Source organism: Rhinolophus ferrumequinum, chromosome 14 (genome assembly GCF_004115265.2).
Source record: "Rhinolophus ferrumequinum isolate MPI-CBG mRhiFer1 chromosome 14, mRhiFer1_v1.p, whole genome shotgun sequence".
NCBI classification, from domain to species: domain Eukaryota; kingdom Metazoa; phylum Chordata; class Mammalia; order Chiroptera; family Rhinolophidae; genus Rhinolophus; species Rhinolophus ferrumequinum.
The window spans coordinates 26,468,585-26,612,763 of NC_046297.1; the positions used below are offsets into that span (position 1 = coordinate 26,468,585).

General features: G+C 36.6%; 1 protein-coding gene across 5 annotated transcripts; it reads left to right on the forward strand.

Annotated features, from left to right (window-relative positions):
* The first annotated feature begins 50,367 nt into the window (after window positions 1–50,367).
* On the forward strand, window positions 50,368–116,660 carry PCMTD1 (protein-L-isoaspartate (D-aspartate) O-methyltransferase domain containing 1). 5 transcript variants are annotated; one of them, XM_033125852.1, is made up of 8 exons: window positions 50,449–50,587; window positions 68,236–68,353; window positions 71,196–71,341; window positions 79,540–79,970; window positions 93,857–93,959; window positions 105,378–105,549; window positions 107,869–107,992; window positions 114,388–116,660. In XM_033125852.1, the coding sequence occupies exons 4-8, from the start codon at window positions 79,664–79,666 to the stop codon at window positions 114,753–114,755; spliced, it is 1,074 nt and encodes a 357-aa protein (XP_032981743.1). In that variant the 5' UTR covers window positions 50,449–50,587; window positions 68,236–68,353; window positions 71,196–71,341; window positions 79,540–79,663; the 3' UTR covers window positions 114,756–116,660. The 5 variants fall into 5 exon arrangements, with proteins under 5 accessions (XP_032981747.1, XP_032981743.1, XP_032981745.1 ...); XM_033125854.1 differs by lacking the exon at window positions 71,196–71,341; XM_033125853.1 differs by lacking the exon at window positions 68,236–68,353 and having other exon boundaries at window positions 50,454–50,587.
* Window positions 116,661–144,179: the final 27,519 nt, after the last annotated feature.

A 144,179-nucleotide genomic window follows, 5' to 3' on the forward strand; every position in this document is an offset into this window, starting at 1 on the left:
CTCTGCAGCAATATGTAATCTACTACTTCTTTAAGTTGTTCCTAGGTTGGAATGTTTCTTCATTCTTCATTTCCCAGATAATCCACTGCTGCACATACTCTTATTGCTAATGTCCCCTTTAATTTGGCATCCTGAGCACACTTGTGTTTTCATTAAATAGGTATTTGTTGAGCACCCACCGGGCCAGGTGCCAGTGAGGAAACAACCCATAAGTCATATGTAGTCCATACCTCATGGGCACACTTAATGTACAACATCAAAAACAATAGACAAACAAATAAACAAGCAAACAAACCCTGGACAGCATTCTCTGGGCATTGGGGTGCTCTCTCCATTTTATAGACAATTCCTGTACACTTTCCTAAAGAATGCAGTTTGTTCACCATCATGCATCTTCCATAATGTTGACTTTGCACCCTGTTAGACAGTTCCCTGCACTCCAGCTGGTGCCTGCTTGTTGCTGATGGTCTTTGGGAGTGCAGACTCATGAAGTGCCTGATGTGTGCAAATAAATGGTCAGCAGGTTCTCACTGTCTGGTCATATTTCTTTCCTAGAAACCCCCAAAATGTTCCTGCTCAGAAATGTAGCTAATCCTGCTAGTTATAAACAGAGGTTTCCTCAACTTTCACATGGTCTAGATTATGCACTAAGGTGCTTCAAGCATATGAGTCAGGATATGATTCATCAAGGCTGGCAAGAACTGGCCTTGCAAGAATTAAAATCTCCAGTCTTCTGGTTGACTCCAGTACACAATTTCAGAAGGACTGCAGCTTCCCAGACCTGGCCTGTGGTCCCCAGTGCAGGAATTATCAACCATGGCCTCCACGTCCCCCTTCTTTTACCTACTGTCTGTGGTTCAGTTTCACTCCTTAAGGTTGTGTTTGTTAATAAAAGTAGTAATTTTAGCTTCATTTTTAGACCAAAATTGGGCTAATAGGAGTTAATTAGTTTCAACGAAAGATCAAAGCAGGGAAGCTGATCTTCCACCCAGAGTTTTGCTGCTGCTGTTCTCTCTGCAGTTCTAATTCAGTTCATCATTCTCTCAGGAGCTAGCACAGTCCTGCCCTCCTGACACCCCCCTACCCTCGGAGAGCTGCCTCTGAAGACACTGAGGACCCAGGGTGTAGGAGCTTTCAATTGGGTCATATACTACACACAAATGACTTCCTCTGATCCAATCTGGGGACAACCATGTCCTCCTTTACACTAATTCTAGCCTGTGTTAGCAAAAAGCAGTCCACATGCAAACAGTGGAGCTTGTAGGGGGTAGCAGTGTCACTGTAGGAATACTTCAACAAACTGTTCCAACACCACAGGGAATTTGTAGTTGGAAGGGGAAAAACTGCAAACAAGAAGGTGGGTGTAGGAAGAGTGGAGTTGGGGGGTGGGGGCGGGCCAGCTCAGGAGCTACTGCTGGACAGCACCATCTCTGTGCACATTGTCCTCTTCCCTCAGGGTAGCATCAAATGTGGACAGGCAGTCCAGGGGTGGGAGTTGTGTGGGGTGGAGGTGGGGGGTAATCATAGAAATGAGGAGTTCCACTGAGATCTGAACATGCCTTATCCTAGATCTACCATCATTTGTGTTCCGTAACGTGAAACTTCTAGTATTGGTACGCACTGAAAAGTGATTTAAGCAAGAAGAAATTACAATTTAAATACGGGTATCATAATGTTGAATATTAAATGTTTATTAATTAAAACTGTCTTTGGAAATTACTGGCAATAAAATTTTAATAACTTGTACAATATTAATATTGAATAAAATTAATTTGCTAATAAAGTTGTTATATTGAGTGACCTTACATGAATGAATATAAAAAATTTAGTTACAAACTATATTTATGGTTTCACATAGTATTTTAAGAGTACAAAAAAGTATGAAGTTGGAGAGAGAAAATGGGATTGAGAAAGTGATTAATGATTCTGAATTTAATTCATCCTAAAAGAACTGCAAGTCATGATAGTATCCTTTACAGATTATGCTGGATTCTCTTAATGAAGTGAGTTTCTAGAAATAGCCTTTTCAATATTAAAAACCAAATATTATTTGTGTGTGTGTTACAAGTATGTTTAACAAGAAATAGCATCCAGTTTGCTCAGAGAACACATAGCAAAACTACATTTAGGATAACATCAAAACATTGGTAGGGCTATTACCAGGGGTAATATGAGGGAAAGAGATCTATTTTATGTAAGGAGAATCAGGCGTCTTGGATAGTATTATAATATCCTATCATTTTAGAAGTTTTTCAAGCATAGGGAAGTGATGTGAAGGAAAGTGAAGCATCAGGTGTTTAAGACTGAAATTAAAAACTCTTTCTAATCCTGAAATTATTTGGCAATAGTTTTAAACATTTACAAATAATTATTGTACTAATGTCATATTTGGAATTTCTGATGCCTTTTTTTGGCTTGGTTTCTTGTATGTCAGTTGAAAATATCTACTTTAACTTTTTTTTTTTTTTAATTTAGAATGTCATTGGTAAACATGCATTCAAATAAATTAATGTCCCAACTCATTTGGCAGCATCACCAATTCACCCAATGGAAACAGGGAAAGAGAGGGGAAGATAGAAAGAGGGAATCACAGGAGAGGCAGCCTATCACCCATGTGTAGGTGAGCAATAAACATCTCGCTGCTGTACCAAACAGCACTCTTCGGAATATCACCTGTTCAATAGAACCTATGCATTTCTATTTGTTTTTCCACTTAAGTCACGAATATAATTTTAGTATATGTGCTGCTGAAGCAAGCACATCAAATATAATTTTAAAGTTATGTGTTATTCAGTATTTGAAGTTAAATAATGTTAATCTTATATATTTATAGAGACACTTTGTATCAATTGTGAACTAACATAATTTTAGAGATGAATGTGAGCATATGCTAGACTATTTACTTTTAAACATCTATCACATAGTTGTGCTGCAAATGATACATGGTTGCAGTAAAATATTTAAAAACTTAAAAATAAAAATTTGGTAAGGTAAGCCATATTACAAACACTTAGATGTACTATAGGCTAAATAATTTCCCAGAAAACTACTCACTGAAAAAAAAAAAAAAAAAAAAAAAACATTCAGTATATAATGAAAGCATCAGTACTCTTCCCAGATACTATCATAGTTTTTTTTAAAAAAAAAATTGGAATTTTTAAAGGGAGGATGGTTTTATTCTTTTAAAATAAGTCAATGGATGACCTTAATAATTAAGGTATCTTTCCTTTCATATGCTCAGAATGACCACATATAACTTGAAATGAATGTACAAGGTCTGACAATTAAGTTTGAGAACTTACCACCATGAGCTTACATTGGCAGCACTGTACAAACAGTTCGGTAAGGTTTCATAACCTTGGTATGTCAGTGTCTTTCAGCTGTGTTCATGTCAACAGGTGGCGGTGTCTTGCTAGTGGCATTCATTATTGTTGTTGTGTGTTTCTGTGTGCCGTAGCGAGAATGTCTGAGCTTGAATTACAGCAACGAACAAACATTAAATTTCTTGTTCAACTTGGCAAGAGTGGAAGTGAAATCAAGGACATGTTAGTCCAAGTTTATGGGGATAATGCCATGAAGTGTACAAATGGATTAAACGTTTTTCTAAAGGGAGAGAACCAATAAAGAGAGATCAGGGCAACCAGTAACGAGCAGAACTGGCGAAAACATTACAAAAATTTATCAAATTGTGTGTCAAAATTGTCACTGACTATGAGAAGCATAGAAGACCAAGTAAACATTGATAGAGAAACGGGGAAATCTTAACTGAAAATCTTGGCATGAGAAAGCTGTGTGCAAAAAATGGTTCTGAGGGAGCTCACTGATGGACAAAAACAGAGGAGAGTCGAAGTTTGCCAAGACCTTTTTGGAGAGGCAAGACGATGTTTTGGGCCATGTTATCACTGCTGATGAAATATAGGTGTACCGATACAACCCTGAAAGCGGCAAAGTGTGCAATGGAAGTCAGCCAGTTCTCCACGACAGAAAAAGTTCCGTCAGTCCAAATCAAGAGTCAAAATGATGCTGCTAACCTTTTTTGATATCAGAAGGGTTATTCATTATGAATTTGACCAACTGGACAAATAGTTAATCAGGTTTACTATTTGGAAGTACTGAAAAGCCTGTGTGAAAAAGTTAGACGAGGGGCCAGCCCCGTGGCTCAGGCAGTTGGAGCTCCGTGCTCCTAACTCCGAACAAAAGCTGCCGGTTCGATTCCCACATGCGCCAGTGGGCTCTCAACCACACGGTTGCTGAGTACTGCAAGGGATGGTGGGCTCCGCCCCCTGCAACTAAGATTGAACATGGCACCTTGAGCAGAGCTGCTGCTGAGTTCCCAGATGGCTCAGTTGGTTAGAGCATGTCCTCTCAACCACAAGGTTGCTGGTTTGACTCCCGCAAAGTATGGTGGGCTGCGCCCCATGCAACTAGCAACAGCAACTGGACCTGGAGCTGAGCTACGCCCTCCACAGCTAAGATTGAAAGGACAACAACTTGACTTAGAAAAAAATCCTGGAAGTACACACTGTTCCCCAATAAAGTCATGTTCCCCTTCCCCAATAAAAATCTTAAAAAAAAAAAAAAAAAGGTTAGACAAAAATGACCTAAACTTTTTGCCAATGATTCATGGCTCTTACATCCGGGCAATGCGCCAGCTCACACAGCGCTGTCTGTGAGGGAGTTTTTAAGCCAGTAAACAAATAACTGTATTGGAACACCCTCTCTACTCACCTGATCTGGCCTCCAATGACTTCTTTCTTTATCTGAAGAGAAAGGAAATATTGAGGAAGACATTTTGATGACATGCAGGACATCAAGGTTAATATTATAAGAGCTCTGATGGCCATTCCAGGGAAAGAGTTCCAAAATTTCTTTGAAGGGTGGACTAGGCACTGGCATCGGTCCATAACTTCCCAAGGGGAGTACTTCAAAGGTAACCATAGTTATATTCAGCAATGAGGTATGTAGTACTTTTTCTAGGATGAGTTCGCAAATTTTATTGTCAGACTTCATATGTCATTGTTTTCCTTTGCTCATTGATACCTGTCACAACTGGGGGGATAAATCTAGAAATAAATGTGAAGTCTTAACAGATCATCCAAATCTAGACAATTTGGTAACAATGCTTTTTAAATATAAATACACATACTTTCCCCAAATGTATTCTTTCTGTTTAAGAGTAAAAAATGATGGAATTAAAACAACAACAACCAAACAAACAAAAACCTTAGTGAACAAGGTAAAATCTCCTGTCCTGCTTTTTGTGCATATTCCAAGTTCTTATCAAAACAACTCTGTAACATGGCAGGGGAGCTAAAACAGGTAAGTGACATAGGAGCATGAAAAAAAGCCAATTATCATCTTAAAAGTGAGGGTTTCACCAGGGTATTTGTAAAACAGGCACTCATTCTCCAAAGGGAGAGCAGGTGGAATGATTGAAGTTACTGTGGTCAGTCTTGCACCACTGCAGGTTAACTAGCACCTGTCTAAAGATTTGTTTTCAAGACACTGCTCAGCAGGATGCCAGGTGTGACCTTGAGTAAGTCATTCATATTCTCAAGGCCTTACTTTTTCATCTCCAAGCTCTCGTTTAATTCTAACCTCTTTGGATAGGTTATAAGACTCAAACAGATATTTCTACACCCCTGTCCATAACATCATTAATCACTGTAGTCAAAAGGCAGAAACAAATGTCCATCAACAGATGAATGGATAAGCAAAATGTGGTATTGACATATAACAGAATGTTATTTAGATTAAAAAGAAAGGAAGATTCTGACAGATACTACAAAATGGATGAACCTTGGAAACTTCTGCTAAGTGAGAAAAGCCAGACACAAAAGGACAAATATTACGTAATTCCACTTATGTGAGGTATACAGAGTAGTCAAATTTATAGAGACAGAAAGTAGAATTGTGGTTGCCTGGGTTTAGGGGAAGGTATTGTTTAATGCAGTTTGGAAAGATGAAAAAGTCCTGGAGATGGATGGCAGTGACAGATGCACAACACTGCGAATGTACTTAATGCCACAGGAATGTACCCTGAAAAATGGTTTAAATGGTAAATTTTATGTTATGTATATTTTACCATACTAAAAACACCATTAAAATTATAAAAAGACAAAGATTCAGCAAAATTCTCTTTTGACTATTATAACAACAGATAGTGTCTGGTAAAGAATGAAAATGTATTCTTACATAATTTCAATTTCTTAATGATGAAGGATCAGGATAAGTTCTAAAAATTTTTGACAGTCACAATTACTTGAATAGAAGAATGTTCATTTCCTGAAAAAAAGAAAATTCATTTCTTTAATTTCTAAAATACCTTAGCCATTTCAGAAACATCTTTCTGCCACATTATTATATCGGGAGTGCCAAAAAAATGTATACACATGACTTGTATTCATCTTTTGTTATTGGTATATATTGAGTATTACAATTTTAATACAGTTTTTTTCCTTTCTTAAAATGTGTATACATTTTTTGGCATCCTCTGTATATGCTAAGGGAGAAATAATTACTTAGGACCATTCAGTGACCTGTTTGCTATGTCTAGATAATTTTTCTGTTACAAAGATCTTTCTTCTACTTAAACCAAACATCTCACATTGCAATTTAATCTCATTTCTTTAATCTCTAGTTGATTTATTGTATTTGATTTATTAAAGATTACATTTCCAAAATATTTTTAAAATGTGGTAATTAAACCATCTTTAGGGAAGCAATCTTCATCTTAGATTTGTGCAAACTTTCATTTTCTTCACAGGGTAAGAAACAATAACTGGAAAAGAGCCAAATTAAATTCCTGAGATTGAAGCTTTTCCATCAGGAGCTTTGGCTGGATTGCAGTCACAGTGGTTTGGATAAATGCCAGTGATGTTACCAAAACAATGAGGACCATCTGCTCCCAGGCAACACTCCCCCCCAGTAGGGAGCTGTGTTTATTGGTTTGATTTAATTAAGGTATAGGTTTAGCTTTCTGTGCCCAATCTGTTTTATATTCAATTATAACTTGCCTTCTTGATGTGCTATTTATTTAATGGTGGAGTTGTGAAATTTAAAAAAATGTATTTTTAAATATTACCTTTTGGAATTCTCAATCAGAAAATATATCTAGTAGAATCAATTAATCTCATTGTAAGTAAAATAAACTATACAGTACTTCTAGGATATAGTTTCCTTCTGGTCAAATATTTGTGTTATCCAAAAATTAAATTAAATATTCAATGCAGAACTGGAGATAACGTTTTCTTCTATACTTATCTAATTCCTCATTTCTCTAAATAATTACATTATGCTAAAATTTACAAAATAAAAAGCATAATAAAATCACTATCTTTTATAGGAAACTTCATATTTTGATTCATGAATGAGATTATAAAACATCTCATAAATATATATTTTAGCAAGGAGATAATTCAATTAATATATGGGTTATCAGTATCTGTTTCTCTTAGTGTTTATCATTCTTTTTTTATTTCAATAAAAATTGAGTTAAGAAAGTAGAACTAATTAGCCAAAATTTGTGAAAAATAAGCTTAATGGTCTGACAGAGATGGAATAGCACCTTTGCCTCCTGTCTTCAAATGTACACAGCACGTTCCATGGTGTTTAAGAGTTTGCCTGGCACCTGAGATTTGAACAGAACTTTGCACATCACAAAGAGACAGATGCAGAGGCAAAGACTAGTTGGGGACATGGTTGGCCACTTCCAATCTTGTCACCTTGGATGTCAGCTGTACTGCCTGGTGCTAGCTACATCATTAAGAAAAGCCACAGTTATTTTTATAACACTTAGGAAAGTTATGTTGGCTAAAGGGGTGGGGGAGGATCACAGAATTAACTGAGAACTACTACAATTTAATCTTCCATTCATCTAGGCATTAAACAAGGCACTGGGTGTAACAAAATGTATAGTCAAGTGAGGGCATCCCATACTCACAGCTCTCCAGGGGCTTCCAAATCTGTGATTCTGGGCTGCAAGGCTTGCCCTGAGCTCACCACCACTGGGTGTCCCCTCATGTCACATCCTAGTGCTCCCCCAGCCCATTGGGCTCAGTGCTTTCCCTCACAAGTGCTAAGCACACTTCTCCCTCAGGACATTTTCACTGCTGTTTCCCTGGCTAAAAGATTTACCCTCAGATATTATCTTCACTTCACTTAGGTCTCGGCTCAAATACCATGTCTTCACTCAGGCCTTCCTGGCAACAACTGTCTACGTGAGGAGACTTCTCATTCCAACACAGGTTATCCCTCAGCTTGCTTCAATTATCTCCATAATACTTATTCCTACTGGATATATCATACATCTCTTTGATGATTTATGTTTGTCTCCCCCACAAGAATATAAGGTCCATGAAGACAGGGATTTATTTTGTTCGATGCTGTGTTCCCATGGATTTAGAACAGTGCCTAAAACATAGAAGATAGTCAATAAATATTTGTTTGGGAGAATGAATAAATGAATGAAGATTTAATTCCTGTGGGGAAGACAAACATGTCACAAAAGAATTGCCACATGGGAGCACAGACTCCAAGTCCTTCTGGAGAGTGAGTCAGAGAAAAGGCTTCCCAGACAAATGACATTTGAGAGGGATCATGAAGGTACAGAACTAGGTCCTAGACAGAAAAGGAGGGAAGGGCATTATATTGCAGGAGGGGAAACAAAAGTATGAAGTTACAACATTGTTAGTTTCAAGGATAGATAGGAAGTTTGGCGAGAGTGGAAACAAAGTGGAGTCAAATTATAAAATGTTTCATATGTGGCATCAAGTGAAGAAATTAAAACTTGTAACAGAAGGCATCTAATTCCTCACAGGAAGATGAGCTCCTGGCACTCTCAAGCCAGGTAATTTGAGGAGCATTAACAGACTATTTACAAAGATAGATCAGTGTTTAAAGGCATCACAAAGTGATAATGGCACTCGCTTAAGGACACTTTGCCAATCCTAGGCCAGAAGCAGAAATGGAAGAATGGCCAGAACCCATAGAGGGCAACCAGAAAGGATACAGCCAACCCTGGGGACCTGCCAAGAGGCAGTATGTCTAGATCTCACCTTTCCCAGCCTCCCATCATCTCTAGTGCCTCCCATTAGCTGAATCTAAATGGAAGTCTAAGTTGAAGAATTTTTGCTGATGTGGTCTGCAGACTTTCTGTACCACAGAGCAGGACAGAGAGAAAATTCTGAGGGACAATGAGAAGATATCCACTGGAGAAGAACTCTCTTCAGTGATTCTATGAGCACCTTTAGATGGATGGTGGGATCCCAAAGTCATACTCAGGCAACCAAAAATGCTCATCGTTAAATACCTAAGCAGGCAGCAATGAAAGCAGTTTCATTCTATCCCAGAGAAGATGAGGGAAGAATGTGAGGCGAGAGAAAGGAAGAGTTGGGGAGAAAACCACTATGTCTACTGCACACGGTATACCTTCTTCCCAAGGACAACAGACTTTCAGCAGTTCTGAACATTCCTGAGTAGACCCATTGTTTGTATGAGTAAATTATCATTACTCTCTGTATGTGTGTAATTTCATAAAGATCTACATTTCACATATGGGACAACTTAGTGTTACCCAGAGGTAGCTGTTGTACAAACAGAAGTGTAGAAGAAGAACAGATCCTGAAACTTCTATTTATTTTCAAAGCTATTCATTTTCCATGGGATATGACATTGGTAGGGCTTGCTCAATTTTACCTAGATCTTTTGGTTGCAAAGAGTTATGAGTTAAAATTATTAAGAAATGTGATTTTTTTTTTCTCCAAGGAAGGGTCAAAATATGGAGGAATTCATGTGAGGCATTGTCATAATGGCCATATGGAAGGTGGGTGGAGTGGAAAGAGAATGAGGGTAGAGTGGCCACTTAAAAGGTTGTGGGAAAAGCTTAAGCAAGAAAGACCATGTCTTTGCCTATGGCAAGGCTGGTGAACCAGCTCTGGGATCTTCTTGAATATGTATTATTCTACACTTAGGCCATGGAATTCAGCCTCAATATAATCACTCATAGCCTATATGAGTTCATATATTCTTGGTCCCTAAACTGTTTGATTTAACATCTGTCCTTTGTTTAATTGCTGCTAATCACTCTCTCTGTGCATGTTCTGAGGTGTTTTGTTTTGTTTTTTTCTCTTTCTCACTCTCTCTCCTTCAGTTTATTTAAAAAAGGGTAATAACCTCCCTTTTCTCTCCCATGCAATGTAACACTGTGATTCTTCCAGAGTCCCTATTTTTCATACACTCTTGTTACCATCTGTTATTTTCATGAATTAATCATTCTAACTAGGGAATGATGGTTTCACCTTACTCGTACAAAGGAAAATGTAAAAGCTCTTTTATGTTATATTGGAAGACACAACGATGATTTCTTTTCTTTTCTTTTCTTTTCTTTCTTTCTTTTTTCTTTTTCTTTTTTCTTTTTTTTTTACTAAATGGCGTTCCTTTTCTTTAGGAGAAAAGAAACAAAACTTCAAGAAAATTAATGCTGATTTTTCATTAGTAAAATGTTCCTGTTCCTTCTTATTTTCGCCTAAGATGTAAGTAGACTGCTGGGCTACAGCATGGTAAATTTGAGCATTTTGAAAAGGCCAGAGCTTTCATAATACCATCAACACAACCAAAACTCATAGTACATAACCATCTACTGTACTGCATGCTTATCTGAAAAGGCATGACTTAAAAGGAATGTCAAAATTTAAAAGACCATTGTCCTTGGTAGAGAAAACAGCTTCCTGGAATTCAAAAGTCCTGTTTCCTGTAATTTTCATCTTCGGAAAAAACCATGATTTCTATGAGATGTGACATTTATTTATGGCACAATTTTTAAAAATTGTGTAACATGAGCCATTTTGTAATAACTACTTAAGGACAAAGTTATAATTGAGCCTCCATAAGACTTACCCACAAACAATCCCACATTTTCAACTGAAAAAAAACAAACCCCACACTTTCATATATTTAAATACACTCTATGGCTAAAAGAGTACTTATTTTAATAGCATGATCCATCATGAATTTTTCCTTAGTAAAACATCATTGGTCTTTCTTTTGTGATGCATTGCAAAAGTACTGAACAAAATCCCAATACATAAAATTTTACTCATTGCATAGATACCATGCGCAAACCCAGACATATGTGTTTTTTGTTGTTGTTTTTTTAATACATGCATCTAGGTTGTTTGAACCACTTGAATGCTTCTCAGTAGTTTACAAAACAGAAAAGATTAAGGATTCTAATGGATTAAGGATTAGATCAGAAATGTTCAAAAAAGGAAACTACTCCCATTCAAAGAACATGAATTTTGCATGGAAGAATCTAGCATAACTGTTACTAAGTCTTTTATTCTCATCTCATCTAAAATTACAAAGAATGAAAAATCTCAGGCAGTTTATTCAATTAAATTATAATATGTTTAAAAGTTATGAGTTTTATTGAAATTTAATAAGGGACTAGATCCATTTTTGTCAAAGTGTGATCCTCAAACCACCTGTGTCAGAATTATCTGAGCTGTGTATCAAAAATTGCATTTCTTAAATGTGCCAGGAAACACTTGGACCCCATAGTATGGGCTCCTCTACCATGTGACAATGTTTCTTTCACCTCTGCAAATCTGGCCTGGAGAAACTGCTATAAGGAGCAAGTGGTACTCCTATTCTGGTCTCATGAAATAAATTCCAAAATGGGGAGAGAACAAAAGCTGAAATGCTCTTTTATCTTTACATCTTGCTCTAGAGCTTCTGTATGCCTGGAACTTTGTTACAAAAATATTTTTGTTACATAATAGGTTATAGTTCTCCCCTCAGTGCCCTCAAATAAGAAAGGTAGAGCGGCAATTTAATGCTATTAACAGTAATAAAAGAGAATGGTCAGTCCCCTTACCAGGGGAAAGGCAGCCTCTATAAAGCTTGACCATAGGTTTACTTAACCAGCCAGATACAAGATGTGATCAAACAAAACAGTGAATTTAAAATTAAAAAAAAAAACTATTACAGTAAAAGACACATTGTCATTAATCCCCCTCAAAATACTCTCCCTCACTTCAAACACACTTATGCCATCATCTGTGCCACTTTCTAAAGCAGTTTTGGAAGTCCTCTTTCGTGAGTGTCTTTGGTTGCGCTGTCGTGGCTGCCTCCATGCCCTGAATCATTTTGACTTTGGGGAAGAGCCAGAAATTGCATGGTGTCAGATTCAGTGAATAAGGTAGATAAAGACACACTGTAATATTTTTATTTCACAGAAATTGCCGTACCAGAAGCGATATGTGACACGGAGTATTGTCATGATGGAGAATGATGTACGGCACACTTTAAAACACACCTTCTCTCAACCCCAGCTCACACCCAACTGATTGCACCGAACAAGTTAAAACTTGTCATGCACTAAGGTTCAACGTGCTGCTTCCCTATTGAAGATCCCAGGCTTCCATTGGATGGCACTCGGCGGCAGCAGCATTAACCTCATTTTGTAATCACAACAAACGGCTCCGTGTCACACATCACTTCTTGTATTACAATTTCTGTCAAATAAAAACAATATGGTGTGTCCTCATCTACCTTATTAACCAGATCTGGTACCATGCAGACTTCTGGCTCTTCCCCAAAGTCAAAATGACCATAAAAGGTAAACGTTTTGAATCAATTCAGGACTTCAAGGCAGCCACAACAGTGCAACTAATGCACTCATTATGTGCTAAGTAATGTTTTGAGTGCTTTACAAGTAATGTTGACATAGCAAACTTCTAGATAAGCCTATCAGACAGGTACTATTATTACCCCCATGATAAATTATGAATGAACATTTTTCTGATCACTCTCCTGAGAGCACTGGGTCTCAAGTTCTCAAAACTTTAAAACTAAAAAACAAAACACAACAAACAAAACAATTTTCCATAAGTAGAAGATATTGAAATTGGTGCCAAAAGTATTTTATTACTTCTAAGTGCTATTTTGGGTGCAAAATACAAAGACTATTCAAAAGCTCTTCTGTCAGGAGCTCTGATGTAAATTTAGAATATAGAAAGGAAAAGGAGTCTCTCTTCGCTTTGCATAAGAGGCCCCTAAAACTCTAGGAGCTGCCTGAGATATTCCAAAATGGTGGGGGAAAGGGGGGTGGCAAAGTCTGAAACACTTAGGTGGAGGCTCTCGTCTTCTCCATACCACCTGAACAAGACAGGACTCAAGGTTGATCTTTGTCCCCTCTGTATCTCCAATGCCAAGCAAACATCAGGGAGGAGATAAGTTAATTTTCAATAAAAGGGGAAATATTTTTCAATAAGGCATCTGCAGAAACGACACTTCACATTTATAATGGTAAAATATAAATATAATCATGTTGTTGAATATTTCTTTAATTGGTTCTGCATGGATGAGAACAAGACTTCAAATTGGAAAATGGAGGATGGGATGTACCTCATCTGAAAGTTCCTCTAAGAAAGACAAAGCTTCAAGCTGTGTAGATAGAAGAGCTTATCTGAAAATAAAACCTAGATTGTATGGGACTTTTTCTTTTAACACCTTACAATATCCAAATTTAGTAGGAAAGTGGAAAATTATGAAATATGGGAAGAAATCAATATCTACTAACAGTTTATCATATTACATATTTACCTGCTTTTTAAATGACTTGAACAATTATAAAAGATGAATCAGGGCAGGTTCATGTATCAGGTAATATATGTATTACATTTTAAATGATGCAATCTCACTCATGATGCCCAAACAATAAAACATAGGGCCCCTAAATTAATTTTGGTAGGTGTATTCGTCAGAATTCACCAAAAAAAAAAAAAAAAGAACCAGTTATTTATATACACAGAGGGTGCCAAAAAAAAGTGTGCACATTTTAAGAAAGGAAACAACTGTATGAAAATTATGCTGATGGTAACCACTTTGAGTACCTCTTGTAATTGCAGAAGTCAAACGTGACTCGTATTCATCTTTTGTTATTGGTATATATTGAGTATTACAATTTTAAGTTTTTTCTTCTCTTAAAATGTGTATACATTATTTTGGCACACTGTGTGTATGTGCGTGTGTGTATACATATATACATATATATATACATATACACATGTCATACGCACATAGACAGACAGACAGAGACAGAGAGAAAAAGACAGAGCAACTGAGAGATTTAAGTAATTGGCTCATGTGATTGTGTGGGCTGACAAGTCAAAAATCTGTAGGACTGGCTGTCAGGCCGGAGACCCAGGAAAGAATTGATGTTGCAGTGCAAGTCCAAAGGCACTCTGGAGCAGAATTCTCTTTCTCAGGGAACCTCTGCTTTTTTTTTTTTTTTTTTAAGGCCTTCAATTGATTGGATGAGTCTTACACACATTTTAAAGAATAATCTGCTACTCAAAATTTACTGACTTATATGTCGATCTCTTCTAAATAAAATACCTTTATCAAAACATCTAGACTAGTATTTGATCAAATATTTAGGTCCAATGGCCTAGCCAAGTTGACATATAAAATTAACCATCATAGTAGGAAAACAGTAAACATTGTAATGATGGGTGCATTGTTAATTTAGTAATATTTCTCCTTTTAATAAATTTTAGAGCTGGAAAGATTTTTGAAGATGAAGTATCTTAAAACCAGAGGGTAAAGAAGGCCAAAGATATGGTAATGAAAAGAGAACTGACTCTGGGTGGTGAACACACAATGCAACAAATAGATGATGTATTATAGAAATGTACACTTGAAACCTATACAATTTACTAACCATTGTCACCCCAATAAATAAATTAAATAAATAAATCAGAGATATTTAAATGATGGCCCAAATCACAAGTGATAACTGTCAGAATCATAAGTCCTGTGCTTTGGTTCACTACTACATCCCCAGCAACAAAACAATCCCTATCATTTAAGAATTTAATTATCTCTATTCCAACACATATAACGCTACTATGTGTCAGGCACTATTCTTCACAAACATCATTAAATCGTCATAACAGTCTTGGAATGTGGTTGCTCTATTGTTCCCATTACAGATAAGAAGCAGAGACCTGGAGATACTGAGGCACTCACCCAACCTCACAGGGCTGTACAAAGCAGAGGTGACATTAAGAAATTATTTCACCCTAGTCATTTAATTCTGGGTACAAAATGTGAAACAATAATGACTTCTGTGTTTATTCTTCCCTTCCCAATTTAACTAGGGTCCCAAAGTCAACTCTTAATCTGTATTTATATAGGCATTTTCACAGGCCAAAGTGGGCAACCAGGAATCCTTACAGAACAAAATCTGGAAAGACTCATGATGAACAATAGGGCTTTGGTCTCAGAGGTGAATCATGAGGCACTAAGCTACTATTAACAGAGCCCCGATAAATACAATGACTTAAAGTACAACAACAAAAAGTTTACTTCTCTTCACATAATTGTTGCAAAGTGAGCTATATTGGTGGGGCAGCTACTTTGTGGTCAGAAACATGCCCCATCCCCCTAGTGTATTGTTGACATCTGCCAGGCTGAAGTTGGAACATTGTGGGAAAGGGAAGGAGTGCCTAGTGTATTCAGAGACACTGTGGTAAGGCCTTGGCCCGGAAGGGCACAAATCATCACCACTCATCTTTCATTGCTCAACATTTAGTCATGTGGCCAAAATTCCCTGTGCAGGTTGCTGGAAAATGTAACCTGGTCCTATATCAGGAGGAAGGGAGACTAGATTCTGCTGCACATCTCGCAGTCTTCACTAAGCCAGTGTGCTCCAGGCATTGCTCTGGTTTTTGGAGTACAAGAGTGAGAGAGATAACAAGTGCCTGCTCACATGGAGCTCACATTCTAGTAGGGTGAGACTCATAAATACATAAATGACAAATTTCACATAGGGATGAGCGAAGAAAACAAAACGGAAGCATAGAATAGAGGTAGACTGGGTCTGGGACAAGAGGGAAACCCTCTCTGAGGAGGTGACATTTCAGATAAGAAATAGGAGACAGTAAATAAGAGATAATAAAATGTAAACTACATAGCATGCATTATGCTATATATCTACAAGAATTGTGATTAAGATTCAGGACGGAGATACACATATTTTAAAAAAGAAGGCTTTCTGGATTACATAAAACCAAAATCAGGTGTTTTACCCACCCTACTGTGGAAGCAAGACATTCTTAGAGCTCAGATGGAATTTATTAATAGATATTAAAATCTAGAGCAGTTAGAGGTGCAAATACCAAGAATTGCTTAAGTTACCACTTGAAGTTCTACAAGGAAGCAGCAGGCATTTAAAGCAGATAAGCATGAGATAAAACTTCTGCTGAAGAGGGTCAACAGAACCCATGCTATGAGAGAGGAAGAAAAGGAACAGGAAAACTTGGCTGGCTAAAGTTTGCACCAGTTCTCAGTGAAGGAATATTGAAAAGTAATTTAAGGAAACCAATTTAAGAACACTAATATATGTTATGCATAATTTGTTGCATAAAAAATTATGTGTACCTGAACTATAAATGACACAATTCTCATTCTGCAGTAATCATTCTCATTAAATCCTTTTTGTCATCTACATTTATGAAGTCACAGGTAGAAGAGTCTTTCTAATTTTATTATAATTATAATTTTATTACAAATAATAAATATGATAGAGACCTTGAGAGCTCACAGAGATTGGAAGCTGAGAAGGGAAGAAAGATGTGAAAAGAACTTGGGAAAGTGAATGCCATCATCTTACAAAGTGGGGAATCAAGGAAAACCATCTATGCTTGACACAACAGGAAATGTAGGCTTACATAAACTTTTCAAAAAATGGAAGACATAGTAGGCGAAATAAATTCAAAGGAAGAAAAATAGGAAAACATCCTTCAGGCACCCGAGGCATCCATACTAGGACATTTCCAAGGGAAGATACATATTTGGAAATAAGGTAGGACCTCTAGTTATTAAACTGGTGGGATCTGTGGGCTAAAGACTGTTTCTCTTAACACAATTATTTTTACTCATAGTCTTTGATTACCCTTGCTGGGGGGCTGGTGTTGCCTGAGAAAGAAAGTGATATTCCATAAAGAAAGAAGAATGTTAGTGTTTTTTGTTTGTTTTTACCCAGCTACAGAAACTATTTTTAATCAATATGTTAGCAAGCATTTATCAAACACAGTTTGTGGTTCATTTAACATTTGTTGACTCTCTACTGTGTGTCTGACGTTATGGTATAAAACGTGAATAAGAGTACACACGTGCCCTCAAAGATTCAATTCAATTAGGAAAGCAAACAAATAAACAATTATGGAAGCAATGGAGAGGTAGTATGACTCCCCTAGGAAGAGTCAGAAAGGTTGGTGCACTTTGAATGGAAAGTTCAAAGAGGGCAACAAATCGACTAGCAGACTGCAGCTACAAGCAGTTTTATATCACTGAAGAAACTGTGATGATGGATAACAGTGGAGAGGGAGACAGTGGCTTCAGTCGTTCTTATTTAGGCTGCTCACTACAGTCACCTTTTAAAAAAATAAGAAAATTTGAAAAATTAAAAAAAAAAAGAAAAGGTCAGTGAAAATGAGGGAGTAAGCAACTCCAAGAATCCATCCTTCCACAGAAACATAAAAAATATCAAATGGAACCTATCAGAACCAACTTTGCCAGAGCTCTGGAAAATAGCCACAGGTAAACGCCAAGTGAAGGAAAGTCCAACTTAAAAATGGTAGGAAACTTTATAGCATTTTACTCGCCCTTGCCATACCCCTCCCCAGTTCAGCAATGGCTTTGAAGATGGCAGTCCATATTCCCAGGATGAGACCCTAGTCTCTGGCTTTGGAAAGTGCAGAGCAGACTTTATTTGCAAAGAATGTACATATCTATTCTAATGTGTCTGGGAGCTACATGAAGGACTGACACAGCACTAGTTTTTGTTTCACTTCAGAACACACTTAGGTTGGAAAAGCAGCAGGAATTCTTTGAAAACATTGCAAGGTAAACTAGAAACCTGTAGTAACCTGAGATTAAAGATTACAGCTGAGGTATATGATAGAGTGCCAAAAACTTGGAGAAAAAGCTGGGGAAAGAGTTTCTTTAGGAAATTAGGGAATTCAAGAGCTCAAGTGCACTAAGGAATTTAAAAATCCACGCACATGCTCAAGACAGGATGTATGCTCACAAAAGAACTGAGGAGGACTTAAGTTTTCACTTCTGGCTGATTTCTGGGCTCAGAGAAAGCAGGAATAGAATGCTAAGACTGCTGTAAATGGCCTGGTTGAGTGTTGAAGGAGTGCACTAGTACAGAGCCAATCTGCAAAAACTGGGAGATGGTTTTTTAGTTTGTTTGTTTCTTCTTTTTGTCCTTCTCCTCTTTTTTCTTCTTCCTCTTCCTCTCCTGTTTGTCTTTTCCTTTCTTTGCCTTTTCTTTTATTCTTAGTTCCTGTTGTTTAAGGAAAGCACTCTCAGAACAGTAGCTGGATTCAAGCTAAAAGAACAGAGGTTTCAGAGACCACACATAATAAAGAACACACACTTTACAAAATAGTTTAGAAGAGTCACTAAACAAAAAACATCCCAAAGCACACAACAAATACAAATGATGAGTGGGGGAAGAATCTGATTTCCATACTTACAACATTATAATGTAAAAAATGTCCAGTTTTCTACAAGAAATCATGAAGCACACAAAGAAATAAGAAAGCATGACCCATTCATAGAAGAAACTGACAGAAGCTGCCCCTGAGGAAGTATAAATTAGGATTTATTAGACAACGACTTCAAATCAACTCTCTTAAATATGATGTCTAACAATTACATTCATGAACTCATCCTAAAAAAAGTGCTACATACCTCATTGCTGAATATCACTATGGTCACCTTCAAAGTACTCCCCTTGGGAAGCTATGCACCAATGCCAGCGCCTAGTCCACCCTTCAAAGAAATTTTGGAACTCTTTCTCTGGAATGGCCATCAGAGCTGTTGTCATATTACCCTTGATGTCCTGAATGTCATCAAAATGTCTTCCTCAATATTTCCTTTCTCTTTGGGTAAAGAAAGAAGTCATTGGAGGCCAGATCAAGTGAGTAAGGAAGGTGTTCCAATACAGTTATCTGTTTACTGGCTTAAAAACTCCCTCACAGACAGTACAGTGTGAGCTGGTTGGTGCATTGTCATGATGAAAGAGTCATAAATTGTTTGCAAAAAGTTCAGGTCATTTTCGTGTTTTTCACACAGCCTCTTCAGCACTTCCAAGGAGTAAACTTGGTTAAGTGTCCAGTTGGTACAAATTCATAATGAATAATCCCTCTGATATCAAAAAAGTTTAGCAACATTGTTTTGACTTGATTTGGACTGCCAGGAGATTTTTAGTTGTGGAGGATTGGCTGGCTTCCACTTCGCACTTTGACACTTTGTTTCAGGGTCATATTGGTATATCTATGTTTCATCACCAGTAATAACACAGCCCAAAACCTCATCTTGCCTCTCCAAAAGGTCTTGGCAAACTTCAAATCTCCTTTGCTTTTGTTCATCGCTGAGCACCTTCAGGATCATTTTTGCACACACCTTTCTCATGCCAAGATTTTCAGTTAAGATGTTCCTAGCTGTTTCTCTATCTTTGTTTATTTACTTGGTCGGCTATGCTTCTCACAGTCAGCCGATGATTTTGTAGCACAATTCGATGAATTTTTGCAATGTTTTCATCAATTTTGCTGGTCACTGGCCACCCTGACCTCGCTCCATCAGTGACACATTCTCTCACCTCAGAAAAATGTTTAATCCATTTGTACACTGCTGTTTTCTTCATGGTATTATCTTCATTAACTTGGACTAACATGTCCCTGATTTCACTTCCACTCTTGCCAAGTTGAACAACAAATTTAATGTTTGTTCGTTGCTCTAATTCAAGCTCAGACATTCTCACGACAGCACACAAAAACACGCAACAATAATGAATGCCACTAGCAAGACACCACCACATGTTGACACAAACACAATTGTGAGACACTGATATGCCAAGGTTATAAAACCTTACTGAGCTGTTTGTACAGTGCTGCCAATGTCAGCGCACGGTAGCAAGTTCGTGAACTTAATTTTCAGAACTCGTATGCTCAAAGAGCCAAAGGAAACCAGTTAGAATGATGTTAAACAAATAGAAAAAGAATATCGATATAGGCATAGAAATTATAAAAGAATAGAAATTCTGAAGCTGCAAAGTACAATGTCTGAAATGAAAATGAACGGTTAAGACTTTTTATGGCCACTTTGAGCTGGTCATTCCTCTGAATGAACAGTCAAACAAGGAAGTTACTGTACTGGCTGAGGTGATTGATTTTTATTAAAAAGAGGAAATTGGGCTGCTCCTGCACAATGAAGGTAAGGAAGGGTATGTCTGGAACATAGAAAATCCTTTAGGGCATCTCTTAGTACTACCATGCCCTATGATTAAATTAAATGAAAAACTACAACAGCACAATATAGGCAGGAATACAAATGTCCCAGATCCTTTGGGAATGAAGGTTTGGTCACTCCACCTAGGAAAGAACATGACAAGCTGAGTTGCTTATTGAGAGCAAAGGAAATACTGAATTGGTAATAGAAAAGGGTAGTTACAAATACCAGCTATGAGCAGTTTCAGAAACAAGTACTATAGTTGTTATGTTTTCTTCCTTGTTTTGTTATAAATGTGTATGTATCAAAAAATACTTTCTTTTTTTCCCTCTTTTATCCCCTTATTATAGAAGATTTACTAACTTTAGATCATAGTATTTTAGTGCTCGTAACTTGAAACCATAGTATTTAAGTTATGAGATATGAAGAGCAAACATCATCTTAGGACTTTGAGTCATTCTCTGGGAAATGAGTTAGTGCATTTTCATTTGTACATAAAATAGTTGTATCATTTGAGGCACAAGTCTGACTTTGTTATTGTTTTTTATCTGGAGATTAAATATGGTTTAAGGAGATGTGTACATATAGGAAGGAGTCAAGGTGACAAGGGGTGGACAGTCATTCTTAATTGTTTTATTCTGTTTGAATTTCTATAACAGAATACGATAGACTGAGTGGCTTATAAACAACAGAAATGTATTTCTCATAGTTTTGGAAGTGGGGAAGCCCAGGCGCTGGCATATTCAGTATCTACTGAGGACCCATTCCTTGTTCATAGATAACCAGCATGTCTCTTTGTTCTCATATGGCAGAGGGTTGAGGGAGCGCCCTGGGACCCCATTTATAAAGGCACTAATCCCATTCATGAGGACTTATGACCCAATTGCCTCCCAAAGGTCCCACCTCCAAATACTATCACACTGGGCATTAGGATTTAACATATGAATGGGAGGGGCATAAACATTCAGTCAATAGCCTATAGCATTAATACTATATGTCAACTTGGCTAGACTGTGGTACCTAGTGTTTGCTCTAATACTAGTTTAGCTGTTGCTGTGAAGGTATATTGTAGAGGGGATTAACTTTTATAATTAGTTGACTTTAAGTAAAGGGTATTGATTTTTATAATATGGGTGGGACTTACCTAATCAGTTGAAAACCTTAAGAATAATAATTGAGTTTTCCAGAAGAAAAAGAAATAATGCCTTGGACTGTAATATAGAAGTCTTACCTGAGTTTTTAGCCTACCAGCCTGTCCTATGAATGATGGATTCAAGATTGCAATGTCAACTTTTGCCTGAGTTTCCAGCCTGCCTGCCTGGCTACCCTACAGATATTAAACTTGCCAACCTCCACATTTGCATGAGCCAGTTCCTTGAGATTTCTGTCTGTCTCTCTCTCTCTGTCTCTGTCTCTCTCCAGAAGATTATGCTTCTCTGTCTGATATAATGAGCAAACTAAGGTTCAGATCCCTGTCTGGTATAATAAGCAAAGTAAACAAAAAGTTAGCAAAAAGTAGAAAACAATAAAGATTAAAGTGGCAGTAAATGAAATAGAGAATAGAAAAACAATTGAATCAATAAAACTAAAAATTAATTATTTGAAAAGCTCTACATAATTGACAAACACTTAGTCAGACTGAAAATAAAAAAGAATAAAGACAAATAACTAAAATCGGAACTGAAAATACAGCGTTCTTATGACATTACAGAAATAGAAAGGATTATAAGAGAATATTATGATCAATTGTAACTAATAAATAGATCATCTACATGCAATGGACAAGTTTTTAGAAATACACAAATTACCAAAACTGATTCAAGAAGTAAAAGAAAATATGAATAGACCTATAACAAGTAAAGAAATTGAATCACTAATCAACTGTCACAACACAGAAAAGCTCAAGTTTACATGGCTTACTGTTGAATTCTACCAAATGTTTAAAGAAGAATTAATGTCAATCTTCTCAAACTCTTGCAAAATAAATAAATAAATAAAAGAGCAGGGAACATTTTCTAACTCATTTTATGAGGCCAGTATTACAATGGTACCAAAGTCAGGCAAAGACACCACAAGAAAATAAAACTACAGATTACCATTTATGAATATAGATGTAAAATTACTCAACAAAGAAACTAGCAAGCTGAATTCAGCTCATATTAAAAAGATTATACACAAGAACAAAGTGAGATTTATCTCTGGAACACAAGTGTGGATCAACATAAGAAAATCAATTATCAAATATATGGTAATGGAAAGAGAACTGACTCTGGGTGGTGACACACAATGTGATATATAGATGATGTATTACAGAATTATACAGCTAAAATCTATATAACTTTTAATTGTCACCCCAATAAACTTTAATTAAAAAAATGAATAAGAAAAGAAAATCAATCACTGTCACATACAATATTAACAGAATAAAGGAAAAACCCATATGATCATCTTGATTAACATAGAAAACTTTGGACAAAATCCAACATGCTTTCATGATTAAAAAGCACTCAGAAAACTAAGAGTGAAACAGAACTTCCTCAACATGATAAAAAGCATTCATGAAAACCCATAGCGAACATCCTGATTTAGTATGTTAAAGACTAAAATCTTTCGCCTTAAAATCAGTAACAACACAAGGATGCCCACGTCAACAATGCCATTTAACATTCTACTGGAAGATCTAGCCAGAGCAATAAGCAAATAATAAAAGGCATTGAAGTTGGAAAAGAAGTAAAACTGTATTCACAGATGACAAGATCTTACATATAAAAAAGTCCCAAAGAATCCACAAAAAATCTACTATAGTTAATAAATGAGTTAAGCAAATTTGCATTGTACAGGATCACAACAATCAGCTGTGTTGCTATGTACCAGCAATGAATAATCCTAAAATGAAATTAAGGAAACAATTCCCCTTACAATAGCATCAAAAAGAAGAAAATTCCTAGGAATAAATTTAACGAAGGAGGCGAAAAACTTGTATACTGAAAACTATAAAACATAGCTGAAAGAGATTTAAAAGTACCTAAATATGAGGTCTGACAATTAAGTTCACGAACTCGTTGCAATGATGTTGCTAACCTTTTTTTGGTATCAGAGGGATTATTCATCATGAATTTATACCAACTGGATAAACACTTAACCAAGTTTACTATTTGGAAGTGCTGAAAACTATGCATGGAAAAGTTAGATGAAAATGACCTGAACTTTTCACCAACAATTCATGGTTCTTACATCATGACAATGCACCAGCTCACACAGGACTGTCTGTGAGGGTTTTTAGCCAGTAAACAAATAACTGTCTTGGAAAAATCTGCCTACTCAACTGATTGGGCCCCCAATGACTTCTTTCTTTACCTGAAGATAAAGGAAATATTGAAAGGAAGACATTTTTATGACAGTCAGGACATCAAGCGTAATACAATCACAGCTCTGATGGCCATTCCAGAAAAAGTTCCAAAATTGCTTTGAAGGGTGGACTAGGCACTGGCTTTGGTGAATAGCTTCTCAAGGAGAGTACCTTGAAGGTGACCATAGTGAGGATGAGCTCGCGAACTTAATTGCCTGAGCTTTATAAATAGAAAGACACCCCATATTCAAGGATTGAAAGATTTAATATTGTTAAGATGACAATTTACAGATTCAACGAAATCCCTATCAAAATTCCAATGGCTTTTTTTTTTTTGCAAAAATTGGAAGCCTTTTCACAAATTTATATGGAATTATAAGTGGCCCCAAATAACCAACAATGTTGCTAAAGAAGGACAAAGTTGGAAGACTCACATTTCCCAATTTCAAAACTTACTACCAAACTATAGTGATCAAAACAGTGTGGTACTGGCATAAGAATAGACAGTAGACCAATAATCTAGAACTGAGATCAATAAACCTATTTATCTATGGACAACTGATATTCAACAAGGATGGCAAAACCATTCAATGGGGGGGAAATGGTATTGGGATAACTGCATATTCACACACAAAAGAATGAAGTTGTACCCCCTACCTCACACAATATACAAAAATTAATTTAACTAAAACCACAAAACCCTTAAAGGAAAACTAAGGGGTAAATCTCCATGACCTTTATTTAGCAATAGATTCTTTCATATGACCAAAATCATAAGCAACAAAATAAAAAATAGATAAATTGGACTTCTTCAAAATTAAAAACTGTTATTCATCTAAGGACATTATCAAGAAAGTAAAAAGACAACCTATGGAATGGAAGAAACTATTTGCAAATTATATGTCTGATTTAGCATAAAGGGTTTAGCATCCAGAATATATAAAGAACTACAATTCAACAACAAAATAACAATCTAATTGAAAATGGGCAAAGGATTTGAATAAGCATTTCTTCAAAGAAATATACAGAATAAACAAATGAAAGATGCCCCACCTTATCAGTTATTAGGGAAATACAAATCAAACTACAGTGAGGTGTCACTTCACATCTAATAGAATGCCATAATCAAAAAATGGAAAACAAGTATCGGTGAGGGTGTAGATAAATTGGAACCCTCATACATTGCTGGTGGGAATGTAAAATGGTTCAGTTGCTGTGTAACACAATTTGGTAATTCCTCATAAAAAGCTACATATACAATTACCATATAACTCAGAAGCTACACTCTTAAGTATTTTTAAAGGATTGAAAATGGATGATTAAACAAATCTATGCACGTGCATGTTCATAGCAGCATTTCTCATAATAGCCAAAAGCTGGAAACAGCCTAAATGTCTATCCATGGATTAATGGATAAACAAATTGTTGTATATACATGCAATGGAATATTATTCGCCATAAACAAGAATGAAGTACTGATACATGTTGCAACATGGATGAACCTTGAAAACATTATATTAAGTGAAAGAATCTAGACACAGAAGGTCGCATATTGCACAATTTCATTTAGATGAAATATTCAGAGTATTTAAATATGTAAAGACAGAACAAAGATTAGTGGTTTCTGGGAATGAGGGTGAGAAGGGGAAGGGGAGATAACTGCTTAATGAGAACGTGGTTTTCTTTTGAGGTGACAAAAACTTTTAGAACTAAATATAGGTGGCAGTTGCACTGCATTGTGAATATACCAAATGCCCCTGAACTGTGTCACCCCCCAATAAATTTAATTTTAAAAAGTTAATTTTACATTATGTTAATTTCACCTCAACAAAAATTGCAAAATAATAATAATAAAGTCCAATGCATTAACCCACACCAGACCTTCCAGGTGTGAGGCCCAGGAACTTCTAATTTTTAAAAGCTGCCCAGGTAATTCTAAGGAGTGAGAACAAAGATTTCAAAAATGAGAAGCAATGGGTTGGATTGTGAAGAATTTGCCTTTTATAAATACTTTGTTTGAATGTTTGTATTTTACACTTGGAGAAAAGGAAGTCATTGAAGAATTTTAAACAGAACAGCAGACAAGATATGCTTTTTAAGATTTTGGTAGCAGAGTGAAGATAAATTGGAGGGGGTTTAGATTAGAACCAGGGAGACTGGCTGGGGGACATAGGCCAATAAAGATTGAGAGGGCTCAAGAAATAAAATACATGCAGAGGATGAGCACAAGGCTAGAGATTTAACGTGCAGTTTTATGGCTTAGACAATTGAGTAATTGGTGCTGTCATTAACTGAAAGAAAGTCTGGGGAGATGGAGATGAGAAGAAATGGTGAATCCCAGGTTTGCCTTACTTTAGGATATGTTGAGCTTGAGGTGATGTGCCCGTAAAATATGCAAGTATAGGCATCAATGAGCAGTCTAATGTACTCATCTGGAAGTCCGTTTACGATAGTATTGATTGGTTTTTCACTGCATAACCTCTCATAGGATATCTGCAAAAAGACAAGTTAACACCAAAAATAAATTAAGATTGGCAGCAAACCTCACAATAATTTTGAAGGAATTTAAAAAAAACTAGACATTTGAAGCTTAAACAGAATTACAATCATAAGCAATAAATGATTTTTCACCAAAGTAAAGTAAAATTATATTCCCCCACCACCACCACTTTTTTTTTACACCGTATTTTGCTGTGTATAATGCACACATTTTTGCTAAAATTTGTGAGGGACAAATAAGGATGTGCATTATACATGGTAGTACTAATTCCGTACCTATGTAAATGTTTTTAATTCTTTTATTTATGCTTATGAGTTAAAAGTGTAGCTCTAGGGGCCGGGCCGGTGGCTCAGGCTGTTGGCGCTCCATGCTCCTAATGCCGAAGACTGCCAGTTCAATTACCACATGGGCCATTGGGCTCTCAATCACAAGGCTGCTGGTTCGATTCTTCAACTCCCTCAAGGGATGGTGGGCCCCGCTCCCTGCAACTAAGATTGAACACGGAACCTTGAGCTGAGCTGCCACTGAGCTCCCGATGGCTCAGTTGGTTGGACCGTGGGCTCTCAACCACAAGGTTGCTGGTTGGACTCCTCGACTCCCACAACGGATGGTGGGCTGTGCCCCCTGCAACTAACAACGGCAACTGGACCTGGAGCTGAGCTGCACCCTCCACAACTAAGATTGAAAGGACAACAACTTGACTTGGAAAAAGTCCTGGAAGTACACACTGTTCCGCAATAAAGTCCTGTTCCCCTTCCCCAATTAAAAAAAAAAAAAAAGTGTAACTCTAGAAATCAATAACGATATCTGTATGCAAAATAATAACCTGGAATATGATAATCGGTTTTATTGAACTTACGACAAACTTGCAACAATGAAGAGTTCTTGGCCTTCTATGATGCGTAAATATTGTAAATATGTTACCGGTACATAAAATTTATTGTACCTTATATCTGTTCTTGTGTTTTGTAATTATTTGTCACACAAAATTTCTTGTACAATAATATGTTAAAAAATAAATGCTGAAATTCCTTTATAATACAAAAACAAGTACCTAAATGTAAACAAATAACAATTTGAATTAAAAAATTAAAACGAAAGATCTTTTTCTCTGAATGTGTGGGCCAAAAATGTGGGTATACATTATATACAGCAATATATAGTAACTTGTGACCTGGAGGGAAGGGAAAAGGAAGACTGACTCTAAGGTGCACATAATCCTAGGAAGTATAGCCCCAATTACAGGCGGCTGCCTCGGCAGCATAGCAGACTCAGAGGAATAAGGATTCTCAAGTACTTGTCATAGCCAGATGTGCAGGTCCTTTGAAGAGGCAACCTATAAAGACACATTATTGTCTCAAAAGATTAAAGAAATGTCATTTCCCTACTTCTGCTAAGTACAACTAAAAATCTCTGGACATCACATATAAAATAAACACAAGAAGACTCTGAAAGTTGGAGCAAAGAAGCCAGACTAGCTAGGGATCTTGGTGAGTTCCCTAGGTTTTCTTTTTGCCTCATTATCCCAGGTGCTGGATAAGCTGGCAACCCAGAATCACAAATGGATGCTGACAAAAAAAGTCCCAACATAAGCCTGCTATCTGTAGTGAAAAGACAAGGAAAGGCACAGTCTAGCAATACAGAAAGCTTTTAGACAGTAACTGCTCTACTACTAAGGAATTTAGGCAGCCTGTAGAATTTGGAAAAGGGATTCTCTCACAGAGACTCCAGAAAGAATGTCCTGCTGGAATCTTGATTTTACCCCAATAAGCTCCATTTTTTTCAGGCTTCTAACCTCCAGAGCTATAACAAATTTGCATTGATTTAAACCACTAAGATTGTGATAATTTTTTACAGCATTAATAAGAAACTAGCAGAGGTTTTGGTGCCAAGAGTGGGGTGTTGCTGTAAAAAATACCTAAAAATGTGGGGATGGCTTTGGAATTGGGTACAGTGTAAAGGCTAGAACATTTTTGAGAATTAAAAAAAGAAACTTTAGATTGTCTTGAATAGACTGTTAGTTGAAATATGGATGTTAATGGCTCTGCTAGTGAGGACTCAGAAGGAAGTAAGGTGCCTGGTAGAGAAAAATGGTACCATCTTAGACAATACTTAAATCATTATAAACAGACTTAATAGAAATAGACATCAAAGGTGCTGCTGTGAGGGTTCAGAAGGAAATGGGGAAATTGTTACTGGAAATTGGAGGAAAGAAGATTCTTGCTATGTAGTGGCAGTAAGCTTAGCTGAATTGTTTCTTATTGTTATGTGGAATGTAGAATTTATAAGCGATGGACTTGGATACCGTTAAAGAAAAAAAATTTCATGTCACTTGTTAATGACGGTAAGGCTGAACTTATTCGAGGGGACTACTATAATGGGGTCTTGTAGTAGGGAAGAGAGATTGAACTCAACTCTGTATATAAGGACAAGTGGAGATTTATAGCCAAGGAGCTGAGTGGTGGGTGGTCAGTGGATGAAATATTACTAAGAGGAAACATCAGGGAGAGGGGATTCTGGCTAAATTGACTTGACAGGATTTTTGCTGAGGGGAGAATAGCAAAGGTTGGGGACAAGGAATTTGATCAGATATCAAGGGTAGTTAGATACCAAATGTGGGGAATGAGGCATTTGATCAGATGTTAAGGGTGGAGATTTTCACTAAACTGACACAGCAGGATTCTGGCTAAAAGGAGACTAAATAGGCCAAGGACAGAGCCCAAGGGCAAGGCCTAGTCAAAAAGGGGGTTCAGAGAATTCTTACTAAAGGTTGGTCAAAGGAGAGAGTCTGTCAATATTTAGCTGAAGAGATTTTCAGTCAGAGTGTTGAAAGTAATGTTTCTTTTTTCTTATAGTAAATTGTGAGAGGAAAGAGATAAATTGAAGAAAGAACTGTTAAGCAAAAAAGGAACCAGGGTTTGTTGATTTGGGGAAACTCTCATCCTATCCAGATTGCAAAAGATGCTAAAATTAGGAGATTCACTGTCAGGAAAGCATTCTCTGAGAGAAAGCTAAGAGTGTGTCTCAATAACCTTTTGGTAATGCCTCATATGGATCAAAAGGTTGGATCACACAGGGGGCTCTTTGAAGAGATTAAGCATTTGACTCATGGATATCCTCAGCCATCTAAGCATAAACTAGGAATAGGTATGGGATTGTTCAGGAAAGATTTATAGAGGAGCCTGTTGTCTAATGGAGTGAATCCCTAAGACATACATGAGAGACTCACAAGGTTCTTGGCAGAAACACTGAACTGAACTGAAATGGACAAAAACAGAACAAAATGAAGAAAAGCTGCTGACCAAGGCTGTCAGACTTCCAAAATTCTCCAGGCAGGAACAGGCTGATAAGACTATTCCACTTCAAATACCTGCTACCTTTCATGATAAAGGAAGGATGACTCCAGGTATGGAGCCAGGCACCCAGGGGGCAGAACTGCAAGTCCAGAGGACAAATTTGGGGATTCAGAAGGTGAATCAGTGAGCACAGATTATTATTCCCTGGTGCTGAAACCTAATAGAGTTTGTTTTGCCCAGTTGGATTTCTAAATTGCTTATGATTAATAAATCCTTTCGTCATTCCACTTCTCCCATTTTGAATGGGAATGTCAGTAAGTGGTATGCTATTCCTGTCCCACCATTATATTTTGGTAGCAGATAACTTGTTATCTAACTTCACTGGTCCACAGACTTACAGGAATTTTGCCTCGGGATGGATTATACAAATTTAAAAGAAGTCAAACAGCGTATGGTCTTTGAGTACAATGAAATCAAACTAGCAATCAATAACAGAAAGATAACAGAAAAAAAAAATCCAAACTTGGAAATTAAACAATACACTTCTAAATCGTCCACAGATTAAGAAGGAAATCTCAAGGGCAACAAAGAATACAGTAAACTGAATGAAAATTAAAACACAATATATCAAAATTTGTGGGACACAGCTAAAGCTATGAAACAGGGCTCAGTTGGGACCCCTGTAGTAGAGGCCTCGCAACGACCCCCGCCTCACCTTTCCTTGACCTGTAGCTTAATAATAAATCACCCCCCTGTGGCTTGAGCTTGGAATGTCCCCTGTCCCAGTTCCCTGTTTTAGAAAATTATTCTAAAACTAATGATTAATACCCTTAGGCTCATTGATCACAATCTCTATGGTCTAGCATTTTTTTCCAGGCTACTCCTATCATTGTTCCTAGGTTGCTGATGAATGGAGAACCACGTTGCCAGAGGGAAGGCTCTATGCAGACCCCTGAACCCTCAAGTAGCTTCTGGAAGAACACCCAGATTTTCCCTTAAATACGCAAAGCCGGTTTGAGAATGTTAAGGCAGTTTTTGAAGGCATTAACCTGATGCCTTCTCAGGTCACCGGTGTTCTGACAATCAACGCTTATTCTCAATAGCCCAACTCCTGTGGAGCAGCACAGGCACAATGAGCACTGGACTTGGTTGCCCTCTGGTTTCAGTTTCTAGTGACTCCATAGCAGGACAGCCTCTGGGTTCCTCTGGTAAATCTTTCAGCTTGCAGAGGGTCTTGGGGGCTGCCTGGGACTGGGTGGATTCCTTGGCATAAGACCGACCTCTGGAAGCAGTTGCTGAGTGACTTTGTTCCCTGAGGTGGGGGGTTTGCACTAGGGCCCGCCTGTTTCGGTTGCCCTTCTATTCAGTTGGGATAGAATAAACGTTTGCTCTGTATTCCTGCCTCTAATTACTGGTTTGGTAAGTGGGGTAGCCCCAGAGTGTACAGCCAGAGAATTTTGCACTTATAATCTGGGGCTCATCCTTGAAGGCCATCTGGGGGTCACAATGATCCCCAGACTCCAATATCAGGCAAGGCATAATACCCCATCAATAAGAGCCTCTGGTTGCAAGCTTGCTCAGGTTCTGGAAGTGCGCTTGTGGTTGGCAACATTGCTCCCTGGAAGGTGGGGCCTATCTGCAGCACTGTAAAAGCCACCACACCTGGTTTCGGCCTTTGGGCATCTGGTGGTCTTATAGCCACATCTAGTTTCTGGTTTTAGCCCACTGGCCGGTGGTCTGATGCTCAATGGACCATATATATGGAGGAAGACGATGTCACATCCAAATCTGTCACCTAGCTAGGTCCAGTTTCTGTATCTGGTATTCGGATCTGAATCTGGTTTCTCTGGTCTTGTCTGTCCAATCCAGGGAATAGTTGGATCTCTGTGTTTAAGTCTCTGTTAAATGTGCCCACATTTTTCTAGCTCAATAATGGGATTTAAGGTTTCAGTCCCAGCCGGGAGCCCATTGGGCAAAATATTAGGCCACTCGGGCGGCCCGGTGGCTCAGGTGGTTGGAGCGCCGTGTTCCTAACACTGAGGTCACCGGTTTGATTCCCACATGGGCCGGTGAGCTGCGTCCTCTACAGCTAAGATTGTGAACAATGGCTCTCCCTGGAGTTGGGCTGCCTTGACCAGCCGGAGGTAGTCATGAGCTGCCATGGACTGCCGAGGCTTGCCATGTGCTGCCAGGAGCAGCCGGTGGCCAGCGTGAGTGGCAGGCAGCTATCGTGAGCGGCCGCAGCCGGCCAGAGCTGCCGTGAGCGGCAGACCAACGACCTGCGACCGACTGCCTCAGCCAGGGGAAGCACAAGGCTCATAATACCAGTCTGAGCCAGGGAGTTGTGTCTTACACAACTAGACTGAGAAACAACGACTTGAACCGGAGTGGGGTGAGGGGAGGCGGAAGAAGGGGAAAAATATTAGGCCACTTGCAAAACTACAGCTACAAGCTGTTGACTAGCAAAAATTAATGTTCTATTACAGTACTGCTTAGCCAATGTATAGATTAGATTCTGGAGACTGCTGGTTGCCTAATAGTTCATTGAATTATTATACCATTTTGCAAGCGGAATTGTGTTCTATTAGAGGTCTGGGAAATAGGCTGAAATTTCTTATGCATAAGCCTTTGTAATAGATTCTAAAAAGAAGGGAACTAAATTGATGGTTCAGAGAAAAGGGGAATCCACTTGTCTCCTAACCTACTTATAATTGAACACCAACTCTATATTCAGAAACTTTGCAAAAGTAAAAGTCTTGAAAAATTTTTCCTACTCTCAGTAACTTTCAAGATCTCGCAGATAACCTGAAGTGTAAACAACAGCCACTATTGCCTGAGGCTCAGGTAACTGAAGAAAAAAAGACATTTTTAAAAAACAAGTGGCTAGTCTTAGTCTCTCAAGCCAGACCCCCTCCTTTTTTCAGGCTTTTTGGAACTGTTCTCTCTGCAATTGTTGGTAGTTCTGTTTATATAAACAATCTCTGATATCTGTGTTTGTTTATATTTTATATGTAATTTAATGTCTTTGCCTCTGGATGGTATTACTAGGTTATAGCATTTGATTGGCTTAAATAAAAGAGATTAAACACTTATATAAATTAGAAATAAATAATAAAAACTGACCCAAGTATTTTTCAGGATCACACGATCTACAAAAATATTTGATGTTAAGGCTAGTTTAACTTTTGGTTAAATAGACTTTTCTTTTAAGGTTATTAACACTAAATAGGTATCTTTTTTACCTGAGTTTGCAAAAATAAATTCATGTTATCTCTGTTACAAAATCTGTCAAAAAAAATAGCTAGGGTAATAATTAACTTTAAAATCTCATAGAGTTAAGAACTAATAAGTAATTAAAATGAGGTTTTAGATAAAACTTTTCAGTAATAATTATATGATATGGATGCCTGGACATAGTTTCCCAGCATCTGTTGGTAACTTAAGATTTTAGTTTTGCTAAATTATGTTAAATGATAAAAATTATTGAATATCTAGGTATTTCAAAATATGAAATGCTGAAATGTTAATTATTAGATAGGTCTGAGTTCATCTACTTCTAGCTTCTTGTCACAGGAACATTAAAAGATTAAGATCTGTTAACAAACATATCTTGTATTTTATTACAAAAGCCTATGCTTTTGAAGGTTGCAAAATATGTTCCTGGATTTGCCAATGGAAATGCTAATTGCTTGCTTTTAGTTGTCAGTGAAAATTAAGGTTTTAAAAGTTATGGATTCTTATTAATGTGAAAGGAAATGATGCATATTCTCAGGAAAGGCATAAGGTATAGAAACACATTTTACAGGAATTAAAAGGTTTGTTCTAAGGATGGTTATTTCTGAATGAGTGAGAAGGGACAAACTAAGGGAGACAGAGGAAGTTGTAGAAGGTTTGTGAAGAAAAATCTTGAGAGAATTTTATATATGGTTATGTTAAATACAATTAATTAAGTTTGAATATCAAAAGTAAGCTGGTACAATATTAAGGTTTTCTCTCACTGCTAAATAAGCCAAAGGTTTGAAGATTATTGGTCTGCTACTAATATTATGAAAAAGTTTTCTTCCTAAAAAGCAAAGATTATATGTGTCATCAGCATAATTTCTATGTTTTACATTATCTTAATTAGAAACTCAAGAAAACTAAATCTAAGAACTAAGTTTTGCTAATAATTATGTAAACTTCTGTATCTTGGGGACTGCTAGAGTTCATGTGCCTTCCTTGGTGTCAGATATAGGCCAGTGTAAGGAAGCTTGGTCTGATGTTTTCCCTAACCTAGCAAGATACTATAGTAATTCTGACTTATGTTACATCTTGATAAGAAAGCTCAGATCCTAGAGAACACCAGGGAATTTATTTAAATGTCTTTAACAAACGAGACAGGGAAAAAGAGGAAAGAAACAGTGAGACTAGAAACAAGGCCAGAGATAGGCCAGACTTTTGGCCACAGTTATAGACAAACCAAGGCCAAAACCACCTCAGAGCCACCCCAACCACCCCAGAAGAGGAACACCAGGTAAAGGAGTCTGCTTTGTATATGGAAGCCCAGACCACTGCAGTAAGGAGTGTCCTAATCTTCCAAAGCAGCAGTGCCCCCTGTGCAAACTAAAAGAACACTGGAGGAGGGATTGTCCCGTGTTCTGAAGGAAGCAGGGACCAACTCCTTCCCCACAAATGTCTACGACCGACTGATGGGTCTGAGGTTCTCAGCAGCTGCCAAGAAGAAAAGGGCCATTCTCATTACAGGGGAGGAACTGCAGGAGACCCTTGACGTGGCAGGTAAGCCTATTCATTTCCTAGTTGATATGGGAGCCATGTATTCTGTCTTGACTGCTCAGTCTGGACCTATTTTCTCTGAAACCTGCTCAGTTGTGACAAGAAATAGAGCCCCTAGATTTGGGCTCATACTCAGCCTGCTTCTTACCATTGGCCTATATCTTAGAGGAAATGTAAAACAAGCAAATCAGACTTTAAAAGGACTCTGGAAAACTTTTGTCAGGAGACCTCTAAGCTCTGGCTCTAGATGTTGCCTATTACTCCACTTTGTTGTCGCCCTATTCCCAAAAGAGCCCTTAAACTTAGCCCTTATGAAATGCTCCATGGGAGGCCTCTTCTTACTTCGGATTTGCTTGTATACTCTGACCTCAATTCTGTTATTTTCTATATTATTAACTTGGGAGAAGTTCAACAGGCACTTAGGAAATATGGGGAACCGGTACTTCCCCCAGGCTGACCTCTCTACACATTGTAGCCCTGGAAAGCCAAGGGACCAAGTAATGTTAGATGCCTAAAGGGGGAGGGGTCCCTAACAGACCAGTTAGCTCCTAAATGGAAGGGACCCTTTGCAGTTCTTCTGAGCACCCCAACTATTATTTGGCTTCAGAGAGTCATTGGCTAGGTCCACTTACCTCAAATCAAACCTGTTTCATTTAAGTTTCTACAGGACTCCCCGAGAAGGAAGACTGTCACTCTGGTTTCTATGAGCCCATTGAAGACCTTAAGCTCCTCTTCAGACAAACAAGTCAATCTCCCAAGTCTGATAAGTACTGATGACTACTGGAGCTGCTCATTATTGTCTTTCTCTTGAGCCTATTTTGGATCTAGTTTTCCTCTTTACTTGTACCCTATTTAGGATGCCCATTAAATGTTGTGTCTTTCATCACCATAATTTTAGTCCTTTTGGCTCTCCTCTTCCCCAGGCTCCTCTAGGGACAATAGGAAACTATTATCTTTGTAAAATTTTTCTAATATAATAGGGGCAATAGCCTCTCCAACTGCTAGGTATGCCATAAATAGCCCCCTCCCCGCTATGATAGATTAGCAAGAAACTCCAGTACCCACAGGCAGGAATGACACCCACTCTCAGCAAGAAGCAGCCAAGAACAGTCATCATCTCCGACCCTTGCAACCATAGTAATTTTATAGAAATAAAATTAATAAAAGATAGGTAGGAACTGAAGCAGGGAAATAGAGGCATACAAATTGGAAGGGAAGAAATATACTGTCCCTATTTGCAGACGGCATGACAGTGTATATAGAAATCCCCCCAAATTTACTCACACATAAAACTTCTAAAACTAATAATTGAGTTCAGCAAGGTCTCAGGACACCAGGTCAACATACAAACATCAATTGTATTTTATATACTAGGAACAAATATGTGGAAAACAAAATTAAAAATTCAATATTATTTACAATCACTCAAAAAAAAGTAAAATAAATACTTAGCTGTAAATTTAACAAAATATGTACTGGATTTGCATGCTGAAAACCACAAAACACTAATAAAAGGATCGGTATTATAAATTGAGAGATATTCTGGGTTCATGAATGGGAAAACTCAACACAGTATGCCATTTTCCCCCAAATTTGAGATACAGGGTTATCATAAGTCCTACCAAAATCTGAGTATACTTTTGTAGATACAAGATTGTTCTGAAATTTATAAGAAAAGGTTAAAGAATTAGAACAGCTAAAAGAATTTTGAAGAAGAAAAAAGTAGGCAGAATCACTCTGATTTCAAAACTAATTATACAGCTAGAACAATAAGGACTATGTGGCATTGGCAGAAGGATAAAGTCATAAATCAGAATAGAGAACTCAGAAATAGTTCCATACACATAATGCCAACTGATTTTTGATGAAGGTGCAAAAGCAATTTAATGAAGAGAGAACAGTCTTTTCAATAAATACTGCTGAAACAATTGAGTATTACAAGAAATAAATGAACCTCAACCTAAATATCATACCTAATACAAAACATTAACTCAAAATATATCATAGATTTAAATATAAAATATAAAACTATAAACTTTTAGAGGATAAACATAAGAGAAAACCTCTGGGACCTAGGGTTTGGTGAAGAGCTCTTAAGCGTGATTACCAAACATCAACTTATAAAAGCCAAAATCAATATATTGGACTGCATCAAAATTAAAAACTTTTGCTCTGTGCAAGACCTTGTTGAAAGATAAAAAGACAAGTGATAGACAGGGAGAAAATATTTGCAAACAATAAACTTGACAAAGGATTCATATCTAGAATGTCAAGAACTTTCAAAACAACATTAAAAATACAAAAAATTCAATTAGAAAATGATAAGAAGGCTTAAAGAGACATTTCACTAAAGAGGATATACCAATGGTAAGTAAGCACATAAAAAATGTTCAATGTCACTACAATTAGAACAGCTAAAATAGAACAGCTAAAATAAAAAGATAGTGACAATACTAAAGACTGGGGAGGATGTGGAAAACCTAGTTCTATTATTCACTGGTGAGAATGTCAAATGGTACACACTGGAAAATAGCTTGGCATACTCATAAAAAACAAACAAAAAAACAAAAGCTAAACATACACTTATCATATGACCCAGCAATTGCACTTCTGGATATTTAACCCAAAGAAATGAAAGCTTGTGTCTACAAAAAATCCTGTACACAATTGTTCATAACAGTTTTATTTGTAAGCAGCCCCAAACTGAAAACAGCTAACGTGTCCCTCAATAGACGAATGGTTCAATTCACTGTGTTATATCTATACCATGGAAGAAGGGGCAAACTATTGATACATGCAACCACTTGGGTGGAGATCAAAGATACCATTCTGACTGAAAAATGCTAATCTCAAAATGTCACATACTGTATGATTTCATTTCTATAACTTTTTTTACATGACAAAATTATAGACATGGAAGACAGGTTGTCAGGGTTAGGGATAGAGGGGGAGAGTTGGATGTGATTATAAAGGGGTAGTACATAGAAGACATTTGTGATGAAAAAATAGTTCTATGTCTTGAATTCAATAGTGGTTATTAGAAATATACACATGTAATAAAATTACATAGAGTTATACATACAGAAGTGATGTCAGCAAGATTGTAGACTAGTTGGTCCCAGCCCTCTTCCCCCCACAAAAACAATGATTGAACAAGTACTCAGGGAAGATAACAGCTCTGGGAAAGATCCAGAGCACAATTAAAAATCTGCAGCAACTCAGTGGAGCATAAAAACTAAGGATGGCCGCATAGAATAGTGTAGAAAGCATTTTACCTGTGTCAGCCTCATCCCTAAGACTGGCACAGCATGGCGTTGAAAATGATTCTCTTAGCTGGAACTTCCCCTGTGGGGGAAAAGTAGAGCAGGAGGACCCCAGCAGCCCTTACCTTGTAGCTTTTGCCACTGAGGACTCCCTTAGTCTCTGCCAGTGCTGACAAAGCTGCCCAAAGACCACACGGCTATGATGCACCTTCCCCAGCCAGAGCCATCTCTGCACCTGCTGCCCCTGCCCAGCTAGAGCTACTCCTGAGGCCCTCTTGCCAGGGTTGGAACCACTGCACACACACACACCCCAGCCACAGTGCTATTGTGCTCCACCACAACTGGTGCAACCACGTACCCTTCAGAAGAAGCATTCCCATGGCCTCCAAGAACTGGTATCCTCTTACATCCCTGAACTGGTGCTGGACCTATCACTGCTGTGTACCTGACCCAGCAGGCAACCACACACCCACAGCAGTTGAGATCTTTCCCCACAAAAGCCAGTCCAATAGTAAAGTCTTGAAGAGGTCACTGTTCCTTCAAATGTGCAGACACCAACACAAAGCTATAATGAACACACGTACAAAAAAATCAAAGAAACATGACACCACCAAAGGAAAGCAATAAATTTTCAGTAACGACATCCAAAGAAATGGAGATCTACAAATTAACCTGACAAAAATACAAAATAATTATTATAAGGAATCTACAAGAGAACATAGATAAATAATTAAATCAGTAAAACAATACATGAACAAAGAAGCAAGAAATTCAACAAAGAGATAGAAATCATAAAAAAGAACCAAACAGAAATTCTAGAGTTGAACAGTACAATGTATGACATGAAAACTGCAATAGAGAGCTTCAACAGTAGACTCGATCAAGCAGAAATGTTATACATGCATATTACACCGATGTCAAGTTTCTGGTTTTGGTATTGTATTATAAATATATAAGATATTAAACTAGGTAAAGGTGCACTGGAATTGTCTGTACTACCTTTGCAATTTAATTTGAATCTCTAATTATTACAACATAAAAAGTTAAAAAATGAAGCAGGTTGAAATGTATTCAAATAACAGAATTATTAAGAATCTTAAAGATAATAGAAATATATTTAAAAAGAAATATTTTTTCTTGCTAATAGAGAAAACAAAGTAGTCTGCAAAAGAAAAATGACAAAAATTTGTAATAAAGCAAAATGAAAACACGGCATTATTTTGAGAAAATGGCAGATTATAAGAAAGAAGCACCAATTTAAACATTTTTTTCTTAAATAGTACACTAATTGTTTCTGGAGTGAGCAATATTTTCAGTCCTAGTCATAGCTGGACTGAGGTAGTGATTTTCTGGCATCGTCAGGCAACTGCCAGCAAACCCTTGGCGAGGTTTCCAGGATCACATTGAGAGGAGAAAAACAATATGAACCAATATGAAGAAATGAAAATTTGGTAAAGACTGGCAAACTGGGCAAAACAGCAGGATCCAGTCTCTTTTACAGGTAGGTAACAAAACCAGGTAAGTTATACAGAGGTGAAAAATAGCTCCAAAACAATGAATAAGACTAGAATCTGATTACTCAAAAAGGTATGCTATACTTTTCTACTGAAACATAAAGTCTCCCTAGAGTCAAAAGAAATGGTTGATTTTCACAACAGATATGCTAACAGACCATTAATGCATGCGCATGAGTTAGCTTATGGTTTTTACCCCTGACAACTATTTAAGCTAGGGGATTTTCCAAAACACATATATTTATGAAGTGTGTATTTCTGTTTTATGACTTTTATTTTTATTGTTAATATTATCAAACTAAAAGGAGCTCAAATCATATTTTGGGTGTTGTTTTCTTTTCTGCTATTGATTCTCTTGTTTAGTCACAAAACTTTAGACCATCTTATCTTGACTCGAAGAACTGGGACTAAGGTCCACAGAGAGTCATTGTTACTAAGATTGTGACTAAGCATGAAGGTAGTGGCAAAGAAACTTATCTGTCCATGTGGGAGTATATTTTTTCAGCTTAATAATACCAACAATAAGTAGGCCCCTTGGTACTTGGCTTCTTGTTTGAATATCTCATGGTGAGAATTTTCATGCTCACATTCTGTTCTTTTCAGAAATTGGGAAAATTATTCAGCCTTCTGCAGGTAGACAGCCATATGAATAGTTCTGGCCAACAAGTTATGGGCAGAAATGATGTTTGTCACTTCCAGGCTAGATTCTTTGCAGGCTTAAGACACTCCAAGAGCTCTCTTTTCCTGTTGTACAATTGTAGAATGCACAGGCTAATATGGTGTGGTGGTGCTGGAATGCTGAGCTAAACCATAGAGGACAGCTACCTAGAATGTCACCTGATAAACTTTTGTTGTGCTAAGCCACTGTAATTGTGTGTTATTTGTTAGAACAACATACTCTATCCTATGCAGATAGATACAGTTGAATGAATTATGTATTGGGAAGCCATATAATTTATCATCCAAATCTGGACAGTTTTGAGAGCAAACAGGTACACTATTAATAATGACAACAGAACATTCATAAACTGGGACTGTCCTGAGTAAACCAGGATGTATGGTCCCCTTAAGTATTTAGTAAGTAAAGATAAATGTGTTGAGAACATCTGACCATCAGACAGCTTTCCAATATTTGCTAGTGGTATATTGGAATGGAGTTGAAACCACAACAGATGGTACAGTATTAGATCATAAGTCAATATAGTCAAATATTTTTCTAGTCAAATTAATTTTGAGCTCATATTCTATGGAACCAATGAGAATTTTCATCTTGAATTGTACTTTCAGGTCTCTTATCACCAGGATGATTTTAAAAATTCTGGGTTCTTACATAAGGTCAGATTATTGAGGAGACTCTACTGGCCGTGAGCCTCAGTTCACAGTGGTTATTGCTGAGATACCCATTATATAAGCTGGTGTAGACCCTTCAATTCTGGAGGTTCTACTGATTCCATTCTACTTTTGGGGCATGAGAAAATGTGGCCAAGTATAAAGCTCCAAGTCTAAAAATCCAGGCTCCCTAAGTAAACCATGCATCCAATTCCCCTTGTTTTGCCCCCTGCTTGCGGCTCTGCTTGATAACAGGTTTTTATTTTATTTTGTTGCTCATTGGACCCAGGATCATCTGTTTCATTCCCATTCTGGGGAGGCTTCAGGGTTATTGTTGTGCAAGCAAAGTCTGCTTTCTGCCCTGCCAATAACTTCACCTCTTCAATATGGCAAGAAACACATGACTTGGCTACTGGCTAAAACAAATTAAGGGAAACGAAAAAGGCATAGAGTAAAAATATAAACTAGTATCTCAGAGATATATTTCATCTTTCAGCCTTTTAATTAGAAGTTGAAGAAAGCTAAGAAAATAAAAAGTCCTCCCGCCTATAACAATCTAGCAATAGCTTACAACTGAAGCCAAATATTCTCTATAATTAGTCAATGCCATTATTTAATTCCTTAGTAAGAATTCTACATTTTTTAAAGAGTTGTTTAAATAAAAACATTTCTGGAGGGAAATCAAGCTGATTTTATATATGAAGCATCTTGGTGTGAATTCCTTTATCATATCATACGCTCTTTCCAACATGGCTCTAGCTGAGTACTGAGTCCAACAGGTAACATTGTAGAGAAGCAGAGGAAACGCTGGGTCATAGGATAGTGCATATCGGGAGGGTACAGATGTGACTACCGTGTTTCCCCGAAAATAAGACCTAGCTGGACAATCAGCTCTAATGCATCTTTTGGAGCAAAAATTAATTTAAGACCCGGTATAGTATTATAGTATAGTATAGTATAGTATAGTATAGTATAGTATAGTATAGTATAGTATATTGTACCCAGTCTTATAGTAAAACAAGACCGGGTCTTATATTAATTTTTGTTCCAAAAGACGCATTAGAGCTGATTGTCTGGCTAGGTCTTATTTTGGGGGAAACACCGTATAATGGGGTACCTACACAGCCTCAGGGTGGAGTGTGAAGGCACTGTTAACTGAGATTAGCAAAAAGAGGATAGCATGATACACAGCTCATGTTACACACCGATTTACAGCTAGTCCTGGCAGCAGGAACAGGGAAGACATTCTAATCTAACCACTTGTGCTTTTTGGACTGCCTTAACCTTCAAACTGTACAACAATGAACATGTTTCCAGAGTATTTGGTATGAACCAGACTCTGTAAATAATATCCTTAAAAATTTGACATAGAATTTAAATCACATTGATTTAGTCAACATTTTTACTAAAAGGAACAGTGTTGATTATTTAGGCTAAGGCTTTATTTTAGGATTTTTCATTTAAAAGTCTATGTTCTACCCTAATATGAATTTATTGTTACAACCCCTATTTTTAATACTATTTTAGCAAACTTTCATTTAGTGGGATTTTTTAAACATAGCGAAGATGAGTTGGTTCTACTCAATTCCTCATAATTACTGTGTTCAAGATTATCAACCTATTTAGAGCAGGAAGAAATTGTAAATACTAGTTATCACTTCAGTGCTTGTACTCATTACTGTGGTTCAGTATCTGATAAAGACAGGTTTATTGACCACAAAATTTATCACCTTCATTTCAGAATTCAAATGCCATAGCTTAAACACACACACACACACACACACACACACACACACACACACACAGTAACTTCATTAATACTATGAATCACTGAGGCAAACTCTCAAATGGTTTGATCTGGTAGCAACAGTTATGTAGAGTATAATTTTTAGTTCTTAAATAAGGCACTATAGTCAATTACACGTTCATATAAAATGTGTAAAAATGAACATGGCTCCTTTTTGCCTGCTGCATGCCATCTAATGACCACCAAAATCTGGTCGCAGTTTACCTTTCTAGACTTAGCTCCTATTCATCCTTTTTGTGTGCTCTATGTATGTTCTAGATAAATGAGATTAATCTCTGCTCTTCGAAAACGCACCATGAATTATCTATTTCAACGTTACTTCTTATGCTATTCCCTATCCTAAAATGACCATTCTCATCATCTTTGTAACGCAAACATTCTAAATTTCAGATCCTGATTCAAATTTGATTTCTGCCATGTAGCATTTCTATGAAGCAATTGCATCTTATTTGTACTCTTTTTAGTATGTCATGGATCACCTTCTTCCTTGTATTATTTGAACACAAGTTTATTAAGAAAGCAACTATGCCACATATTGCTATATATCTTCAACATTTATCATAGCTTTTCAGGAAACGTTCAGTGAATTTTTAATAGAGTCTTTAAAAATTATTAATTTAAAATTAGTTACATATACATGTCTAAAAATATTATCTATAGTTTAAATGCATCTAGTTTACAAGCAGAATTTTTAATGAAGGAAAAGCATCTATATAAGTTAAAAAATATTAATTTTAATTTAAAAGTCACTATTCCTGCAGACAACAAATTAGAAATGCTTATTTTCATAAAAGAAATTCCTTTTGTTGATAATTTTATGGGTTTTAATTGAAACAATTTCCAGTATCCTATCAATATTAAATCTAATATAATTACCAAGTACAGTTAATACTCAATCCACCTGTAAGGTGATATTTAGTTTTGAAATTCTCTATATTAGTATTCCATAACTTCATCTTGTTTTACGAGGACAATTAAGTTTGCGAACTCATCCTAGAAAAAGTGCCACATTCCTCATTGCTGAATATCAATACGGTCACTTTCAAAGTACTCCCCTTGGGATGCTATGCACTGACACCAGTGCCTGCCTAGTCCACCTTTCAAAGCAATTTTGGAACTCTTTTTCTGGAATGGCTATCAGAGCTGTCATCATATTATTCTTGATGTCCTGAATGTCATCGAAATGTCTTCTTTTCAATATTTCCTTTATCTTTGGGTAAAGAAAGAAGTCATTGAAGGCCAGATCAGGTGAGTAGGGAGGGTGTTCCAATACAGTTATTTATTTACTGGCTTAAAAACTCCCTCACAGACAGTGCCGAGTGAACTGGTGCATTGTTGTGATGCAGAGCCATGAATTGTTGGCAAACAGTTCAGGTTGTTTATGTCTAACTTTTTCACGCAGAAATTTCAGCACTTCCGAATAGTAAACTTGGTTAACTGTTTGTCCAGTTGGTATAAATTCATAGTGAATGATCCCTCTGATATCAAAAAAGGTTAGCAACATTGGTGCAACAAGTTCGTGAACTCAACTGTCAGGCCTCGTACATATGGTGCACTAAAATATAGGTAGGCTCCAAGAAGGCCTTCTCTGATTTATTACCTGCTATATGTCCTCCCATGCCCAGCATATCTTACAATCTAATAGTTGTTGAATGAATAGTGAATCAATCGACTACAGTGTTTGTCTTCAGAAAGTGGCAAGAGCAATGGCATAAGTGTATTCGAAGTGAGGGGGAGTATCTTGAGGGGTTAATGGTAATGTGTCTTTTATTCTATTAATTTTTTAAATTTAAACATTCACCATGTTGTTTGATTACATACACCTCGTATGTCAATTGTCCAAGATGAAACAATTAAAGTTCTTGTGTCATCACTTCCAAACTGTTATTTCATCTATCATTTTTAAGATTTTATTGGGGAAGGGGAACAGGACTTTATTGGGGAATGGTGTGTATTTCTAGGACTTTATTGGGGAACAGTGTGTTTTTCCCAGACCCATCAATTCCAAGTCAAGTTGCTGTCTTTTCAATCTTAGTTGTGGAGGGCGCAGCTTAGCTCCAAGTCCAGTTGCTGTTGTTCAATCTTAATTGCAGAGGACGCAGACCACCATCCCTTGCGGAAGTCGAACTGGCAACCTTGTAGCTGAGAGCACACGCTCTGCTCCAACCAACTGAGCCATCCGGCTGCCCCATTATTTCATCTATTTAAATGTATGTAGCAATAAATTATCTAATTCATCAACTTCTTAGACTCTTGACATAAAAACATGTAAACATAAATACAGCATATTTGACAACCTAATCTCTCAAATCATTTTATAAATAAAATTTTCTCTTTAACATGATTGGCAGTTGTCTTTTCTTATTCTTATTTTCACTGAATTGCTATCAATTTATTTATTAATAAAATGGATATTATACATCACTTTAAATACTATTTGGCCAATTTAATATTATAATAGTATACAATTATAGTGTTAGGCAAATGCAACAAGTACCCTTAAGACTTCTCAATTTAGGTGATAAAAGAGGCTATCTGTATAGCTTTCTCTGAGTATAATGACTTCTCCTTAGTCAACAGAAAAGTGGTGATGTGTAATCAGCAGTCCATTATCTGATAAGCTACTTTAAGTAAATCCTAAAAAAATGAGAAATGAGGCCTAAAACAGTCCGTTGTTTAAATGTCTTTGATATCTTTATATATTGTCAGATAAAATAAGAGGGATCAATATATAAAATAATATAACACATATGTACATATATTATTGTCTAAAATTACTAGAGATTAAATTTTTAATTAAAATTCATTTCTAATTGAATATACTCAGTACAATAGGTTTTGTTTTTGATATTAAATAGGGTAGAGACTTTGGAAGTATCCACTTAAAGAACAATGTAAATGATTTTGGGAAGGTATAATTTTAGTTTTAATTCCACACAATCCCCTATTACTTAGATTTCAACTGAACGAGAGAAGCTAAAAACTTTTCTGCTTTTCACTATTTTGCTGTGAATACTTTTGGTGGAGGGAGGTGATAGGACACAGCAAGGTATGTGCATTTCCATTCAGCTCATAAGAGTTGAATTCTTTGATGTTCCACATATTGGTGGCCTTTTTCTTTAAGATTATAATAAATATTTTTACATAAACTTTGCCATGGTATTTTTTTTAATATATTAGGAAGCTTAAAAAAATATAAAATAGCTTTAAAATGCTGAGAAACTACTACAGTCTACTGATTAATTTGGTATGTTGGCTGGGTAGTTTCAGACAGGAAGAAATAAAGAACAGTTACTAAAGGTTAAGGCCCACTAAAACAGCAGTGGTGTACAATTCTAGAAAATGTTACCATGTGGAAATGATTTAAAGCTTGAGCAGTCTTTTTGGTCCCATTCACAATCATGAATAGCATCTTTGAATGTGAACAACGATAGAAACAAAACAACATCATTTTGTGGATCACAGGATTGAAAAAGTTTCATAAAGGAATAAATATTGCAGTAGGTCAATGAACAATCAGTACAATTTCCTTACATAGGAGATGATATTATAGACAATGGAGTATTTTTCCCAAAGGAAGCCTATTTTCCACCGAATTTCATATTAAACGTTTTATATATTTTAGGGGGAAAAATGTATGAACTGAAAAAGTGTATTTCATGGTTTGAACCAATGGTTCTCAAATGTTCGCATTCATCAGAGTCAACCCAAGGACTTGCTCATTTGTGGTGGGGGTCACACGAATTTTCACTTCTAATAAGTTCCTTTACCGTCTGATATGTCTGGTCCCAGACAACATTTTGAAAACCACTAGTTTAAACAAAGTCTTTCCCACTTTTCTCTAGAGGACAGATACTTTTAGGTTGCCATAGAGCTCTTGATCCTTAATTGTGACTATGTTTCTCAATATGTGAAGTGACAACAGAGGAACACAACACCAAAGAGATATTCTGTAATAAAAAGAAAAATTTTAGTGGCTATAGAGGAAGATTGTAAGTTAGACTACTTTATACTTTCTCAATTTGTAAATTATACAGATATCATTTCTTTGGAATGTAGTTTTAAGCTTTGTCCTTCATTTCAAATTCTAGTCCCACTCTAGAAACATTACTATCTTCCCAACAAACTAATTTGTTTCTTAAAATCAAAAAGGAAATGCTGATGTGTGTTTTTGTTTTCCAAACAGAGAAAAATAAGTACAGTGAAAATAATTATATTTTAGAGAGGAAGTATTTGTGTTTTTGTTTTTGGCAGGGGTAAGATGTGATAGACTTATCAGTGTACTAACAATAGTACAAGGAAATAAAATTGCAGACCAAAACAGTTCCATATTTAGTAGGATTTAGTTCTGGGTTTTCCCCAGCCATTGAGGGTCAAATGAAAGATATAAGGAAATTCTTTCAGGCCTCACAGACCAGACTTGGCACTATAAACCATAACCAAGGCCTGTTATGCAACACAAGTGTTTACAAATAACTAATTTAAGGTTAATCTGGGCAATACATGGAGATCTCCAATTCTGAAGTTGAAGAAAACATACAACTGCACCATGCTTATGGGAAACGTGAACTTTTAGGATAGTGATAGTAGCTTGTATGCTGAATCTAATTTACTTTAATAAGCATTTGTTAGACATTTATACGCCTCACAAAGTGATAATCCCCCCAAGTCTACTACTCCTCTGACATCGTATACAGCTGTTACAATACCATTGACTTTATCCCATGACCACACACACACACACACACACACACACACACACACACACACACGAGGTCAGACAATTAAGTTCACAAACTCATCCTAGAAAAAGTGCTACATACCTCATTGCTGAATATCATTATGGTCACCTTTGAAGTACTCCCCTTGGGAAGCTATGCACCCATGCTAGCACCTAGTCCACCCTTCAAAGCAATTTTGGAACTTTTTCTGGAATGGCCCTCAGAGCTGTCATCATATTACCCTTGATGTTCTGAATGTCTTCAAAACGTCTTCCTTTTAATATTTCCTTTCTCTCCGGTTAAAGAAAGAAGTCATTTGGGGCCAGATCAGGTGAGTAGGGAGGGTGTCCCAATACAGTTATTTGTTTACTGGATAAAATCTCCCTCACAGACAGTGTTGTGTGAGCTGGTGCATTGTCATGATGCGAGAGCCATGAATTGTTGGTGAAAAGTTCAGGTCATTTTTGTCTTTTTCCCACAGACTTTTCAGCACTTCCAAATAGTAAACTTGGTTAACTGTTTGTCCAGTTGGTACAACTTCATAATGAATAATCCCTCTGATATCAAAAAAGGTTAGTAACATCATTGCAATGAGTGCGCGAACTTAATTGTCAGACCTTCATATATTTAATTATAGTTGACATTCAATATTATTCTACTTGAGCTTCATGTGTACAAGGTGTAATTGATTCTTCTTATGACCGAAAATAATTTTTTGCTCTGTGAATTTCAGGGCCTTACTGGTTAGAAAAGGCAATTTAGCCTTTTCTAAAGCTGATCACTTTTTTTTTCAAATCACGAGTTAATAAACTAACAATCATATGCGACTTCAACTTTTGGTTTTAGTAATAAATTATTTTATTACTAAAACATACTAGTTTATTTTGTTCCTTGTTTCTGTATTATATGTACTCTATTAAGGACAAATTGCCTTTACAAATATTTTGTAATAAAGAAATCTCACTTCTTTATCAAAGAAATAGCCATTTCCTTAAAAAAAAAGCAACAACAACAAAAAAAACAACACAGCGTTTTTTGAATGCCTAATGCATTGAAATAACAGAATATTTCTCATATTACAAGGCCATCTGCCTGCACAGTATTCTGTATTCACGAAGTATTCACCTTGGGTATTTTCTGCTTAATATTAAATTTGAAGCAACCTGCTATGAAGAATTAAGCTATTATAGCAAGTGTTACTTGCTGTTGCCAGAACCTTGCCGTAACAATGGACCAAGAACTGCAGGAAAAAATTGCCTATGCAATGTAAATTAATCAAAGTCTAAATAAATCTCTAAATAGTTCTAGATGATAGAATAATTTAAAATGTAAATTATCCATTCAAGAATGCAAAGTACCAATATTGTAGCCAACACTGTACTAGGCACTGGAGAGAAGTAGTGAACAAGAATGGGCATGTGCCCAGACTTTGTGTATTACAAATTAGTAGGAACACACACTCACCAGCGGTAAATTATACACGAAAGGTGCTAAACGGAAGCATAGTCATGAATAGTGGGATGAGGTGGCACCATGAAGTATGTGTATTACAGGAAGATACGTGGTCGATGGCTTTTTTGCTGTTCAAGCACTCAAACAGTAGCTCTTGGTCCTTTTTATTAATACTTATTAAATAGTATATTAAAAATGATCTGTAGTCGGGCCAGCCCGGTGGCTCAGGCAGTTGGAGCTCCATGCTCCTAATGCCGAAGACTACCAGTTCAATTCCCATATGGGCCAGTGCCAGATGGCTCAATTGGAGCACACACTCTCAACCACAAGGTTGCCGGTTCCACTCCCCAAGGGATAATGGGTCGCGCCCCCCTGCAACTAAGAACCGGCAACTGGACATGGAGATGAGCTGCGCCCTCCACAACTAAGACTGAAGGGACAATAACTTAACTTGGAAAAGTCCCGGAAGTACACAGTGTTCTCCAGTAAAGTCCTGTTCCCCTTCCCCAATAAAGTCTTAAAAAAAAATTACCTGTAGTCAACTTTAATGCAGTAGAAGAGGAAAAAAAGGCTTAGAACTCTGAAAAATTCCTATAGCATAATGGGTACTTTAAAAATGATGAGAGAACAAGGGGGAAGGCTGTAGCAGTTGTTTAATGATTTTAGCTATTTTCCTCACTTAACCATTTCTACTTATTTTGTTTACATATTTCCATGAGCTAAAATTTCTGCTTGGAATAGCAGAAAGCTAATCCTCCAAGATTGTTAAATAACTCCATCACAGTTAGGAGTGCCCTGGGAGCAGACAAAAAGCGAAAGAATCAGTGACCAGAGGCTCTAATCCAGAAGACAGATGAGTTAAGATTTTGCAGTTAGGAATTAAACGTCCAATGGATATACATTTATTAAATTTTAAGCCCAAATAAAGTTGAGTTGAATGGCACACCACCTTAGCAGCAATTTGGTTCCTGTTGGCAAGTTATTTTGTGATTTCTGCTTTGACTTTGCTTGTATGCACTTCTTTCATTAGTTATTAATTAAACACTTCTGCACACAAATAAACTATGGTGGGAAACAGTAACCTGGGTATTAAGGATGTTGTAATTTACAGTCTCTGCTAACACATCTGAAAATCGAAACCGAAAAGAATTCAAGTAATGCAAGCCTACTAGTGGGCTGGAGAGGCACACACACACAAAGATTGATTAGTGAATAGGAAAGAACACTGCAGAAAAATTACAGTACTTACAAGAAGACATACTGCCTTTTATGCATACTAAAACTCTTAAAATTATGAATAGCTTGTTTACTGAATAGGTTCATGGGGCAACATTTTCCCAGCTCTCTTGACCTTAAGTCTCCTCTCTTCTTAACTTTCTATTCCTCTTCCTCAAAAACCTTTCCTTCTGGTAACGGGCTATGGGATGTTTAAGCAAGCCAAGAGAAACTTGCTTAGCACACCACCTTCACCGGTCTCAATTTGTTGAATGTAAAACACAAGTTAGCCATGGGACTAACAAGCCCAAATCCCGAGCCAGGCCGAGAACACGGGCTTTACGGGAAAATACTCAGGAAGGCGTCGAATAAACCGAGGCCACCTAGGGAAACGCGCGGGCCCCGGAGTCCGAAGCGTTAACTGGAGATGGAGAAACTCTCAAGACACAATCTTCAGAAAAATCCTTCGCTCTTCAGAAAAACTGGGGAGCACGCTCCACAAAAGCCTCAGGAGAATTACCCTGCCGGGAATCACCCTCGAAAATGCTCTGATATCGGGAGACCCTGCTGTGGAGCACGGAGGAGTCGAATGACCTCCCTGAGGGAAGCCCCCATCACCAACTCCCACTTCTTCCTCACCGCCTGCCTCGCGGCCACTCAGCCTCAGAGCTTCCAAACGCGGGAGAGAAGGCGGGGAGGCTACAGTCCTGCTCTCGCGGGAATTCTCCCAACCACTGTTGTACCCGAGCCCCTGTCAAGATCTCGCGTTGTTTGGGTTTGGGGGTGGAGCGATTCCAGAGGGGGCGGAGCCGGATGGGGGCGTCCCCGGGCCTTGTTGACTTTGGTGTCCTAAACGAGAGGCTCTCCCGCCTGCGACTCTCCGCGCATGCCCAGGTTTCCGACTACTCCGGAGGCCGCGACAGTCCTGCTTTCTCAGCTGGTAGTCCAGGCATTACCCCTCCCCCGGCGGCGGCATTGGCGGCCGTGTTGTTGTCGCGGTGGCTGCGGTCGCCTGACCCTGTGCGTCGCTACTGCGGGCCGGACCAACCGCTTTACCGCAGGTAACGCCGCTGTCCCCGGGCTCGGGGTCGTGCGGGTTAACGTGTCCTGCTTGCATGGATCGGGCGGGCGGCGAGGGTTCGAGGGAGGTCGGGAGGTTGGCGGCCAGGGAATTTAGGTGGGTAGGGGGTAGAAGGAGTCGGACTGGTTTCGAAGTGTCCTGGAGGTCGGGGACCAGGCGCTGAGAGGGGCCTCACTGTCCTGTGGCTCTCACCGGCTCGGGGAACACAGATTCGGCGACGCTGGGTCCTCAGACACCCGCGGGCCCTTTTGGGCCTTTCCAGATTCACCCCGTGACTTACTGTTGTTGTTTTGATTTTGAAGGAGGAGAATCCAACCTACGTAAGCTCGGGGAAGCCTTGGGGGCTGGGGCTGGGAAGGAATTTAAGAAGCTAGTAGGCGCTAACATTTTCTTTCTGTTTTTCGTTTGAGCGTTTACTACTGTATAAGTGTGGTGCCCATCCTTAGGGTATTTTAAACACCAGCCTAGAGAGGACCCATGAGTAGAAGAACCAGAGGGAGTAATTTTGCAAATCCAAGATTTTTTTAACTTCTAGTATTGTTTTTATATGTTCTTTTTTTAAAATTTAGAAATCATAACTATATTTTTTAAATTACAAATTAGAAGAATTTGAGTAGGAGTAGAAAGTATGATTTTTACTAGTATTTTTCTTTCAGTTACTTTTTTAAATTACAAAGGTACTACGTGCTCTTTAAGAAAGAATTAAGCAGCCAAACAATGTAGACAACTCTCCCCCCCCCCTTACTCCGCCCCCACACACACCTTTTTCCTCCTCTTACTACTAGCCGGGGTAATCATTTTTCAAGTGTGGTTGTTTAGCCGTTCAGGGTTTTTCTGTGCATATAATAAATATTTTTTTAAAGTAAAATTGGGATCATATGTAGTATATATAGTTTTTATTAGCCAACGATACTTAAAGATATTCCTTTATTTTATTGCATACTTCATTCTTTTTAAAAGCTACAAGTTATGCAAATTATGTATTTTTTTTATTGCTGAGCATTGTCTGCAATTTTTCTATAATCTTTTAGCTTTTAAATAGCTTTTAAAAGAACTACACACCAATATTTTGAAACATAATGGGGTAAAACTTTCAGAATGTCTAAGGACAGATGGGGATACTTAGATGTTAGACAAGTTGAGTAATATGTTTACGTAGAGCTTAATGGAAGTTTACATGAGGCTTGGATGACTTCATAAAGCAGGTTACTAAAATACTTTACTTTTGTTTTTTTAAGTGCGTTTTTCAGAGTAAATTTAAATTCCATATGGTCAGTTGAAAACAAATTAAATTCCTTAAACATGAAATGATTCATGTGTGAAGAAGAGGTAAGGTAGAAGGCCAGTGGCTAGAAGTTTGTATTTCAGATAGGTTAAAAAACAAACAAACAAACAAAAAAACCCCAAGGATTAAATATTTAGATAATAAACCGTAGGGAGTAAGCCATAAGTGGAAGTACACTGCTTACTAGCTGACAGAAAGCTAGGATCTCTCTGTTAACATTTTATATTTCTATGTGCAGAAGAGCTGGAAGCTTTGTTGATGTAATCACTGACTTGTATTTATTAAAAATGTATTGTGTATTCATATTGATGCTAGCTTCTAGGGAAAACAACTAAGATAATCACAAAGAACAGTCTGGTTCTAAACATGTATAGCCTGAAATCAGGCTCCTTTGTGTAGAATTTTATTATTTGGGAAACTGTATTTAAAAGGAAATAAAAATATCCATGGCATTTTAGTTATCATTACTCGCTTTTATGTATTTTTCACAACATAGGGTGGCATTCTCTCCATTCTATAGATTAATAAACAGAGAGGCTCTGAGAGATTAAGCTGTTCAAGATCCCATTGCCCTTTTAGATATGGTGACTGCATTAGACTCAGGCATGCTTAATCCAAGAACCTAAATTTTCTTCTCTGCCATGCTGCCTCCCATTAGTGAAGACTACCTTACAAAATTTCCTCCTCTTTTTTGGTTGGAAATGTTCCTTATAAAATAGAGACATGAATATAATCATGTGCATTGAAAAATAATCTAAAGGGTAAATAGTGTGAAACTCAAATGATGTCTTTTTTGATGAGGTTTCTTGTGGTGTATTATTAAAATATTCTTTGAACTGATACCAAAGATGGAGGAGTGTGTTGTTTTAGACATTCTGCTTGATGCCCTTGTAAATTTGGATATGATAAATTATAGCTCCTACAGGTGCTTTTGTTCCTTACAAACTTGGATGGATAATCTCATTGCATTTAACATTTTTATGAACACAGTTGCATTCTTTTAAACTATAAACTAATATGATGAAAGAGTACAAAGAGGGACCTAAGAAGATTAAAATATGCCTATTTCATTTTTGGTATTTTATAAACTCTTAAAAATGCATCATGACAGACAATTTAATAGAGTATGTGTCATAATATTATGGTACATTAATCTGTTTCAATTTTCCAGCAGATGTGACAACTGTGTAGTTTAAAGAAATATGGCAAATACTGAAGTTAATAAAGTTGTGATATGTACTTGAGGAAAAAAACATATAGGAAAATATTTGAGCTTTTATTTTTGGCAGTTGTTAAGGATAGTAATTGGATTCACATCTAAATGGCCTATCTGCCATCCATTATTTCTTGGATAACTTAACAATGGATCTGAGCGGTATCATAGTTGTGGGACACAAAAATGTTCCCATACCAGAAAGATGTCTTTAGAATATGCTAAGGTTATGGACTTGCAGCTATTGGAGAATTGGAGGGATCCAATGCTGTGTGTGTGTGTGTGTGTGTGTATGTGTGCGCGCGAGAGAGTGTGTGTGCTCAAAAATTAATGAGAGAGAGCTTCATTAAGACTGATGGGAAGAAATAGAAAGTTTATTTTCCATTTTAGCCTGAAAATCCTTTTGGGGACATATATTCGTGAGTAGCCAAAAATCAAACTATTTAGGTCCTACGAATGACAACAAAAGAAGCATCAGTTATGATCTAGAGTTTAAAATCTAGTTGGGGTTTAAAACTAATTGTATAAAATAACTATTGTGATATTTCATAAAGGACCTGGTCCTTGATAGTTCTGTTTTTAGGGAGAACTGGTTAAGATGAAAGAGAAGCTGAAATACAGGGGGAGAAAAACCTGAGAATTGGCTGTCAAGTTTTCAAAGAGAGAGTTTTTCTTTGAAGAGTGGGTTATCAGTGGAGTCAAAAGTGTGGGTGGATGTCAAGGAATATGAGATTTTAAATATTACAATTCTTTGAGCTTTGACATAATGAAAAAAATAGCTAATTATAATTATTGTCCTGTGTTAGCTGTGTCCTGGGGGTTGAGTTGGAATAATGAACACTTTTCAGTAACTTGCAGGCTCTTAAAAACCTATAATCACAGTATCATAAATCAGTTCAGATTATAATCTGAAGTAAAAATGAGCATCAGAAGAGCTATGGAATATGAAGTGCTGGGAAGTCTTTGTCTTTTGTTATTTTTCCAAGCCAGTATCTCAGACTCCTCCTCCTTGCAGCCTTTGTTTATTTCCTGACCTCACTTCTTAAATACAGGTGTTACCTTAGATTGAGTTCTCATCTTTTTTAGAGTTCTGTTTTCTCCTTTCTGGTCACACACAAACCCATGGTTTCCACTCTTCATTCTCTCCTGTTTGTTGAGGCCCCAGTGCTTCCTCACCAGCCTCCTTTTCTTTTTCTGAGCTTCAGACTTGCCTTTTGTTGTTCTCCTAGATAAACTCTTTAAGTGCCTGTCCTTTTGTTATTTTGAATCAATAGATTCAAAATTGAACTGTTTCCTTTGAAAATTTAATAATTCTTCCCTCATTTCCTTGCTTATATTAATGACCTTAAATATTTTCTTAGGCTCACAGTCATTTTTAATTCTTCATTCTCTTCTTTTCTCAGAAACAATTTTTTGTCATTTTATTGTGTTGTGGTACCTGATTCTCCTGCCTCTTTTCCATTTTCCCAGCAGCTAAGTACTTTTAATCCCTTTGCATCAACTGCCATTAACAGGAAACATTCATAATCTCTAGGTCTTGCCATTTATCATGCATACTGTTATCAAATTAATTGTCCTAAATGCAGCCCTAATCATGTTTTCTCTGCCTAACAGAAGCAAACAAAACAGAAAAAACCCAAACACTATTGAATGTTTTGTCAGCCACTTTCTTGAATGCTTTGTTCTCATTTGGCCTTCACAATAATTTTATGTTGTAGATACTATTATCCCACTTTACAGACGAAGAAACTGAGAATTCATGAGCCTGAAGGCATTATTAGTAGGTAGAAGAACTGGAGTTTGAATCCCAAGCATGTCTTAATTTCCAAATCTGTGTTCTTGACCACTGTACCTCCACTGAGTGGCTGTAGGCCTACTCTGGAATTAAGTCCTTGTTCCTCAGTGTTGTCTTCCAAAACGGCATTATTTTTGGATATATATAATTTTTGGATATATATTTTTGGATATATATGTATATATATATATGTATATATATATCTTATATTTGCCAGTGCTCCTTTTCAAATTTATTTATTGTTTTATTCAAACTTAAGTTTACATTTTTCTAAAACCAAGACATTTTTGGTTTCTCATGCATTTTCACTTGGAATTTTCTCCCTTTCCTATCTCTGCCTTTTGAAGACCTCCATGAAAGGCTAGCTCGTATACCATATTTCCCTCGAGTTCCCTCTTCCCTAACTGTATGATAGTTAGTGAGGTCTTTCTTTCATATAGTTATTTAACCTCTTGATAACTTTCTACTCTGAATTTGTTTTTGAGTACTCTGAAGTAGTAGTTATAAAATGCTTGAAAGCAGAAAACCCTGTTTTATTGTTCCTTGTATCTCCCAGTGGATGCTCAGGAAATGTGTGTGAACAAATATGAAAAGGGGTCAACTGCCCCGTTAATGGCATTTAAGTAGTATTTGATTTTAGTTGCTAGATGACATGGAATAATTCATTAGAGTTTTTAATTGTGTGTATATGTAGCAAAACCACATTTTTTTGTTGTAGGCTATCAGATGAGTTCTTTATTTTCAGATTGATTACCAGGTAATTATGGTAAGCTGTTTATTTTTAAAAATTTAGTTTTGTTTTTCTGTATGCACATGTCTGAGTTACTGTTATTGTATATAAAAAAATTTAAATGAATGGTTTGGCATTTGAATTCTCTTCCATGCTGTTGAATTTGACACATTTTCATGATATTCTCATAAGCTCTCGGCCTCACAGTTTCTTTTTTTTTTTTTTTTTAAAGATTTTTTATTGGGGAAGGGGGGAACAGGACTTTATTGGGGAACAGTGTGTGCTTCCAGGACTTTTTTCCAAGTCAAGTTGTTGTCCTTTCAATCTTAGTTGAGGGTGCCGTTCAGCTTCAAGTTGTCCTTTCCGTCTTAGTTGTGGAGGGCGCAGCTCAGCTCCAGGTCCAGTTGCCGTTGCTAGTTGAAGGGGGCGCAGCCCACCATCCCTTGTGGGAGTCGAACCCAGCAACCTTGTGGTTGAGAGGACATGCTCCAACCAACTGAGCTATCCGGGAGGCAGCTCAGCTCAAGGTACTGTGTTCAATCTTAGTTGCTGGGGGCGGAGCCCACCATCCCTTGCGGGACTCCAGGAATTGAACTGGCATCCTTGTGGTTGAGAGCCCACTGGCCCATGTGGGAATCGAACTGGCAGCCTTTGGAGTTAGGAGCATGGAGCTCTAACCGTCTGAGCCACTGGGCCGGCCCCACACAGTTTCTTCTATGCTTACAGATATGAAAGACAGAATAAAACTATGTGTATACTGCAGTGTTGTTTTATTCCTTTTGGTGATATCAGGAAGCTCCAACTATATATGATTAGCTGAAATGCCCTTACATGGATTATATGTAAGTTTTCGCTTCCTAAAGATTCATGTGAAATTTCAGACTTACTTGAATCTATCAAGGTTAATGGTTACCACGCAGAGGTTACAATTATATATTTATCTTATATTTGCCTTTGCATCCTATGTTGTATTATAGTTTAGCCACTTAATAAGTAATTCTTGCTTTATTAAATAAAAATATAATCCTTGCTATTAGGAATTGGAATATAGGATATCTTGGTGATGGTAGTGAGTGGAGACATTTGTTGTTTCTTTTTGGATTTCTAAAATGCATGATTATAAAGGAGTGAACTTTATAAAGTATTAAAGTAATCATAAGTACTTCTCAGAAGATAAGTTTTAAGCAAATTTAAAATAATTCATTGGTTTTTAAAATAGGTAATATAGTCAGTCACATGGTTCAAGTGGTGCTAAAAGTTTTATAAAACTCAGCGTTCCACTTTCCCCACTGGGAGGTAGCGACTCATCTCTGGAATGATAGGGAATAAAAACACATAAACTATTAATTTATTTGTATGTAAGTAAATATGAGTAAAAACCCTTTTCTTTACACTTACGTAAAAGTGACCTAAACTGCAGTGTTTCACTTCCATTTTTCACTCAATGTATCTCTAATACTCCGTATCAGATAACTTCATTCTTAAAACAATTTTTTTGCAGCCTCAAAGTATCTGATACGTATATGAGTATATATTATATAATATATAACATATATAATTATTATGTTGTATATCATGTAATTACATTATATATTATAATTTATTTGTCCATATTCTCTACTGATAGGCATTTAAGTTTCCAGTTTTTTACTATTATACCTATTGAGGCAACACTGAAGGAAGAGAAAAAGTAGATCTTTCCTTGTAGGGGAAAATAAAGTTTAAAAACTGAAATGAATGTTTCTTGGCAGAAAGGAAGTTAATTCCTTTTCTGGTCTGATGATTAATGGGTAAGGTAACACAGTGAAGGATGGAATCATGGAAGATGCTTGCTGGAATCTAGTTGGCAGTGGAGTTGGGAGAATAGGGATGGCTGTGGTGGTGGGTAGCATCTGCTCTGTCCAGTTGTCTGCTTTGTGCAAGGGTCAGCCTGCACGTGTTGAGAAGTCCTGTGCTTAGAAATACTAGTAATCTGAAGCTGGTCTCTGGGACTATGGCCTATAATAGTATATTTAACATAGGAAATCTGTTTATTCAGGGGATGAGCTAAGATCCATCTAGAAGGAAATGTCATGGCTTACAATGCAATATATTTTCTGTGGTTATTAATATTTTTGTAGTATGTTCAAAGATAAAATTTAAACTGAAATAAATGAAGCTAAGCAAATTCCTTCTTCAGCAAACCTCCCCCATCCACATTTGTTCCTCATGGGTTGCTTGAGTAATGGTTTTTTGACAATGTGGTGTGTATTCTTCCCGACCTATATATAGAAACAAAAATAACATATTCATGCATCTTAAGAATGTCAATGAGAATCCTATTGAATAATAAATAAGTAAATGATAAGGGTGATAAAGTAAGAATTTTTTGGAATAAGTGAATAGGTGATGATAGGTAAATAGTGAAAGCTCTTTGATTCCTTCAGACCAGGGTGCTATAAATGCAGAGTATTATTGTGTAACATGTAACATCTACTTAAGTTCTGTACCTGGTCTATCTGGTTACTTCTAGCAAGTCATTTCAGGTTTCCCACGCTGTGTTTTTTTTTAAATAGTAGTATTGGCTTACTGCATAGTGATGTGTTATCTTGTCTTTGTCATTTTCAGTCATTTTGTCCTATATATGGGATTTAAGTGTTTCTGATAGCCATCAAAAAATAGTTTTTAGGTATTTGCTAGGTCATTTCTTTTTATGGTGGTACCATGTATAATGCCTAGTTTTATATGGTTTAGATTTTTTTTTTTTTTTTACACTGGTCCATTGCACTGACTCATTTCTGAACACCAATAATTCACTTTTGGTCACTTATATAGACTTTACTAGTCATCATAGAAATAATAAGTAAAAGGTTATTTGTTTTTGCTTTAGTCCCCCATATAATAGCAGTAGGAATTCATTGTAAAAAGACTAGAAAATATGGATAAAGAAGAAATCTGTTATCAGGAATGTTATCACCAAGGGGTGGTATATTCTCTAGTTAGTTCTGAGAGACTCCTGTGTTAATGAGCACATAACTAGACATTCCCAGCGTTATAAATCTTGTTGCTGTTATAAGGTAAATAGATTTGGTGATGGAAGCATGAAAAATGTGAGCGCTTGAGTTTTCTCTGACCTGGATAATTTGCTAGGTAACTAAGGCTGTGGTAGGGCTTCAACTTAGCATGTCAGGTGATTTGTACACATGTACAGCCAAGCCTTGATGGTTTAGCTATTGGTGATAAGAGCTGCAAGTGTGTTGGTGTATGGATTAGTCAGGGTATCTCTCCCTGTGCTTGGATTAATAGTTCAGAGCTTTTGTTTTGATCATGCATCATTGTATTTTTGTAGTCAGTCTTTAAAATACTGACCTTAAGTTTATTAGAAATGTCAAAGCTCAAAAGAAGTACAAAACAATTTTTGTTTTACAGTAATTAGAAGGATCGTTTATTTTATCCCTGTGACCTCTGTTAAGTCCTGGTATTCAGTTCTCATGTTTTATCATAGTCTCTTGATGACTAAGTGGATTTTTAAATTCGTGGTGTGGGGACAGAGTCCCAGAGTGCAGTTTCCAGGCTCTCGGCCTCACGAGGAAAGGTGCTGGCTCAGGGAGTAAATGGCCATCAACTGTGATTGGATGGCCATCAGCTGTGGCTAGTTGGCCGTCAGCTGTAACCAGTGAGCCATTGGCCACTAATATAACTGCTGTGGCTATGCTAGCAGAAAAATGGGGGCTAGCAAGAAGATGGTGGCTGAGCTAGCAAGCGCAGATTGCAGATAGCAAGTAAGGTTGGTTGGCAGAGACAAGTGGACAGCGGATTGCGGATTCTGTGGCTCCTGCTTCCTGTGTCTCCAACCCAGCCACCAGCGAGAATATAGTGGTATGGCTCCCCTACCTATGGCTCCGTGGGTGTTCCTGTTTGGCTTCACCATATCCTGCGTTCTTATGTGGAGAGCGGGACCAGAGACCCGCGTGACACCCTGCATGACACGTGGTCACCTTGATATTCACATATAAGAGCAAATTTTGGAACATATGAAGACAGTCACTATAATTTTAGTTTTATCACCTAGTAGTGGTCTGTAGTGACTTAAAATGTATCGTGAATTCCATCTTGAAAGAACTACCTCAATTACTTCTAAACCATTTTAATGGACTTGACTTTTTTCCTACAAATAAAGTGATTTGGTTCCTTCTTTGTTTATGAACCAGAGAAATTAGAAATGGGAAAAGAAAGATTTAGGCTTTTTTACAGTGATTAATATATCTATATACTGTAACCATTCATGAAATTGATTTTATTACAAAGGAAAGGGAGAGAAATCACCATGAATTTAAAGTAAGTGAGCTACCTGATTGTTTATGGCAAAAAAAGCTTTCTTTTTCTCATTAAACACTTGTTCAGTTATCACTGTCTATGTTAATAATCACTGGTTTTATTGTATCTAGAGAAAAAAAGAATGCAGTTCACACTAATAGATAAACTATATATATATATGTGAACACACACACACACACTTACACATATGTGTACATCTGCAGTGCACAGCTCCAGGAGACACTGTTCCCAATATAATTGGCATTCCCTGTACTACTTTAGGAAAACTCATATTGTGTTTGTGTGAATGGTGCTTCCTGGAATTGTGCAGTATGAGAGGCTAATATCTTTAGATGCTTTAATCTTTTCATGTTTTCATATAACTTGCCATTTATTTAACCTTAACAATCTTGTCAGAGGCAGGTGCATATCATTATTCCCATTTTATAGATGTGTGAACTAACTCAGTTACTTACTTTTCTTGAATCTGTCTTCTTTTCTGTGAAATGATCTACAGTGTTTAAGGACACAGGGCTTGGTGTGAGATAGATCTAGAGTGCAAACCTGGTTCTGCCTCCTAAGCAAGTTATTTAATCTCTTTCCTTGGTTTCCATCCTTGAAAATAATGTTGTTAGATGAAGTTTTGTTAAGATTAAGTTAATGTATTTAAAACAAGCCCAAGCTCTGTGTGCAGTAAGTACTTATCAAATAATAGTTGCAGTAATAATAAAGGTAGCGATATTTTGTGAGTTATACTACTTTTCGAAGATTATGAGTTCAACTAAGACTTATCAGAGAGTGAGGGACCTAATACAGCAGTAGAATCCATTTAACTAAAGGCCAAATTTTTGGGCAGTCTCACCATCACTACTGTAGACATTATAGCAAGGAGTTTAAAAAAACAACAAACAAACAAACAAAGCCTAGGGATCGCAAAGAGAGTGATTGCTATACAGTCAAGGACAGACTGTGGCACTTCATTAGGCCCAACATAGTTGTGTGTAAAATAAAGCAGATTTGAATTATTTTGTCACAAAATAAGAAATGACAAATTACTGCATTGAAAAGGAAAGACAAAATTCCAAATTGTGGAGCATTTCTACTGTACCTATTGGCCCCTGAGCTATATCTGACATACCATTATCAGTGATATTCCTCATAATGATTCAGAACCACCAAGAAATGGTCGAATTATGCTGGATATTCTCTAAGACTGTGGAATGTTAAACTATAGACAGCCTTTCATTAATTTGTTTTTAATCTTTGAAACTTAAAAGGTATCTTTCAGTATCTGTAATGTAAGATTTAATTGTTTTTACTCTCAATAGTGCTAGATGAAAAAACATTTTAAATTTGAATATGTACATTATTTCATTTGATTCTTAAAACTGAGGTATAGTTGATAGTAAGGTTAATGGCCAGTGATGAAATTATGGTCACTGTTAAGGTAAGGGCAAGTTCAGATCTTCATAAATATATTTTATTCTGGGCATTTTATCCTCACTGTTAGCCCTAAAGCTTATTTATGAAGTTCAGTGTCTGCATACTTCCTTTTATATCTGTTAGTACCTCTATCATGTAGAGCATTATTAAAACCAAGTCCTGCTCCTAAATGTCTTAGTATTCTTTTGGCTAGTGTGTCTCCCCATTCATTTTTAGTGATACACAAAAAACCGTTACCTGAAGGGCTGTCTGTTTTTAAAAGGGTTCTCTCCATCTTGAGGCCAACCTGGAATCGTACTACATTAAAGTTTGGACAGTTTTGAATCGGCTACAAATATCCTGGGGGTATCAAAAGCTAAGAAAAGGTCTGGACTATATAATATACAAGGTTTTACTCGTGCTGCACTGAATTTTTGTAAGCACTCAGAATGACTCCATATACTAGCTTTCCACTACCCTAAAAGTGAAGTCAGGAATTAAAGCAGGACTGAGCCCTAATCAGTTTTAAGCTTGAAGTTTGTACTTAGGCACAATATCTACTAATGGTATAAAATATTAGAAATACTGAAAAAAAAATTTTGTGGTAAGGTGTTCAAGGCTTAGGTCTGAGCATACAGTTTCTTTTATAAAATGACATGATTACATGGTTTAATAATAACTAAACCGAAAGGTTGTTTTTTGTTGCTGTATTTCCAGTTGGTACTTCAAATTAAGTTTCAGGCTCTTCATAAAGTTCTTGGACAGTTAGTCTATGGTATAGTTATTATTGTTTCAGTTAGAGAACTTTGGGCTGTCTTAAGAATGGGACCATGTGTTATATATAAGAAAAATGAATTACAAGTTCTATCAAGGAATAAGAATGTATCTCTTGCCACTGATTATCCTTGTGATCTCTTATTTCCTTTCCTGTATTTTGGGTGAGAAATAGGAGAGGTGGGATGCATTTGGGCCGCTTTCTTTGATTCTCTATACAGCAGCATTCTGTTGGAGAGTAGAGGGCAAATAAAGTTTGGGTAGTGTAGTAGACAAATAATACCCCACCCTCCACCCAAAGATGTTTATGTTTTAATCCCTGGAGCCTATGACCACCTTACCTTATATGGCAGAAAGGAATTAAGGTTGCTAATCAGCTGACTTTAAGATAGAAAGATTATTCTGGGTTATGCTTATGGGCTCAATGTAATCACAAGTTTCCTTAAAAGTGGAAGGAGGAGGCTGAGTGAGGAGAACTCAGCTGGACATTGCTGGCTTTGAAGATGGTGGAAAGGGTCAAGGGCCAAAGAAAGAGGGACATGGAGATGCTGGAAAATGCAGGAGAACAACCCCCTCTAGAGCCTCCAGAAGGGAATGCAGCCCTATCTACACCCCTCCTTGGTCTTAGCCCAGTGAGACCTGTCAGACTTCAGACCTCCAGAACTGTAATAAATTTATGTGATTTTAAGCCATTATATTTGTGGTAATTTGTTATGGCAATGACAGAAAATGTATACAAGTAAGTGAATTGTGACCATTTGATTTGTTAGGGAAATGATTGCCTAGCAACCCCTTCAGCCAACAAAATGTTTAGATGACATTTACAAAATTGATAAAACTAGTGCTGCTGTGTTTAAATGGGGGTGGTCTTGAGCCCTGCCAGATGGAATTTCCTATTATTTTAGCAGCGTCCCGAAGGTACCTCTGAATTTCTGGAGCTTCTTCCTTTCTTTAATGATAAAAATGGTATACCAGGCATGTGAATCAAAATAGTATAAAGGATGCTATTGAAGTTGGGAGAACCACAGATCGGAAGACCATCTTGAAGTTAGTTAAAGTAGTCTAGCTAAAATTGATAAGTAGTGGCAGAATGGGATTTTCACTAAGATAAATGGGAGTAATTGAAAAGAGTAGCTAGTTTGAAAGGTGAGTGGCTATGTAGAAGGTTTGGTTTCAGATATATTAAATTTGAAGTGATGGCGGGAATCCCCTCTCTGAAATTAATCTAGAAGCTTATTAAATGCACTGGAAATTTTGTGTTAAAGAGAAGGATAATTTTGAATCAGCAGAGCGGAGAAAGGAGAAGTACACACCTGACCTAAAATCCTTGAGGCAGTATGTTGGAGGAAGGTAGTGACAAAATCAACAGCTATCTAAATTGCTTTTCTGACAAAAGTTGGGGTCCTTGTACATTTGCTATATGGAGTCTTCAGTTTGGGGGAAAGAGTTTTGTACTTGAAGAAGTTGTATATCACCTTTGTTCTCAGTAGGAAAGAAAGATAATCCCTGTTCATTCACTGTAAATATGCAAAAATGAATTTCCACCCTAGACTTATGTCGTGCGGGGCAGCCTGCGGGGGTCTCTGGTCCCGCTCCCCGCATAAGAACGCAGGATATGGCTAGGCCAAAAAGGAACACCCACAGAGCCATAGGTAGGGGAGTCATACCACTATAGTCTCACTGGGGGATGGGTTGGAGACACAGGAGGCAGGAGCCACACGGCGTGCGACCTTCTGTCCGCTTCTCTGCCTGCCAACCAACCGACTGACTCTCGACTCTCAACTCCCGACTCCCCAACCAGCGCAGCTGTGGCAGTTATATCTGGCTAACTGGCTAACTGGTTACAGCTGATGGCCAATTAGTCACAGCTGACGGCCATCTACTACCCGAGTCAGCGCCTTTCATGTGAGGCCCGAGAGCTTGGAAACTGCTCTCTGGGACTCTGTCCCCACAACTTACCAGTTACAAAAAAAAAGTTTGGAGAAGTTACAGTAAGGTAGTTGTACAAGACAAATTACTAAAAATTACTGTCTTTGAAAGTATTTTTGTTCCTGCAAAACACATACACCTCCCATCCAACACACATTAAAATAAAATGCCCTTTAGAAACAAGACTGTGTTTCAGGTAATTAGCTCCCTTCGGTGTTTAGTGTATTTCATTTTTAGTATAGTAGCAAAGTATGTCATTTGCTTTCTTCTAAAATTGTTTTCTGCTAAATGAGTGATATAACAAATTTATTGAATTCTTTAATGCCTCTTTATTATATATTTAGTTTTTCTCTGTGTTCCTACAACTCTGGGACTGCTTTAATCCAATAAATGTTTTTTGATAGTCTTTTTTTGGTTTTTCAATTTGAGATTCCACTAACAAAAAATAACCTTTGCTATTCCTTTTCCCTGGCATTTGTTTCAAGAATTTGGCTTTGCTGTTTCCCTGCTCCTTTATTCCTTTGTGGATTTCTAATTTTAGCCTGCCTACCATGCCTACATCAGATTTAATGAGTTTTTCAGTGGTTTTATTTTGTCCTTTTCCAGGTGTGCTAATCATAGAGGGGAAAAGAAGGGCACCAGAAAGATCATGTGCTTCAGTTAACAAGCTCATGTTTAAGCTGACTCCCAGGAGATGAGGCCACTATAACATGCTCCTCTCTAAAAGTTTGACTCTCATGGGTTTCCTGAGCAGGAACTTATGATAACTGAATTGACAGATGCTCCTCTCAGTACTGTTATCACTGTTAGTTATCCAACTTTACTTGGTGATCAGGATGGACAATTCTCATAGCACAGAAAAGCTAATGACAACTGTTTAACATTTTGCTAAGAAACTAAGATAAAGACCACCCAAATACTTAGAAGTTTAAAAAAGGAGGTGTTTGTGGGATATAGCAATTAAAGTCAAATCCAAGGGACTGTGGATGTTTTGGCTGACAAAATTTGAGGGTCTATTGTATTTTAGTTTCTTTTATTGTCTAACTGCTTGTCCTTCATTCCTCGATTGATGTGAATGTAGTCTTTCTGGGTTTTCAGGATTGTATCAGTCTAATCCAACCAGGAAAGACAAACCACAGTCATTTGAACAAGGAAAGTTTAATGTATGTAAGGAATTACTAACTATAACAGGATTGGCTAGTAAGTAAAGAGAGCTCTCAAGGGTATAGAAATAAGGAGCAGCCACAACCCCTAGGGCTAGAAATGAGCACCCAAGGAAGAGACCCATCCAGGCCTGAGATCCAGACCTGGTTGAGAGAATGTGTGGCTCATCGGATGGCTGTGAAGTTGCTGTAGTGAGTGCCTCCTTGATGGAATTTGCCTGAAATCTGCTCTCTGGGGTACTAGGGAAAGGTTCTCACAGAGAGATTTCACCTGGTCCAAGAGAGGGCACTGCAGGAACCTGATACTGGATAATGGCTATGTACTGTAGGAGCCTGCCAAGCAGGGTGGCTGACCAGGAAGCAAAGCCGTTTCCTCCTGCATTGTGTCTCTGTCGCCATCTACCCATACTCTGGTACAACATTACCCATCAGTTGGAATTAATTTCTTCAGTGAATGAAGAATATAACACATAACATTGTGTAAATTTAAGCTGTACAGTGTTTTACTTGGATACATTGTAAGAAGATTGTAGCAATATTTATCACATTACATAATAATAGTAAAATATTGTCTATATCCATTATACTATGCATTAGATCTCTGGCTTATTTACTACTTGTAGCAAGTTTGTACCCTCAAACAATATGAATCTTATTCTCCCCCATCCCCCGTATCCTGGTATCCACCATTTTACTCTCTGGAAGTAGAATATTTTTGATTAGTACTTAATCTCTGGTGGAATCAGGGCAATGTACTGTGCTGTATGCTTTTTTTAAAACACATCTCCATTGCTTTTGCTCCCATTGTCATTCAGAAACTTTTCTAACAGCTGAAATGATAAGACTCCTTTTGATTTAGAGGCTACCGTGTTTCCCCGAAAATAAGGTCTAGCCTAGCCGGACAATCAGCAAAAATTAATATAAGACCGGGTATTATATTATATTAATTATATTATATTATACCCAGTCTTATATTAAAATGAGACTGCGTCTTATATTAATTTTTGCTCCAAAAGATGCATTACAGCTGATGGTCTGGCTAGGTCTTATTTTCAGGGAAACACGGTATTTCTTACTTTTGTGTTTTGTTCCCAGGCAGCTATTTCTTCCTTGCCTTCTGTGTTCTCTCACATTTAAATGTCAAAATAGAGTTATAGTCCCTGGCCCAGATATTTGAGCACTGCTTTTTTTCAATACATTGACTCAGATTAGTGGCTCTATCTACAATTTTAGGAGGTACTTTACACTTCCTTGGTTTATTTTAACAGTATAAAAGTTTTTGTTGTTTTAAAAACAACAAAGGCATTTTATCTCAGAAAAGGTGTCACTTTGTGAATTTTTATGATGTGTCGGAAAGAAACTTAACCAAAATGCTTGGAGCCATGAATTCTGTCAGTAAAACCTTGAACAAGTAGTCATGCCCTTTGAGTGACAAGGTAAACTAGATAATTTTAAGGTTTTCTTTATAATTTTGATTATTTTTCTTATCTTGCTTTTCACAAATACTAAGGTGCTGTATTTTGTTTGGATTTATATGCACAGGGAACTATGGATTATGCTTTTGCTGTGATGGATGCAAAATTTTAAATTTAAATCTAGAATGAGATTTCAATTGTCAACAGTACCGTTTTTGATTTGGCCTCATTTTACTGCTATTACTACAGTACTACAACTATTAAGAATTAAAGATGCCCCAAAAAACTCTTGTAACTTATGCTCCATAGGTCTGTAGATCAAGGGGACAATGATTTAGAAAATGTGATATTCATGCCTAGGTTTTTTTCACGTTGACTTTCTGAACCCATTTTTTAACTCTTTTGAACATTTTGCCAGACTTTGTGTACCTCCTTATATAGTATTTGCAAAACTACTTAGAATATTTACTTTTCTAAAAATTTACTGTGGCTTAATATTGCATTAATAATTCTGAAAAAAATTGAATTTCTTTCCTCTCCCTGTGTTTGTATGTCTATCTCTATTTGTGACCTTGTCTGTCTCTCTGTCTGTCTGTCTATCTATCTATCTATCTAATTTTTCTACTAATAGTAATGTCCCCATTTCCCATCCTGAGGACACTGAAATATCAACTCTTCTACCTTTTTGTGGGAACTGTAGTATCTCTGCAGCATCTTCTCTGGTTCCCACCTTATAGTGACATTAATTTAAACCATTGACAATTACTTCTAAGTTTTAATACTTTGTGATAATACTTCTGGTATCACAGATTTATCTTTCTCTGCCTATTGCATTTCTTGATTTGCTTTTATTTTGAACTGAAGCATTTGCCTTCCCCCACCCTTTTTTTTTTTAAATGTAGTATTACCAACTAAATTGTAAGCTCCTTAAGGCTTTTGTCTCTTCTCCGATGAAATATACCCCAAAGCAGGCTATATTAATATGCAGTGGAACATATAATTTGTCCAGTGCATAGATAATGTCTGCTGTTTTTTTTTCATATCTTAAATAACTGGGGAACTAAACTATTTATATGTTACGGCCTTGAATTAGCTCCTGTTTGTTAGAAGGTCACCTCAGAGGCAAAACATTTAGCCTGTGGGGTGTGTGTAACTCTAAGTATTGGTCTCACCCTTTTATTTTGATGAAATGAATGTCATGCCAAAGATATTTTGCTCATTCATTTAGTCTGTCACTTATTGATTGCTTCCTGGGTATCAGGCCTTCTGCTAAGTGCTAGAAATAAACAGGTAAATGAATAGTATGTAAAGCCTTCCCTTGAAGAGGCCACAGTCAAATGGGTGGGAAAAAGAATAATAACCTTGTGGAGAAGTGATATAGAGATAGATTTAAAAGGTGTTTTGAAAACATTGGGAAAAGGCACTATTACGCATCCTTGCAAAATTTATATTGTGAAAGCCCTAACTCTGACTGTAGCTGTTTTTGACAGTGGGGCCTCTAGGGAAGTAATTAAGGTAAAGTGAGGTCAAAAGGGTGGGGCTTTGATCCATTAGGTCTTTATAAGAGACACCAGAAAGTTTGTTATCTCTCTCCTTACACACCAAGAAAAAGCATGTGAGGACACTGAAGGCAGCCGTCTACTAGACAGGAAGACAGGAAGAGAGTCCTCACCAGAAACTGACCATGCTGGCACCTTGATTTTGGATTTCCAGCCTCCAGTACCGTGAGAAAATTCTTTTCTGTTATTTAAGCCGCCCAGTCTATGGCATTTTGATGTGGCATCCTGAGCTGACTGAGATAGGCACCTAAATGTCCTGGAGGTGGGCTCTGAGAAGATTTGTTGGAGGAAAGGGGGGGTCTCTTAGAATGATTGAGTGATAATTGTAAAACAGTTGGTTGCGTGCTAGGCTTCTGATAAATGTAGTTATTTAGTAGGGTACTTAAATTCTAATGAAGTAGACAAAATAGGTCTGTCGTTCCAGCGGTTGAACTCATGCTCTGTCTGTGGATGCCTGCACAAATGCAGCCATATTTGTAATGCTGTTGTCAAGTAGGGTGGGGTTAGCATAGCAACCTGGGAACTCAAGGCTTTTGTTTCTTGGCCTATTTTTCTGTGGAAGATGAAGTACAACCGTTTGTTCAATAGAGGATATCCTTCTTGAGAGGATTATGGCAGTGGTAATGAGTTTGCTATGGGAGATGGGAGTCACAGGTGAATGAAGACACAGAGGTATTGCTGGGTGTTACTGAAATTCCAGCTGAGATTGAGGAACATGAATATTTAGTGGTACCAATCCAAGTAGTGGATTTCTTTGCTCTGTAACAATGCACAGTATAAAACCCTCCACAGAGAAGGGAGATGATTGGATTGGTCCAAGGTCAGGAGTTTGCAAAAGGAGTAAGGCAGAAAGTTAGAATGAGGAATTGAGGATAATGAAGAGTTAGTGAGTGAAGCCCTATTCATGGTACCTATTTGCTTTGGGAAGAAAGTGATACTGGTAGGTAACAACAAGTTATGGCCCATGGGTCAAACCTGGACCACTGTCTGTTTTTGCATAGCCTACAAAGAGAGATGTTTTTATTTTAAGTGGTTGGGAAGAAAGGGATAAATTATGATGTGAAAGTTATATATAATTTAAGTGTCCATAAATAATAAATTTTTGGAACATAGCCATACTCTTTAATTTACATGTTTGTGGCTGCTTTTTGCTTTACAGGTACAGAGTTCAGTGCTTGTAACAGAAACTATGGCCTGCAAATCCTAAAATATTTACTGTCTGGCCTTTTCCAGAAGATGATTGCTCGAGGATTAGTAACAGTGAAGATCAAATGTAGTGGTAGAAAAAGAATGAGCATGTTAAATGTAAGACGTGATTGTAGAATAAGGATTCAGAGGTTGGACAGTGGGTGAATAGGTCCTCAGAGATTAAGGAGTTGCAGTTGTTACCTTTGAAGCTTGAATAGTTGTTGAAGATACCCAGGATGATGCTAAGAGTTGGGGAGTAGGGAAGACCGCAGTTGATACGCCAGAGTCTTCTCTAAAAACGGGAGAGTTGATATTTCAGTGTCCTCAGTGTGGGGATTGGGGAGATTATTATTGTTAGATAGGAAAAATGTAATAAGAAATACAAATGTTTTCCTATACCTTTTCCAACAAGAGTTTTTTTTTTTTTTTTTAAATCATTATCTTTTAGGGTTTCATAAGTAAGGAAAAGTACCAGCTAAGGCCTAGAGAGGTAAATTATGTTTCCTGAGGTCACATAGCTAAGAAGTTGTAGAATTAGGGTTCCAACATAAAACCCACAGTGTATTATATGATCCTTTATTTAAGTATAATTTTTGTTTATGTTGAAAGAGAACTGTGTTAGAATATGACTCATAAGGGACGTACAACTTGATATGAAATTATAATTTGATATATTAATATTCGTTCTACAAATGATTCTTCTAAGAATAGCACATGAATGAAGTAAAATTAAGTTATATTCCTATTGATATAAATCCTGTTGACTTCTGACCAGAGTTTTACATTGCTGAGTGTTGTGACTCAGTCTAGATATATTTAATACATTGTTACATTATTTTTGTCTGGAGGTTGATAACAATTCATGAACTTTCCTGTGAAGAAAGTGAATAACTTAATTAGAATAAAAATAAAATAGTCAAATAGGAAAACAATGATTTTAGCTATCTGACTTTATTCTTATGTTTAATGTAATAGTTTAACTTTTGGTAGTTTTTTCCCTACAGTCTCCACCAAGCTGTCTTAAGTTAGGTTTCAGTAATATATTATTATTTCCTATCAATTAAAATATTGATATTAAGAAGAATTCAATTATTTTAAAAAGAAGCATTATGCGCACTTTGAAGAAATCTAAACAAAAGAGTAGATTAGATTTGTTTGCACTTATATTCATATGTCATAATATTGGAATAGATTTACTCTTGTCTAATGACTTGCAAAACTTGAATTTCTTTCCAACTTGTGTCATCCTGGACAAGGCAACTGCTGGGGTTCAGTTCTTTATCTATGAAATGGAGTGAGGTCTTCTGCAATTCTTACCTCAAAAGAAAGGTCTTTAAATTGAGTTTAGCTTCTGGATTATGGTCTCTGAATCCTCCATGCCTCTCATGGTTCCTGAGTCATAAATAAGTGATCAGTTTTTATTTATTGAATGAGGAAATCATCAGATGAAGTCTTTTTGTGAAAGACAATTAAAATATCCAAATGTAAGATAATACTAATTGCTTTGAGTAGCTTTGTTGAGAGAACATTTAGTACTTTAAAGTATACTGTTAATAAACATAATTTTACTCACATAATTTGGCTTTTGTTTATATTTTGAAGACCAATCTAATTAGCATGAAATAATTCCTTATGTTATTAAAAATCTTTAGTTCTATGAATTCATTTTAGCCAAATTCAAAGTAATTTTTAACTGTTTGTCTGAAAATACACTATCCATTTGAGACTAATTTCTTTGAACAAAGACTCTGAACTGAAGCCATTTATTGACATTCTGTATTAATTGTGCTTGTGTCCTACTCTTTTGCTGGGCCAATAGTGAAGAAGTGTTGAATGCAGCCTGGAGAGATGTACTGAGTTTCAGTTTAAAAAGCTTTCACCAGACTTTTGGTTACTCAATTTGGACTGTTTTCTCTAAATGACTTTCATTGACTCAAGGAACTACTGATAACATTTAAACTTAAGGTGAGCATCCTGGCACTTACTTTAGAGCCAGTAAAATTACGTATTATGATCTTATGATAACAATTCATTTTTAGGAACTTAAACTTTCTATGGGTCATGAGTAAAAATGAGGATAAAAATTATTTATCCCAATAAATAAAGTGAATAATATCTGTTGTGTGTGTTCATTTCTCAAGGGTCTCAGACCGACATTTCTGGTTGTGTTTTCTTGTTTCTGATAAGTGAATATGACTTGTAGTGCATAACATAAGATCTGTGAATAAGTCCAAATATCTCTGTGTTATATGGGAAAGAACAAACAATTTACTCTTTCTCAGTCTTTTTTCCTTCATTTGTATGGTACAGGAAATAGCACCTGTCCTGTGAAAATACCCTAGGGTAATTATGAAATTATATGAGTTGGGATTGAAGCACTATGAAAAATTAAGAATGACATATAACTAGATATTTTTAATGCAGCTTTTTACTAGTGTCTGTCCATAGATAAAATGATAAATGCACTTAGACTTTTTGAAAGTTTTTAAAGGTGCCCTCAAGATAATTCAATTTTGTGACCTTTTAGGTGAAACAAACAAAGCTAGAAAAGATAGCGACTTGTTCAAAATCATATAGTGCGTCAAGGCCAATCTTTGTATTCCATTGTATGATAATATATAGAAAGAATATCTTTGGTGTGAGCTCATGATTTAGTTTACTTTATGACATTACATCCTAGTAGAAGAGAATAGACACACATCATCTGAACGGATGAGTAATTCTCAAATTGTATAATTTTGCTTTGGAATATTTTAAAATTTTTATTTGAATATTTTGCTTTGTGAACTCATACGTTTTTTTTTTTTTTTAAGTAAAATAAGCCCTGCTTAAAAAAAAAAAAAAAATTAGCACAGGCAAAAGTTAAGTAGTAACTACCAAAGAGAGATTCTTTCTCTGACTGCTGACTGCGTCCAGCTAAGTGAGCACAGAAGGGCAACTGGTCCTAATTTAGGCCTCTCAGTCTAGTTTATGGCCCAGAGCATGACAGAAGACACTGCACTGTTCTTTTCTCATTAACCTCTGTTTCAGTCAACTTACTTGTGAATGTGTGTATTCTGCCTTTCTCTTCTGTATACACTGTTTCTTCTTGACACCTCTAACTTCACTATTTACATTTTCATTCTATAGTTCTGTCTTAAGGAGGTCACTAGGTGATAACTTCACTGGATTTCAGAACTGATACTTATTTGTTTTCCCTTTTTGGTCTTTTGTGTTTAAAAATGAAAGTTTCAAATACGCCTTTTTTTTGGTCATAGAAGTGAAAGAAAGTGAACTGTTTCACTGTGTATTTAGAAGCTTTTTATGCAGTGCACTATATCCTCTTCACAAATTTAGGACTCACAGTGGTAAATGATACATCAGATGCTTTATTTCCCACTATTCTATTCTTTCTTTGGAACCCAGAGTACTAAAAGGGGAGAAAAAGAAGAAATAAATAAGAGGTTGAGAGAGAGGAAAAGAGATCTAAATTGAACATTTTTTTCAACTAAGAGAATGAAAAACTTACTTTTGAATTACGGGCCAGCAGCCTCTGTGGAAATTGTTGTTTCAGGATGGTTTCATGGCTTGACAAATTTGACATGAGTTGTGGCTCAGCTACTCACGAGCTGTGAGCTTGTCTTGCAGTCTGTGTGAATTTTAGTCTTATCAGTAAAATGAGGTTAGTGCTTTTTCATAGGGGTATGGTGAAGAAATAGAGCCCAGTGTGTGGTATAATAGGTATGCAGGAAATTGCATGTATGTGTTATCATTACTTAAAAAAGGTTTATATTTATCATTGGATGTAAAGTTAATTAGATGGTTTTGGCATGTTTTGGCCTGTGAGTAGTGAATCTTAGCCTATTTCCTTTTGTTTTATTATTCTGTACAGTTGACCCTTGAACAAAATGGGTTTGAAGTGTGTGGGTCCACTTATATGTGGATGTTTTTCAATAAATACGTACTGTACTGTAAATACATTTTATCTGATTTTCTTAATAACATTTTTTTCTTTAGCTTACCTTAGTGTAAGAATACAGTACACAATACATATAACATACAAAATATGTGTTAATTGAGTCATTGGTAAGGATTATGGTCAACAGTAGGCTATTATTAGTAATTAAGTTTTTTGGAAGTCAAAAGTTATACATAGATTTTCGACTGTGTGGGGGCTAGGAGGTTGGGGGTCAGTGCCCCCAAAGCCCCATATTGCTCAAGTGTCAGCTGTGTTTATATTTCATCATATGTGTATTTGTTATCATTAAGAAAAAAATTTCCCCTCTAGTTCCTTATGTACTCAAAGCAGCCTTGGTCCATGACTCCCATGACAAGATCTTTGAGGGCATAAAGAAGAAAGATCCTTTGTTCATGCCATCAAATGGTGTGTTCTCCTTGGAATCACTAGTTTCTTCCCTGCAACGCTGGGTGAGCTTGTCCTCACCTTTGCGGGGCGGGGGGGGGGGGGGGGGGGGGGGGGGGGGGGGAGCAGCAAGGAGCAATTGGCTGCTTGCTTGCCACTGGTTGCTAGGAGGGTTGGAAAATGAGTCAGCATTCATTCTGTTCTCTTTCCACTCTGCGACATCTGTCTGCATCTCACCTCCTTTGACTTGTCTTTAACCTTCCATGAAACATCCCTAAGCTGCCTGTAAGTCACCATAATACTGAACTGGGCCTTCAGTAGTTCATCCCCTAAATCAAATACATTCAAGCCACACATCTCATTTTCAAAGAATAGCAAGCAACTTTTGAAACACTTGGCACATCATTTCAGGTGAGCTTATGTGATTATGTCCTTTGGCCCCTCACTCCAAACACACATATTAGAGAGAAAATTTCAGGGAATGAAATTTTGTTCTGTGAGTAAATATGACAACTTCTTCTCAGACAGACATAACTGCTTAAGCTGTTCTGTCGTTTATCCTGACATTTTTTTCTGATTCTGCCTTTACCTTTTCTTTTTCTCAGATTGCTTAATTTTGCTTTTATTGCTTAATGCGGGACTTGAACACCTTTAAACGGTTTTTCTTTTCTATATTAAAGAAAATGGCAGAAATGGGATAAAAAAAAGTTGTGGCTGATATAACAGAAATGCCAAAGCGTGGACAGCCAGTCCTAGATAACTAAAATTCAGCTGCATGGGTTCTACTGATGCTGAAATAGCAGGGAATTTAGAGCAGGGGAACATTAGGAATCAGAATTTAGCTTCTTTCTTCATTTCACAGGGTTGGAAATGACATTCTGGAGAGTTGCCTAGAGCCACACAACAAAGTTATCATTGGAATCAAGGCTATACCTTGGTCTCTTGATGCATATTTGGCACTTTTCTGTGATTGACATGGAATTATCTCAGAATTCACAAATGGCAAACATTTCCGTGACCTGATGTTGTGATGGCTTTTAAAATAACTGTTTGCTTTATTCTCATAAAAAGTAAGGTGTATTTCAAAGTTAGAGGGTTATTGTTCAATTGTCAAAGTAGTCAAACTTTTGCAAACTTCTGATATGTACATTGACTATAATCCAAATCCAACAGTCAGGGCACTGGTTACATCCTGGTGCATCCATGTGGTAGGATATCACGCCTCCAGATTTTGGAAAATTTTTGATGGTATGAAGAAATGCTTAAGACATATAAAGTGAAAGTCTGAAATAATATATACAGTATAATGCCAATATTGTGATTTAAAAAAGCATATAAATGCTTAGAAAGTAAATAACAGTGGTTCTTTGTTAGGATTATAAATAATTTTTATTTATTTTACTTGTTTTTCAAATTTCCTACAAATGCACACACTTTTATAATCGAATCTGAATATTATGAAAATAAATTTGTTAATTTTCCCCACAATTTAAGGATAACGGATATGGTAAAATGGCATCTTTGAAGCTCTGTAGTGTATTTGTATTATTATCTTTTTTTTGTTCCTTGATTTTTCTACTATAGAAATATTGTGAAATGTATTTTTATTCCTTAGGAAATTGTGTTCCATGTATCTTTATTGTACATCATCTACGGTAGTATATATAACTCTTTTATTTTTACTTTTACTTGTCGATTTTGTTCAAATAATGCATGCACACAGTTAGAAAGTTAAGGGATACCACAAGCCTTGAAGACAATTCACCTGTTTCCAACCTGTGGCCCACACTCCAGAGGGAACTTAGTGCATTTAGCTATTTCATAAAGAAGTTACCTCCACGTTGCTAAGATGCTTCTACTGCTCTTTTTCTATTCATTAATTTTCAACGGCATTTATTTTCTTCTATTATAGATGAGATGTTAATTCTCACACCTGTATGTACATCTTCCTATCTCATCCTCCAGTGTTGTTAAATGACTATTCAAATGGAAAGCAGTTGCATCCCCTGCCCCCTCAACCAAATAATGTAATTATAGTTCCTTTCTTTTACAGTTTTGGTTTCTCCTTAACATTTTAAAATTAATCTTCACAGTATACCTCTCATGCTCTAAAAGCCTTCCCTGGCTCCCATTGTCTGCAGGAGTAAGTCCAAACTCAATGTGTGTGTAGCCTGTGAGCCTACCTGCTTCCTCTTCATTCTTCTAACCTCATCAGGCACTACTTTCTATCCTGTGCTTCAACTCTGAGATACTGTTGTAGTGCTTTGAGTGAGCATATTGCCTCTTGCCTCCTTGTTGTTTCTACATCCCTGAACACCTTTCCTTCCTTCTACCTTCTGTACTTAACCGAGGCTTCATCTTCTCTAGGAAAGTCTCTCAGTCCTTTCATCCCCACTCCCACCTCCAACAAGTCTGGGCTAGGTACCCCTTGTATAATTCTGCCATGGCCTTACTCATCTGATTTTGTAATTGTTTCTGCTAGCTGTTCTACAGATGTGGCCTGGGGTCCCCGAGGCCTCCTAAGATCCTTTAAAGGGTCTATGGGATCAAATACTGGGTTTTTCTATAACATCTGAAAACCACTAATGTTTTGCCAAAAAGCAGGGCTTGTGGGGAAAACAGCACTCAAAGTATGTACTACTGTGTAAACCAGTTTACCAGCAAAAACAATAGCCGTCCTAATGAAATTTTTAGCACAACTAAATAAATTTCTACTGTGATTTGTACCTAGCATCACAGTCAGTCCTTCACAGCCTTAAATCCTAGGTTTCCTCTTTCTAATTTGAGGCTTAGGCACTGGAATACAGTTTGCTTATAGATATAATTTTATTTGCATATGGTATCATTTTTATTAAAATTAAAAAATCTGTACATGTATATAGCTTTTATTAGTCTGTTTGAATTCAGGGAAAATGTCTTAGTATTTTTTTTCATCTGCATTCACAGCTTCTCCAGATCACTTAAACACACTGTACCAGCATCTCATTGCCTTAAATATAGAATTTTCAACTTTTTGCTTAAAGTCTTTATAAACTGCTAAAGTATCTCTGTAATATGTGGAAGCTTCTACCTTCTTTCACTCAAACCATGAACAGATATTGTGAACCACCCCAACTGCCTTATTACCTTCACATCATTACCCTATATACTAAATGTATGATGAGCTAATCTGTGTTAAAGAAACATGCGTGGTAGCAGATTGTACCTCCTATTCCAGGAAATCTTTCCTGACCACCTCCCACCTGGATATCCTTACGGTTTTCTTTTCAGATCTGTTTGTCTTTCCAGTCAGACCAGAGAGGAAGGAGTCTGGGAAATCTGGTTTCATACTTTTTAATTCGTCCTTGTTGACAAGGTAATGTTTTTTTCCTAGCTTCTGAGTATCTGGTCTCAGATCTGTTGCAGTAGCTCTGAAACACAGATTACACTGCACTTTCTAAAATGGAAATGGAATTGTCCCTCCCTTGTTAATATCTGTAATTGACTCACTGTTGCCTATAGTACATGTTCTTAAATTAGAGTGAATCGTGGATCTGTAGGAACTCAGGAACTTTCTGAAATTGCAAAACTTCTGATTTGTTCATTGTTTTAATAGAGAGAGGGGCCATAAAAATGATCAGACTCTCAAATACCCACACACACAAATCACTGACCCATAGGATAAAGGTCTTACAGTGCTGCAAGGTATCCAACTGCATGTAATTTCTCAAAAGTATCATCTGCTCTCTTGCTTTAGTATCAGTTTGCTTCCTCAGCCTTTAATTCCCTTACTCCTTTAACAGTATCACACAAATCATGCCTTTAAAAGGCTTTCCTTGATCCCTGGATTCAGTTGCCCCCTTTGGGTCCCTCTGGGCTCCTGGTCGGTCACATGCGTTACAGCACTCCATCCCTTTACAGATGGTTTCTCACTTGAAAGGGGGCATGCAAATGCCTTCCTTGTAGACGTAGTGTAGTTTTTAATGAGATAATCTACAGATAATGCTTAGTACAGTGTCTGTCAGCAAATGTGTGTAGTAGTTCTTGTTTGCTTGATTACTCTTGCATTTCTCACTAAGAGTATGAGCATCTGTGCAGTAAAGTCAGTGTGGTTTGTTTTGCTGTGATAATTTTGGATAGGTTTGAATTCAGTTGGACCTGAGAAGGGTAAGGTCATTCATTCTTCAGCCCTAGAACCAAATAGGGAGATAATTTTTCAGACTTCTAAATTACGGCATTTCCAGTAGAGCTGTTTGTTAAATGTCTGTGCATAGTCAGAATTACTCTTATAAAATCCTCAGGCATGTGCCACACTAGAAACTGACAGGAACTATTTACCAATCTATTGTAGCCATTTTTTTCTTTCATATTGGGAAGACATTCATTCTTTGAGTACCAGGTAAAAAAGTTAACCTGTACTTACAGGCCATGTCATTTAAAAAAACTTTAAATGCCAGAATTGCACTCCGCCCATTGGGATTCTTGAGCTGTAAAAAGATGCCAAAACTAAGACCCATTGAAGGAACAGCAGATTGGTACCTCCTATGCATTACATGTTACGAAATAATATTTGTGGAGGAAAGTGGTGCTTGTACACCCTTGTACTTTTAAAATTATTTCTTTTTGTGGTTGTGGGGGCTATTGGAGCCAGCCAAGTTTATGTGAGTTTGAATAAGTTAAATAGTAGGGTGATGTGAATTTACAGTATTTCTTCTACTCTTAGAAAGTTTGAAGGGATCATAGGAAAAGAGCAAAGGTGACAGAGATAGGCACAGTAGTTTTGTAGCAGCTTGGTACCAGGGATCTGAGAATCCTGACAAAGCTCGAGACCTGATTGCTTTCTTGAGGGTGCAGTCTTACTTACCAGAGTTGGTTGTCATAATCTTTGTTTTTGGCTTTCCCTCTTTCCTGATAAATTCAGAAATTGGTGTATGCATTTACTTATTAACTATAGTTGAATGGAGCTTAAATTGTGTATTCAGTATTACATATTGACATTTTTGTTTATCAAGGTGCTCTTACATTTCCATTCAAAGATGCTGAATTTGACTTGTTAAAGAAGTTTGTGTGTGTGTATGTGTGTGTATTTATGTGTAATATATCTTCTAAGTGCTTAAACTATTAAAGTTGTTAATAAAATTTGTGATCTTAGCACAAGGTTTCCCAAACAAAACAATTTTTATACACACAAACTTTAAAAATGTGTGTCTGTTTTCATTTTTATATTTTGTAATCAGTGTTTGGATAATATGTTATTCTTTGTGTTCACATTTTGAATTTATGCGATACATGTAGGAATTGTTAGCAGATTTTTAAGTTGAGGACTTTTAAATCAATCAAGCATTCCATGCATATTAGACTAGATTTACCATACTCTATGGAAGGCCAAATGGCTTGGTGATTAAGAGCATGGTTCCTGGAGTCTGAAAGACCTGGGACTATATCCCAGCAGTGTTACTTTCTAGAGCAGCACACAGCTCCTGGCCACATGTAGCTACAAAGCACTTGAAATATGACAAGTATGACTAATTGAATATTAAATTGTATTTTAATTAATTTATGCCTAGGTAGACAACATGTGACTAGTGGCTACCATTTTGGGCCTTACAGTATGAGGTGACTTAACTTTTCTGTTCCAGATTTCCCATCTGTACCAATGCGATCATACTTAAGCTGCCTTTGTGGTTGTTACAAGAATAATTAAAATAATATATTTAACACTATATGTCCTTTAGAAATAAATGGTAGTTAGTTATAATGACTATTACATATTTGATAAACTGGAATTACTTTCTTTTTGGGTATTAATTTAAATCTGTTTATTTTTATTCTTTCCTTTCAGGATTAATTTATTTTTGGAAATCAAGTGCAATATTAAAACGAAAACAAACCATACTACATTATTGGAAGCCATTTCTTCTAATTTTATTGCATTTTAAAATTTATGATTTGATTTGAATACTATCATGGGAGGAGCTGTGAGTGCTGGGGAAGATAATGATGACTTAATTGATAACTTAAAAGAAGCTCAGTATATCCGCACTGAAAGAGTGGAACAAGCCTTCAGAGCGATTGATCGCGGAGATTACTATTTGGAAGGCTACCGAGACAATGCTTACAAAGACTTAGCCTGGAAGCATGGGAACATACACTTGTCAGCACCTTGCATTTATTCTGAAGTTATGGAAGCATTGAAACTTCAACCAGGATTGTCTTTTCTTAACCTGGGAAGTGGAACCGGATATTTAAGTACAATGGTGGGCTTAATTTTAGGTAATTTTATTTTTGTAAAATTCTTTTTTAAAAAGTAAGCTGAGTTTGTATTACTGTTTATGATTTACAGCATTTGTAATTTTGTGTACAGTATATGTTTGAATATATATACTCAAAGTAGTTGTCTTCCTTACTTAAATGAAAACACAAGGTAGTAGTCATCTTATTCTCAGCTCTGAGCCTGATAGTTGCCTTCTGCATTCAATCCTAGATTTAAAAGGCTCTTGGAACTATTTTCCAAGCCCCAGTCATTGTGTGTACTTAAAATTGAACAGCTGGTAGGCAGGAGACTCAGGAGTATAATATAGTATGTTTCAGGTAAAGTATTCTGACTGCTGGCATAGAATTTGATAGTTATCAGTGTCCCATTTTAAAGGGAATGCTGCCAGGTTTTTGTTAAAGATACAGGAGTATATGGGATGCAGAGGATGTGGCACTGGTGGGGCAAAGCAAAGGGTTGAAAGAAAAAAAAAAAAACAGAGAAGAGAGAAGTATATGTCATTAAACTTTCAGCATACTTATTGTTTGTCCTGCCAGGCATTATTTCTGGTGTGAGTATATAGCAGTGATCAAGAGGGACAAAGCCTTTGAGAAGCTTACTGGGTGATTACTACAAGGGCTAGACATTATTTAAAGCACTTTAATATACAGTAACTCATTTAACGTTGCTAATGATCCTATGAAGTATAAACTGTTATGATTCCCATATATATAGGTGAGTTAAACCAAGGCACAGAGAGATTAAACCTAAAGTCACATAACCAGGAAGTAACAGCTGGAGAACATGGAATATGAGTGGAAAAAGCATGGCTGGAGGAAAATCTGTAAGACATGATGTTGGATGAAGGATGAACAACCATGAATTTTACTAAGCCACTTAGTATTTACTGAGTTACTGAGTGCTACCGTGTGGCAAGCATTAAGGGAGAGCATTAAGGCCCATAACATAGATTCTTGCCCTTAAGTTCACAGACTGGTGGGGGCAGGGAGACAAAAACCAGCAGTTCTCATCCAATGTGATACTATAGTTAATATAGTTAATACTATAGTTAATATAAGTTGTAGAGATGAGACTGGCTTAAAATTTACTCCTAAGTGATGGGGAATCATTGAAAGATTTTAAATAGAGAAGTGACTATAGTAGGATAATTATGTCCCATTGTGCAGGAACAGTCCTAGTTTATCCCTGTAGTCCTAGCATCAGTATTAATACGTCCTTTTCTTTCCCAAAGTGTCCCAGTTTGGACAGTAAATATGTGGTCACATAATGACATTTTACGCATTTTTAGTCTTGAAATTTTCCCTCCTACACACTGGCGTCTTACTTTCTCTCCTAATCGTGGAACCTGCAATCTATTTTGTTCCAAAAAAAAAAAAAGAGCACTTTCCTCTCACAAGTGAGTCAGTTCCTGATACGTAATAACTACTCAAAACTGGTAACAAATTATTATTTTTTACCAAGAAAGATATTTAGCAGGTTATATTTAGATTTGGTTCTCCTGCTGTCAGGAGACAAGAATTTCTCAGCAGATTGGGAACCTTAGGCGTCTATCTCTTCTGTCACTAGTGCTTCTTTGAAGAAGGAATCTGTAGGTTTTCAGACAGTTTCCAAATCAAAGGAACTTAGTTGGGGGGGGTGGGCAAGGGCTAGGGAGAGCTTCTTTTCAAAAGTGGGAGTTACCCTCTTTGAACCAGTGCATTTCTTGACCAGCTCTGGCAACTTTAGGCTGGAATCCAGGCTTCGTACCATCTCTGGCCAGCCTCAGAGCACCTGTTATCCTGTCTTGCACTTTTCCAACCCTGTCAACCAGCTCTTGCTGAGGGAGATCAGTCTAACCAAAGCTCTGGCCAGGGAGAGGGTCATAATTAGCAATCTTGCTAGCAGTGAGATCGTTCCCTTAAACTACATTTCTTAGTCTCAGTTTTCAAGAGATTCGATTACTTTGCCCATGTGCATTTGTAGGGTGACCTCAACTTTCACTGTATCTTGAATGTCCTTTAATCCACACCGGAGAGCAGTGTAGGGAAATAGACTCTTGTGTAAATGATCCACAGTGCACTAGATATTTTCTTCCTGTTACAGGCTGCAGGAGTCATGGGTCTTTAGTTATGTGTGTGACTATGATTACTAGACATTATTCCTAGATTTACTGTGTGTGATCCTGCACAGTCAAGTCCAAGATATAGTTCCTCTTCTTTTGATGGGAAATAGTCGTTTTGTGAGAAAGATAAAATAAAAGCATTTTAAAGAAGGAAAAGGAGGGGAGCATTTGAGATCTTGCCCCCCAGCACATGTCATCAGGTTGGCTCAAATAAACTCATGAAAATTCCTTACAGGTTGGGGTGGGGGGAATAGGAAAGGGAGAAACAACAGTCTGTAAAATATGATTGCATGATTACAGCTAATAAATCTTGGATCTACCCAGTTTCTGAGGGAGCTTAATCTTTTTTCTCCCCTGCCCCCCTTTTTTTGTTTTTTGTTTTGAGAACGTTTAAATCAAGGAAGAGAGGATACATCCATAAAAATCACTTAGAACTAGATCCAAAGAAGGGTTACGTGCTCCCTATGATTATCTGAGTATAGTGAATCAGATTTGATTCTGTTGCTTCACCGTAACCTTACTAACAGAAGTTCACGCCTTATTAAGTAACTACAAATATAACACCATGGCTCCTAGCCATGTTTCTCTGCCAGTCATAAGATGGGCGTGACAGGTGCTCACCATTGGCAGTGGTTCTCATCTGAGGACAGGCTCAGTATAATCTGGAGGAATCCAGGCTGAGGCAGGGAAAGCAGGGCATCTGTGCTTTGATGATACAGATAAGGAAGATATTCTTTGAGGAATTTCCATGCCACTCCAGAAACACACCTGTAGAGGTTGGGTTACCATCTTGAGGGAGCTTTTGTTGTTCACTGAGAGGAAGTTAGATTTATCTAAACTTCAAGAAATTTCTTTTGATTAGTACATTTAAAGCAGTTATTCATAAATGGAATTTATTTTTGTCCAGGACCTAGAGAATGGATCACCTTGTTTAGACAGCGTAGTTTCAAATTGAAGATAAATTCTTCTTCTTGTACTCGTTTCTCCCTGAGAGAACTAAGGAATTTCATAAAGAATCTTGTATTTAATTGATTTCCCCTCTCAGTACTGTCTTCTCATACCTAGGGGAATCCCATTGAAAAATGGGGTACAAGGAAAGAAGCCTCCCAACTCCTCTACTCGCAGAGTTGAGTTACATTATCAGAACCATGAAGGCAAGTTACTCTTGATAATCTTTCTGACCCACGTAGGGATGGTTCTCCATTCTGGTCCTTGCTTAGGGATTCACTCCCATTTTCTTGCATAACCCATCATACAAAAATTGTAGGTTTCTTATGCAACCTATAATATCAAGGTTTATCCAACTTAATGACTTTCTTAGTGTCTTGCCTAATTCCTCAGTTAATAGAAGATTGGCAGAGTCATTCCAACAATAAGTGTACCACTGGCTCAGCACTACAATATTATTTCCTAAGGTGAAACAATAAGCTTGTGTGCTTAATAGGAAAGTGTCATCATATATAAATACCAACAACTGCTGTATTGTCCTAAAGGGCTAATTAGTAAAGCTATATGATGCCATCGTGTTTGGTCTCTATGCTTTTTTCTTCCTCTCTTTATTGCAGGACATTAAATGGTCCTCATTCAGCTATCCTCGTATTGCCTTTGACTTCAGATACTCCTATTTTCTTTCATTTTAGCCCCCCTCGATTTGGTGAGTTTTAGTAAATTGCAGAGTTGTGCAAGCATTATTATAATCCAATTTGAGAACACTCCTATCATTCCAAAAAGATCCCCTAAGCCCAGTTGCATCCACTCCTATTTCTACCTCAACCCAATACTCATCTCCTTTCTGTTACTATAGATTGGCCTTTTCTGTAAATTTCTTATAAATACAAGCATACAATATATGGCCTTTTGTGTATGGTTTCTTTCACTTAGTGTTATGTTTTCAAGGTTCATGCATGCTGTAGTGCGTATTAGTAGTACTCCATCCCTCTTTATGGCTGAAGAATAGTCCATTATAAGGGCATAGCACATTTTGTTTATTCACCACTTTTTGGCTGCTATGAATGATTCTGCTATGAATATTCATATATAAATTTTTGTGTGGACATCCATATTAATTTCTCTTGGGTGGATTTCTAGGAGTAGAATTATTGGGCTATATGTTAAGTTTATGTTTAATTTTTAAAGAAATTGCCAAACTTTTAAAAAATGGTTGCACTATTTTATAGTCCCACCAACAATGTGTGAGGTTCCAGTTTTTCCACATTCTCATTGATGCTTGTTATTTTCTTTTTAATAGCCATCTCAGTGGGTATAAAGTGATATCTTATTCTGGTTTTAACTTGCATTTCCCTACTGACTAGTTATGTGGAACATCTGTGCCTGTGCTTTTTGGTTATTCCTATGTCTTCTTTGGTGAAATGCCTATCCAGATCTTTCCCCTATTTTTTAGTTAAGTTATTAGTATTCTTATTATTGACTTGTAAGTGTTCTTTATATATTATTCAAATCTTTCCCCCATTTTTAAATTAAATTGTTAGTATTGTTATTGAATTGTAAATGTTCTTTACATATTTTGGATACAATCCCTTTATCAGAAATATAATTTTCAAATATTTTTTTCATGCTCTTTTAGAAAACTTTCTTGGGTCACTTCAGGCCAGAGAATCAGGGAGATTCCCGTTCCCCACCCCCACCCCCATTCTTTTTGGTAAGACAAAACACATTCTGCAAGTTTCCAGGGTTCTCTTTAAGGTAGATTGTATTTTCTACATTAAACCGAGCCTCAGTTTTCCCTCTGTCCTCTATCCTCCTTTTCTGGCGGGTGGGGTAAAAGGAGGAAATTTTATTTTTTCTTTTTAGGAATTACAAATGCTGTTCTTGATATGTGCTTTATTTTGGGCTCTGAACAAATTTGTTTTGAAAAGAACCCTTTTATTTAGGCTACTCAACATTTTCGGAAATTGATAGTTTCTCACTCTTTAAACTATTGTGTCTTAGTCCTGGTTAGGCTTTTGTGTCTCTTTTCCTCTGCCTATATATCCTGTATTGAGTCGCCACCACTATTCTGTATTATAGGGGTTTTTCTGCTCTTTATTTCTGGTTGTGGAGTAGAAAGCCTTACTCTCAACCATCTCCTTTATTGCTGCTACCTGAAAGTCAATACCCAGATGCTTTGTCTTTGTGGGTATTGCTGCTAATAAGTACAGAGCAACAAATAGTAAATAATAATAAAATATTAGGAAATAGTGTAAGTTTTACAAACTTCACAAAGTCTTCATAGTATTTTTTTCTGGTTATTATTTCCACGTATTATTCTTAGAAGTTATAAGGCAATTCCCTCAGTGACATGAAAAATCTTAGGTGGTTCTCTGTGCATCTTGAGTTTTTATCTTTGGGATTAACTTTCCCCAACTTGGATCATCCATGTACCAAATATAGTCGATCCATATTATTTGCATATTTGCCTGCTTGCTAAAATTTATTTGTAACCCTCAAACAATACTCTGTGGGGATTTCGAGGTCATTCGTGCACATGTGCAGAGGAGTGAACAGCTTGAATCTATCTGTGAGCATGTTTCTCCCTAGCAGGGGTGGAACAAGGTGAAGCTCTGCCCTCGTTTCATCTGTTTTACAGAGATAGTCACAGGACGGAGACAGTGGACAGTGCAGTGCAAGAAACTCTGGCTCTTGGGTCCATTTCTGACCCCACTAATGGGACAACCTCACGCAAATCACTTAATACTTCTGAAGTTTGTTTTCTATTTGGTAAAATAAAGAAAATAGACTCTACCAGGATGAGGTTTTAGGATTTAAGATTATACTCTATTTCAGATATGTACATATGTACATATTCCCCTAGTAACAGTGGTTCAGCATTTGCTAATTAAGTTTTTGCTGGACTTTATAGAACATAAACTACCACAAATAATGAGTATCGATTGTAATTTCAGAAAGTTACTAAATCTTCCTGAAATTGTCTCTGTGTAAAATAATTTGTTAACCTCTATCTCCCAGTGTAGGAACTGGTACCTACAGAATTGTCTTTATTTTCTCATACAGTCTTACCTAGGCTGGCTTGGATGTTGGACTGAGAACCTCAGATTAAAACTAGAGGTTGACTTGCATTGGCAGAGCTACTTGGCCTGCTGGGGTTGTTGGACCCTTCTGGAAACTACCTTCACATTCTCTCTGGGTGGCTCCTGCAGGGTTAGCCCATCTACCTTTCTATACCTGTGGCTTTCAAATATTCTTTCCCTGGATTTCAAATCTCTTTACATTGCCTTTATAAGCACTTTCTCTGTCCTTTTATGGAAGCTTCTTTGGCTTATTCAAGTGAAGGGTAGATCTTCCTTCTGTCTTCAAGTACCGTTTTTTCCTGAAAATAAGACGTAGCCAGACCGTCAGCTTGAATGCGTCTTTTGGAACAAAATTAATATAAGATCCGGCCTTATTTTAATATAAGGCCAGGTCTTATATTAAAATAAGACCTGGTCAATATAATATAATATAGTATAATACTGGGTCTTATATTAATTTTTGCTCCAAAGACGCATTAGAGCTGATGGTCCAGCTAGGTCTTATTTTCTGTGAAACACGGTAACATCCACATGCAGAGGATTCACAGGTTTCTAGCACCAAAGTCTGTCTGCCAAGCTCTGCACACTCTTGAATCTTCTAGGCTACGCTAACAATATTTAGATGTGTGGTGCACAAGATTCCAAAAGTTGAACCTGTCTCCAACTCAAGTTATCCTTTCTTACCCTATCCTTCAGAAGACAAAGCAGTTCAAATTTTCTTCTTCCTCCTTTGTTTCTTATGTTGATGAAAGGTACTTTTTTCCCTCCAAAAATTAGTCAAGGAAGAAACCTGAACATCAGTCTCTCCTCTCTCTTTAATTATATTTTGTGATAGGTAATATATTCATTCATAGGGTTAAAAAATCCAAAAGAATCAAGCTTTGAAAGATTTTTCTTATCTCTCTCTCTCTTCCGTTTTATCTAGTTGCCTCCCTACTTCAGGAATAACTTCATTGATCCCTGAGAATACCTCCATTTTTGCGTAATACAGTTGACCCATGAACAGCGTGGGGGTTAGGGGCGCTGACCTCCTGTGCAGTTGAAAATCCACATGTAACTTTTGACTTCCCAAAAACTTACATACAGCCCCTTAGTATCTGCAGAGAATTGGTTCCAGAACCCCGCAAATAGCAAAGTCTGCAGATACTCAAGTCCCTTATATGAAATGGCATAGAACAATGCATAGTTTGCCATCCACATCTGAGGATTTTCACCTGTGGATCAAAAATACTGTTTTCAATCTGAGGTTGGTTGAATCCACGGATGTGAAACCCAGAGATAGGAAGGCTGACTACCGTGTTTCCTTGAAAATAAGGCCTAACCGGAAAATAAGCCCTAGCATGATTTTTTAGGATGACATCTCCTAAACATAAGCCCTAATGTGTCTTTTGGAGCAAAAATGAATATATGACCCGGTCTTACTTTCAGGGAAACACGGTAAATATATTTATTTGTAAAAATTCACATATAAATGGGTCTGTGCGTGCAGTTCAACCCCATGTTGTTCAAGGGTCAGCGGAACTCACCTGTTTATAGAGATGATAGTTGACTTGAAGTCAGAAGAGCTTTCGTAGGTACATAAAGGAAAATACGTGTTGCATTTTAGAAGATTTCTATCAAACAACTAAAGTTAATAAGATTTATTTTGAATTAAATGTATTTATCTGTAAGACTTAACTTTTGTAGAATGCCTCATTCTATGATAATTCAGATAAAGTAGATTTGACATATATTTAATGATTTTTTGCTAGTATATTTTAAAATCAAGACATAAAAAATACACATTTTTATGCTTTGTATGTACGATTTGCTTCAGTCTTAGCTGTGAATCTTTTAAACTTGAGACCATAGCTATATTTATGTACTTGATTATTCTTTCAAAAAGCAGTTATTCTATTTGCCACTGCCAGCTGTGGAGGACACAGCAGTGCACGAGACATATCCCACACCCATGAAATTGTGCATGTCATTTCTGAACTGGCAACACAAGCATTGTTACATTGGCCATTCTTCATTTAGTTCAGTAAATATTTATGTGTCTTGATCACAGTGCTGGTCCCAGAGTATCATCAAGTACTTCACAAGTAAATATACAGTGGAATGAAAAAGCTGGTGAAAATGTCTTCCAGGGGAAATGATTGCATTAAAATAAATTTGGATCAAGATCTGAAGTTGTTTAAATTAGCTTTTAAAACTATTCTCTATTATGTTATAGTTGAGCACATATTTTTTCTGTTTATTGAATTTGCTTTGGTAGAGACTTAATCTCTTTTTTAATGTGCCAGTGTAGATGTGTGAGACACAGTCATAAGTTGCTCTGGGCATACTAGACTTGAATATTTTCAGCCTGCTGAATGGAAATATGTAAATGAACTGATTGTGACGTCTGTTCTTCATATTTTGACATTTTAGATACATAGGGGTTTGGGTCCATTCTCTGTAACTGTTTAAACCAACACTTTGAGATTTCATGTAAAATATTTCTAAGATTCAAGTGTAATAAAAACAGGACTTTTATTATCCATAAGCCAAGAAGAAATCGAGGGACTGGAATCTGAATTTTCTAGTAAATTTCAAGACTTGCTTCATGAGGCCTTTTTTTTTTTTTTTTTTTTTTTTTAAGATTTTATTGGGGAAGGGGAACAGTACTTTATTGGGGAACAGTGTGTACTTCCAGGACTTTTTTCCAAGTCAAGTTGTTGTCCTTTCAGTCTTAGTTGTGGAAAGTTCAGCTTCAAGTTGTTGTCCTTTCAGTCTTAGTTGTGGAGGGCGCAGGTCAGCTCCAGGTCCAGTTGCTGCTGCTTGTTGCAGGGGGCGCAGCCCACTATCCCTTGCGGGAGTCGAACCTGGCAGCCTTGTGGTTGAGAGGATCATGAGGCCATTTCCAAACCTAGAGAACAGAGAACAATTCTCTAGTCTTAGATATAGCCAGCCAGCTTCAGGATGGTTAAGCTAACATGGGAAGAGTCAGTAAACATTTGACAGTGTTTGTCTTTCTTTAATAGGCATTTTTAGTGTGATATAATAGAATGAAGAAACCATAAGAAATTAATTATATTTTAATAAGTGGCACTGCATTAGATCAATTTCTCCTTATTTAGCTAATGATTACTTAATCTTTTGCTGATTCCTTTTTCTCCCATTTCCTTTATCTACCTTTGCACTATTTTATGTCTGTACATTATACCTGAGGGTGTTCATGAGAAAACAAAGAATGAAACCTATCCTGGTCTACTTTTCACCTACTGTGTTTCCCCGAAAATAAGACCTAGCCGGACAGTCAGCTCTAATGCATCTTTTTGAGCAAAATTTAATATAAGACCAGTCTTATTTTACTATAAGACTGGGTATAATATAATACAATAATGATATAAAATCGGGCCTTATATTAATTTTTGCTCCAAAACACGCATTAGAGCTGATTGTCCAGCTAGGTCTTATTTTCAGGGAAACACAGTATTGCTTATTTCTGAATTCTTATAAGTTATTTATAAATCTTGCCAAAGATGCCTACTTTTACACAACTAAAATTAGTAATATAGTAACACTGTAAATTTTTGAAAGATGTTTTTACATATACATTTTAGTTCTCACTATGAGAAACTTTATACTAGTTTAAACTGGTTGACTTACTTCCTCTTGTGGTAAATACTTAGTTTCATCCAAAATCATTTGTAGATACTAACTCTTGATAATCACTTTACCAATGAGAACAGAGTTTTAGATAGTCCAGAGAGATTTTAAAAATCATTTAGAATAGGCTTTGTAATAATTAGGAGGTTATGGCAAATGTGTTCAACCTGAGCTGCTTGTTAGGGTTACCTGCAGAGCCTGGGCCACACCCTGGGAGATTCCGTCTACCTGTTTGGGGTGGGACCCAAGCAGTTCCAGTTTAAATCAAATTTAATCTACTTCTATATTTAATGTTAAAATTCCCAGGTTATTCTAATTTGCAGTCAGCGTTGAGATCCCTTTGTATAGGTTATGGTTTTGCTTCTACAGTCTTATATACAAGGAAAAGACGTATAAGTTTTAATGAGTGGTATCCATCTTGTACTTTATGGTGTGTAAAGCAGGAACTCATGATTTTTCCCAGGATCTCATTTTATACGATGCGAAAGACTTCAAATGGTAAGTGACTGGTCGCAGATTATGCAGCTAGTGAGGAACCAAGGTTGGGCAGTAAGATATTTACCCTTAAATCTATCTTTCTCATCAACCCACCGTGTTTAGATATGAGTCAGTTGAAATGATGAATCTTGAATTAGTTCATCTTTAGAGCTCTTCTAATTATGTAGCATGAAGTACCTTTTGCTTGTGGCACTGTGTTCCACAAATTAACTTTCCACAGAATTTCGAAGGTACTGAGAACTTCATTCAAATGTTTTGTGAAGCTCTGGGATTTCTTTGGCCTGTCTCAGGAAGACTTCTACCCTGCACATCACACTCAAACAGCCTTTTAAGGTACTTCAGAGTAGGGATAAGCAGGAGTGTTGGGTGTTAATAGGGTCAACATAGATGTAAATAAGAAACGTAGATATTGCATAAACACTTGATACCTATGCTTAATAATTATTGACCTTTATATATAAGTTATGATTATTGACTAGTACATGATAAATGAACTAGATTAGATCCAACTACTACAAGAGAAAAACAGTCTCTGGATTTTATTATATTGGAATTTTATTATGTTTGTTATTCTTAATAAGTGACCTATTGTCAGCCTTAAAAATCATTTCTAATATTAAAATACCTAGGGTTTTCTAATAACTGTATTTGTCTTAATAAACTTTGATTTTTATTTGTTTCTATTTTCTCTTTATTGTTTAGCCATTAAAGATAACGGTCAACTGTTAGTACTTTTATTTTTTAATATGTATTACAAAAATTAAGCATTTATTACTTCATAGAAAAATCTCTTCCTATTGGCAGATACAGAATAATATTGGAATCTATTGAATACAAAGTCAAATTTGTTTCATCTGTTAGATGTTAGAAAGTGTTAACACTTTTTCTTTGGTTACTGTTTCATTTTTTTTTTCTCTATTGACAGCTTGTACCTTTCTATTAGAATTATTTTATATTGTTTATTTTAAAATCCCTTACTCTTATTTTTTTCATCTCTTTGAATAGCTCATTATTTTTTCATTGAAAAAGTTATACATGCATGCAGTTAAGACGCACTTTAGACAAGGGGTATAATGATGAAAATGTCTCCTTCTACCCTAGACCTCTTAGTCCCATTCTCAGAAGCAGCTATGTGTATTTTTTTAGGTTTCTGTGTTTGATTTTTCTGTTCTATTGAAGATGGATGTCAGATATGAGTTGTAATGAACAGCATCACACCATTTTTAACATACATTTGATGTGTTCTAGTTGTATACTGCATTCTAATAAATGACATATTGGTGACATTGCTGTTTAAGTTCTGCCTTTTATTCATACATTCTTTTTAATTATTTTCAATATGTTAATTATCAGTTTATTAGTGATAATTATAGATACGTCTCCATGTTATTTTAAAATTAAGTAGTTACAATGTGTATGTTTATAGTGTTGTCAAATCCTTTGTATGTTAATGAAATTATCTTGGGTCAAGGTGATGTAAAAAAGAAGTTATATGAAAAATGTTCTTAAGATATTTTCTTAATGAACTTTAAATCTTATTTCTAAAAGTTTCCACTTTACTTTTAGGCAATAAATACAAAACAGGAAAGAGAGACCATTAGCGTCTTTAAGTGATGAACAGCCTCTGTAGTCTCTTTTGACCTAGAACTCTGAAGTTGATGCTATTACAAACTCCCTCTGTTAATAAGGCAGTTTGAAATACTAAATAGAAGCCTTGATTTCCAGACTCTTTACTTGTTGCCTTTATTATAGTGCTTATGCATTCGGTCTTACTGGGAACTTCAAATTCCAGGAATATTGACCTTTGTTATTATCTTTTACCTGTGTAGCCCCAGTTTTGTTTTTTTATAAAAAATGATTGATTAGTATAACTAGATTCTTAATGGATAATGAAAATATGAGTCTCTCATGTTTTTCATTCAATGGGTCACCTTAAAAGAGTAAAAAGAAAACTAGATTAATTTCATAGAACAATATTTTACTTACTATGTTAAGTAATTCTGGTTTAATTTGAGCTTTTAAATAAGGAAAAGTATTCAGTGTTTCCTACCATTCTTTGTTCCTTGTGGAAGTTCAAGTTTTGAAAATACTCGGATTCGATACTAAATTAAAAAGTGACTGCTTACCTAGATTTAATTTCTTTGCCACTTTCATTTATTTTTTGAAAAAGGAAATTTTAGTTTTAGTTAATCTGTGGTAATAATAAGGAATTACAAAAGGTCTTAAATGGTATTGGATGGATGTTCCAGTTTTCAGACAAGACCAACAAACATTTCGACAGTAAGGAAACAAAAAATGAGAAGCAAACATTTCAGATTGCATCAATCAGAATAATTTATTTTAAAAACTATAAGAACATTTGCAAAGAAAATTAATTCTATGTGTTATGATTTTTGTGGATCAAGGGCCTTTTTATTTAATCTTTTTATCTGAATACATTTTTTAAAGTAGAATTAGGTTTTTTAAATAATCAAATATAATGTGATAGAACTATAGTAGTTTAAAGCATTATCTTCGGTTTGATTTTGGCTTAAAGACAGTAAATGAAGATTTTGGTTTAATTTTTATAGGTTAGGTTGTTCCTAGATCACAAACCATTTTTTTTATGTGCCCCCTGAACATTCAAACATGATAATCAACTGATTTTTTTTATTTTTGAAAATTCCAATATATATTGTATTTTTAATGATATTCAATAGGGGGCACATCCTATTAAGTAGTTCCTAAGAGAGATACAAGACACAGAAAATAAGTCCATATAAGATACAGAAAATAAGTAACATGTACACACACACATACACATGCATACACATGCACACTTTTCTATGGGAGACTAATCTCAAAGTAAAACAAAAATATAACCAATGTGGAGTAGAAAACCTGGTTGACTCAATTTCAGAAATTCGAAAGGAACTTAGCATAACTAGATGTGATTGTGTGTTACTTTCATGGGGGATGTGGGGCAGGCTGCATGCACCTTAGGAAAGTAAATCCAGTTAGTCATATTCTTAGAGAACTGGTGCCAGGGTGGGGAAAGGAACCATACCAAAATCAGCTGAGGCTCTCACCTGTTTCTCATTCTTAGAAAGTCACCCATCCTTGGCTATGTGCAAAAAGAAATACCAAGTGAAAAGTGTGAAGTATGCTGGAACAGGAGAGTAAAATCAGTTCTGCAAAAATGACTGATGGCCACACTCTGCTAAACAAGGGGAGCACCAAAAGGCATAGGTTGTAGTCTTGGCCTTTGAGGAAGTTAGCATTTACTAGGTAGTCATGGGGTGTTGTGGGATATTTGCATAATATCTGTGTCAGCCCATGGTTTCAGGATTTTAGAATTACCAATATTTTAACCAATGATAAATAAAAATGTAATGGTAAAGCATTTAAACCTTATATAGTATGATTTTCTTTGGCAGTATTGTCCTGACAGATAAGCATTTTTTTTTTTTAACTAAAGCAGTGTAAATAATGAGATTTCCATTCAGCTTTTTAAATCTGTGGCTAGAAGATATTCACATATTTCAAACCCTCTTTAAATGCTCCTGTGATAAATGAGCAGAAACTAAAAGAGCTCTGTAATGACATATTAATATTTTTTATAAAAATGCTGCTGCTACGATTGCAGGTCCTTTTGGAATAAATCATGGAATTGAGCTTCATTCAGATGTGGTGGAATATGCCAAGGAAAAACTGGAGAGCTTCATCAAAAATAGTGATAGCTTTGATAAGTAAGTATAGTTTTGGTTTTAAGGCACCTGGTATGTAAGATATGTATGACATGTCTGTTCCTCAATACTATTAGTTTATTCATCCTGAAATAATTGCAGCAAAAATCATTGTGTAAAATGAGAGAAAAAATTCGAATAATTATTCTATGCTATACTTCTTATTCTATGTAAGTCTATAGTCAATTATAAATAAATGCAATAAGTTTTCAAGAATTTTATGCTAATATCACTATTAGTAGGGTAATGTTCCATACGTTAAACATCATGCAACTACCTTTTATGAAGATGCAAAGATGCTTGATTAGAATACTTTCCTGGAACTGGTTTTATACCTTGGGGATAATTAATAGTTCTGCCCTCTTTATTTGTTACATAAGAGTGATACCTGTTAGCATATAAAGGACTTTCATAAAAACATTCAGTTACTTAATAATATATCTAGAGGAAATTATGATAGAAATACATTGATACATCTTGTGATAGTGTTGTGTTTGAGAAATTTGTTTATAAAACCATTGTTTTGAACTCCTGCTTTCCTTTTGATGAAATATTGCACAGTCTTTGGTCCTTGAGCTGGCAGGGAAGGTGGGTAATATTTGGTGGGTAATATTTCTAAAATTTATCAACGATAATACAATGGAGGAAAAGCTTCTTATGCTAAAGTCGATGAACCCTGAAATTATGTAAAATTTGGAGGGCATTTATGTCTCTCAACTAGTCATATTTTTGAAGAAAACCTTAAAAAGGATAGGAATCACAAGCTTATATAACTTACACATTTTTATATAACTAAGTTTTAGTGCAACTATTCAGTTCCAACTTGGGTTGTTGGGAGTGTGCCTTTCTCATTCGTCTCTAGTTCCCTGGGCATGACCATGAAGGTGAGGAACTTGGAGGAGTCTGGACCAGAGCTGAGGGCTTTTTTCTAGAGAGTTTAGGCTTGAGGACAGTGCCAAAAAGGCCCTGTGAATGCTGCAGAAGTGTATTTTCCTTTCTCCTCCCTTTCTTCACCCCTCCTCCCTCTTCCCCTTGCCCTTCTCTTTCCTTCCCGTTTGCCATTGCCAGTGTGTATCTGTCTATCCTCTGGCAAGTGGCACTTGAGCAGTTGAAGAATAGAAAACTGATATTATGTTGTAGCAAAATACTCAGTGTTGAAAGGGAGGTTTTGTGTCCACCTACGTGTGATTATAACTGGGATTGTAAAGACCTCAGTCAGGCAAGCTTGGGGGAGTTTGGAAATGCTCGGGTTTTATTTTGTTCTATAATTAATTCAATGGATTTGAGCAAGCCACTTGAATTTTATGTATCAATTTGCTGAACACCATCATTTATCTTATTTATGCTTGTCTTTATAAATAACATTTAATTCACATTTTGAATCATTTTTCAAGTGCTTACCGTGTTGGTTCATATTCTATTTCCAAGAATAATATATTGACAGAAATAAAAGTTTTTAGCCCATGTAATTTAATAAGAAATTGGGATTCAATTTTAGCATCCTTTTATATTTCTGTCTTATGATTAGTAGCGTGTTAAGGGCTTAAGATGTGGACATATTTTTTATACTGTTTATTAGAACTATAGAATTTTGTTAAATTTGACTTTCTGTTGTTTTAAGTATTTTGATGTTGAAACTATATACATGTAAGGACGTTTTGAATACATTTGAATTTAGAAAATATGAAAGTAATATTAGTAAAAGTAAATGTTTAAGGTCTATTGTAAGGTCTTTTATATGTATGTTAGTAATATATTTCATGTATTAATATATGGTGGCACAGATAATTCCGTTTTGGGTCATTAATCAAGCAGAACAAACTCAAGGAAGAATCTGGAGTCATTGAAGCCGCTCTATACAAGTATCTATGGAGCTCAAGTGTATTGCTGACAAGTGGACATGGTCCTGGGAAACAGTAAAATATGTCACTATTTAAAGCATTTTTCTATGTTGATACAATTTAAATATTAAATAATCCATAACAGATAAGGTTGAGAAATAAAATTTTATATATTCCAGTATATAAATAAAGTTTTCTAAAATTGTTTTCATGTATTTATAAAATGATCAAATTTCCTTGCCTTGTATTTCTTGAGTTGTTGTTATTGCCTTATTTAGATTTGTTATTCATAAAACGATGAATTGTAAAATATGGTGATGTGACTGATCTAAGTGTCTTTTTAATTTGTAATGGTCTTTTTAGTTAAAATAATCAGTCAGATTTTGTAATATAGTTGTTTCTGAAGTGTTACAACTAATTTTTAAAACAGATTCTTATATTAAACTAGTCTGAAAAAATTAGACAGTTCTGGGAATTTTAACTATTTTGGTTTTCAAGTAGTCTGAAATATTTGTTATGTATTTCAGATTATAAAAGTAGCTTGCATACAAAGAGTAGGTACTGGATAAATATCTCATTTTGCATAAAGTAGTGAGTGATTGCAAGTTAAGTGATCAAAGTTGATGAGTTATTCAGTGGGCTCCTTTTTTGTCTTTTTATATCATGTGATTTTACTGACAGAAATTATATAGATACAATAGTTTTCTTCTTCCTATCTTATTAGTGTTTGATGATTTCCTTGCAATTTTTGTTGATGTTTGTGGATAATATTTCTACTTATTTTCAGTTTGTTTTTTGTTTGTTTGTTTGTTTTTTAAGATTTTATTGGGGAAGGGGAACAGGACTTTATTGGGGAACAGTGTGTACTTCCAGGACTTTTCCAAGTCAGGTTGTTGACCTTTCAATCTTAGTTGTGGAGGGCACAGCTCAGCCTCAGGTCCAGTTGCCGTTGTTAGTTGCAGGGGGCACAGCCTTACGGGAGTCGAACAGACAACCTTGTGGTTGAGAGCCCACACTCCAACCAACTGAGCCATCTGGCTATCCGGGAGCTGAGTGGCAGCTCATTGACTTCATTCTAGTTGCAGAGGGTGCAGCTCGCTGGCCCGTGTGGTAATCGAACTGGCAGCCCCGTTGCCCAGAGCTCGCGCTCTATCCAACTGAGCCACCTGTTTGCCCCTACTTATTTTCAGTTTTTAAATTTAAAAAACTTGCCATGCAAAGTGATTTTAAAAATCCCATTTCCAAGCAGTTTCATTATATTGTGTACAGGTTATCAAAATACATACTTTAATTAAAATATAAAGTAACTCAGGAAAATTAATTGCTATTTATGTTCCTTAGTACCAGATTATTCTTGATTATGTGTAACACAGAATAGATAGCTAAAACTTAATACTCTTCCAATCATATTTATCTTTTTGGTTTAGATCTTTTTTTCAGTTCCTTTTTCGAAAGTATTGTCATGTCACTTAAATTTTAAACTGCCTCTTTAAAGTTTTCTTGCATATGTCTATTGGTGAACATACTGCACTTCCAAATGTAGTAGGTGAGAAATAATTGATAAGCTACTCAACATTAGAATATATAATGTCGGATGACCTTTTGAAAGATACAAATGTGTGTTTTTGTGTGTGCTCTATAAAGCAAGCTTGGTTCCTGCTTCTTGAAAATAGTATCCCTTCCTTTAGAAACAAGTATCCTTATTATAATGCATGTACTTTGAAACATCCTATGCCTGAGTCCTGTATCAACAGGTAAAATAATTTGGAGAAGCTACTCTGAATTTACTGTACTTGGAGATGGGAAGGAAGGGGGAGCCCTCTTGTATGATTTAGATATTCCTAGAGTCACTGAAATTCCTTTATAAAACTGGCGTTTGAATTCATGGGTTCTCTAAAACATTGGAAAATGTTTCCAGGAAAGGTGGTCCTTTACAGTAAATAGTTTAGGTTTCCTGGGCTAAATGGTCTTTGTTGCAACTGCTCAGCTCTGCTGTTAGAGAGCAAAAGCAGCGATAGACATTATGTAAAGAAATGGGCATAGTGATTCTGTGTGTGTTATGTACTGTGAGTAGGCTCTGACTCCTGGCAACCCTGTGAATAAGTGACATCCAAAATGTCCTCTCCTCAACAATCTGCTCAGCTCTTGTAGACTCACTCCTATGGCTTCTTTTATGGAGTCAGTCCATCTCATGTTTGGTCTTCTTTTCCTGCTGCCTTCTTTTATTCCCAATATTATTGTCTTTTCCAAAAAACCCTGTCTTCTCATGATGTGCCTGAAGTAGGACAACTTGTTTTGTCGTTTTAGCCTCCAGCAATATTTCAGACTTAATTTGCTCTAGGGTCCACTTGTTCATCTTTCTGGCAGTCCAGGGTATCTGCGTAGACACTTTATTTATAAAAACAAGGGCAGGCGGATTTGGCCTGTTTACTAGTTTGCTGACCCCTATTCTACTCTTCACACATACCTTCCAGAACATCTTTATTTTAGCCCTCTCTGCTGTAGACAAGTTTTGGGCTTAGGTTTTAAAGGCCCTTAGGTCTGGCTTTCACGAGGGAAGGAGAAGGTTGGGAAAGGTCAAATTGTATGAATCAGGATTTATGCATGTACAGTAAGCAAAATAATCTATCCATCTGTAGCTACTTGGAAGAGTAAGTCAGTTAAAGAAGCCTGAATTGTAAACCTTCAACCTATAAATACTTAGCAAATGAGTTAGTAATTGGTATAGCATTTATTTATAGCTATAGTTATGTATTTATATAATATGTATACATGTTCATGTAGTTGACCTGGCTTCCTAGACCACATGCTTTGGGGTGTGCTGTTTCCTTCTGAGACAACAGATCCCAGCTCCCCTCCCCTCCGAAGCATACTAGAGCTCATTTTGGAAGTATTCTAATATCAGTAGCCAAATGAATAGTCTGATTTATTGAAGATTTTCATTCTATTTGAATGGAGTTCTTTCTATATAGTTTGTCATATAAATGAGTCATGATATGAGTACTAAAAACAGTAATGAGATGATGAAAATAACAGCATCTAATACGTATTGTCTAATCGTTAAGTACCTTGTACCATTCTAAGTGCTTTACCACAGTCCTGGAGGCAATATTGGTGTCCGTGTTTCCCAGATGAGAAAACAGAATTAGGTAGGCTGTCTATTTATTTAGTTCTGATTTAGCTATGATGATGTAAACACAGAATTCTAATATTTCTTCCCATCAGTAAACTGCTACCAATGAATTATAGCCTAGCAATTTAGCCCCAGATACAAAGTTGAAGCAGCACTTTTATTTTCATCATTTATTTCCTTCAAATTAGAATTAAGTAGTGCTGTTAACATGGTTAAATGCATTATAGTATTTTTATTATAGGGCACGCCTACCCTGTTTTCTTAATGACACAGCGTGAATTGGGGGCAGAGATGAGTGGGAGAGGCAATGCATTCCTTAGATTTTGTTGAGGTGTTAAGTTTAAAATTAAATTCAGAGGTAGCATAGCCTTATAGAAGATTTAATTGATTTATGGCAATATGTAGTGTCCTAATTTTGTTTTTAATTGTGTTTTCATTTTTCGCGTGATGTGATTTGCTTCTATATTCTATCAACTTCATCACTAGAGTAGTCCTGCTTCATCTTTAGGATAATTATAGCATACTTGAAGTAGATTTTATCTATAAATATGTATTCAACATTATTTCAAAATATTTCTCAGATATTTGAAGTTTTTATATGCTAATAATGTTCAGCTGGAGTTTTATAACAATTATTACAAGTTGTAGTTTTTAATCATGACAAACATTCAAATTGCGGGACAGAAGAATACTTAAAAATAGTCCTCCGGGATGTCAGTTATATATTTTAACATCAGTTAGAAATGGCATGAGTAAAAGTTTCATGGCTTCAAACACATTAGTAGAAGAAATTATTGTTGAAATATGTGAAAGCTCACTTTTATATGAGGTACTGTCACATTTCCTGTAAAAAAGTTTAGAGATTGTTTTTGATCCTACAGATTTCCTAAAGTATCATTCAATAAAATAAAAAAATCATTCTATTTACTTTTAACAATTTGCTTTAAATAATGCTTGAATTATTCTGAGATGAGTTTGATGCAGTTGAAAGGGAAACACTTGAAAAGGTAAAGTCTTTGGTTTTTAAATTTTTAAAAATTCATTAGCTTAATTATTGATTGTAAGAGTTTTTGAATGGTATGACTGCATTTGGAGATCAAAAGATTAACATTTCCCTGGGTTTTCTTCCCAATGGAAAGTTCCGAACTTTTGTCTTGTTTTAATGAAATAGTCAGAGCTCTTAAAACTCAAAATGGTATATTTTGACAAAGTGTTTTATGAAAAAGAAGTTTCTGTGATTCATTTGGCAGGTTTTGGATGAGATATGAGAACAAGGTAGGATTTTTTTTTTTCCCCTATGTCCTTGAAATCCTTTATTCCTTTGGAATAATTGTCTAAAATTTCAATGACAGCATCCTGTGGCACATGATAAACTAGGTGTACAAATTGTCAGCCCACACTTCAACAGTGTATTGAAGGGGAATGTTGTTTTTTCTACTCTCAGTCAGCTCCTAGACCTAGACTATCCGTCTAAGAGGGAAGCTGCAGGGCAAGGCTAGGTCACCCTGATCTCCTAGCAGCTTATCAAAAGAATTATATGGGCAAGTTGGCAAGGTTCCTGCTGTGAACGAAATCATCTGTCCGTCTCAAGATGAAGATATTCCAACATGCACCTATAAAGAAAACCACTGCCAAGGTAAGTGATTAGAATCCTGGTGTTATTTTGGGCAAGTGTTCATGTTGTAAACCAAAATATATGTGTGTTCTATATTATCCCACAAGTGATTTTCAGTGTACATCTTAGTAAGAATATGTCAAATATCTTTCCCTCTCTTCATAAGAGAATCTAAAAATCAGTCATTAGATTTTAAGATTTAAATCAACATATGATTATAAGTCACAAGTGAGTGAATTTGTAATTATTATATACGTTTCAGAAGTATTTTTTTATACAGGTAACATTGTTGGGACGTGTAATTTAGAAGGGTGAGTCATCTCTGGGACATTTTGTTTTGGAAATTTTCTTCGAAGAATTCAAATGACTTTTCATTTTTAATAACAGACTTAAAATTTAAATGAACTCCCCTAAATTAAGTATAAGAGAAAGAACGCGTGAGCCATACTTCCCGTAAAATTATAACCACATAGGAAGTATTTTGGTAGAACTCTTGCCAATTTTTTTTTTTCTCTTCTTTAGGTTTCATTTAGTGTGGTTGATGTGAAAAGCTGGAATTTGGATTTTCTCTTTCATTATTTTTAACTTAGATTTTATGTGTAAATCTATAAATAGTGTAGCACTATTTTGTAATGAACTGAAAACTTCTGGTTAGTTTATTGCTACAGTCTTCCAGATTATACAGAAATCGTACTTGTGTTTTAAAATATGTCCTTTGCCTATGGAGGTTCGTGGAAACTTAGGTAAGATGGAGCTTTTAGAAGATAGTGTTTATTTTCTTCTCTACTTTGGAAGAATTAATAGGAGTTCTGCATCTCAAATCAATTATTTATTCTTAATATATGTGGTATGAACAGGATATGAGCATAACCATATAGATTTGCCTGAAAAATTTTAATCAGACTTTTTGAAAAAATATTAGTTCAATTGGTATGAATTTATTTACATGAAATGTTACTATAAAAATAAACCATAATTTTAGTATCAGAATACAAAACATCTAAGTAGTATCCTCAACTGTGTACCTAGTCAGAAATATAAAGCTCATCTATTAGTCCTGTAATAGGAAAGATGATCCATAGCCCACTTATACATGAAAACAGTAATGTAAGTATATGCAATTTAAGAGTTATTTTGTTTTCTTTACTAATGTGAAGGATTCATGTGTCATTGGTGGAAAAGGTCAAGTCATAGTTGTAAGCATAATAAATAATCTCCGGATAGGACTCTCTGGTAGACACCTTTTAATGACTAGTATTATTGGTAGTATTACAACTTTAATGTGTTTGGCCTGTGGATTCTCTACTATGTTGTAGATATTTTAATGCCAACATTTAAAAATATTACACTTTTCTCCCCAGTTTTATTTATGTTCTTTAAGTTTTACTATTTTGTATCTAGAAATATTCAGTCCTTTTGGAATATTGTCTCAAGTTCAATTGAACTTTCAAATTTGAGTATTCTGGTAAAAGAAATTAATATAAATATTTTAAATGAAAGTATAAAGACCTCATATGCATATTTTAGAAGTATATATTCCATTGGCACTACAGAAATTATTTATAAACTTAGGCATCTAATTTTTCTCTGTAATGATCTTTTGCAGTACTCTCTAAGTGGAAGCAAGCATACTTGTTCTGATCCTTGTTACAAGAGAAAATATTAAGTTTCCTAGAATAAGGGTAACTAACTTAACATTTTCAGAAAGGCTCCCAAAAAGTTCCTTTCACATGTAGGACAGTTGATTTATTCATTTAAGCCAAGGGTTTGTTTTGTTTTACTATTTGAGTTTTGCTTTATTTTTGGAGGCAGGGAGCATGCATTCTGTAATATGAAGCTATAGTTATTTTTAGTAACCAATTTAGCAAAACAAGAACCATCAGGTTGATACAGAGAGTGCCCATAGGTACATATTTTATTCTGTAACTATTTCTGGACAAGTTTCTCTTCTAATCCTGAGATTTTTGTGATTAGCATATTTGTCAACTTTGGGTTCATATTCAAAGTTGGTAGGTGGAAAAGTTGACAAAGCATTTATGTTTCTTACATGGTTCGCTTATTTAGTAAATGCTTTTTTGAGAACTGGAATAGATGATGGAGATACATACAATTAAAATTCAGAAGAAATATTCACAGATACCAGGAAAACCAGGAGAATGTTTCAAAGGGATGTTTGTGTTAAGGAGAAAGTCTTTGAAGCACCTATTTACAAGTGATAAGTAGATGGGTAGTTGTTTGAATTTATGTGTCTGTTGAAAAATATATATGTATATCGCATATATACACACATATACACATAAATATAGAGATATTTTACTTTTTTACTGAACCCCTGAAATTGCAGGTGATTTTTATTCTTACAGTACATCTTAATATGGATTAGCCACACTTTAAGTGCTCAATATCCACGTGTGGTTAGAAGCATGGGTGTTTCCCATTGTATTTCCAGTCTTTACACACAACTGGTGCTCAATAAATAGTATTTGACTTAATGAATTTTGCTAATTACTAGTATAAGGTAATTGGACCAGAGTCACACATTTAATTTTAGAGTCGGGTACTAAATTCTTTCTGATTCATTTTGCTGGGATGAGAATGTATAAAATACCACTAATATGAGAAGTTTTAATTGTAAGTTCACTTGTAATGGTGTTTTCCTAGGTAATAGTTCTGTAAGCAATCGCATGTTTTTAAATAGTAGGAAGCTTTTAAAGCTATAAGAATATTTCTGAGTTGATTTAACAGACTCGATGGTAAAAGAGGTTTAATAACTGAAATTTGTATTTAAATTCCCTGTTCACATTCCTCCTGAAAATTATGACTGACTTAAATTATTATAAAAGTAAATTATTTAAAATGAATTTTTATAAGAATGAGTTTTTAGATATTTTCATTGAAAATAGTAGTCTAACTTTCTTTTTAAAGAATGCTTACTGTTACTTTGATAAAGTGATTGAACCTTCTGATCCACAGTATCTAATTACTTAAAATCCAAGAAATTATGTTTTGGCCATATTTTAGATAATCATAGATTGTACCTTAGTCTTGAGTAGAAAAGAGAAATTAAACATGGTCTCTAATGTAGGTAAATTTACACTTTTGTTTGTACTATGCAAGTGGAAAGAATGAGATACTATTAAAGAGTTGGGTAAGATTTCATCACAAAGCTAATATTTGAACTGTATCTTCAAGGGAAGAAGAGGGGGAGGGGTATTTCAGTCAAAGGAAGAACACATACACAGATATAGGGCTTCAAAAACACTTTGTAATAGTTTCTCTGAGCAATTAGAAGGAAATAATTCAGTCTGGCTATAGTATATGTGTGTGCAGGGGCAGAGCCAGGAAATGAGTGTGAAAGGACAATTTAATAGTAGAATCATAAAGAGCCCACATGTCATTCTAAGGAGCTTGAACCTGCCCTGCCCTCTAGGGAGTAAAATGATGCAAGGGAGACCTGAAGAGTGTGAGCAGTGAGGAGACAGTTACATAAAAGAAATAATGGCATAGACTACCTTAGTGTGGGGGTATGAAGAAGAGATTATAGGATAAACACAGTGTTTACTCACCCCCATCCCAACCACCTTGACCCTTCCCAGCCCACTCCCCATAACCACCACCAAGACAGGAAATTGAAGACAGGGCATAATTTTGGTACTTTTTTGAATATCAGGTATCATAATGTTTCTGTGTTTTAATGAATTTAAACTTATTTAATGGAAACTTATTGTGTAATAAGTCTGTTAATTACTAAAGGACACGCTATGTTTTAAAAACAAAAATGATTGTTAGTGTCGTTTTTCACTGCATGCTGAAACTTCTAATGAAAATTATTTCCTCAAATGATAGCCTGATTTTGCTGTGTGGTCAATATTAACTTGAATCAACTTAAAAGTGAAAGGATATTCCAGTAATTTGGAATTTAAAAATGATTACATGTTTTATTAGTGCATTGAAGTTTTAATTATATGTTATACGTTAGAGACTTTTCAGATTTGTCAGAATTTAAGGAATAAAGTAGAAGTCTAAATAGGAAAGTTTGTAAAAGCACAACTCTATATATCATGAACCAACACTGTAACCAGGAACAAGTGATCAGGGTAAAGTGCCTTTGCTTTGAAACCGTATCTTTTCTTTTGTTGCACAGGGAGATCACAGGGACCAAAGCAGCAGTAAGAAAAATCTCTGTTTATTGTGCTCTCTGTCCCAATCCTGTAGCTCTGCTAAAATTTATTAGGAAAATCTCCCTAATCGTAGTGATTGCAAGGGTATATGGTCACACTGGTGTCTTTCTGACAAAGCTTTGCCACTGTTAACTGCAGCAAAAATGTCAAGCAGAGATGAATACCACATGAGCTCTTCCCATTTCCACTGGTCCCTCAGCTTTTTTTTGGGAAAAAGCAGTGGAAAGTGAAGGCTTCTCCTTCTCTCTCTGTTTCTCTCTGTCTCTCTCTCTCGCTGTCTCTCTCTCTCTCTGTCTCTCTCATTCTCTCTTTTTTAATCCTTGTGATTCTCATCCATATATAATTTGTGGGGCGCCACAAGATTGGTGTGATGGGCTTTTCATTTTATTCATTTTTTTAAGCCTTAAGTGAGGTTTTGGTGTGGCAAAAAAAAGATTATGTTTTGAAAATATATGCTATAGCATTGATAATAAAATAATATATTTGATTCATATAAAACTTCATAAATGTGATATTTAAATCAAATTTCGTATTTTATCCTTAGAATTAATTTTGGTAACTTCACCGTTTCAAAGAACTGGATTATGTTAAATTTTTTAGATTTAGTTTTTTTGTTTAAATGAATTAAAATATATTTGTTTTTCCATGCAGATTTGAGTTCTGTGAACCTGCATTTGTGGTTGGTAATTGCCTCCAGATAGCATCTGACAGTCATCAGTATGACCGAATTTATTGTGGAGCTGGAGTCCAGAAAGACCATGAAAACTACATGAAAATATTACTAAAAGTGGGAGGCATTCTAGTCATGCCTATAGAAGATCAGGTAACTTCCACTGCCCTTTTGCTTAACAGCATAGGAAACAAACACATTAGTTTAAGATGGGAAGTGGAACATCAGTAAAGGTATATTGTAATTTTTAAAGAAGAAATGCTCTTCCTAGATCTAACTACACAGAAAAAATGTGAAATGGACTCTTAATTATTTAACCAAAGCAGGTATAGAAAAGATCCCTATACTAGAATTAGAAGAAACTTGGTCTTTCATCCGAGCTTAGCTACTACCTGTGTGCTACAGTTGTTCCCCCCTTATCCTTGGTTTCATTCTCTGTGGTTTGTTACTTGTGGTCAACCATGGTCTGAAAATGTTAAATGGAAATTTCCAAAAATGATTCTTAAGTTTTAAGTTGGGCAATGTTCTGAGGAGTATGATGAAGTCTTGAGCCTTCCTGCTCCGTCCTGCATGGGACATAAATCATCCCATTGTCCATCATCTCCACATTGTATATACTACCTGCCCTTTAGTCACTTAGTAATCTACTCAGTTGTCAGATTGACTGTCACAGTAATGCAGTGCTTGTGTTCAACTTACTTTACTTAACAATGACCCCAGAATGCAAGAGTAGTGATGCTGGCAATACGGATATGCCAAAGAGAAGCTGTAAAGTGCTTCCGTAAGTGAAAAGGTGAAAGTTCTCGACTTAATAAGGCATTGTATCTATCACCTCACATCATCACAAGAAGAAGGGTAAGTACAGTACAATATGGTATTTTGAGAGAGAGAGAGAGAGAGAGACCATATTCACATAACTTTTATTACAGTGTGTTATAATTGTTCTGTTTTATTATAAGCTATTGTTGTTAATCTCTTACTGTGACTAATTTATGAGTTAAATTTTATCATAGGTATGTATGTATAGGAAAAAATAGTATATATAGGGTTCGATACTATCCACGGTTTCAAGCATCCATGGGGGTTTTGGACCTATCCCTTGTGGATAAAGGGGGACTACTTCATTTGCCACACTGCTCCCATCTGTTCTCACCTGTAGGTAGGTTCCATTTGAATGTGATGCTCTCTACTAAGGGCTGCATTTCTAACATTCTTTAATTCTTTGAACATATAAAAATAGAAATCCTATTTGGAGTTTGGTTTGGATTGTTTAACTCCATTTAGGAAATGAGTACATTTTTAAATCTTCATTTCGTTTGAAAATATTTTGCAGTCATTTGCCTGTCAGTAGTTTGGAATTATTAAGTATAATAAATATATGAAATACTAATTTATTCAGAAAATGAGTGGATTTTTCAAGAGAAAATTACTTTAAAAGTTTATAAAAATGCATTTGAAAGAGTACTTTTAATCATATTAACCCAAATCTGAGATGTTTAAAACACCTTGTGGTTTGTGTGGTAGAAGATAGAATGTCTAAGACAACTGTGACCTAGCATGATGTTTTGGAGTTTATACTCGTATATCTCGGGGATCCCTTAACATCACAACATATTTGCATCTCAGTGATTTCACCATTATCATGCACTGCGCTCTGTAGCAAATTGTCAGTTATTAAAAAGATGTAATATAAAAACATTCGTTAAAAAACATTCTTAGAAAAGTGTTGTTACTTGAATGCTTCCAGAGTTGAGATTCCCAGATGAACAATCTTTTCCTGTTTTCCTTTAAAGCTGCATGTTTGGACGTTTAAAATATGGCTTCCCATTGATGTTTTATTAAATATTATATACCATTATAATAATGTAAAGTATAATAATGATTTTTATAATATAAATTGAAGATACTAATTTGATCAAGCCATGTACTGAGCTAATATTTTTTTCCAAGGACTGGTGACGGGTGTTTGCTGAGTAGGTAAAACTTCTAATCCGTTTGTGACTAATTACATTTATTTGTGACATATGAAGTTGAGATTAGAATCTATATTTTATTACCATTATGGAAGATCATGAAGTTGACTCATTGGTGCAGTAATTAAAACATGATTTTATTAATATTGTGCTTTAACCAAATAACTGAACCTATGTGAAACATATTTTGGGAGCCAGTGGCAGGTATGGATTGGAATAATACCCCTAGAAGCTATCAGACCCCAAACATACTATGCAGAGTCACTTGGCCATATTTGAATATTCCATTTGCATTGAAATATCTATCTTGAACAGCAAATATTTGTGATTTCTTCTGTATTTTATAGTAAATATTTAAATGAAAGTAATCTGGTTACATTCAAATATAAGTGATTATATAGCAATCATTGGCAATTATTTTGTTAAAACAAAATTGAGACTGTAAAGCAAGCACATTTCCAGAATTAAACTACTCTACTTCTTTTTTCCCTCTAAATAGTTAACACAAATTATGCGAACTGGACAAAACACTTGGGAAAGTAAAAATATTCTTGCTGTTTCATTTGCTCCACTTGTGCAGCCAAGTAAGAATGATAATGGCAAACCAGATTCTGTGGGACTCCGTAAGTAACTGTTGGTTCTTTCCTATTGAACTGTGACTTCAACTCCTGTGCTTGGGATTTAATAGACTATTTAATTATGAAGAAATAAATAGATATGCAGTATTATATTCAGTGGATTTACTCAACTTTTTTGTATAGAGCCCCTACCTTGCACCAGACATTGTTAGCTGCCATCATGGAAACATGAAAAGGGGCAAATGTATGAATTTATTAATTGTAGTTGTGAGTTTATTAATTATAATTTATTAATTTGGTGGCATCACTTTTCATACAGAGGAACAGCAAACAAAAAAGCCTTTATTTAGGCTGAAAAGAGATTGGTCATTCCAGAAATAAGTTTTAGGGTAGTTAAAGCTCATTGACTACGCTGTAGAGGCTAGATTATACAAGACTTTTCTTATACTAAAGGAGAGAGTCAGTGTTGATATGGATAGAGTTAGTTGTTTGAAGGTAGAAGAATAGTGGACTATATAGAAGATGTTGGTAGAGGAAAAAGAGGGATCTAAAGTTTGCCTTGACCAGCTGGTATCATTTATTGATGTTTGGAAGACGGGGGGTGGAATAATTTGGAAATAGGTACTATAGGAAGATCAGATATTTTATTTTGGCCATGTTAGAGTTTTCTATTAGCATATAATTGTCAGTCTAGTGGGTGTATACCTATTGCATGGGGAAGTATATAAATTGAGAATCCTCAACATAAAGATGGCATTTTAAATAGGCTACAGTGCAGATACAGAGAATAGGTGTTGGATTGGACCTGTGGTCCACCAAATTCAGAGATAAAACAGACCATGAATGATGTGTTAGCAAAGAGTAGGCCAGAGAGATGGGAAAACACAGTGAGCACAGTGTGTTGAAAACCAAGAAAAGTATTTCAAAAAGGAGGGAGTGGTCAAATTACTGAAGGCTACTAAGACCTTAAGAAGGAAGAAGAAAGCATTAAGTAAAGGTCTTAATAAATGAACTTTACGATAGTAGACTTGTTGCTTTAACTTGCTTTTTAAATGAATTTATTTCATAGGAACCTGGCTTTATAGAGAGATTCAATTAAATTTCTTCATTTTACCCTCTTTTAAGCTATGTGATTTTTGTGGCCCTTTGGGATAGTTTAAAGACTTATATGAAGTAGTATTTATAAAGTGCTTGGCATGTAATAATTGCTTAATAAAGAGTAGTGTTAGGATTTGGGGAGGGTCAATGAATTACACCCATTTATCTCTGCTCAAGTTCTTACCAATGGAGAGATGGACTTGGGGTCAGATAGCTAGGAATTGAAATGTCAGCTTTATTACCAACCAAAGTAGATATAGGAAAATATGGCTTAAGTCTGCACCCTTCATTAGACAGACTTACCACCAAGTAGGCAGCACTGGCCAAATCCCCCACTGTGTGAGCTTACCCTGTAAATACCTGGATGAGCAGAGCTCAATGTGTATACTTGTAAGTAGACATACCCTAATGAAAAGGAGAAGGGAAAGGATAGAACCATATATCCAGAGGTAGCTGGATGGAGCCAGCTACTTCTTACCCACTCACAAACTATACAAGCCACACCTCGTGCCTTGGGGAGGAATGAGCATGGTGATGCAAAGCTACCCATGTAGCTCTGTGGTTAAGTGTCACTCTCTGGGAGTGTCAGTGGCACGGAGGTCTTCCCCAGGACCCCTCGAGAGGGTTTACTAGCCATCTTCTCCAACTGGAGCTGCCATCAAGGAGACCCATTGACCTTACTTTATGGACTTATGAGATTCATAAATTCTGACACAGTACTCTTATTTTGATCTCATTTAGAAAGAAATTAGACCCTCAGATCTAAAAATTTTTGAAATATAATTCAGAAAATTTTATTCACTATTTTTTTTCAAATATAAGTATATTTGTGTATATTAAGTATATTTATGATTAATGTATGCTACTTAAAAAAAGCATTTGAGTCATCCTATACAAATCCACATTAAACTATTATATGAGGAAAATTAAAAATAAGATTGATTAAAAATAAACAAAGGATTATCACAAAGGCTCTATTAGAAATATGAAATTACTCTACTGGAATGCTAAATTTAAACTTCCTTCCAATCTATTCAAAAAGAGATACATTTTGGGTGTGCTCTGGGACTGAAAGGGATTTCTTTCTAGCACCAGAATCAAGTAATAGTCACATGTTTTCACATACATTACACAATTATTTCAATGAAGTCTACTTGTTGACTCTACACACATCCTCATATATACACATGTATTACATATATATATGTGCAAATGTATATGTGTAATATATACTCCATAGTATATAGTCGACTATAGTGTAATTATTGAATGCTTAAACTCCTTGCTAAAAGCAACAGTAGTAACAAAGTGAAACTATTTTTTCCCTCCTATTTTCTAAACATTAGAATTACAGTTTGTTTAGGACAGTTTTGTTTAACCTATCATAACTGGTTGGAGAGTAATAAAGAGAAATAATGAAAAAATTCTCTGACACATTTTGGTTTTGACAGTCACCTAACCATAAGCATAATGTGCAGCATATATAACCGTACTTACTTGTAGAGTTACCTGTAGATTTCTGTGCAACAGCTATTTGTTTCACTTTGTAATATTGTTACAACCCTCAGCATACTTCTTTTTATCTGACCCTTTTCCTAATTTAGTGTCCTTTAGAAGAGTCTTGGTTATAAATGTGGTTTTATAGTAACATGTTTTATGAATGGCATGGATGATGATATGCTTTAAATGAGCAATTTTTGATCTTTCTCATTTTTAAGGAAGTCAACACAATTAGATCTAGGTAGTTAATAAGGCTGTCATTGGTTGGGTTGATGTAAATGTGAGTGTAAAGTAGAAATAAATTTGGTGGAAAAGGACAAAATGGGAGAAGAGCCTAAATTTAAAAAAAAAAATAAAAGTTCTTCATACGTCTGAAATATTTATGGGTAAAATGATGTATCTAAATTTTTAATCAAAATAATCTGGGGTGGGGATGGGAAGAGGAAATGGGAGTGCTTACGAAGTAAGATGAGCCATAAGGGATAATTATTGAGGCTGACTGTCAGGTAGGTATCTTGGGTTCATTATACTGTTGGCTCTCTTTTTTGTATTTAATTGAAAGGCTACAATAGAAAGAAAAAAAAGTCATTAGCTACCAACAGCAACATAAAAATGAGTCAGGAATCATGTATGAGTTTCTAAAAAATAAAAATACTTCACATAGTGTTCACAGAATGAAGAAAATTTTAATTATTTGTCAAAATTTAATAAGATATGGAGAATAAGAACAAGTTTCCTTTTTTGTTTAAATAGCTTTCTGTTCATGGAACATTATTTCGTTAATTATAGGGGGTTAAAATATGAAAGAATGTTAGTACAAAAAAAAGAAAACCTAAAAAATATACATGTAAATCCTTTGCCAAATGTATTTTGTAGCTATGAAATTGCTCATGTGAGCTACTAAAATATAACAGTTCCTCAGATTTATCACTAATTTTTATTTAACTTAAAGTCATATTCCTTTCTTGTTTTGGTATGGTACATTCTAAAAATGGGGGTTTACGGCTTAAAGTTCAGGGCAGGAAGGGATAAAGGGAAAAATGCTACACCAACTAAAGGCAAAACCACCAATATTTCTGTACTGCAGGTGTGTATGGGTTTTTCCACACTGAGCAAGTTTCCAATTGTTCGTGGACACCAACAAGGTACCCTATGATCTAACTCAGTTCTGACACTAACCTGTGTTAGCACAGACCCCACAGGTTAAGGGCTCTGTCCCACAAGGCTTCCCCCTCCAGCTTCAGTATACCAATTGCAAGACCTGGTTGTCACCTGTGTTTCTGACAGCCTGGCTGTAAATTAGAGGTTCCCATGACCCCCTCCTAGAGTTCCATAATTTGTTAGAGTAGCTCACAAAACCCAGGAAAACAGTTTACTTACTGGACTACCAGTTTGTTATAAAAAGGATCCAACTCAGGAATAGCCAGTTGGAGTTGATGCCGATGCCCAAGGCGAGGGACGCCATCCTCCCAGCAACTGCATGTGTTTTCTCATCAGCCCAGAAGCTCTCTGAAGCCTTTTGGTCGGATTATTTATGAAGACTTACAGATTTTTATTACAATATAGCTAACATACAATATTAGTTTCAGATGTACACCATTATTATTCAACATTTAAATACCCAAAGAAGTGACCATCATGGTAAGTCAAGCAATCATCTGACACTGTACCATTCCTCTTGGCAAACAACCCAGCATCCTTAGGGTTTTACCAAAAGTCACCTTATTAACATAAACTCAGGTGTGGTTGAAAGGAACGTCTTACAACAAAAGATACTCCTTTTGATCTTATAATCTTATCATTTAGGAAATTTCAAGTATTTTAGGAGCTTTGTCACAATGGGAAGCAAAATGTATATTCTTACAAATCACAGTATAACAAGGGACAAAAGAGACTTCATAAATTTTGGTTCTATGCCACATTGAGCTATATTGAAGTTGCTGTTTTTGTAAAAATGGCCAAAAATAGTTGGTTTTGGGTGTTTCACCTAAATAAAATACCTTTTCCAATCTTTAACAAATGAAACCGAAAGTGCTGATTGTTAGGTTCTTATAAAATCTATGTAGAGGCTACCTTTTGGGAAAGAAATAGAGCTTATGTGTATGTTACAGAGAATACTAATTGTAATTACGGAGTGAAAGCTTCAATTCAAAATAAAATTTTATAGTAGTTGAGATTAGTATTGTCTGGTTGATTAAATCCTTATTTCATAACTGGAACCATAAGAAATAAGGTACTGTCAAAGAATAAAAAATATTGGGGATTTTTGAATAAGTAGGGCTGAGAATTACCTAAAAGTTTTTGTATCATTCAGGAGAACTTTGAAATGAAGCTCATATGGATGCTATTTTAGTACTTCTGAGTGTTAGAAGCTACTAAAGTCAAGTCTGAAACCTTTTCCACTCTAGGTCTAGTTGGTTCTTTATGAAGTTCGGGTATTCTGACAGTTTAGGATTGAAAAGTTCATCATCCTAAGTGTCCCTGAAATAGCAGGCAGTGGTGTCAGAGGAAGAACATAATTAAGGCGTTAAAAGAAAATACCAATAATGTGAGAGAGGTTTAAGAGCAAAGACTATCTGAAAAGACTAATTATAGCTTCTATTTCTGAGCTCCTTTATAATTTCCAAAACTCTTGTAGATTTGTTTTCCATCCTCTCCTTTTGCAGAGCTCACTGGAACTTGGGCTTTCTTTGTTTGTACTCCCTCTTAAGGTGCTCTCCTACAGGGCCCTGTGGGGCGTACTAAGAGGAGATGCCCCTCCCCTCCTAGAACTCACAGTCTGATGTCAAAGACAGACCACATACAAATAACTGAACAAGGCAGAATTTAAGATGTTACAACATACAAGTTGGAAGAGCAGTAACAAAGTAAAGTAAAGAAATGAAGAGTACCAAAGTAAACAAATAAAACATAAATGATTTTTCAATACTGTTTAAGTGGCGAGGGTTGTGTTTTGTTCAGAAGGATCCTTGATAATAGTTTTATTTCCACAGGGATGGAAACTAGGAGAAATGAATTTGAGGTGACGACTAGAGAATTTATTTCTCTATGTATAAAATATTGGAACAGGCTAGAAGAATTTGTGGTTCTAGGGCTCATGCATTTATACAGAAGAATTTGTGGTTCTAGGGCTTATGCATTTATACATTCGTGGGAGATGGGAATGAAGCAGAAAAGATAGGTTGCAACTCCGGTGCATTTGATAGAAGTAAACCTCAATGACAAAAAAATGTGTGTTGTTTCTTTGGACTATTAAGTGTTTCTTTACAGCATGATTTCTTTACAGCATCTTTTCTTTACAGGTTTGATGCTTAGCATATAAACCATTTCTACTTGTTGATTTACAGAAAGATAGAAACTGTGTGTGTGTGTGTGTGTGTGTGTGTGTGTGTGTGTATACACAAGCTTGTGTGTATAATAGCTTTAGAGCTTAGACTTAGGCAGTTGTTCAAATGTTGCCTTTATTTGAGTTTTTTTAATAGTCTTTTTCAATATCAAAAAGTATTAAAAAAGAAGTAGGGTAAAAATCTCTACTATTCATGTCCCATCTTTAATTCTCATGTACTGTTTGTAAGTTCTTATTTTTTCTTCCAAAGAATATGAATATACATGGGGACGCACAGATATCTATACATATAAATCTCTGCACTGTCCACTCTTGTCTGTACTTAAAGCAGTACTTAAGGCATTAGGTAAACACCCTGAAATCTTTGTTAATTGAAATGTAAGTTTTTATACTTTTTATGTTTTCTAACATTCACTAAGAAATACATGTTTTGTTCCATGAAGAAATGAGCAATATATAATGTTTTACTTACGGTGTTTTTGTGTGTGTGTTTTAGCTCCCTGTGCTGTCAGGAATCTACAGGACTTGGCTCGTATTTACATTCGACGCACACTTAGAAATTTCATAAATGATGAGATGCAGGCCAAGGGGATTCCTCAAAGGGCTCCACCCAAAAGGAAAAGAAAGAGAGTTAAACAGAGAATTAACACTTACGTATTTGTGGGTAATCAGCTTATTCCTCAGCCTCTAGACAGTGAGGAGGATGAAAAAATGGAAGAAGATAACAAAGAAGAGGAAGAGAAAAATCACAGTGAAGTAATGAAGCCAGAAGAGCCACCTCAGAATTTACTGAGAGAAAAAATCATGAAGCTCCCCCTCCCTGAATCTTTAAAAGCTTACTTGACATATTTTAGAGAAAAATAACTTAAATCAAGAAGAAAGAAAGCCTACTGATAATTCCTTTAGTCTTGAAAATGTAGCATTTGTTAGAAGAGAGAAATGTTTCTTTCACAAGAGTGAATTATGGTGGAAAAAAAGTATAATTTGTTTCTGTCTTAGTAATAAAAATGAAGTATTCAGTGATTTAAAACAAACAAAAAAAATCCCTTTTATAAAATATATTTTTCTTTAAATCTTGGAAAAATTGCTGTTTTAACTCTGTGACTTCAAGAGTGGAATTCAACAAATAGTCAAACTGTGTACTGTAAATCCTTTTCTGATTCCTTACAGATTTGTAGTGGTGAGGGTTAGATTTAATTTTATATAAAGTTAAATAATTGTTAAGCATATATAATCTTATTTGAATTGCAGTTGTTTGCATTTCCTCTATGAAAACTTTCTTACTGTCATAAGGAAATCAAATGCTTTGTAAACCCACTTACCTTACTTTTTTGCAATCACTATTGCTGAGTTGCTATAGATGTATTCCGGGCATATATGAGTGCAATAACAATACAGATGTTGAATAATTTAGCTTTAAAAACAGGTTTCATGGTATTCAACAGCACTGCTACTTTTGCTTTTGAATCTGTTGCCAAAAGACATGGAGAAAATATCTGCTTCTCTCATAGAGATTTTAAGAGCACATCAAGTGAATATGAAAGTAAAAAGTATATACTTAATACAACTCGTAATTTGTATGGACCCTTTACATTTTCGGTATTTAAAAATAATGAGGTTATATTACTCTCTGGAGTTTTAGAAGATAGTATACTTAGGACTGTTTTTTCTATAATCCAATGTATAAAGGATTTGGTTTTTAAAAAATCCATTGTTGATAGCACAGTGAGAGAAGAAGCATGAGTGACGGCCACTTCTTGAATCATGCTTAGTAGCATGGCCAGAGCAGATGTAGTTAGCGGGTGCACTTTAGCAAATGGAACTTCTAGTTCATCTGAGTATTTCTCTTTGACAAAGTAGGGCTGAGCTAGCCTACATTTGCTTTGAAATTCATCTTTGTATTTAAAGAAATATTCACAGAAATAGTATGTAGATGCCTTTTGCTTTGAAAATCTAGTTCAGAATCATAGTATAATCTTTGGGACCTATGCTGTGCTCATTTCCCATGTTTTTCTTTTTGGGTGAAATTACAATGATTTTCATTTTTTGCTTAATGTCACATACTTAAACTATCCATCATTTGAATGTTAGTTGTAGCTTATCAGTGATATCACAGGGTAGTAAATACCATTATTAATTTCTTTTTATCCTACTTGGGCCTGAAAACAGTCATTCCTTGTTAAGAAGGTATGCATTATAACATATTTAGTAATTAGTGTTACAAGGATTATATATTTTTTAAAAGGAAAAAAATAGAGTATCACTTATTATTATCAGCATCACTATTAAAATAGTTGATCAAATATGCTTAAAGAAACCCAATCAATGTATAGTGAAAGGATTATTATCTCTTTGCAAAGATTCAATTACTAGTAATATATAAATGGTTTCAAAAATCTCAGCCCTGGTAATTCCATACGTCTAAAAACAAGTGTTTGAAATATTCTAAGCATGAACTAACCCAAGTAAATGAGGATGTTTTAGTCATGTGAAAAATAATTTCATGGAAGGTATTTGTTTTATACCAGGGACTGAGGCTAGGAGTTGGGGGTATCTCCAACAATTTTTCTCAGATGATTACTAAGCTGTTATTGTTAAGAGATATTCCATCTCATTTCTGTCAAGGAAAATAAAATAGTTCCATACAATTGTCATCTATTAGAAATGTTCGTTTTCTTTTGAATTAAATGTTAGTTTTAGAAGTTTAATCTTGAGTTCCTGGTGCCCAGGTATTTTTATCTAGCCCTCTCCCCCAGACACACACACACACACACACACACATTTTTGGAGCTGGGGTCCAGATATGTAAACATATATTCTTAAATGATGATTTTACTATTAAGGAGAGAGTTTTTGTTAAGGATAAATTTGAAGATTGACTTTTTCATATCATCTTTCATTCTGTTGACCTTGGCAAAGTGTGCAGCAGGTTTTCATGATCATTGCATATTTTTTGTCATTGAAATGTATCTTTGTTTTTAAATGCATTCATTTTACAATTGTAATTTTATTATTGACTTTAAATAAAGAAGTAGATATGAAAAATGAAAATTCAAGTGAAAGCCCTTTTATCTATTAATGGGAATATATTAGAATGATTAAAATTATGTTGGGTTTGTGTTTATTTTTTATTAAGTAGTTTTGTTTTCTTGGTTTGTTTTTAAGGAGGGTACAGCTCACAGTAGCCCAGCTGGGGATCAAACCAGCAACCATGGTGTTATTAGCACCACGATCTAACCGAGTTAACTGGCCACCCCATGTTTATTTTTTTAATGCATTCATGTTTACTTGAGTATAAATAATTTTGCTTTATAAGTGGAGAAGTAGCAAGTAAAGATGAAGTAAAATTAATTGAAAATGATGAATATATTCATGGGATTTTACAATCAGATAAAACAATAGAAATAATCTAATCCAGTGTTATTTTGCAAGAGAAAGTAGGCCTAGGGAAGTAGCATAATTTTCCTAAGTCAGACAGCTGGTTGGAGACGGCTTGAAATAGCATCCAACATCTGATAAATCCCAAGAAATTTATCAGTGACACCGTAACTATTAAAAAACTAATTTAAATCTTTAGTACTTATTGATGTATTTAGTTCTAGTATTAATAAAGGGAAATACTAAAATATATATGTGGTTAAAATAAAATGCAAAAAATGTTGGTTTCTAGCTGTCTGAGGGGGTAAAAGTGAAGCAAAACCTGTTAAATCATGGGAAGAGTTGGAAAATTATTTTAAATAAATGGATATAATTAAGCATCAGTCTCCAGTGGCCTGGCTTTTGTTTTTCTTTTTTAATTTTCAAAAATTTGATACAGCTATGGATGTATGCTCAATTACAGTGACCAATTGCTATATTTGGACATCTCATTTCCTTTTGACTTGCCACCTCTGAAGAGTGGTTTTCTTTAAATTATTTTTATAAAATCAGTAGATAGAAAGGATATTTATAAGATAATGTGTAAAGTACAAGGAATAATTCAGTCTACATGTAAATATAGTTGATAGGTTCTTGGAAACTGACTTTAAACGACATAATGAAACCAGTTTTATCATAGGCTAATTGATATAAACAAGAGTTAAGTTTCTACCTTCTATTTTTGGTCACAAAAACATCACCAATCTTCTAAATAAAGACCCAAAACATTTCTAATATTAAACATTGAAATAAATGTGAGTTGTGAAACAAGATTATTCTTTTCCAACCCACTTATTCCAGTTCAGGGTTGTGGGTGGCCGGTGTCCATCCAGGCAGCTCAGAGAACAAAGTGGGACAGGATGCCCTCCCATCACAGGGGGCAGCACACACATACCCACACTAACTGGGACAATTTAGCCAGACCAGTTTACCTCCTGCACATCTTTTTGGATGTGGGAGGAAACCAGAGTACTTAGAGAAAAGCCACATGGGCATGGAGAGAACATGCAAACTCCTTGCAGACAGAGGCCCTGCCAAGATTCAATTTTTCCCCCTCATCAATGTTACAATGAAGTGATGTTTAAGAAAATGTTATTTGAGAATCTGCTGTACCTCTGTGTTACTACTAAGTTTGACTCCTCGCATTGCCATGATCTGTGTGCTGCTTCTCAGTCTCACCTTTATTTTTTTTTAATATTTTCATTAAAATACAGCTAACATACAGTATTAGTTTCAGGTGTACATCATAGTTACTCAACAGTACCTACCTGGCACTATATGTAGTTATTACCATATTGATTATATTCACTATGCTAAACCAAGTGATCACCATGATAAGTTCAGCAACCATTTGACACCATGCCACGCTATTACAGTATTACCGTGTTTCCCCGAAAATAAGATCTGGCCGGACAGTCAGCTCTAATGTGTCTTTTGGAGCAAAAATTAATATAAGACCGGGTCTTATGTCGATAAGACCCGGTCTTACAGTAAAATAATACCGGGTCTTACATTAATTTTTGCTCCAAAAGACGCATTAGAGCCGATTGTCTAGCTAGGTCATATTTTTGGGGAAACACAGTATTGACTATATTTCCTATGCTGTATAATACATCCCCACGGTATTGACTACATTTTCTATGCTGTATTTTACACCTGGAACTTTGAACCTTTTATTCCCCTTTGTCTTCTCCCTCTTCAATTTTTCAATCACAGTTGACATTCAATATTATTTTATATTAATTTCAGGTGTACAGCATAGTGGTTAGACATAATTTAAGAAGTGATCCCCTGACTTGTACCCACCTGGCACTATACATAGTTATTACCATATTATTGATTATATTCCCTATGCTTTACATCCCCATGACTATTTTATAACTACCAATTTGTATTTCTTGATCCCTTCAACTTTTTCACCCTGCCCCCAGTACCCCTTCCATCACTCCGATAGATCTATTACCCATCTGACACCATATATAGTTATTACAGTATTGACTATATTCCTTATACCCTACATCCCCATGATTACTGTGTAACAACCAATTTGTACTTCTTAATCCCTTCCCCTTTTTCACACACCCCAACCCCCCTCCCATCTGGCAACCATCAAAATGTTCTCTGTATGAGTTTCTGTTTCATTTGTTTATTTTGTTCTTTAGGTTTTACTTATAAGTGAAATCATGACATTTGTCTTTCGCTGTCTGAGTTACTACACTGAGCAAAATGCCCTCTAGATCCATCCATGTTGTCCCAAATGGCAAGATGACATTCTTTTTTACAGCTGAGTAATATTCCATTGTATATATATATATATATATATATATATATATATATATATATATATATATATATATATATACCATCCCATCTTTATCCATTCAGGAGCATCCATGCTGCCTCCACATCTTGACCATTGTAAACAATGCTGCAATGAACATAGGGATGCACACATCCCCTCAAATTAGCATTTGGATTTCTTCGGATAAATATCCAGAATGGGATTACTGGGTTCTTTGTCTCTTGTTCTAGCATTTGTTTTAAAGTCTATTTTGTCTAGTGTAAGTATTGCTACCTCAGCATTTTCTGTTTGTTCATTTCCATTTTCGTGAAATACCTTTTTCCATCCCTGTAAGTCTGTGTGTGTCTTTTGAGCTGGAGTGAGTCTCCTGTAGGTAGCATATGAAAAGGTCTTGTTTTCTTATCCATTCACCCCCCCCATCTTTTGATTGGAGCATTTAATCTATTTACATTGAAAGTAATTGTTGATAGGTACAAAGCTATTGCCCTTTTATTATTTTTGATTTTTTTTTTTTTTTTTTTTTTTTTTTTGTCTTGAAGTCCCTCTAAAATTCCTTGTAATACTGATGGGTGGTGATGAACTCCTTTAGCTTTTCTTGTCTAGGAAGCTCTTTGTCTCTCCTTTGATTATAAATGATGGCTTTGCTGGGTAGAGTAATCTTGGTTGTAAGTCCTTGCTTTTCATCACTGAATATTTCCTCCCAATACCTTCTGGCCTACAAAGTTTCTGTTGAGAAATGAGCTGATAGTCTTATGGGAGTTCCCTTATTAGGTAACTAACTGTTTTTCTCTTGCTGCTTTTAAGGTTGTCTCTTTGTCTTTAACCTTTGGCATTTTAATTATGATGTGTCTTGGTGTGGCCTCTTTGGGTTCATCTTGCTTGGGACTCTGTGCTTCATGGGCTGTATATTTCCTTCACCAGGTTAGGGAAGTTTTCTGTCATTATTTCTTCAAATAGGTTTTTAATTCCTTCTCCTTCTGATACCCCTCTAATGTGAATGTTGGTACACTAGATGTTGTCCCAGAGGCCTCTTAAACTCTCCTAATTTTTTTGGATTCTTTCTTTTTGCCATTCTGATTGGGTGTTTTCTGCCACTTTATCTTCTGAATCGCTGATTTGATCCTCTGCTTCATCTAATCTGTTAATTCCCTCTGATGTGTTCTTCATTTTTCTGTTATTGTATTCTTGTTTCTGACTGGTTCTTAACTATGTTATCTATCTCCATTTTTATGTTTCCTGTCTCTTTGTTGAAGTTCTCCATGAGATCATTGAGCATCCTTATAACCAGTATTTAGAACTCTGTGTCTGGAAGATTGCCTGTCTCCATTTTATTCTTTTTGTGGAGGTTTGTTCTGTTCTTTTACTTGGGACATGTTTCTTTGTCTCCCCATTTTGGCTGCTTCCCTATGTTTGTTTCTACCGTGTTTCCCTGAAAATAAGAGCTAACTGGAAAATAATCCCTAGCATGATTTTTCAGGATGACATCCCCTGAACATATGTCCCAATGCGTCTTTTGGAGCAAAAAATAATATAAGATCCGGTCTTATTTTCAGGGAAACACAGTATGTATTAGGTAGGGCTGCTATGTCTTCCGGTCTCAGTAGAGTGGCCTTATGTAGTAGGTGTACTGTGAGGCTCAGTGGCGCAATCTTCCTGGTCACCTGAACCACGCATTCCAGGTGTGTCCCTTGTGTGGTTTGTGTGTGCCCTCCTGTTGTAGTTGAGCCTTGGTTGCTGTTTGCACATCAATGGGAGGGATTGACCATTGGGCTCATTGATTGTGAGGACTGGCTGTGACCACAGTGGAGGAGTTGTGGTACAAGGACTGACCCTACAGAGCAGAATCTATCTCAGCAGGGCTCTGGTGCCTGCCCAATCAGCTGCTTGGGTGTGTTATTGTTGGAGGTGGCTCAGTGATGCTCCAGCTCATTTCAAAGCTGGGGACTGGACACTGAGCATGCCAGCCCCAGGGCCAGCTGGGCACCCCTGCAGGTCAAGTTCAGCCATAACCCGGGGCCACCCAGCAGGAGCCACAGAGCAATCCAAAGATGGCCATCACCCTTGCTGTGCTTGGAAGTACCTCGAGAGGCCAAGTTGCGAACCAAGGCTGACTGCCTCTAGTGCTCGGCTTATGGCTGCTCATCCAGAGGTATGGGACACACTCAAGCCAGATGCTGCTTGTCTGGGTTCGGCGAATCTTTGTGAGACCCTGGGAAAGTTTGCAGCATGAGCCAAGGTAGAAGGTTGTACAAAAAAGTCATTGGAAGCAACTTGGATGTGCCCAAAAGTTGGGTGGGGTGGGGTGGGTTCTCAGAATCACCAGAGTGTGTCAAATGAATAGTGTCAGCCAACTTGGTAGAGACTCAGATATGGCAGTCACCTGGGGAGGGCTCAACAAAGAAACTGTCTTCCACCAGCTCCTCTGTCCAGGAGAAAGCTGCCCCTCCAGCCCTCATCATGAAGCTAGACAACTCGGCTCCCCCTGTATGTCTCTGTCGCCTCTCCAGCTGCTGCCCCAGTGCTGGAACTCCACGTATGGGCGCTTTAAGAGGAGCACCTTGGACTCCAGCCACCCTCCATCTCACTCAGCCACAAATCTCCACCGTTTTCCTTTCTTTCTCTCCCTCCCTCCCTCCTTCCCTCCTTTCCTCCCTCTTTTCCTTCTTTCTTTCCTTCCTTCCTTCCTTCCTTCCTTCCTTCCTTCCTTCCTTCCTTCCTTCCTTCCTTCCTTCCTCCCTCCCTCCCTCCCTCCCTCCCTCCCTCCCTCCCTTCCTTCTTTTCTTCTTTTATTTATTTAAGTGTGTTTTTCCAGGACCCATCAGCTCCAAGTCAAGTAGTTGTTTCAATCTAGTTGTGGAAGGCGCGGCTCAAAGTAGCCCATGTGGGGACTGAACTGGCAGCCTTGCTGTTAAGAACATCTCGCTCTAACCAACTGAGCTATCTGGCCACCCAACCACTATTTTTCACGACCATCAATTATGGGGACTTCTCTCCCTGGCAATGGAAACCTAGGATGGGGAGCCTGGTGTGGCACTGGAACCACTTACTCCAGTGTTGGGGGGGAACCACCACAGTCAAGATATCCCTTCCCAATTTTTAATAGTTACACACGTGTGTTGGACCAGCCTATTCCGTGTCTCCACCCCTCCTACCAGTCTTGAGGTGGCACGCATGTCCTTAGTTGTAGGGCTTTGGTTCAGAAAGGTTTCAGGCAATTTTCAATGAAGGTTGTTTTGTACTTTAGTTGCAATTTTGATGTGGTTGTGAGAGAAGGTAAGCACAGCATTTACCTATTCTGCCATCTTAACGGTACTCCAATCTCATCTTAATCCCTCCTTACCATGACCTTGCTTTTTGTTATAGCAGTTTTATCACGTGTTTGTAATCTATATTATTTAGGTTCATGTATGCTTAACTTTATATAAGTGGAATCGTATGCACTCTTTTGCAGCACACTTTTTCAGTCCACATTACCCTTCTGAGATTGGTCCATGTGGTATATAGTTAGATTACTTACATTCACAACCCACAGTTTAATTATTCATTCTATTGTTCATGTACATTTGTTGTTCCCTTAAATTCAGCTGTGAACATTATTCAACATGTCTTGTGGCTATATGTGTGCAAGAGTCTTAGTGTGTATGCCTAGGATATTACTGGGTCAGAACATGTTTATGTTCACCTTTACTAGATGGTGCAAATTTGTTTCCCCAAATAGTGTAACAATATATGTTCTTTCTAGCAATGTTTAAATATTTCAATTTTTTCATATCCTCACCTACATTTGATAGTGATTTTTTTTTTTTTACCTATTTGTTAGTGTGAAGTGATAATAGGAGCTTTGATACTTATTAAAGAGGTTTCTTTTTTTCTATTTTATCTTTTCAAATGTTTCTTGGTTTTAGGTTTCCTGTATATAAAGTGCTCATTCAAGCATTTTGTAAATTTTGTATTTGGTAGTTTCTTTTTAGAAATTAGCTTGTAAGATTTCTGGATTTCTGTAATCTGGATATTAATCCATTGTCAGTTACAGGTATTGCAAAAATCTTTTCTCAGTTTTTGGTTTCTGTTCTCATTCTGTTTGTGGTGTCTTGATGAATTAACATTTTCAGTTTTAATTGTATCCAATTCACCTTCCCACATCTCAATCCCAAGATCATGAAAAAATTAGCCTATATTCTCTTACAAAAATCTTATGATTTTTGTCTTTCACATTTAAGTCTACAGTATACCTGCTATTGATCTTTGTGTAGGGTGAGAACTAATAGTTCAATTTCTTTATTTCACCTGATTCATCAATTTTTTTAGCATCATTTTTTAAAAAGTTCTTTATTCCTCCTCTGATCTGCAGTGTTAACTTTGTTATAAATTAAGTTTTCATATGTTTGTGCTCTGTATAATATGTCAGTTTATGGATCCCTGTGCTAGAATACACTGTCTTATTTACTGTAAATTTACAATAATTGTTGATCTAGTAAGATAAGTTCTTTCTTTCAAATTATATGTCAGGAGTTTCTTGACTATTCTTGGACCATTAGACTTTGACATACCTTTTAGAATCAACTTCTCAGATTACACAAACACACACACACACACACACACACACACACTCACACATACACACACTTTTTGGGATTTCCTTTGGAATTTATAAATCAATTGTGTGAGAATTAACATGCATACAATATGGAGTCCTCCAATCCATGAATGTGGTACTTCTTTTATTTAGGTGTTATTGTCTTAGTAAGGTTATACAATTTTGTCTTTGACATCTTTGTTAGATTTATTGGTAGATATTTTTTATGTTTCAATGCTGTTGTATTTGTTAAAATTATATTTTGCTCTTTTTATTGATTTTTGAACACTACTTAAATCCAACGCTATTTTATGATTCTTATAAGTGTTCTATATACACAATCAAGTCACCTTTATAAAAACAGTTTAGTTTTTTTCCTTTGGGTTTTATTTTTTTTATTTTGCAGATGTGTTGGTTGGGGCCTCCAGTATAGTGCTGAATAGAAGTAATGAACAAGAACAGCCTTATTTGTTGCATTGCCTCTATATAGTCATTTTTAATAAATGCTGTGGTGTGCTTAAAAAGTATATAGATTCAGTGTGGTGTTCTATAAATGTTAGTTGAATCAAGTTTTTAATTGTTCAAATCTAATATAGTCTAAACATCTTGTGTGTGTGTGTGCATAGACCATCTATCACTATTTAACAAAATCTCTCACTTTGATGAGGGAATGTCAATTCCATGCAGTTCTTTCCATTTTTACTTTGTATATTTTGATGTAATGATACTACACTTTAGGTTTGCTACGTCTGTTTGTTGATTTGAATCTTTAACATTATGTAGGGACTTCTATATATTCTTTGCTTATAGCAGTTTTATTTTGGTTACTAGCCACCTAGTGTATCTTTTTTTATTTCCAACCTATTGTGTATCCTTATGTTTTAGGTGTATTTCTTATTAATGATATATAGCTGAGTTTTGTAAAAAATTTTTGACAGTGTTTGAATTTTACTTGAATTATTCCATTAATGTACATTAATTTTAAATACTACAGAATGATATTTTGTGCTATACATCTTTTTTATGTTTTTCTTTTATCCTTTTTAAGATCGATATTGTTTCTCCTTTTTTTTTTTTTTGTCCATCATTACTCTTTTTTTTCCTGCTATTTTATTGGTTATTCTGAATATTTTAATACACTCACCCAAGTTATCAAAGTCTAAAGTTATTCACACCCTTATCTTCCTCCACAGTGGTACAGGGCACTTTAGAACACTTTCACTCTGAAGTCATCACCTCAGAATTACATGCTAGAGAATCTTGTGTTTTATGTAAAATTTTTAAGTTCTGTAGTACACTATTACTATTATTTATCTAATCAATGCTTAATTAGCCTTATTCTTACATTTACACTTTTTTTTTCTGCTCATTATTCCTTCTTAAATCTCAGATCATCTCAATATCCTTTTGCCAACAGTACATCCTTTTGAATTTCTTTTAATGAAACACTAGGTATCTAACTCTTAGTTTTGTCTGTGCAAAAAAAGAAAAAAAAAAGTCCATTGTTTAATGGAGTTACTTCTTTACAAAGCCAGAGCAGTCAACTGATAGCACTGCTTTAAAAGTTATCTGTTTTTTATCTCTGTCTGCTTTAAATATTTTGTCTTGACATTGTTAATATTCTTATCTTGGCATTGTTAATTCTCTGTAGTTTCATGATAGTATGCCTACGTATGAATATTTTTTCATTTATCTTACCTGGTATTTGTCTAGTAGCTGTGTGGGTTAGTCTCTTTCATCAGTTCTGGAAATCCTTAGCCTTTTTATTTTTCTTACAAATTCTGCCTCAACTTTTTGTCTCTCAGCATTGAATTCTAAATAATTTGTTCAAATATATCTTCCAATCACTAATTCTCTCTTAAATTGCTTTAAAAATACTGTTAAACCCTTACATTAGTTAATGTCTGTTAAATTTTCATTTCTATTTTTGCTTTTTGAAATCTGCTTGGTTTTTATAATTTTCTGCTCTTTATTAATATGTTTAATTCTCTAAACATATTGAATCCAATTATTTTACGTATGTTTCATATCTAATTTCTACATCTGAACTCTGTAAGGTGGGGCTTACACTCATAATGTTTCTGATGGCTAGCTTTCATAACTCTCTGTTTCTCTTGTATTTTGTAGGTTTTGACCAAGCTTGTATTGTTGAACTTTATCTGTGAGAATGAGAGGCCTGGGTTGTTTTTGCCACAAGCACTTCTAGCTCATGACTTCTTTAAATCCTTGGTTTAAGGTTTTCAGGCCACTCAGGTAGAGTGACCTCAAAGTTCATGTGAAAACTAACTTGGGGATATTATATCTCCAGGGAGATTTTACTCCCCCATAGCAAGTTTGAAATAGGCAATTTTCCTTGCATTTTTCTGGGTCAATGGGGGCAGGGTGTAAGGTGGATTATTTCTAGTTCATCCGTAATGAATTTGATGAAAATACAGATTTTTCTAAATTAAGACTCCCCATTTAGGAAAGAGTGTTTTCTTCTCCTTCCTATACCCCTGCTACCCCAAAATCTGAAGTTAATTTCAGTTGATTAAACAAATACTCTCAAGCTGAACCAGCCTTCAGTATTTACTTACCTTGCTGACTTCTCATTTTCACTTCATATTTTGGACTCTTGTATAGTCCTAACTTCCTCACTCAGCACATTAATGCATTAAAAACATTTATAATATCTAGCACATATAGTAGTTTTCTGCTGGAGAGTTGTCCTAAGGCATTGTCGGAAATAACCCTATAAGTGTGATCACAAAATACAGTGAATGTTTAAATAAATAAAAAAATATTACTGTAAAAGACACATTGCTATTAACCCCCTCAAAATGCCCCCCCCCCCACTTTGAACACACTTATCCCATCATTCTTGCCACTTTCTGAAGCAGTTCTGGAAGTCCTCTTTCATGACTGTCATTAGTTGCACTGTCCTGGCTGCCTCAATGTCCTGCATCGATTCAAAACGTTTATCTTTCATGGTCATTTTGACTTTGGGGAAGAGCTAGAAGTTGCGCGGTGCCAGATTCAGTGAATAAGGTGGATGAGAACACACCGTAATGTTTTTATTTGACAGAAATTGCCGTACCAGAAGTTATGTGTGATGTGGAGCCGTTCCTTTGAGATCCAAAATACGGTGAATGCTGCTGTCAAGTGTCATCCAATGGAAAGGCGGGCATCTTAAATATGGGAAGCAGCACATCGAACCTTAGTAACAGTGTGTGACAAGTTTCATCTTGTTCGGTGAAGTCAGTTGGGTATGAGTTGTGGTTGAGAGAAGATGTTTTTTAAAGTGTGCTGTAAATCATCCTCCATCATGACAACACTCCGTGTCACAGATCACTTCTGGTATATGGCAATTTCTGTCAAATAAAAACAATACAGTGTGTCCTCGCCAACCTTATTCACCGGATCTGGCACAGTGTGATTTCTGGCTTATCCCCAAAGTCAAAACGATTCAGGACATCAAGGCAGCCAGGACAGCACAACTAATAACATGAAAGAGGATTTTTGAAGCAAAGGGGAGTATTTTGAGGGGGATTAATAGCAATGTCTTTTATTATAATATTTTTAAAAAATTTAAACATTTAGCTGTATTGTTTGATCACACCTGGTACAGTCTCTATAGCAGCTGTGTCATGAATTTAGTTCTCTATGCCTTGAAGTTCTTACCCTATATCTACAGTAAGTAAACAATTTTTTTTTTTCTCACTAATGACAGCTTAGGCTTGTAAAGTACAAAATCTTTGGTCTTCTGGAAAAATACTCTATAAATGCAAACTGTTTATTATATTTTGAACTGAAAACATAATGCATAAATTTGCATGTTTCATCCAAGTCCTCCAAAATCACAAACATTGGCAAGAGCATAGTAATTGTAGAAGGGATTGAAAGGAAGAAATTGGCTTTTTTGGTTATTGCTGTACTAGTCAATAAAAGAAGCATGAACAATGCCAAGCATACTTAAAATTTAATGTATGTTAAAAAAAATCATTCTTGGGCAGCGGTTGGCTGAGATGGTTGGAGCGCCATGCTCATAACACCAGGGTTGCCGGTTTGATTACCACATGGGCCAGTGAGCTGCGCCCTCCACAACTAGACTGAAAACGACGACTTGATTTGGAGCTGATGGGTACTGGAAAAACGTACTGTTCCCCAATATTCCCCAATTAAAAAAAAATTTAAAAAATCATTCTTATTCCTGGAGATTATTTCTTTCTTCTAATCTTCATATTTTAATCAAAAGCCCCACATATTTAAGTTTGAACATTTTGCCAAAAGAGGGCAGTATTAACCTGTAGTAGGATGTAGAGGGACTGAAAATTTTCTGGGGAGAAAGTGAATGAATTTATTTTTTCTCAGTAAAATTTGACAAAACTAGGTCTCCACTCATTTAGATCATCTCCCAGTCAAGTCATCTGGGATTGTTGGCTAAAGTGGACCATCTATGTTTTAATTTGTTTTTCTGCTACTTTTACATTTTTAAAAGTGCTAGTGTAGGGATGAAGTTTGTTTGAAAATTTCTATCTAAAGATAAAAACCAAAAAACTTTCTTAAATACCTGCTTACAGAGTGACAAAAAATCGGGTTTAACCTCAGGCCATTAGTTACTGAAGAAGGCTGCTGTTTTCACCAGTGTCCCCTGAGGGGCGACTCATCTCAGTGGAACGTGGCCAGTTAAAACTGCTTATGAGAAATGAGAGACTCCAGCCAACGGTGCTACCACGGAGTCCAGAGGTGACTCAGCCTTGTTCTACATTACTGTGGGGACAGAGTCCCAGAGAGCATTTTCCAGGCTCTCAGCCTTATATGGAAAGGTGCTGGCTCGGTTATTAGATGGCCATCAGCTCTAATCAGACGGCTATCCGCTGTGGCTGGGTGGCCAATCAGCTGTTACCGGTTAGCCATTAGCCACTAATATAACTACAGGGTTGGTTGGTTAGCAGAGTAGTGGACAGTGGATTGCGGGATTGTGTGGCTCCTGCTTCCTGTGTTTCCAACCCAGTCACCTGCGAGAATACAGTGGTATGGTTACCCTATCTATGGCTCCGTTGGTGTTCCTTTTTGGCCTCACCGTATCCTGCGTTCTTGTGCGGGAAGCGGGAGCAAAATCCCCACATGACAATTACATACTTGCACGTATGTTTATCTTATCAGTTTGTCTCCTCTACAAGCAGGTGTGTGAGTTCGCGGTTTAAACAGTTTTAAACATTAAATGTTAAAGAAAGAAATCAGAAGTAGCTGATTTGAATCGTATATGAGTGAAATGCTTTGGGTTTCAGGTGTAGAATATATAGAAGGAAATGAAACCCTTTTTTGAGAGCATGGGTTGGAGTTGGGAAGAAACGTGTGCCTAAATCAACTATTTAGAGCTCTGCTTTTAGGATTTGGTAATGTTACCAGATACCGTGTTTCCCCGAAAATAAGACCTAATCGGAAAATAAGCTATAGCATGATTTTTCAGGATGACATCACCTGAATATAAACCCTAATGTATCTTTTGGAGCAAAAATTAATATAAGACCCAGTTTTATTTTTGGGGAAACATGGTAAAAAGAAAAGCTGCTCTGCATGGATTCAATAAGTAAGTAATCAACTTGAGCTTCAAAAGGACAACTAGGGGCTAAGAGGCTGGGGCTTACGTAAAACGTGCAGTGGAAGCAAGGATGGAAAAGTTTCTATTTGCGTTATGCTGCCTGAAGAGTAACGTTTGTTGCAGAAAGAGGGTTTTGCCCTGACAAGCTTCTCCTGGTCCCTGGGAGTCCAGCGCCCCCTAGAGCCGCCTGGTGCCCTCAGCTCTGTAATGTGATCCTCCTGGATTGACCAGTGGCTGCCTTCTCCCTGGGAGACCACTTAGCTAGGGCTGCGAAGCTGGGCTCTACCCAACAGCGACAATCGCTGCCAGCGCCAGCACCGCCACTGAGGCTGCTCTTCCTTCTGCTGCTTCGCTTTCAGCAACGAATGGAGCGATGGAGCCCAGACAACTCTGCTGGACCACTTGCTTTTTCCTGGCCCGGTGGTGCCTGCTAGTGCAGCCCTTCTCTAGCAGGTGCCCTTGCTTGAAGAACACCGACCCGTCCGTTGTGTGCCCTTGATGCTGGATCACATTCCTTAGGTGCCGCAGAGACCACAGTTCTGTAAGTTCACACGGTTCCCGATTTAACAGCGCACCATTGCCCTCTGCTGACGCTGAGCGCCATTCTTTTCAGTTAGGATTCCTGATACTCTCTTCTGTTTGTATACTACCCAGAAGAGATGTTTTCACTTTTCAAACAACTTCCTGGTTATGCTCAGTTCAACTGAAAAATGTGAGCAATAAGTTGAAATAAATATATTTGCTCTGGGTGCAGTTCTCTTTCCCAGCATCTTCTAGACCTCACTATTGAGAATTTTCATCTTTCTTCCTTCAATAATTTTCCTGAACAGGTTCTCAATTTATTTCCTTTCATCCTCTCCTCCCAAATCTTTCAAATTCTTAATTGTTAATGTGGTGTATCACATTAATTGATTTGCGGATGTTGAACCACCCTTGCATACTAGGATGAATCCCACTTGATCATAGTATATGATCTTTTTAATGTATTGCTGAATTCTGTTTGCTAATATTTTTGTAAAATAAAAATCATATGATTATATCAATAGATGCAGAAAAAGCATTTGACAAAATCCAGCAGCCAATTTTGATAAAAACTCTTAAGAAAGTGAGACTCAAGGGCCATATCTCAACATAATAAAGGCTACATATGATAAACCCACAGCTAACATCATACTCAATGGGGAAAAACTGAAACCATTCCCCTTAAGATCAGGAAAAAGGCCAGGCAAAGTTGCCCACTTTTTCCACTTCTATTCAACATAGTCCTGTTTCTTTCTGGGTGTTAGGGAGATCTGCTGTGCCTCCCAGTCTTGGCTAGGTAGCCTTATTTTTTTATAATTAGTTTCAGGTGTACAAAACAAGGTAATACTTAGACATTTATCATTTATATCCCTCACAAAGTTATAACTCGCTCTCCCCCAGTCTACTACCCCTCTGACATCGCATACAGCCGTTACATTTCCACTGTCTCTATTCCTAATGTTGTACTCCAATTCTTGTTACTATATATGTAAAATTGTAGTTGACATTCATTATTGCTCAGCTTCAGCTTCAGGTGTACAGTGCAGTGATCAGGCATCTACATCATCCCTGAGGTGGTCTCCCTAATGAGACAAGTGTTCATCGGATACCTTACAAAATCGTTACAACATTATTGATTACATTCCTCAAATTGACTTTCATATCCCCGTGGCAATCTTGTGGTTACCGATTGTGCTTTCTAATCCCCTCACCTTCGCTCTTATTCCGACTCCTCCTCCCATCCAGCAACCCTCAGTTTTTCCTCTATGTCTCTGAGACTGTTTCTGATTAGTTCATTCATTTATTCTTTTCTTTAGATTCCACATATAAGTGAGATCATATGGTATTTGTCATTCTCTGACTTATTTCACTTAGCATAATGTTCTCTAGGTCCATCCATATTGTTGCAAATGGTAAGATTTCATTCTTCTTTATGGCTGGGTAATACTCCATTGTATAAATGTACCACAGTTTCTTAATCCAGTCGTCTACTGATGGACATTTCAGTTGTTTCCATGTCTTGGCTATTGTGTATAGTGCTGCAATAAACATAGGGGTGCATAATTTTTTTTGAATTAGTTTTGGATTTCTCCGGATAGCTACCTAGGAGTGGAATTGTTGGATCATAAGGTAGTTCCATATTCAGATTTTTTGAGATACCTCCATACTATTTTCCGTAGTGGCTGCACCAATCTGCAATTCCACCAACAGTGCACAAGGGTTGCCCTTTATCCACATCCTCACCAGTTCTTGTTACTTTATTGTTTTATTGATGATAGCCATTTTGACAGGGGTGAGGTGGTATCTCATTGTGTTTTTTATTTGCATTTCTCTAATGATTAGTGAGGTTGAGCATTTTTTCATATATCTGTTTGTCATCTGTATGTCCTCTTTAGAAAAATATCTCTTCATGTCTTCTGCCCATTTTTTAATTGGGTTGTTTGTTTTTTTGGAGTTGAATTGAGTGAGATTTTTGTAAATTTTGGATATTTTACCCCTTATTGGATATATCATTGGCAAATATCTTCTCCCATTCAGTAGGATCCTTTTTTGTTTTATTAATGGTTTCCTTTGTGTGAAAAAAACTTTTTAGTTTGATGTAATCCCACATGTTTATTTTTTCTCTTACTTCCCTTACATTAGGGAATATGTCAGTAAAAATATTACTCCAGGTAATGTCTGTAAAATTTCTTTCTATATTTTCTTCTAGGAGTTTTATGGTTTCAGATCTTACATTAAGTCTTTAATCCATTTTGAATTTATTCTTGTATATGGTGTAAGGAGGTAGTCCAGCTTCATTGTTTTGCATGTGTCTATCCAGGTTTCCCAGCACCATTTATTGAATAGACTGTCTTTACCCCACCGTACATTCTTGCTTTCATTGTCGTAGATTAAATGGCCATATAGGCATGGATTTATTTCTGGACTCTATTCTGTTCCATTGATCTATGTATCTGTTTTATGCCAGTACCATGCTGTTTGGAGTACTGTAGCCTCGTAGTATAATTTAATGTCAGGTATCATTATACCTCCCAATTTGTTCTTATTTCTCAAGATTGCCAAGGCTATCCAGGGTTTTTTTCTGGTTCCATATAAATTTTAGGATTATATGTTCTATTTCTGTGAAAAATGTCCTTCGTAGTTTGATAGGAATTGCGTTGAATATGTATATTGCCTTAGGCAGTATGGGCATTTTAATGATATTAATTCTTCCTATCCATGAGCATGGTATGTGTTTCCATCTATTTGTACCTTCTTTAATTTCTCTCTTCAGTGTTTTATAATTTTCTGAGTACAGATCTATTACTTCTTTGGTTAAATTTATTCCCAGGTATTTTATATTCTTTGAAGCAATTGTAAATGGGATTGTTTTCTTAATTTCTCCTTCTGATATTTTATTATTGGTATATACAAATGCAACTGATTTCAAAATATTAATTTTGTATCCAGCTACTTTACTAAATTCATTGATCAGTTCTAATAGTTCTTTGGTGGATTCTTTAGGGTTCTCCATATATAGTATCATGCCATCTGCATATAATGACAATTTTACTCCCTCCTTACCAATTTGGATTCCTTTTATTTCTTTTTCTTGTCTGATTGCTGTGGCTAGAACTTCCAGCACTATGTTGAATAGAAGTGGAGAAAGTGGACAACCTTGCCTAGTTGCTGATTTTAAGGGAAATGGTTTTAGCTTTTCCCCATTGAGTATGATGATAGCTGTGGGTTTATCATATATGGCCTTTATTGTGTTGAGATATGGTCCCTCTCTTCCCACTTTCTTGAGAGTTTTTATCAAAATTGGCTGCTGGATTTTGTCAAATGCTTTTTCTGCATCTATTGATATAATCATATGATTTTTATTTTTCATTCTGTTATGTGGTGTATCACATTAATTGATTTTTGGTTGTTGAACCACCTTTGCATACCAGGATGAATCCCACTTGATCATGGTGTATGATCTTTTTAATGTATTGCTGAACTCTGTTTGCTAACATTTTGTTGAGGATTTTTGCATCTATGCTCATTAGGTATATCGGCCTGTGGTTGTTTTTTTTTTTTTTTTTTTTTTTTTGTAATGTCTTTGTCTGATTTTGGGATCAGGGTTATAGTGGCTTCGTAAAAAATGTTTGGGAGCCTTCCCTCCTTCTGGATTCTTTGGAATAGTTTGAGGAGAATAGGTCATATTTCTTTTTTGAATGATTTGGAAAATTCACCTGTAAAGCCATCTGGTCCAGGGCTTTTGTTTGTTGGGAGCTTGTTGATTACTGATTCAATTTACCTGGTGGTAATCAGTCTATTCAGGTTTTCTGTTTCTTCTTGAGTTAGCCTTGGAAGGTTGTATGCTTCTAGAAAATTTTTCTTTTCTTCCAGATTGTTCTAATTTGTTGGCATATAGTTGCTCATCGTAATTTCTTAACATTTTTTTGTATTTCTGTGGTGTCTGTTGTCACTTCTCTTTCATTTCTGATTTTATTAATTTGGGTCCTCTCTCTGTTTTTTTTTGATGAGTCTGGCTAAAGGTTTGTCGATTTCTTTATCTTTTCTAAAAACCAACTCTTGGGTTCATTGATCTTTTGTATTGTTTTTTTGTTCTCTATTTCATTTATTTCTGCTCTGAGCTTTATTATCTCCTTCCTTGTACTCACTTTGGGCTTATTTTGCTGTTCTTTTCCCAGATCCCTTAATGTGAAGATAAACTGTTGATTAGTGATTTTTCTTGTTTCTTTAGGTAGGCTGGCGTTGTTATGAGTTTCCATCTTCGGACTGCTCTTGCTGCATCCCATAAATTTTGGGTCATTGTGTTTTCATTTTCATTTGTCTCGAGATACCTTTTGATTTCTTTCTTGATCTCATTGTTTACCCATTCATTATTTAGTAACATGTTATTCAGCCTCCATGTATTTGTGTGTCTTCTATTTTTTTTTTTTCTGTAGTTGATTTCTAAGTTCATAGCACTGTGGTCAGAGAAGACAATTGGTTATGATTTCAGTTTTCTTAAATTTACAAGACTTGTTTTGTGGCCTAAATTGTGGTCTGTCTTGGAAAGTGTTCCATGTACGCTTGAGAATAATGTGTATTCTGCAGCGTTGGGGTGAAATGCTCTGAAAATTTTGATTAAATCCAACTGGTCCAATGTGTCATTTAAGACTGTTGTTTCCATATTGATTTTCTGTCTGGAAGACCTGTCCGTTGTTGTCAGAGGTGTGTTGAAGTCCCCTACTATGATAGTTTTACTGTTGATCTCTGTCTTTATGTCAGTCAATATCTGTTTTATATATTTAGGTGTTCCTATGTTGGGTACATAGATGGTTAGTAGCGTTATGTCCTCTTGTCGGATCGATCCCTTTATTTTTATGTAGTGCCCATCTTTATCTTTTAATATATTCTTCATTTTAAAGTCTATTTTGTTAGATATAAGTATTGCAACTTCAGATTTTTTCTCATTTCAATTTGCATGAATTATCTTACTCCAATCCTTCCCTTTCAGCCTGTGTATGTCTTTTGATCTGAGGTGAGTCTCTTTTATACAGCATATGCAAGGGTCTTGCTTTCTTATCCACTCAGCCACCCTATGTCTTTTGATTGGAGCATTTAATCCATTTACATTTAAAGTGATTATTGATAGGTACATAGTTATAGCCATTTTTTTATTTGTAGGTACATTGTTTTCATCTTCTGTTTACAGAAGCCCTTTTAATAATTCATGCAATGCTGGCTTGGTGGTAATAAATTCCTTTAGCTTATTCTTTTCCGGGAAACTATCTCTCCTTCAATTTTAAATGATAGCCTTGCTTGATAAAGCAATCTAGGTTGTAGGCCTTTGTTTTTCATCGCTTTGAGTACCTCCTGCCACTCCTTCCTGGCCTGCTAAGTTTCTGTAGAAGTCATTTGATAGTCTTATTGGAGTTCTGTTGTATGTAACCCACTGTCTTTCTCTTGCTGTTTTTAGGATTCTCTCTTTATCTTTAACCTTTGCCATTAACTATAATGTGTCTTAGTATGGACATGTTTGGGTTTATCCTGGTTGGAACTCTCTGCACTTCCTGGGCTTGTATGTCGGTTTCCATCACCAGGTTAGGGAAGTTTTCGGTCATTATTCAAATATATTCTCGATCCCTTGCTTCCTCTCTTCACCTTCTGGTATTCCTATGATGCACATGTTGTTGCACTTGATGCTATCCCAGAGGTCTCTTAAACCATTTTCGTTATTTTTTATTCTTTTTCTTTTTGTTATTCTGTTTGGGTGATCTCTGCTAACTTGTCTTCTAAGTCGCTGATTCAGTCCTCTGCCTCATCTAAGCTACTGGTAATTCCTTCAAGTGTGTACTTTATTTCAGTTATTGTATTCTTTAGTTCTAACATGTTGTTCATTATTTCTCTATCCTTCTTTATGTCATCACGAAACTCCTTAAACATTCTTATCATCTGTGTTCTGAACTCTGTCTCTGATAGGTGGTTACCTCTATTTCATTTTGTTCCAATTCTGGAGGTTTCTTCTGTTCTTTTATTTGGGACATTTTTCTTTGTTTCCCCCTTCTGGCTAACTCTCTGTGTTTGCTTTGATGTATTAGGTAGATCCCCTAGGGTTCTTGGTTTTTGCTGGGTTATCTTATGTTGTATGTGTCCTTTATATTTGACTTGTACCACTTCCCTATTCTACTGTGTGTGTGCTCCAAAGGTGACCCTTGTATTGTGTATATTGTCCTGTTAAAGTTGAACTTTAATTGCTTTTGTCTTGTCAGTAGGTGGAATTAACTCCTAGGCTGAGTAGTTGTGAGACTTGGCTCTGCCCACAGTGGATGATCTGCTGCGTGAGGGTTGACCGCTCAAATGAGGCTTGATCCCTATGGACTCTTGTGCCTGTAGAGAATTCCCTCTGGGTGTGTCACATATAGGTCAAACTCGATAATACTCTGGTTTGGTCTGAGTCGGCCTCTAGGTGTGTTGAATCTTGTGCCTCTTGGGCTGGGCCCTGGTGTAGGGCAATTTCAGAACAAAGCAAATCACCAAGCACAACAACAACAACAACAACAACGAAAAAACCAAATACACTCACATGTAAAAATAACCGATAACCCACACTCAACACAGGCAAAAATATCAAAAATAGAAAACCAAACCAAAACAAAAAAAGCAGCGCCAGTCTTGGCTTAAGCCCACCAAGTAATCTCCAGGTTGTTCTCTGCTGTACCAGAGTCCTCTGCTTCTTGTGCACGCAGAGTCAGTCACCTGGTGCCCGGAGTGACCCTGGGACTGCAATTCTAGATGAGTGGGGCTGGAGGGTAGTTTTTATAAAGTCTGTGCAGTTTCTGCTCTTGCCTGCACATATGCGCACTGAGAGTAATACAGCCAGCCCCGCACCCCGGTCTCCTGAGTCTTAGGGCACTTCTTCCGTGTGTGTGTGTGTGTGTGTGTGTAGGGCACGAGATTTCTGAGCTGCTGAAAGCCCAGAGCTGCCTCTGCCACCTGCTGCTGACCCCTGGGAGTGTCTCTGCAGTTGTAATTGCCCTGCCCTTGGCAGGCCAGAAAGGGTGGGGGCTGGGGAGGGAGGAGTCTTCTCCCTCCCAGCCCCGCAGTGTCACACTCTTCCCAGCCTCTTCCCTGGGTCACAGCAGCTGCAAACTGGGTCCTCCCAGATCCTGAGTACTACTGCTCCTCTGTAATCTGACAGTACTCCTCAGTTCAGGGACCAGCTTAAGTCTCTGGAAGGGTGGTGGTAGGATTGGGAGAGTGGGGGGAGGGGCCCAGGTATGGCGTTTATGTCCTTTGTCTAACCTAGGGTCCAGCTGAAGGTCTCAGTTGAGTTTACTGCCTCAAAGTCTGGATATGCTGCTCTTTCGGCAGGAGAGATCAGCTGTGGGATGCAGGGAAAGAGCCCACCTCCTGGCTCTTATGGTCTCTGTTCTGTCCTGGGACCCCCTGCATCTCCGCAGCTGCAGATGTGGGCCTCATCTCCACTCCGCTCCCTTCCCTCTTCCCCTGATCGTCTAGTTTGCACACCTTCAAGTAATCCTTGTAAGAGTCTCTTAGCTGTTCTGTGTGATGAGCAGAGAGTCCTTTGATGATTACAGATGTTCAATTTGTGGTAAGTTCTGGAGGAGAACTCAAGAAGACCACCTCGCTGCCGCCATTCCTATGACATCACTTGAGTTTTTGTTTCTCATTTGTTTGTCTTGTTCCTTTGTTGTTTTCAGTTTTATATACTATATGTCAGTGAAATCATATGGTTCTCGACTTTTTCTGTCTGATTTATTTTGCCCAGCATAATAATCTCAAGATCCATCCATGTTGCAAATGGCATTATTTCATCTTATGGCAGAATAATATTTCATTGTGTATATATACCACAACTTCTTTATCCAATCATCTATTGAAGGACACTTTGGTTATTTCCATGTCTTGGCCACCATGAATAAAGCTACAATGAACATCTGAGCACATATATCTTTATGGATAAATATTTTCAGATTTTTGGGTATATACCCAGAGGAAGGATTGCTGGGTCATATGGTAATTCTATTCTTAATTTTTTGAGGAACCTCCACTGCCTTCCAGAGTGGCTACACCAATCTGCATTCCTACCAACAGTGTATTAGGGCTCCTTTTTCTCCACGGCCTCTCCAACAGTTGTTACTATTTGTCTTGTTGAAGGTAGCCATTCTAATTGAGGTGAGGTGATATCTCATTGTGGTTTTTATTTGCATTTCTCTGATGATTAGTGATGTTGAGCATCTTTTCATCTGTCTATTTGCCATCTGTATGTCTTCTTTGGAGAAATGTCTGTTCAGGTCCTCTGCCCATTTTTCAATTGGATTTTTTGTCTTTTTGTTGTTGACTCGGATGAGTTCCTTGTATTTTTTGAATATTGTCTCCTTATTGGAGGTGTTGTTTGCAAAAATCTCTCATTTGATTGTTTGCCTCTTTATTTTGTTGATGGTTTCTTTTGCTGTGCAGAAGCTTTTTAGTTTGATATAGTCCCATTCATTTGTTTTAGCTTTTACGTCCCTTGCCTTTGAAGTCAAATTCATGGAATGCTCTTTGAACCCAAGGTCCATAAGTTTAGTACTTATGTTGTCTTCTATTCAGTTTATTGTTTCAGGTCTTATGTTTAGGTCTTTGATCCATTTTGAGTTAATTTTGGTACATGGTGACAGATAGCAGTCCAGTTTCATTCTCATGCTCATGGCTTTCCAATTCTCCCAGCACCATTTATTGAAGAGGCTGTCTTTTCTCCATTGTATGTTTTTGGCTTCTTTGTCAAAAATTGTCCACAATTATGTAGATTTATTTCTGGGTTCTCAATTCTATTTCATTGGTCTGTGTGTCTGTTTTTCTGCCAATACCATTTGTTGTTTTGTAATAACATTTTCTGGAAGATAGCAACAAAGCCTTAGGACAGGGTAACTTGTCTAATCAGGTGCCATGGATTTAAATAAAATGCTACCAAAGGTCCAACCTGTACTAAGATTTTGCTTCTTAGGTGTTTCAAAGAAAAAAATAGCACTCATTAGACACTCTCTTTTGGAGGTAAAAACAGATTTGAAAAGACATTGTAATTGTGAAGAGCCTTCCACAGCCTAATGCCAGTCTATGAACCTGATGGCACTACAGACAAAATGTGTGTTGCCTTGGGCGAGTTCTCAACTTCTTGGTGTTTCAGTTACCTAATCTGTAAAAATGGGATTCTAATAGTGTTCAACCTCTAAGGTTATTCTGAAGATTAAATGAGTTGATGCATGTTAAATACTTAGGAAACTATCTGGCTCTACCAAGCACTGTATAAGTTTTCACTACTATTAATTACTATGTTTACAATTAAGGACAAACGCTACAAACTCAAATGCCTATAGGAAACTGGCTGGCAGAGTAATTTGAGCAAAGTGGGGTGGATAGAAGACAAACTGCTCTGTAAGTAGAATGATGGACAGTAACTGACCTCGATCTTGGAGTCTGTGAGGGACTATGAGGAGGAAGAGGCACATCAGCCTGATGGGCCAGCCAGCTACTGAGCTGATTGCTATCTTGTGGACATTTGGGCTGATTGTTAATGACCTTGCCATATTTTCAAAAATCGTGGATATCAGAAATGAAATTCACCAACTTTTAAATATAAGCAGCTAATTAATTTTTCAAAATGCAAGTCCCAACCACACATATTGTATGTTACTTTTAATCCAGTACCTTCAGTTTGTCACCTCTATTAGAGAGTTGGTATAAAAGTTGAGAAATATATGTAAAATCTATAAAAATTGGTCCTCTACTTCTTATGGGCCCAAAATACTTGACATAGGATTACATTTTCAGGTAAGCACTATTATGAAGGACCACTACTACTCGCAGCAAGATAAAAATTCTGGAAAAGAAAAAGCCAATCAACCTTTGAAAGCTAAAGCCAATTTCTTTCTAACAGAATCAGGAGCTTTTGTTAAACCACCCTTAAATACAGAGGGTGCCAAAAAATGTATACACATTTTAAGAAATGAAAACTGCATTAAAATTGTAATACTCAATATATACCGATAACAAAAGTTGAATATAAGTCACGTTTCACACGTGCAATTACAAGAGGTGCTCAAAGTGGTTACCATCGGCATGCAGACACTTCTGATTACGGTGATCTACTGCTTGCGCAAGTTGACCAAAGTGCCCATTTGTATACATTTTTTTGGCACCCCTAGTATATATGTATTGTAATCATAACAGTGGAAACAATGTAAATAACATATTTAACACTATAAATGGCCAAAGTGCTTAGTAAATGTTAATTAATAGTACTGTTATAATTTACTTGATTTTTTTCTTTATATATTTAAAAAAATTTAACCTCAATACATACAGAAAATATTTTTCTCAACATAGGTAATAAAACTTCACTCTACTTAAAGATTGATTATGTTTAATCAGGGTTTTAAGTTTAGAAAAATGCAAAACTACTCTCCCAAATTTTAACTTGGTTCCATCTACAAAGATATCGTTGTGCATTCAAAGCAAATATCATTTGCCAAATAGTCTACTACCATTTAGAAACTCTTACTCCTCATACTATGTATTTTAGTAAAGCAAATATTTAAGAATTAAAACTCACAAATGAAAAATGTCTAGTAACAAACACAACATCTTTAGGGAGCCTGTCAAATAATCAGAAGCACTCTTTAGCTTTAGTTGATTCCACTCTATCCCAGGGTTATTAGGTTGTACTTTCAGAATCTTAGTTGCCGGTTAAGAAATGTGATGTTCTTAGAATCCCCGGGAATGGGGAGATTGAGACTAAGATGGACTCAGGGACTGTAATCAAACATACTCTAAAAACCATCCTTATTGCATTAGAAAAATGTATAAGCTCACGGCTCTGTTGATGATTGAGGATTTCCCCAAAAGTTTTAAATTCACAAGTGTGTGGCTTTGAATTATCCCTTAACAGTAGTGAACCAGCCTGAACTCCCTAAATGTTTTCCCTATTTAGAGTGATTTAAGTACAGAATGAAAGGACCCAACTGAATTACATCTAAATCCAGTGTGAAATTTTAAATACTGATTGAAAGACATTCCCCTTATGTATAAAGCGTGTCTTGCTCTCCAAATAGTACCAAACTAGAGCAAAAAGCTGGGTGTGGAAATGAGAAAATGATTTAAGCTCAGTCAGGACAAAAAGTGTATCCAGCTGATGAAAATTTCATCTTGTCCAAGAAAAAGATAGGATTCCTCCAGCTCTTTCTAATTTCCATTCCAGATCGATTTTTTTTTCTTTAATTTAACACTCAGAGGTTACTTTGACCTTTGAAACAGAATTTTTCATAACTTTTTTTTATAACTGACATAGCTTTTTGGCTTTGAATTATCACTTAACAGTAGTGAACCACCCTGAACTCCCTAAATGTTTTCCTCATTTAGAGTGATTTAAGTGAAGAATGAAGGGACCCAGCTGAATTACATCCAAATCCAGACCTACTCTAGTTGTTGACTTGTCGGGGAGGGAAATGGAACTGATAGGTGAAATACATTTCCTATTTAATTGCCTACTTAATAAGTCAGGGTATACTATTTCAGCAATACCCCCAATCTTGGGGGCTTAACACGTTACAGCCTCACTACCCTCACCCTGCAGGTCGTCATGGTCCTAAGAGAGGAGCTGGAAGAGACTGTTCTGGAAGGCCAGGGGAGTGACCTTGGAGCCAAAGCAAGAAGAGTGGGTGAAAGGACAGTGAGGGGATGGCAGTCAAAGGGTTCAGAGAGGTAAAAGCCACGGTTGTTGGCACCATTTTCCAGGGTGTGACTAACCCCTGGTATTTGGGAGTTGTCACGTGGGGTGACAGGCGGGGTCTCTAGTCCTGCTCCCTGCATAAGAACACAGGATATGGCGAGGACTAAAAGGAACACCCACAGAGCCTTAGATTAGGGAGTCATACCACTATATTCTCGCTGGTGGCTGGGTTGGAGACAGAGGGAATCAGGAGCCACACTATCTGCAACCTGCCGTCCACTTCTCTGCAATCCGCAACCAACCAACCCCACTTGTTAGCTGCAATCCGCCCTGCTAATTGCAATCCGCTCTTGCTAGCTCAGCCACCATCTTCTTGCTAGCCCCCATTTTCTGCTAGCGTAGCCACGGCAGTTATATTAGTGGCCAATGGCTCGCTGGTTACAGCTGACGGCCAACTAGCCACAGCTAATGGCCATCCAATCACAGTTGATGGCCATTTACTACCTGAGCCAGCACCTTTCCAGGCTGGCTGAGAGCCTGGAAACTGCACTCCTGGCGCTGTCCCCACAGGAGTCATCCTTCAATCAAACTTACAGGAGAATTAGGTTAGGAGATAAATGACTGCCATTTGAGACATGTTAATTTGGGGATCCCCTGTGGCACAACTGTTGAAGATGTCCAATAGGCAGTTATAAGAACCTGGAGCCTCGGATCTGTGATTCTGAGCACTCCTGTAAGGTGTGTACAAGGGAGGGTGCAGTGTGAAACGAGTGGGACCAGAACAGGATCGCCCGGACACACCACAGAAAGGGAGAAAGTGAGGCCACAAATGAGATAGAGAAGGAATGGTCTAAGAAGGCCAAGACAGGGAGGGGAGCAGGACGTTTCCCAAAGTGAGGTGTTACCCTGGTGCCAGAGCCCAGTTTAGACACTGAAAGACAGCCTGGCAATCAGGACTGTGGATGGCTTAGCAAAAACAGCTTCAGTAGCGAGAACAGAAGCTGGATTGCAAGAGTTGAGGAGTAATAGGCTTGCTTTTCTAGATTCAGAACTTGGCTCCCACCAAGCAGGTAACCATTAGCACCCCCATCTCTGAGCCTGTGTATCCTCCTCTGCATAATAAGGATGAATAATTGCCTAAGTGTTGCAAGGATCTATGTTGTTCTGGTCTCAGCAGTTCCTACAACAGCCTGTACTTAGGTGGGTGTGGGGACAGAGCCCCAAAAAGCAGTTTCCAGGCTCTCGGCCTCACATAGAAAGGTGCTGGCTCAGGTAGTAAATGGCCATCGACTGTGATCAAATGGCCATCAGCTGTGGCTAGTTGGCCGTCAGCTGTAACCAGTGAGCCATTAGCCATGAATATAACTGCCCTGGCTAGGCTAGTAGCAAAAAGAAAAAGGGGGGAACTAGCAAGAAGATGGTGGCTGACTCTGCAAGCGGCACAGTGAGGGTTGAGAATTATGTTGCTCCTGGTTCCTGTGTCTCCAACTCAGCCGCCAGTGAGAGTATAGTAGTATGACTCCCCTACCTATGACTCCGTGGGTGTTCCTTTTTGGCCTAGCCATATCCTGCGTTCTTATGTGGGGAGTGGGACCACAGACCCTGCCTGACACCCTGCACGACACTTGGCGTAGTCCGCAGGATCCCCTGCACTACACATGGTGCAGCGAGCAGGGTACGGTGTCGGCCAAAGCTCTCCAAAGGACGGTGGAGCAGTTTGTGCATATGAACACTCAGTTGCAGGAAGACCAGGAGGAGCAGCTGCCTGAGAGCTGGACCTCCGTGGAGGGGTGGGAAGACGTGGATGGTTCCCCAACCAGCAGAGGCCGGAGAAAGCTAAGGTTGTTGCGGCCCCGTGGGCTGGGAAGTGCTTGCTGAGACAGCCCGGATGCAGGACTTGTAGTCCCAGGAGGAAAGGCTTGCTGAGTCCTCCGTGGGAGCTGAGGGTGAGGTCAAGGTCATCCCTCACCCCCAGGACAGCCCTGGCGAATGACTATGGACCATGGGGAATTGCCTTCCATCCCTAATTTAATGGACCACTTGACTATTTGTTTGGGAACATACCACTATGTAGTGGAACTGGCGGATATTTGCTTTTGTGTCTTGACCGGCCACCATTGAGAATATGTAAGCACCTTGACTGTGAGCCGCTGTTGTTCCAGCACGGTACCCTGAGAGGCCCA

Bases quoted from the DNA above. Each gene is read 5' to 3' on its own strand.
- PCMTD1 (XM_033125852.1), top strand. From the start codon at position 79,664: ATGGGAGGAGCTGTGAGTGCTGGGGAAGATAATGATGACTTAATTGAT. The intron at 93,960-105,377 runs GTAAGTATAGTT...TTTTCCATGCAG, and splicing joins AATAGTGATAGCTTTGATAA to ATTTGAGTTCTGTGAACCTG. The intron at 105,550-107,868 runs GTAACTTCCACT...CCCTCTAAATAG, and splicing joins TCATGCCTATAGAAGATCAG to TTAACACAAATTATGCGAAC.